General features: G+C 32.2%; 8 protein-coding genes and 3 long non-coding RNA genes across 15 annotated transcripts; 5 read left to right on the top strand and 6 right to left on the bottom strand.

Annotated features, from left to right (window-relative positions):
* Window positions 1–2,612: 2,612 nt before the first annotated feature.
* LOC11409740 (lectin-like protein At1g53070) lies at window positions 2,613–4,219 on the bottom strand. The gene has a single exon (XM_003600786.4). The coding sequence runs from the start codon at window positions 4,076–4,078 to the stop codon at window positions 3,038–3,040; it is 1,041 nt and encodes a 346-aa protein (XP_003600834.1). The 5' UTR covers window positions 4,079–4,219; the 3' UTR covers window positions 2,613–3,037.
* A 4,448-nt stretch (window positions 4,220–8,667) lies between these two features.
* On the bottom strand, window positions 8,668–10,469 carry LOC11410340 (uncharacterized). Its single transcript, XR_003010316.2, has 3 exons — window positions 10,270–10,469; window positions 9,617–10,169; window positions 8,668–9,164 (listed from the first exon to the last, which is right to left on the bottom strand). It is a non-coding gene; the product is annotated as an uncharacterized lncRNA (long non-coding RNA).
* Window positions 10,470–18,126: 7,657 nt separating this feature from the next.
* Window positions 18,127–18,855, top strand: LOC11406754 (uncharacterized). Its single transcript, XR_003009868.2, has 2 exons — window positions 18,127–18,488; window positions 18,672–18,855. It is a non-coding gene; the product is annotated as an uncharacterized lncRNA (long non-coding RNA).
* A 19,781-nt stretch (window positions 18,856–38,636) lies between these two features.
* LOC11411357 (uncharacterized) lies at window positions 38,637–44,791 on the top strand. 2 transcript variants are annotated; one of them, XM_003600774.4, is made up of 11 exons: window positions 38,637–38,784; window positions 40,445–40,721; window positions 40,813–40,967; window positions 41,087–41,180; window positions 41,293–41,363; window positions 41,447–41,553; window positions 42,095–42,216; window positions 43,317–43,405; window positions 43,780–43,839; window positions 44,179–44,283; window positions 44,377–44,791. In XM_003600774.4, exons 2-11 carry the CDS (start codon window positions 40,514–40,516, stop codon window positions 44,491–44,493), a joined length of 1,128 nt encoding a protein of 375 aa, XP_003600822.1. In that variant the 5' UTR covers window positions 38,637–38,784; window positions 40,445–40,513; the 3' UTR covers window positions 44,494–44,791. The 2 variants fall into 2 exon arrangements, with proteins under 2 accessions (XP_003600822.1, XP_039687353.1); XM_039831419.1 differs by lacking the exon at window positions 38,637–38,784 and adding an exon at window positions 38,905–38,990.
* Window positions 44,792–47,033: 2,242 nt separating this feature from the next.
* LOC11413788 (GDSL esterase/lipase At5g45910) lies at window positions 47,034–49,152 on the bottom strand. The gene is made up of 5 exons (XM_003600773.4): window positions 48,912–49,152; window positions 48,491–48,709; window positions 48,252–48,394; window positions 47,815–48,088; window positions 47,034–47,711 (listed from the first exon to the last, which is right to left on the bottom strand). The coding sequence occupies exons 1-5, from the start codon at window positions 49,150–49,152 to the stop codon at window positions 47,473–47,475; spliced, it is 1,116 nt and encodes a 371-aa protein (XP_003600821.2). The 3' UTR covers window positions 47,034–47,472.
* A 4,473-nt stretch (window positions 49,153–53,625) lies between these two features.
* LOC25489360 (uncharacterized) lies at window positions 53,626–69,817 on the bottom strand. Of its 2 annotated transcripts, XR_003010366.2 has the most exons (7): window positions 69,614–69,817; window positions 69,300–69,352; window positions 69,097–69,203; window positions 68,143–68,263; window positions 56,158–67,693; window positions 55,041–55,202; window positions 53,626–54,081 (listed from the first exon to the last, which is right to left on the bottom strand). It is a non-coding gene; the product is annotated as an uncharacterized lncRNA (long non-coding RNA). The 2 variants fall into 2 exon arrangements; XR_005645178.1 differs by lacking the exon at window positions 69,300–69,352.
* Window positions 69,818–77,911: 8,094 nt separating this feature from the next.
* Window positions 77,912–81,089, top strand: LOC11417976 (uncharacterized). Its single transcript, XM_003600769.4, has 2 exons — window positions 77,912–78,540; window positions 80,471–81,089. The coding sequence occupies exons 1-2, from the start codon at window positions 78,116–78,118 to the stop codon at window positions 80,697–80,699; spliced, it is 654 nt and encodes a 217-aa protein (XP_003600817.2). The 5' UTR covers window positions 77,912–78,115; the 3' UTR covers window positions 80,700–81,089.
* A 5,442-nt stretch (window positions 81,090–86,531) lies between these two features.
* LOC11415844 (uncharacterized) lies at window positions 86,532–89,593 on the top strand. The gene is made up of 3 exons (XM_003600768.4): window positions 86,532–87,091; window positions 87,535–87,912; window positions 88,791–89,593. The coding sequence occupies exons 1-3, from the start codon at window positions 86,786–86,788 to the stop codon at window positions 89,430–89,432; spliced, it is 1,326 nt and encodes a 441-aa protein (XP_003600816.2). The 5' UTR covers window positions 86,532–86,785; the 3' UTR covers window positions 89,433–89,593.
* A 159-nt stretch (window positions 89,594–89,752) lies between these two features.
* Window positions 89,753–93,433, bottom strand: LOC11417975 (UDP-glycosyltransferase 76B1). 2 transcript variants are annotated; one of them, XM_003600767.4, is made up of 2 exons: window positions 92,741–93,433; window positions 89,753–90,994 (listed from the first exon to the last, which is right to left on the bottom strand). In XM_003600767.4, the coding sequence occupies exons 1-2, from the start codon at window positions 93,219–93,221 to the stop codon at window positions 90,087–90,089; spliced, it is 1,389 nt and encodes a 462-aa protein (XP_003600815.1). In that variant the 5' UTR covers window positions 93,222–93,433; the 3' UTR covers window positions 89,753–90,086. The 2 variants fall into 2 exon arrangements, with proteins under 2 accessions (XP_003600815.1, XP_024635465.1); XM_024779697.2 differs by having other exon boundaries at window positions 89,753–91,073; window positions 92,741–93,056.
* A 1,832-nt stretch (window positions 93,434–95,265) lies between these two features.
* On the top strand, window positions 95,266–99,308 carry LOC11415843 (UDP-glycosyltransferase 76B1). 2 transcript variants are annotated; one of them, XM_003600766.3, is made up of 3 exons: window positions 95,266–95,624; window positions 95,992–96,536; window positions 98,192–99,308. In XM_003600766.3, exons 2-3 carry the CDS (start codon window positions 96,071–96,073, stop codon window positions 99,106–99,108), a joined length of 1,383 nt encoding a protein of 460 aa, XP_003600814.1. In that variant the 5' UTR covers window positions 95,266–95,624; window positions 95,992–96,070; the 3' UTR covers window positions 99,109–99,308. The 2 variants fall into 2 exon arrangements, with proteins under 2 accessions (XP_003600814.1, XP_039687352.1); XM_039831418.1 differs by lacking the exon at window positions 95,266–95,624 and having other exon boundaries at window positions 95,939–96,536.
* A 17,607-nt stretch (window positions 99,309–116,915) lies between these two features.
* Window positions 116,916–118,936, bottom strand: LOC11410339 (uncharacterized). Its single transcript, XM_003600765.4, has 4 exons — window positions 118,316–118,936; window positions 117,861–118,218; window positions 117,623–117,739; window positions 116,916–117,523 (listed from the first exon to the last, which is right to left on the bottom strand). Exons 1-4 carry the CDS (start codon window positions 118,760–118,762, stop codon window positions 117,414–117,416), a joined length of 1,032 nt encoding a protein of 343 aa, XP_003600813.1. The 5' UTR covers window positions 118,763–118,936; the 3' UTR covers window positions 116,916–117,413.
* Window positions 118,937–124,093: the final 5,157 nt, after the last annotated feature.

Below are 124,093 nucleotides of genomic sequence, written 5' to 3'. Positions count from 1 at the left end.
AAAATCATTAAATTGGTCATTATCTTTGTAAGAGATTCTCAAATTAGTCTATAACTCTATTTATATTTTAAATTAATTTTTGTCTTTGTCAAAAAAAAATTAATTAGATTTTTGTGTTTGTATTTTATGTCTTTGTCAACAATTTCGGACTTAATTGATTTTTTTGACAAAGACAAAGACTAATCTAAAATATTGATAGAGTTATAGATTAACTTCAGAATCTCAGACAAGGACAGGAATTAATTTAATGTTAGACTACATACTATTCCTTACTATAACCCCATCAGTCGTAAACCATGAGGATCTGCTGAAAAAGATTTTATTTATTTTTTAACATTTTTTTTTGTGACAAAACATATTTTCGTAAAAGTAGGAAAAACTGACTCAAATGTAAATTACTATGGTATGGATCAAAGAAACGAGCAAGTAGGAAAAAGTTATCTTGTATGTGTATCCCTACACCTTTACTTTTGCCCCTATAAACCACTAAAATAGCAATTTTATTCCTTTTATTATTTAACTTTTTACACATTTATTTTTCACTCACTTTCAACTTTTTGAGCATGTTCACCCCCACATGAGTTTTCCTCATTTGCATCTTTCTGGTTTGAATAATATTCTTTAAAAACGTATTTTATATTTTTTTCGGTGTAGGTATTGTTTATCGAAAAACATAATTGAAGTTTTATGGGAAGTTGATCTGATTTGGTTCTTCATCTTTGTCTAGGGAGGTCAACCATATTTTGTTTACCTCATATGAATAGGGATGACAAAAATGGTTGAATTCGTCGATGCATCATGGGTGAGATTTTCAACCTTACATATGATAAAAAGGGCCAACCCACTCCGCCCTTATTTATACGGGTTATTGACGGAGCGGGATGGGACAAGATGAGTAGGCCCTTTTTGCCAAGCCTACATATGAATACTATTTATAATCTTTTGTTTTTCACAGTTCATGATGTATTTAATTGATTTATGTCTATCTTGCATAATTTATTTTAAAATATATATAAACTTCTTTGATATATTCTAGACATTCTTGAAAGTTAATGCTTATTTGCGGCAGAAGGTGAACCCTAGTCATGTTTGGATGGATACTCCACAGTGATTTCTGGAAAACATAATTGAATTTTTTTCGGGATCGATAACCAACCAGAACACATGATTGAAGAATTCTAGAAATTAATTTTACATTAGATTTTATGTTTTGTATTTGAAGAAGCCGAACTAACTCATCAAAATTAGCATTGAGGAGAATCAAACCTGAACCTTGAGGAGCATATTCGCGCTCTCAAAGATTATATGCACCTAAGGTCAAAATGAGTTTTCTTGGAAAAATTGTGTTATAGAAAACTTTTTTCCGGTTTGTAATTTGAAATTTACTCTCTTGTGTACCGAAATACCTTGAAAAAACTATGGAAAATTGTGAAAAAGACAAGATCTTGGTTTATATATGCGGTCAAAATAGAAAGTTCATGTGAAATGTAGGGGTGAGAGAATAATCACCAAGGTACATGATAAAATTTTCTACAAGTAGTCCAATTTGTTTTTCTTCCCTCCGTTCAAGTATTGAAGGGCCGAACCCCACATAAGGTAATTGAACCCAATTCTTATAGTAATTGAACTCCTTTGTCTCTTTCATATTTGCACCCACATGATATAGATTTTGTGTGATATCATATAACAGTTCTTCTGGAGAGCTACTTTTATCCCCCATTAATTTTTCAAATACTATACCTCTCGAGGATTTGCCAATCTTAGGAAACTATTGTTCTTTCTCATGTCTGGATAAATTTGGACAAAACAATATTTTTTTTTTTCTCTAGATGGATAAATTCAAACGAAAGTGATTTTTAAGAAATCATGGGGTTGGAAAAGAAGCTCCCCTAATTCTATCCATCACGTTTTCTATGAAATCACACATGCACTCTGATCTGATCTTAATAGGTTGCATACTTTAGTATGATTAATACCATTAAATTTGTTAACAACTGGTATTATTTTATCTAAAGAGTGATTATATATATTTTTTGGTTACAAAAGAGTGATTATATTTAAGAACGGAGGTAACTAATAAAATTAAATATGTCCTTAACCTCCAGAAAAATACAGGAGAGCCAACATTATGCAACAGGCCAACAACCATTTTCATTCTCATAAGTCGTAATCCTTACAATTTCCCTACACAATCATTTGTTAGCAACAAACTCACCACAAAATTTCTTGGTTTCCAATTTAAAATGATTCTCTTACATATCTTTTGAATTTCTCACGATTATTCTTTACATGTGTAATGTGTTACTCAAACATACCAATATTAGCCTATGTTTGGAACTGCGACGGAACTCCCACACATAGCACGTCCACTCGAAGCAGGAATTTATAGCTTCTTAAAATTCAAGTTGAAAAGGCATAGGGACGTGAGAATTTATTAGACAACCGCAAACCAAACGAAACTTTGTTAGAAGCTGCTGATTACAATATCTAACCTAAGTAATTTTTGTCGAACCAAAAAAACGAGGGAGTAAACAATGACAAGTAAAATATGGTAATGCACCTGCAAATTCAATTGTAGTTGCAACCATGGCAATTTCATATGCTGCAAAGGATCACAAATTGCAAAATTCAAAGTGCAAACATTTATAAACAAGATTTAATCAATGAAAAGTGGTTCCCAATCAGGAAGTACAAATACTTTACAAGGTTTTGTTTACAATGGATCTACAATATCATAATCTCCTACAAAAGAATTTTCCACATTAAATATAAACACAAAAGAACTCCAAAGGCTTGTTCTAAAACAACATGTCTTGGACCCGAAAATCACGTGTTCGAGCCATACTAGAGCCTTTGGAGGAGGTAAATGTAAATACTTTTGTACGCGCCTGAAGGTCTTCCTTGCCTTGGACTGGGGAACCATGCCCTCACCCTAATTTTTTTTTTTGTATCGAAAGAAAAAAGAACAACAACAATAAGAAACAATATCACAATTTCCCTACCAAACAAAAGAATTCACATCACCTCCTATTTTGTTCTAATGTTGTTCATCATGATCTTCAGCATTCTTTTCAACAGCAACATCAATCCTTTCATACCTTACATCAGAAGGATGTTCAGGTAATTTAGCAAGAGACTCTTCTTCATGCTTATGGAAAAATATCACCCACATAAACAAAACCACAAATGTCACCAATACAACACAAACTGTCCCAAAAATCACACCGGCTAGAAACGTCAAAGGACGATACTTTCTTCTATTCGCGGCATCAAGCTTCGATTGTTCTTGTTCATCATTAGGATTAACAGGTTGAGAATGCAATGAATTTGTACCATTCTTCAAATTAACCTTCCACGAATAAACTCGAACAACCTGAATAGAATGTGCATCATTGGAAGAACTCAAACCCAAAAAAATAGGTTGATTACCCCAAATCTTAAACAAATCAATATTATGTGAAACAATTGGTTTCTCAGATTTAGCTTCATTCAATTTGCTTAACCTAACTTCCAATCTATGTAATCCATTATCATAATCAACCCAAGATTTCAACTTTTCACCACTATTCAAAACCAAATTCGATTTAGAAACATTTGCAACAGCAACAGATACAAGACTTCCTAGATTAATACCAACATGATTAGCATTCAGATCACCAACATTATCATCCTTCGAGGTATCGAATTCGACGCCGAGGTAGCTGTTCGTCGGAGTAGGAGGAGAGAAGCCAAGACCATAGGAGCCATTACCGGGGAAAGCAGCGGCAAGATCACCGGGGATGAGAAGAAGGATTAGACCATCGCCGGCGTCGTGGGAAATGGAGAAGGTGAATTCAACGGAGAAGGAGATGGGATCGGTGAATGTGAGAGGTTGACGGCGGAGGAGGAGGCCGGCGGTGAGAGAAGAGTGGTGGGTGAGTTTGACGTGGGACCCACCTCCGGTTTTGTCGGGGAAAAGCTTTGCATCGCCGTAGAGATCAGTGTCAGGGTCGAAATTTGGGATATTGGAAATGGAAGAAGAATGAACAAAGAGGATTAAGGAGAAAAAGAGAAAGAGGAAGAAGGAGAATGGAACCATGTTGCTATGTTTTTCTATGGGAAAACAAAGAACAATGATGAATCTATTTTCCCTCTTTTTCTCTCTCTCTCTCTATGTTTTGTGAGTTGAATGGATCCTATGATAATGATTTTGTTGTATCTATGTGTTTCTAATTTCTACCTCTCAATCATATTTATTTATTTTTGTTTCATTTTAGTAGTTCTATGTTCCATTTGGATTGACTTTGATATCTCTTATAAAAGTTTCTATTTATAATTAATTATTTTTTTTTGAGGGAATTTATAATTAATTTGTTGTTATGTTATTAAACATTGCAAAAGAAAAAAGACAGGGCTTTTTAGGGGGTGGATTCTTTCTTGTAGAGTTTTCATATGGAACAAATATCGTTCGTTGATTTGAGACTAAGCGGTTGAGAGATTAATTTAGTTTTATACAATGAAATGATCTTGACCGTTTATTTTGATCAAACAATTGATAACATAGGTAATTTCATTTTGTCTTTCATATTACGTAAAACAAATGTTGAAAAAGAAATGGTCAATGTTTTTGTTTTTATCAATAAAAATAATGAAAAGTTGTTAAAATTTATTCTTTAAAAAATTAAGTTATTGATTGATAAGAAATTATAAAATACTAAAACAAAAAGATGATTAAGTATTGGAAAAAACTAAAACCCAACATCAAGTAAAGATAAAACTTGTTTAGAGTTTGTAAAGATGAGTAAGATAGGGACTCATTATAAAAATATAGGCCAAATACTTTTCTAGATCCTTTAAGTTTGACCAAACTACTAGATTAGTCATAATGCAGTTGTCAAATGCTTATGTGACATTTCTAACTATATATTAATCCATCTAAATTGACACCAAGAAGAATTGAACCCCGAAATTTTGAGGAGGAGCACACTTCTAGATCCCAAATCAATACCATCAAACCAACCCAAGTGGATTTTGATATTGAGTGTGTTTGTTTCAGCTTTAAAAAAAAATAGATTTTGAGTTAAAAGAATCTAGAGATTTTTTTTTAGAGATTTAAAAAAAAAATCTAAAGCTAAAGCTATTTTTGTTTGTTTACTAACATAAAAATCAATTTTTTTTTTTAAGATTTAAAGCTCTTTCACTTGAGTTCCTTGTACTTAGAAAAAAATAGATTTTTGAAAAGCTACTTGAAATAGGCATTGAAGAGGTTCATTATATCTCCAACCTTAATTGGTCGAAACTCCAAAGCTTTTGAATGGAACTATTATATGATTTTCTCAGGGAAACTGATGCTTTCGTCACCTGGTGGCGAGCCATGAAGGGTACTCTAGTTGCGGCGGCCACATGTACTATTTTATCCGACTCTCCTACTAAGAGAGGAACTTTGTCCCCTACCTACTCTAGTCAAGCATTAGGTACATTTGTTTTTAGGTTTTTGAGCAACACTAAAAAATGCATAAATATAATTAGAAAGATAAATAGATAAATTGTGAAAATAAGCTTGTTTGATTGATTGTATGTGTTATTTAAAATGTATGAATAAAATATTTATAGTAAAACTATTTCCTATTAGCCACACGCCGTGGCCTAAATTCCGTAACCCCTATTCCGCTAATTTTTGTCGATGTGCGTGATAAGTATGATGTTTGTGGGATCGTGGTGCCCTATGTTCGATTTCATAAGTAAAAAAAAAAAAAAAAAAAAGAATGGACAAAGAGGATTAAGGAGAAAAAGAGGAAAAGAAATAATGGAACCATGTTGCTATGTTTCAAAGGGAAAACAAGTACAATGATGAATCTATTTTCCCTCTTTTTCTCAATGTCTTGGGGTTGAATAAATCCGAAGATATAAATTTTATGTATTGACGCTTTTCAATCTATTTGTTTGTCGTTCTTGTTGTGGATGTTTGTGTTAATGTCTACCTCTAATGACATCTGGGAAATGCTAACGAGTGTTTAAGGATATTCTTTAAGGACTTTAAATGGTGCATTCAATGCATCGGAAATTAAAGTGTTAAACTTTTTCAAAGAATAATTTCTTAATTAGAAAACCTTAAATAATATATTTAGAGCATTCGTTAACAAGACCCTTATTTTTATTCTGCTTTATTTTATGTTCACATTTGATTTGTCTTACAAATTTTTCTATTTATAATGTGTTGCTGTTATGTTACTACTATACTTTGCAAAAGAGAAAAAAGTTGGGTCTTTCTTGGATATGGATTCATTGTCGTAGAGTTTTCATGTTGTAATAAATTTTGTTCGTTGATTCGAGATCAAATGTTTTGGATTTTAATTCAGTTTTATAGGATAAAACGATCACGACTATTATTATGATCAAATGGCTAATAGTTCAAAAAATCCCATGTAATCTTTCTTATTATATACAACAAATGTCAAAACAAAAATATTGTATGTTTTTTCATTTTTATTAGTAAAAATTTTAAAATGTTCTTCTTTATTAAAAAATATTGATTTGATTGATAGAAAATGATAAAACAGGCATATCTCCCCTAAAAAAGGAAATGATAAATCAGAAAAGAAAGAGTAAAAATAATAGTATAATATAGGGTTAATAGTTCTTTTTTTCTTTTGGTCAAGAGGTTAATAGTGCTTTACCCCCTATAATATAGGACACTTTCGATTTTCTCCCTATAAAATTTTCTTTTTAGATTCCGTCCTTGTAATTTGAAGTTTTTTGGTTTTGGACCTTCATGAATTTTGACTGTACAAAATCGATGATATGGGAGGGGGTAAACCGAAATTTTCTCAAATTAACAAGGGGGTAAACCAAAATTTGCTCAAATTGTAGGGGGTAAACCGAAATTTCCTCAAATTATAGGGGGCAAAATTTTTAATGAAGGTCTAAAACCAAAAAAATTTCAAATTACAAGGACGGAATGCAAAAAAAATATTTTAAAGGGGGAAAAACCGGAAATGACTTATATTACAGGGGGGTAAAACACTATTAACTCCATAATATAATACCTAATTAAAATTTATAAAAACCAGTTTCGTAAAAATGACTTAGACTCGTTATAAAAACTAGCGGAAAGACAGATACTCATGTGTCTATCTTTATGTTTTTCTATTGCACCACCGCTTGTCAATTGTGAACGATGTTTTTATGAAATTTTGTTTTTGATTAAAAGTATAGTGATTAGACATTTTGTAAATTTCAAATTATAACAAACCTAACAAAACATGATTAACTTCTGCAAAGACACCAACACTTAGCAAATATAATGTAGATTCTTATATTTATTAATAACACTAACAACATAGCAAATATAATTCAAATTCTTATCTTTTCTGATGACACCAACAATATAATATTATTATAGAAAAATTTGCTTAAAAGTATAATTAAAATAATAAAAAAATCAGTCCAAAATCTCATATTCCCTATATAGAGTATTGATATAATATTAAGCGAAAAGTACTATTAGTTAACGAAAATGAAAAGATTAAAGAAAAAATATTTTATTTGTTGTTTTTACAAGTAGTTTAATGGAAAATCTGTGGTTCAAACTTTGTCTCCTACATACTTCAACCAACGTCCTTGCCACCTTAACTATATTCAGGAGACATATGTTTGTCTTTCTTTTACATACTTCATCCGTCTCAAATTATAAGTAGAAAAAATTATTTCACACTTATTGAAAAAACTAAAACATGGTAATTTGAAGTATAATTTCTTTTGTTCTCCTTGGAATTAGTTCTATGGGAAGATGTAAAAACAATTTTCATTGGTTATTTGTTATAAAGAAAATGAGAGGAGAACAAATTAAATGTATGACAAATTAAATGTATGACAAAAAGAGGAGAACAATTTTCATTGGTTATTTGTTCTTTTGTTCTCCTTTTAAAAAGATGTTTTTTTGTTTTTAAAATAACACAATTAAGTATGACAAAAGTTTGTCTTTTTTGTTTATAATTTAAAACAAAGTGTGTTTGGTTTGACGTTTAGTCCATCAAATGCGAGTCTATCACATTTACCAATGTAAAATTTACCGTGAAATGCAAAAGCTTCAATTTGTAGATTTGTGATTCCGTACATTTGCACCTTTTCTAACCCAAACACATCAAAAGAAAATACATTTTTTTTTTTATAATTTGGGACGAATGAAGTATAATATAGAAGGTGCACTTTTCTAAGTCTTGTGTTTGGACAAAATTCGATTAAGACATGAGTTTTTCCAAACACAAGAAACTTGACATATGTGTGTACCATTAGATATTTTTCTAAACGAAAAAATTATCTCTGGCAAGAGAAAATATGCATCTGTTGGAAAATAATAAAATATACGTTTATTTTTATTTTTTTAACTTAAAATATGGCTTAGTTATTTTTTTTTAGGGTCTGTTTGCGATGATTTTATAATAAGAACTTTTCTTTTAAAAATAAAAATACTTTAGCAGTAGGTATTTGCATTATTAAGAGCTGACTACGTACATCTTCCAATTCAAGGAACCAGTGAACTTTTCCAACGCGGGGCAGCTGGCTAATCTTAATTTTTCATTGTCGGTGTATTTTTTAAGGATCATTGTCGGTGCATTGTTCATGCGATTTTATTAGTATTTTTTTTTTGAAAAATGTTTACAAAAATGTGAAAATGAATTATTTAAAAAATTGTGAAGTAAAACCATTGACAAAATGACTTGTTTTGTACTGGCCCAAGGTCCAAGAGCTTTGGACCCGTTGTCGAGCGACTATTTGTGATTCTTTATTGTGCAACGCCTCAACGACTAGTAATTGATGCAAGAGCTTTAGACCCATCGTCGAGCGACTACTTTGTGATTCTCTATTGTGCAACGCCTCAACGACTAGTAATTGACGCAAGAGCTTGACATCGATGACGCACCGTTTGTAATGACCTCTTATAAACTCTCCAACAACTCTGTGCCGAAGCCAACAAAAGGCATTTTTCACCACCATTCCACCAACAATGTACACACTATTTATCCTTTGAATGCCTCACACTCTTTGCTCTTATACTTACTTAAGCATCAACGTGCTTGCATGTACTCCCAAACTTTGCTCTTCTATTTTTAATCACTTCAGACCAGTGGCATCACCTATGGGAAGAACAACAAAACTGTCCCTAGCATCACCTGCCACCATACCTGGAAGATGGAAGAACCAGTTAGTCATCACCGATTAACACTCGTAATCTGGTTCACGCAATACATTATCAAATTTGGATAATTGAAGATAAAAAAACATGATTACAACTTAGTACCACCAACACCACATAACACTGTGTATGGTTTCGTTGTCGAAATGATACTTGCTCTTCACCAACAATTTGTCTTAAAATGAATATCACTTTACATTTCTAATACAACTTTAATTTTTTTCTTTCAACTTTATGCTCTTCAACTTTTCTCTCACACAATTTTCATTGCAACTTTAAGTTTTCTTTTTCTAATAAAATAAAGGCAGTTTAGTAAAAGTGTTATGTCTAATAATTATTTCATTTCATTCCTTAATCTGTGTGTAATTGGCTAAAACGACACTCATTTTAAAACGGAGGGAGTAATATTTTTTATGACAATGAGATACTCAAGGGGCACACCCAATTTCCAGATACCATTGCCGATTGTACGACCACTTTGACAGACCAAGGAAAGTCAGTGTGATATCATGTATTACGAGCTATTCCACACCTCGTAGCTGACCAACAATAACCTATTTCCATATTCATGGTATGAACTGCAAGGTTAGAAAGAAAAAGTGATATGCATGATTTGAAGGACACAATGATATCTTTAAAATTAAGAGAAAATTAAAGAAGACAATCTAAATATAATTATTTTCTGCCTTATTTCATTTCATTACCATTATATTAGAGTATAAAACCATAACTACAATGTTTTTGAAATTAAAAGAGAAAAATATTCAAATTATTGGGTGCCAAAACGATAACTAAATTACAACTCATGAAATATTCTATTAGGACGTTTGTGTGCTCTCTTTGGTCCAACACTAGATGCAGACTCATGTTGATCCAAGATCTATTGGGTTCAAGATTTCCACGCATTCACATCGACGCATTATACACCTCGCTGCATGACCATCTTTACACACTACTTTTATACAATCATAATCTATTTTACATCCTTGACGCGCTGTAATGAAAAAAGAGAATAAAAGAATGTAACTAAAATGGAATGAAGTATTGTTTAGAAAATAAAGAGAGAAATTTGAAAAGGATAAAAGTTGTGTTACCTTCGATGTTTGTTGAGACAAGAAATAGGTAAAGAAAGATTATCATAACGTAAATAAACTTGACAATTTCAGCCATCTTCCTTTCTATGTAAACAATTGTTTTTTTTTTACTTGATAAGTTATAATTTTTATTCTCTCCTTACACCAGTTAAATAGTTTTTGTCGTTTTTGGAAATGTAAAAAACATTTCATGAAATCAAAATTATCATGAAATGTCTCTTAAATATATCAAAGTGTTGTGTTTGTCTCTTTAGCACACTTAAAAAAAAAGTGTTGTGTTGTGTTTGTCTCTTAAAACTCATTCCTTATTCTTTGGTTTCTTCAAAAAAAATAAAAAAAATAAGAACACATTCCTTTATAAATAAATTTCCATTATTTTATAACCTATCATGGACAATTATAAAAGAATTTATTTTTTGTTGCAAAATTAGTGTAAAAAAACATTACATTGTAGAAATGACATCCAAACTAAGGACTACTATATTTCTACCCATGTATTTTTTTATTATAAAAAATATTTGATATTTTACTTTAAACATATATAGTTTATTGACAAAATAAAGGAAAATTGTAATATAAACTAAAATAGTTTATAAATTAAGTTATTTATATGATCTAATAAAATACTTTATAACACAAACATTTGTTCTTACATTAATTCAAATAAAATCTAAAAAGTTTAAATCCAATAAAATACTTTATGATGTTTGTCTTTGGAGAATGAATGTGGCAGTTAAGAGCTTTAAGGATAATGAATTCTTTGATTGAAGAACTAGTTGATAGAAAAGAATTGTTTGCCGACCTTGAGACACTGAAGATTACTTGTGAAATACTCCCTCCGTCCCAAATTATATGTCGCTTTGGAAAAAAAAATTGTCCTAAATTATTTATCGTTTTACAAAACCAATGAAATATTAATGTTACTTTTCCTATTATATCCTTAACTATTAATTACTCCCTCTTCTTTCAATTATTTCATTTATCTTTTCCATATCATTTATTAAGAATAATTTTGTAAAACAACTCATAATTTCTCTTTTCCACACAATATTAATTACATTTCTTAATACGTGTGAAATGGCCAAAACGTCATACAATTTAGGACGGAGGGAGTAGTTGATTTCCAAGGGAGCAGTATGTTACTGAATCTTGCACCATTTATGACTTTGGGAACAAAGGGTCCCCTTGCCTCACCCCTCTTAACAAGAAAAATATCCATGTTGTGCTCCATTGATGTTGAGAGATAGCTTTGTTGATTTTAAGATTGCTCCAATCTAATTACAAAAAGTATTGTTGAATCCAAACTTCTTTAAAACTCTGATATGCAGATGATACCACCAAAACTCTTTTGGTCTAAAAAGCCATACAAACACAATTTTTGATATTTCTTCCTTGAGAATCCTATTTGCTCCTTTGATGTAATTTCTGGCATCACCTTTGCAAGTCTACTTACAATGATTTTAGAGATTATTTTGGATTTAAAATTTCCCATTACTATTGGTATGAAATGATCCATTGTGTCTGCATGAAACACCTTGTGATATTGCATGAAGTTTTGGATGTCATTTTGCTAGTAAGAGACTTAACTTTTTGTACATATTTTTTTTTCTTCCAATAAATCATAGCTGAAGTTGGAGAGCAAAAAGTAGTTGATGAATATGTCATATAGAATCATGAGAATGAGAGGAGTGAGGAACTACAGGCTCGTGAAGACACTTCAATGGTATCTTCACATTACTTTGCTTTGAATGAAGAAGCTAGTAGCATCAAGATTTTTTTTTTTTTTGAAGATAGTAGCATCAAGATGTTATTTACAATAATATTGAGAACTTTCATCACCTAATATATTTTTTGAGGTTTTTATGTTCTTTTTTGGATAAAATGCAACACTGATGGTGTATGCAAAGGCTCTCCAGATATCTGTACTTGCGGGGGAAATCTTTTATACAACTTCAGATTTTTATTTCCACAAAGGAAAAAACTTTGGTTTTTTATTGGTGTTTTCCCTGGTAATATTGAAATTGCTAATTCTCTTTTTTGCTAAATTAGATATCTAGTCCCTTAACTTATTTATGATTTTCATTTTGGTCCCTTGATTAACGTTATTTTTGTTAGTCGAATTAGTTCCTTATACCATTTATTCACACCAAAACGTCCACTACGACTGTACCCAAGAATAAATCATGATAAAACTTGTAAAAATGGCGGCATAGTGCATTCACATAGTTGTATTTTTTTCTTAGTAATACATAACGTAAATAAATAAATAAATAAATAGATAAACAATAGACATGACTCGCATCCGTACCACGACGCACATGTCATATTTTAATAATACTTTTGATTAAATCAAATTAATTTTATTAACTCTGAAATATCACACTAGGGAAATTAATTTTTAACATCGGCAACACTGACAAGTACCAGCACTTGGACTTGCAATGTAATACTTAGGACACACACACCATATCAACGTATACTGTGTTACTTATCATTTAAATCACTAAAAAAATAAAACTGATAATCGCAGAAAATTAAATAAAAATAGGCTTGGAAGTAAATTAAAATCATTTTCCATCTTAACAGCAAAATTAAGAGCAAAGATAGACAATCTAAATAATATTCTTAACTGCCTTATTTCATTTTATTACCATCATATTAAAAGTACAAATCCATAACTAGAACTTTATCGATACTAAAAGAGAATGCATTTACATGTTTCATCTATACACCTCACAAATTGATCAATTGGGCACAACCACAAATTTTTTACACAATCAAAATCGGTAACACATTTGTCCTTCTCGTAAATATCGAGCCCAACGGTAGCAGCACATTTGTTTGTGTGCTTCTCAAGAATTTTCGTTGAAACTAAAAATGGAGAAAGAAAGATAATCATAAGATAAATAAACTTGACAATTTTAGCCATATAGAAAAAAATTATTTTATCGCTTTATAATTTATAAAGATAATTCTCTCCTTACATCAATTAAACAATTTATAGCACTCTTGGAGTTGTAAAAAACTATTAATAAAATAAAAGTCATCACTAAATATCTCTAGTACATCTATGTGTTGTATTTGCCCCTTCAACACGCTTAGCAAATCATATAAAAAAACTTACCAATCATAATATAATTCATTCTTCTTCAAATTAAATTTTTATTATTTTATAACCTATCATAATAGGAAAGGGACAATCATAAATGATTTTTTTTTGTTTAAAAAATGATTTTTTCTAAATTACCTTTGAAGAATGGTGGGTAATTTACCCACCAACCAATAAAAATGAGCAATTTATTTGTGGGGTCAAGATAGTTCATGAATATGTGCTTATGTGGCTAATGTGTATTGGTTGGAGTAAATTACTCATCATTCTTTCATGAGTAGCCTAGTTGTCACCTTAAAAAATTAGAGATGAAAGAAATGACATTTCAGAAATAGAATCCCAATTATGATATCACCCTTAGAATTAAGGGGAAATTGTCAACAAATACAACATATAATAAAAAAAAAATTAAATTTTTTTCCTTTCGATGGATAATTACAAATAACCATGAATCAATGATCAAATTATTACTTCTTGAAGCGTAGTCTTATTGATAGACGAAGTCAAAGTTGATCACCAATTTCGCACGAACGTCACCACAACTAAATTTTAGCTATGTTTTGAGTTAGTTCAATTGAGTTTGAGGTCATTTTTGAGATATTTTGGAGGAGTTCTCATAGTTTAAGGAATATTTTGATCTGTTTTCCAAAATCGACAACTCCATACGTGTTTTGAGTCATTTTAGTAAGAAATTATGTAATTCGGCAAATCAAAATAGCGTTGAGTTATGGAGGAAAAAGAATGAAGATCAATGGAGTTCAATAAGGATTTTAAAGACAATACAATGTGGAAAAATAATATCCCAAGTTCCAAAATAAAAGCATGGAAGAAGACCACTCAAAGAACAAAGAAAAATGACATTTTCTTTGCAATTTCCTGCCTCGTGCACCCAGGATGCGCCTCTATTCACATGGGAGTAACAGCGGGCAAAATTTCCTTGTCCCTTGCGCTATGGTTCTGATGGTCGGATTAGACAAGTGTACCAAATCATTTACCAAGTAATAAAGTGTAACTAGAATATCGTATCCACAGGGATTGTGTTTCGTCCAAACAATTTCCGTTACTTATTTGGTTTAACAAAATTAAAATAAAAGAATCGAGGGATAAAAGATTGCAATTTTTATATGTTTTCAATAGAGCAAGTTACCTATTTTGGTTTTCAAAAAGTAAGCAGCAGTTAAGATTATTCGAATCCCCACTATTTCTTTGTTGGAATTAAATAACATTCATGTCACGTTTATTTATCTTAAGTAGACTATACAAGTGATGAGGCCATTGGGACGTTCTAACCTAGTCGGTTCGTCAAGTTGCACCTGTTGATTGCAGGATGATCCTTACGTCTGGAACCTTACTATCTAAGTTGATTTAGGTCTATCCATCCAATGTTGAGTTGCACCTACTGATCACAAGGTGATCCTTACGTGTGAGGTCTTATTCCCTCAAAGGTAATTGAACACATAGACTTTATATTGACATTTCTAAATTTCCAGAGGCAATGAAAGCCAATGTTTCGAAAGGGGTTTCCTATCTATGAATCTTAGGTATCTCATAGGGCACTCTCCCTCTCTCTCGGTAGTTCTAGAAACGGGCAATCCTAACATCAACTACCTTACCAAGGGTTTAAGAGAATGGTTCTATTAGGTTCATTTTAGATCTTGTAGTACTTGTTTCCTTAATTAACAATTAACTAGTTATATTTGTTATATAAAAAAAAGAATTAACTAGTTACATCCTAGGTTTAACAGATTTTACTCAATATTAGTAATGTCATCTCATAAGTACTTACTGCTAGGTTATACTCGCTTTCGGTATCTTTCGTCTAGTTTCTTAACTAATTACTTCCTAGATAGACATATATAAATATCAAGATATAAGCATCAATATTAGGTCTTGTCACAATATAAGTGCCTAAACTAGGGTTGCACTACAATACTAATAAATCTAACCTAATAAAACTCAATAGCGAACCGGAAATAAATAAAATAAACGACATTAAATTAAATAATTGTCCAACAAAATAAATAGAGGTTCATCTTAGAACCATAACATAATAAGATTTAGTTACACAAGGTAACTAAAGACAAATTACTAAAAGATAAAAATATACCCTAGAAAAACAAGGAGAAGATAGAAAAACTCTTCATGAAGCTCTTAGAATCGCCTTCCTCTTGAACTGCTCCAGTTCTGAGCGAAATATGAATGAGGAAGACAGTATTTATAGGGAGAATTTTCACCTGGATTTAGGCTGAAAATGGGGGCTTTACCCACAAAAAGCAGGAAAAGACGTTTTTGTCCCGCACTTTTTCAGTGCACGGGGCGCACACCACATATCCTTCCCTAAGGGCATGTGAGTGTGAAACTCACCATGCCCTAGGTGCATGGAATGTTCCCTAGGCGCATGTGAGTGCGTCCTGACCCCTTTTTCTCTGTTTTTCTGTCATTTTGGGCTTTTGCTTTCATATAAGTTGTCTTGGGACCTGGGAACATAATTTCTCCCTCTTTAAAGTCTTTTGAAACCTCTTGAATCTTCATTCTTGATATTCCCAAGGTCTTCACTAATCTTCGGATGTTCTTTGTAACGCCTCCGCTTAGTGGGCATGTATCGCCCGAGGCTGATGAGGGCGGGGAGTGGTCCGACTCCTGGCATGCTTCTAGGCAAAACTGAATCACATCGGAATGAGAGGGATCTTGAGGTCGTGCAGGTATGGGACTGCATGGTTGAAGGAAGGCTTATAAGAATTGTTTGGTACTACCTATATCAACAAGATGCATCTTCTTTTCGGTAGCTCATTCCATAAGAACTCCACAGTTAAGCGTGCTTGACTTGGAGCAATTTTGGGATGGGTGACCTGCCGGGAAGTTTTCCGACAAGCGTGCGAGTGGGGACAAAACACGCCGAAAAGACTCGTGTTGGTTTGTGGGGTCAGTCGGCAATCATGAAAGCAATCTGGGATGTTACATTCTTGCTTTGCCGATTTGCATGATTTCTTCGTCAATTACATCAAAAACACCCTAAAATTGCTATGTTTTGGGAATAATAGAATTACAGACTCAAATATAAAAAAACATTACAAATGTCCCGAAATCATAAGCAATTGCTCTAATACTCTTCTACATTGTTGGTAAAACCTACTTAAAATGATTGAAAAACATGATAAGAATAACGTTAGATGACCTGTCATCACAACCCCAAACTTAAACTATTGCTTGTCCTCAAGTAACGAAAGAAAAACATATTTTATTATTTGCATTTTTTTCAGAAAAATATACCTTTCCAGAGTTGTGCTCAGATTATTATTCATCCCATTTACAACATTGACTTACTTAGCTCGTTACATTCAAGCAGGACTGTAACATCCCAAATTTTGATCCAAGACATTACGCCTAATTCATTTTTATTTTTCGAAAAACACTAGTATTTTTTTTTTTTATCATCAGTAGTCTTAGACTATAGGTGTTATTACGTACAAGTGGGGTCATACTTGTTTTCATCATGTTCTTCATAGCATTCTCGGTTTCAGCTTATTGGGATCGTATACCAATTTATTTTTCAATATGCCATTTTCAATTTCATTAGTGTGCTTTTATTATTTGAACTTCCTGCTGAATCAACTAGCTTTCTATCAGAAGAAACACCTTGTGATATTGCATGGTGTTTTGGATGTCATTTTGCTAGTAAGAGACTTGAGTTTTTGTACATATTTCTATTTTTTTTCCCAATAAATCAGAGCTTAAGTTGGAGAGCAAAAAGTAGTTGATGAATATGTCATATAGAATCATGAGAATGAGAGGAGTGAGGAACTACAGGCTCGTGAAGACACTTCAATGGTATCTTCACATTACTTTGCTTTGAATGAAGAAGCTAGTAGCATCAAGATTTTTTTTTTTTTTGAAGATAGTAGCATCAAGATGTTATTTACAATAATATTGAGAACTTTCATCACCTAATATATTTACAATAATATTGAGAATATTTTTTTTGACAAGTAATATTGAGAATATTATTGAGGACTTTCATTACGATTTTCATTTTGATCCCTTGAGTAATTGTTGTTATGTTTAGATCCCTTAACGTTACTTTTGTTAGTTGAATCGTTATTTCTGCCATTTATTCACACCAAAATGTCCGCAACTGACTATTCCCCAAGATAAATCATGATAAAACTTGTAAAAAAGCATAGTGCATTCACATAGTTGTATTTTTCTTTATAATACATAACATAAATAAATAAATAGATAAACAATAGACATGACTCGCATCTGTATTTAAAATAAACCACAGACGCACATGTCATATTTAAATAAACACCAAAATAAACTATTTGTCCCTAATAATTCACCATAAAATGCTTTTTTTTTTTAATAATAATTGTCATTAAATCAAATTAATTTTATTAACCGTGAAATATCACACTTTGCAAATAACTTTTAGGCTTAATTATATAAATGGTCCCTCAACTTATTTGTTGTTTTCGATATGGTCCCTTAATTCTAAAAATTTTCATTTTGGTCCTTCAAATATGCTCCGTCAGTCATTTTAATCCATTTCAGTTAACTTCAACCCCAAATATCTTAGGTGGACCAACCTTGTAGGTGGTCCACCGTAGACCTTATTAATTTTTTAATTTCATCTTTTTGATCTTTTTTTCAAAAAAGGAACGGCTAGATCATTTAAGTATATCGTATGTTACAATGAACCATCAACACGTAACTTTTTCTCCTTTTCTTCCTTCCACCCTCATTTCTTCATCATTTTAATTTTTTTCTTGCGTCCCTCTTCTTCTTCTTCCTTTTTCACCACCAACTTCCAGCCACCATAACTCCTCCATGCGGCCTCCTTTGAAAACCCCACAGCCATCAATGAATTCATCTCTTCTCCCTCTTCAATAACCACTAATTTATTTTTAGATTGGTGAGAGTTTGAAAAACTCCAATCACCACTTTCACTCTCAATTTTCGGCCACCATGAGACTCTTTTTGAGAAATAAAAGTGACAATATTCTTTTTCATGATGACCTCTACCAAACCTCTCAATTTATTTCATGATCTGGGTACTTTCACCGGAGACCACCGTGCCGGAAGCTGCTGCAGCCGCGCCGGAAAACTCAAGGTCGGAGCCCAGAAATAACAACAACAACAATAACTCGATTTTAGAGCCTAGGAATTCGAATTCAAATTCGAATTTCGAATTTGTGTTGTTGGAATTCATTATTCCCTTCATTCTGAAATTCACTTAGTGATGTTGTGTTAATAATGTTGTTCTGAAATTCAGTTTGTATTGATTGTTGTTCAGGTAAAAGAAAGGGAAACAGAAATCCAAGGCTGGCTATGTCATTTTCTTTCATTTGCAGCAAAGCTAAACAATTCTGATTCATAAAAGTTTTCATTAAAATTCTAATTTCACATAAGCATTTAGTTGGATTTTGATTTTGAGTATGTGTTTGTAGATGCATATGTATAAACATGTATGTTTCTTATTCTGCAGTTGATTTTGATTTTGAGTATGATTTTGATTTCACATAAATCAGCCACTAAAATTTATGTTTCTTATTCTGCAGTTGAAATTTTTTTAAGTCGAAATATTCTCCATAAAGTTACTTTCTTGTTGTGTTTGATTTGAAGAGATGTGTTTTTCGAGTTTGAAGATGAAGAAATTGGAAATGATTTTTTCACATTAATTAATGGGTTTTAAAATGGAGTTGAAAAGATTAATTTTTAGGTTGATGAATTTCTGAAAAATTTGCTGAGATTGTTTGTGGTGATGATGATTTTGTTGATGAATTTTAGAATTTCTGGATTTGTTGTTGTTGTTATTGATGAATTTCTAGATTGAAGGATTGTTGTTGTTGATTGTTGTTGTTGATGAAGATGAAGAAGAACATGAGGGGGAAGATGAAGAAGAACAAAAAAATTTGGTGTTGGTGGTTCACCGTTACATACAATGGTCTTGCAATCTAATGGCTGAAATCATATTTAAGATATTAGACATTAAAAAACTAACGGAGTGGACCAACTAACTAACAGAGGTGTACATGAGGGACCAAAATGGAAAAGTTTAGAATTAAGGGACCATATCGAAAACAACAAATAAGTTGAGGGACCATTTATGTAATTAAGCCTAACTTTTAACATCGGCAAAAGTACCAACACTAGGACTTGCAGTGTAATACTTAGTACACACGCCATATCAATGTAAACCCTAATAGTGTGATATCAACGATTTGAATGGATCATTCAAACTAACAACGATATGCTTATTCAAATGAAAACATCAATTCAAATTGTATATCTCATATACATCAATTGCACGAGTGATACATACAAATATATCTTATATATCAATGGCTTTAATCAAATATCGTACTTATCAAATAATTATTGATCGAACGGATCCATAATCCAATTAAAACGATAAACACACATACTTAATACATGTAATCATTTAAATCTGATTCATGGTTTCGTGATTAGTTGTAATATCACTGAAGGGGAAATCACTAAAAAATAAAACTGATAATCGCAGAAAATAAAACAAAAAGGCTTGGAAGTAAATTAAAATCATTTTCCATCTTATCAGTTAAACATATTCTGATAGGCAGTAGGGTTAGAAAGAAAATGAAGTATGCCTTAATTAAAGGCTATGTGAATATCTTTAAAATTAAGAGGAAAGAAAGACAATATATATAAATAATATTCTTTGCCTTATTTCATTTTATTACCATCATATTAAAGTACAAATCCATAACTAGAACTTTAACGATACTAAAAGAGAATAATTAAAATCACTGGATGTCAACATAATAATTAAATAATACTTCTTCCATCCCAAAAGGTAAGGAAAAATGGATCAACATAAATTAATGTATATGGTACAAATTTTGAACCAAATACATTAAATTTTGTTGATCAATTTTTACTTATATTTTAGATCAGAGGGAGCATCTCATGAAATATTCTAGAATGGTGTTTGCATAATATCTTTGGTCATACACTAGATGCAGACTCATGTGGGAACAACATTTATTGGTTCCAAGATTTTAATGCATTTACATGTTTCCTTTATACACCTCACAACAAGATCAACTGGGCACAACCAAGAATTTCTTACACATTCCCAATCGGTAAAACATTTTCCCTTCTCAAGAATTTCGACCCCATCGGTAACACATTTGTGCTTCTCAAGAATTTTCGTTGAAACTAGAAATGTTGAAAGAAAGATAATCATAAGATAAACAAACTTGACAATTTCAGCCATATTGTAAAAAAAATATTTTATCATTTTGTAATTTATAAAGACAATTCTCTCCTTATATTAATTAAATAATTTATAGCGCTCTCAGAGTTTTAAAAAACCATTACTAAAAGAAAAGTCGTCATTAAATATCTCTTGAGTACATCCATGTGTTGTGTTTGCCCCTTCAACACAATTAGCAAAGAGGTCATATAGAAAAACTTACCAATCATAATATAATTCGTTCTTCTTCAAATTAAATTTCCATTATTTTATAACTTATCATGATAGGAAAGGGACAGTCATAAATGACTTTTTTTTTGTTTAAAAAATTAGAGATGAAAGAAATTTATTTCAGAAATAGAATCCCAATTATGATATCACCCTTAGACTTAAGGGAAAATTGTGAAAAAAACTACATATAATCAAAACATAGTTTAAAAATTTCCCTTTCGATGGATCATTATGAATGACCATGAATCAATGATAAATTATTACTTCTTGAAGCGTAGTATTATTGTTAAACAAAGTTAAAGTTGATCACGAATTTCGCACAAACGTCAACACAACTACATTTTAGCTATGTTTTGAGTCAGTTCAGTTGAGTCTGAGGTCATTTTAGAGATGTTTTAGAGGAGTTCTCATGGTTTAAGAAATATTTTGTATTGTTTTCATTCGAGTCCATTTAATTCTATTTCATCCCAAAACCGGTAACTCCATATATGTTTTGAATCATTTTAGAAAGAAATCATGTAATTCGACAAATCAAGACATTACATTGAGTTATGGAGGAAAAATGAACGAAGATCAATGGAGTTTGTGCTCCCTGATTTTCGGATATCAAACCATTAATTGATTTGAATCGTCAATCTTTGAACTCTCAATTTTTATTCGTGGGAAGGGAAAAAATGAGTAAAAACCCTTATCGAGACTTTGGATTCGGGGGTTGGTTTCGAATAGGGAAGGTGTTAAGCACCCTAAACGACTTCGGTACTCCGAAGGAACCGCTTACCTAGATTATCTTGTGCTAAATTCATTTGCTTACTTGAAAAATTATTTCCTAAAAATCTAAGTGAAAGAATGAAGGGAGAAGAAGTATGTTTTTGGTTATTTTTATTTGATTTGGAAGGACGAGTCCTCTGCCTACGTACCCTTTTGGGAAAGGGATCAAAACCGACGCAGTTCCACTCAAAAATTTCTTTGGTGGGTTAGGTTGATTTTAAGATTTTTGAAAATGGTTTTAAGAAGAGAAAGAGGCCTCAAGGCATGAGATAAAAGAAATGAGTAAGGTTGATTGATTTTAAATTTTGAAAATGATTGAAGTTGAATTAAAATTGATTGAGAATTTGATTAAGAAAATAAAGGAAAAATGTTATTAAGAAAATGATTTTGAAGTTTTGCATATTTGATTTTTTTGAGAAAATGATTTTTCTAAACTAACAGTGAAAACTAACGTAACGTCGTACGAGAAATAAATGTGAAGTGTCGGTGCATGTGTCGGTGCTTGTGTTACCTACATTATTACATCAATTCCTAAATACAACCCTAAGTCGAATGACAAAATAAAATGATGAGAAAATTTAAATGTGCATGCTATGATTCAAGACAAAAATTAAATCGTTAGTAAGCATAAGAAATAATAAGCAAGAACTTAAGACAAGCAACAATTAAAATCATCATATAGAGATTAAAAGCATGTAATGAAACAAGCAAGAAAATTTTAAAAGAAAACAAATAGGAAGAATTTTTGAAATTAGAGAAAATTAAAATGATGAGAACAATATTTTTTTGGAATTTTTTCTAAGCACAAAAATGTCAAAAAAGTGTAAAAACAGTATTTAAAAATAAAGACAATTAAAAATAAGAAATAAAAAATTGGCTCAGCAGGATCTAATCTGGACCGTTGGATGAATCCAGAGGTCCAGATCTGAATCCCAAGATCTCATCACAGCCACAGGATTTAAGATCCAACGATTAAACAAAACAGAACACAGAAGACTGTAAACAAAGAACACGCGTGTGATCTAACAGAATCATCACTGACCGTCAGATACGAGATCAAACAGTCTAGATCTGAAGATGTACAAATATCACCATGGATCACGCATATGCTTATAAAAAAGGATTTTGAACCGGTTTTCTTCATTTCTTCCTTTCTTCCTCTCTCTAAACAAACCTAGTGAGAGAAGGTCTGCAAGTGCAGCCTTCTTCTCCGACGAGTAGCTTGAAATCTGGCACGGTGGCTGCCGGCCCAACAGGGCGGCGCCACCGTGCCGGAAAATCCAAACACCTCTGTTTTCAAAAAAACTTCGGATCTAGATATACTTTTTGGCACTGAGTTCGAATCTGAACTTGTTTTTCAAAGAACAACAACAACACGTCCCAGATCTAAACAAACAATTATGAATAAAGTTTTTAAATCAACACAAATATGAACACAGCACAGATCGAAGAAAAGGAGAAGTAAAACATGTCACCTTGGTCAGATCGGAGAAAAACGCTAGAAAGAACGACGGAAAACTTCGAAATTCTCCTCTATCCTTCGTTTTCGGTACAGACCGGAAACTGGATGATGTTGTTGTTCGTTTCTGGCCTTGCCTTCTCCTACTTGATTCGTCACCGATTCACTTGTTTGAGTTGCTTGATATGAACGAATTGTGGTTAAAGAAAAATATGTGAAAGCAAGTTGCTGTTATTTTGAGGTTTGGATTTGTTGCTGTTAGTGATGAACAGCTTCGAATTTGAACTCCTGGAAATTATGTGTTCTTCGTAATGTTCATGATTTTTTTGTGATTTTTGGGTGTTTGATCCAAAAAGAGAAAAGAGAGAAAAGTGAATAGTGTTTGTGTGATAATTGCTGCAGAATTCTGACTTTTTTTGACTGAATCTGTACAGTGATTGATTGGTCCCCCCTTTTGATTGCAATAAATGCAGTGGTATTTATACTACTGTAAAATAGGATTCTGATTTAGAGGACCAATGAGAATGTGACATGTGGATAGGACTAAACTTGACTTTGTAGAGACTTGATAAAAAATAATATGAAATAGAAAACTTGGATTTTGAAAAAAAAGTGACTTAATAAAAAAACGAGAAAATGAAAAGGAAAAAACATAAGAATATAAAACAATAAAGAAATTAGATAAGTGGAATTAAAAATAATAAAGATAAAGTGAATGAATTAACAACAAGTAAAATTGTCCCTTTCGGTAACTAAAATGAGGTACTTCAAAGTAACCTTCTTGTCGAAATTTCGTTTGAAATGATTAAAAAGACACGACTTTTAAAATATGATTAGACCTTTTAAAATGACTTGACTGTTATGACTAAAAAGATTATAAAATGCGTTATAAAAATACAGATGAAGTGATTTAAATTGTTGTAAAAATGCAAGCGGGGACTTAAATGCAAGATAAAAGTTTATAAATGATTAAAGACGAAAGAACATGAATTTTAAATAGTAAAAAACGAATAACAGAGAAAGTGAACTATTTTAAAATATGGACAAAAAAAGATTTTAAACGGTCTAAATTTAGGGTATGACAGAATTAAATAAGGATTTTAAAGACAATACAATGTGGGAAAATAATATCCCAAATTCTATGATGAAAGCATGTAAGAAGACCACTAAAAGGAAAAAGAAAAACAACATTTTCCTCACAATTTACTGTCCCGTGCACCCAGGATACGCCTCCATTCTCATGTATGAATAATGAATCAATCAATGGCAAGGCGAACAAATAAAATTATCTTTTTATTTCATCCTTATTAATAACAATGTTGCCTTGTAAAAATTAAAATAATCTTCGGGGGAGACAAATTATTTTATTATCTTGACACAGTTTTAGTACACTTGCTAGAAGTTCGTCAAATTTTTTAATTGTTAATTGTTTGAAAGAGAAGTTCATCAAATTTTAACTTGTTGTGAAATTGGTTTATTATATATTTCTTTTGACGGTTATTGTGGTTGAAATACTTGGAATGTATTGAGATTTTTCAAGTTTAATAAAATCATAAATTTGAATTTTCAAAATTTTACTATTTGTATCTTATTTAAATTTACATTTGGGTGTTTCATTTAATGTAAACATACAGAATTTTTTTTTAATGGTGCGGCTATCAACAATTGATCGATCACTTGCTATAAACATGAAAATATTTCAAAAATTTATATACCCTACAATAAAGAATTGATTAAGCAATGCACCATTAAATAATCAAGGGTTTTGTGGCTATCAATAAAGTGTTTTTCTTGGTCCAGAAATCAAATCAAATACTTATAACCTTCATCTAGTCCTGCATGTGAAATCAAATACTTGGAATCTAAGACTTTGTTAGAATTATAGATTTGTGAAAAATTGTTTATGTTGGATTAAGTTTAAGTAAACAAACAATTAACACCTATAAAGACCTTGTGAAATGATTATAGTATGTAATTACTAACAAGAGAGTTTCTGCATTGTCTTTGAACTTGAAGTATATTTGGATTTGGCTATAATATAAAAGTAGAGTGGTCAAGGAGAGCTACAGGGAGAGAAAATTAGGAGAATTGAATTAAGCTAGAAGATTAAGTGATAAAAAACATAAATAGCTTTTTAAATAAACCTTTTAAGCGATAAACAACTTAATTGTTATTCTAACAGTAGTGGGAGTTCACATTGAGCAAGTTAGGAGTAATCTCTAAATACAACGAGTTCATTGAAAACTTCACCAGCAAGGCAGCACAAAGGCAATGGAGTGAAAACAATTTTTGTATTATCATCACAATTTTCTGGGAATAATTTCTTGCAGAGTTTGTTACAAGAACAATTAAAAATACAAGTTGCTGCAGAATATTAGAAACTAACTGCCAAAAAATATCCTAACCTCTAAGAATTAGAGAGTCCAATTTCTACGAATAGGCTGCCAACAAAAGATTGTTTTTTAGTATTGATATTTTACAATGTAGACATGATTTGTCTTGTGTTTTCTATTTCAAGCAACATGAGAATCTTTAGGCACTTATTTTTGTACATGATTTCCATTTCCTATTTGGTGTTTTGGACAGCTATTCAATATGCTTTGATGGGGTATGAAGGACCACTTCACATTGATGGAATTGATAATTTCTTGCACCATGGGATGACCTTTAAAGGAAATAAGGACAAAACATATTATTCGGTTGTTTGTTGTATGGTCATTATTATGAACCCCTCATCTTTAGAACGAGTTTGGATCTCTCCATAATGTACACAAAATTTTAAATATTTTAAAATCTTTTTAAATGATAAAAAAAAGCTTGATATAAGTTATAATATTAATCTCTTATTTTTGTCTATTTCTTTTTTAAATAGCTTTGATATCTTTTGAGAAATAAAGATGATTTCAACTCCTCTAAAGCACACAATTTGAAGAGCTGGGTTACAAAGACTTGCTAATTAATTAAACAAATTTTGTCCCCGTGAGCATAACTCAAAGACAATGTATTGTTATATGCAGGGGTCGAGGTTTGAACCTTGTACATCCCATTTATTCACCTTAAAAGATGAATTATAGTCATTAGACTACTTGGTAAAAAATAAAATAAAATTTATTGCCTAGGATTCTAACTAAAGTCCACAAAAACAAGTGATTAATATTTCAGAGTACAATATTGACTAAAGGCCACCACTAAATTGCGTGACCATGAAGCCAATGCCAACACAAAACAACTCTGTGGCCAGAAAACTAGAAATGTCATGTTTCTCTAGTTAATAATTAGCTGTGTTTTCAGTAAAAACAAAGTAAAAGCACCTTTATCAAAAGGTGAAATCAATTTGTTGGAAACAATATGTAATGATCAAAAGCTTCCAAAGTGGAGTAGAAATAATTTTACCAAGTCAATTTGCAAAGAATAATCAATACCTTCTCATATATGTATATGTTACTGTTTTATTAGTAAAATACTACTAATTGCTATTTAGCTAGCTTGCTTCCACTAATTACTTAATTAACTTCTGTCAAAAAAACAAGTTAAATTACTTAAATTAATGGAAACTAAACTCTAAAAACCAACATTACATACACATTTATACATAATAAAAGTAGAAGAGAGATAAACACACATGGTAGTGTACATTTTTCTGCTGGTATATGATGTAAGAATTTTATGCTATTAGATGTATCTGCAGGTTAATTTTAGAGAGTGACCTCACTGTGAGACATAAGTGTGCAATGTGTTCACACTATATACTCGTTGCAAGACTGACACATAACTAACATTAATGGAAAACTATACATTTGTGATACATAGGATGCAAAATCAGAAAGTACCGGAAAAGTGATAAAGAAAAACTTTCTCTAAATATAAATACCCTCTCTACTAAAATTATAGCAACACACCATGATTTCGTCTATATTAAAATACATGCATGAATGATTATTTTTTTTATTTTTTTAAGAGGATACATGCATAAATTTTATTTTGTGCACAAGCGCCATATAATAATTAAGCTTTATTTTAACAAATGAAATAATAATTTTAGGATTTACCTAGCTTGTTACATAACTTGAGAGGAGCAATAATTAGAAGCATGAATAGGGAAATAAGAAAGCTTAATTTAACTGTAGTAAAAAAAAAAAAAGATGCATCAAGCTGTGAGATTATTGAAAAAGAATAGAAGATTTAACGAGCTAAAAAAAATAAAAGATATGAACTTACAGAAATTATGGCATTCTCTTTTATCTACAAAAATGCAGTAGTAGAGTGAAGATGTAGTAACAATGAGTAGCTACTAAAGGAGAAATCCAAAGGGATGGCATGATCCCAATTAAGTATTATATGAGAGAAAATTAAAGTGACTAAAGTTGAAATATTATAGGATCAATGCGATCCCTTTGGATGCCTCCTCAAGTTGCAGTTGAAGAACCAAGACTCTCTTGAATTTTTCTGAGTTAAGAATTCTCTCAAGTGGTAGTGTGTGGGGAAAGTGGGAGACTCTTTGAATGTAAAGGAGAAAGAAAAACTATAGTGCTTATATTAGGAAACACTCTTTCTATTGTCATTTGTTTCCATTAATAATATTATTTTTTTTATTCTCTTTTGTAGATTTGGCATATCATTCCAATAAGTTTTTTTTTTTTTGGTGGCCGAGGTTCGAACCCCGGACGTAGCATATTTTTATGCATTATCCATACCAACTGAGTTAAGCTCATGAGAACATTCCAATAAGTTTTTAATTACGCATTCTTTTTTATTTGTTCACCAGATGTCAAATTTAACATATTTATCTTTAAGGTCTAGCACAACCGATAATATCAATATTGTTAGGTCGGATATCTTCTCCAATGTCTTGAGTCTGAACCTAAAATCTTCTACTTTATGTGCGTGAGTTTATGATGATGTTTATCACTTCATCTACAAAATAAAAAATAGGTAAAAACTTAAAAAATTTACTTTTTTTTAAGGATTCAAATAATTTAAATATTCATTTGTATATGTTTTATTTTTAATAATAGATATTTACATATATTTTAAAATAAGACAACGTGATAGAATATAATATAATTTTGAAATTCTATGAATTATTATAGACTTGATCTTCATAGGGAAAATTTCGATTCAATAGTTAGATCGATTTAATTCATCACCTTTAAAGATTCATTAATTGTGAAAGTATGTTAAATTTGACATACAATGTCAATTGTCAACAAATCCGACTCTTTTTTTTAGGACTATTATTATAGACTCTTCTTTTTTTAGGACTCTTTAGTCAGCCCTAATTTTCTAGTGAGAGAAACTCCAACTTCTCTCTAAGTTTTCTTTTTCCTTCGTTCATCGAGGAGGGTGTGATTTTAGGTTATTTTTTAACCTAGAATCATCCCTTTACATCTTTTGTCCCCTTTCTATCAATCTAAATAAATGGTTTTCACATTTATCAAGTTTTTTCTTTTGTGTTTTTTGTGATTTCTTCGTCTAAGTGCGGTTTTGTGTTGTTCGTCGTCTTGTGCGGCATTTGATTTCGCGTCTTGTCGCGGCATTCGTTTAGTTCATATGGAAAGATCGACTTCAGTTAAACAAATTCAATCAAAGATTTGGGCGTCAACAATGCAGATCCGGAAGCATGGGTAGTTCAGTGACTTGTAGGCATTTGTTGTATGCTAATAACTTAGGTGTTGTGAGTTTGTTTGCAGATTCACCCTTTACGTTTTTAGCGATATTTGTATCTGATGTTCTCTATCAATTTAAATGAATGAATATTGTTTTATTTTTATCAAAAAAAATCCAACTCTTTTTTAACCTAAATATTTTTTTAGACACATAATGTAGATTTTCCTTTTAACCTAAATATTTAGGTAAACAAGAGTAATTCTTTAACTAAATTTAGAGTTGGCTATTTTTGCTTATGATCAAGATTAAAGTAAAAATAATATTTTCACACATAGTGTTAAACTACATTTTAAATGAACAATTCTATAATTTGAATTTTGAACACCCCAAAGAGCTAGAAACAACTCTCTCAACATGTCTTTGTGAGCCAAATGATCCGGGACGGGTTTGAGTATGAGTTCGGGGTGGGTACCTATATCCCAGTTACCCATCCCAAACCCAGTCAAAGCGGGAAAAATCCGTCAAATTGAGTTTGATTCGGACGGGTACCCGCGGGTACGGGTTTGGTTGCCATGCCTAGGTTCGGGGTTCAAACCCTGGCCACCACAAAAAAAAAAAAAAAAAAAAACTCTCAACATATCTGTCCATAAAAAATTGTCTCAAATATTATGCTGATAAATAAATAAAGGGGTAATTAAGTAAATGGTCCCTATAAATATTCCGAATTTTGTTTTTAGTCCCTACAAAATAAAATCACACTTTTTAGTTCCTATAAAATTTTCCATCAGCATTTTTAGTCCCTGTCAAAAATTTCCATCAACATTTTTGGTCCCTAAAATGCTTAAGGAAAATGTCACAGAGACTAAAAAGTGTGATTTTATTTTGTTGGACTAAAAACAAAACTGTGAATATTTATAGAGACTAAAAACTTAATTAACCCATTGATAAATAAATAAAATTTATTTTATTTTTTCAAATAGCTTAGTGGCTAAAATTTCAAATTTTTTTGACAAAAATATACGATATTTATTCATTCAAATGGATAGAGTACATCAATACAATACAAATTCAAATTCGCTAAAAACAAAAAGGATGAATCTGTGAACAAACTCACAACATCCATGTTAATTGCATACAACGGCAAAGTACATATGCCTACAAATATGATTAATATGACTATATTCATGTCTCCGGATCTGCAACGTTGACGACGCCAAAGTCATTGTCATTGATCGGATCTACACTTGCTCAAAGCTAATCTTTCAACCTGAATCGAATAAACACCGCACTAAGACGGGAAATCAAAAACACACCGCACAAAGACGGGAAATCAAAACAAACAGAGTCGTTCAGAGACGACGAAATTACAAAAACAAACGAAAGAAAACATAAAATATGTGAAATCACTTATTCAATTAGGATAGAAGGAAAAATAATTCGAAGGGGTGATTTTTGGGTCAAAATTGACCCTAAATCACCCATCTAAAAAGAATAAGAAGAAAATGGTGACATCTAGGATTTGAAAAGGAGAGAAAAGAGAGGAAGAAAAAAATTTCATTTTATAAGTGAATAAATAAGATATGTGAGTTCTAACTCTTATTATATATTGTAATACAATATCTGTAACAACTGAGTTCTAAAACTTTTAATTTATTGACATTTGTTTAGAGGAGTTTGATTTAGTGACATGTAGACCCCATTTCATATCAATTCAAACACACGGAAATAAATTTTACCCATCAGTGGGGCAACCATCCATTATTGGAAATTCCCTACTAGTTGTTTAGCAATTATTTGTTGTAATTCTATTCCCCGAATGTTTTTGCCATTTTTTCTTTATTTAAAGGTGGACACGGTTTTTGGTATAAAAATAAGGGTTAATTAAGTTTTTGGTTCCTATAAATATCTGCAGTTTTATTTTTAATCCTTATAAAAATAAATCACACTTTTTAGTCCCTACAAAATTTTTCGTTAATGTTTTTAGTCCCTGTTAAATTAAAATTTGTTTAATTATGCTTAAAATTTTAAATTTTTTAATGATTTTTTACATACTTGTTTAAAACATTATAAAAGGTTCCGCCAAAATAAATTAGCTCAAAATTTTATTTTTAGGTCCAAATTTTCATCAGTTTTATCTTGAATTTTTGGCGTTTTAAAAAAATTATATTTAATTCATTACATATTAAAAAATTCTAATTTTTTATAAAAGAGATTATTATAATGTTCTTAACATGTCTATTAAAAAACATTTAAAAATATAAAAATTTAAGTATAATTAAACAAATTTCAATTTAACAGGGACCAACACATACTTTTAGTCTTTGTAAAATTAAAATTTGCTTAATTGTGTTTAAACTTTTAAATTTGTAACATATATTTTTCACATACTTACTTAGAATATTATACTAAGTTCCTCCGCAAAAAAGTAACTTAAAATTTTATTATTAGGTCCAAATTTTCATTAATATAATTTTGAAAATTTGGCTTTTAGAAAAATTCATATTTAATTCATTACATGTTAAAAAAATTAAAAAAATTTACAAAAGAGTGTCTTACGATGTTATGAACATGTATGTAAAAAATATATTAAAAATTTAGAAGTTTAAGCATAATTAAACAAATTTTAATTTAACAGGGACTAAAAACACTAACAGAAAATTTTGTAAGGACTAAAAAGTGTGATTTATTTTTATAAGGACTAAAAACAAAACTGCAGATATTTATAGGGACCAAAAACTTAATTAACCCTAAAAAGAAAGGTGGACCCAACTTGTGCATGATCAAATTCTCATGACACACCAAATGATATTCATATTGAAAGAATTGTTGATATGATTCTTCTCCAACAAAAACAAAAAAACTGAGTTTAATTCTTAGAATAACTCCAGGAATAAAAAAAAACTTGACTTTAATTCTTAGAATAACTCGGTAGAAATCTCTACTCAAAAGTTATTTTGTGAATTTCATTGAGTTATCTCATCTTAAAATAACTCATTCTTTTTGTTTTTTCTTCAACGGTCTCACGATTTTAATTTACATATTAATATTTTATAAATATGGTAGTTTGGTGCACTAAAGCTGTTGCATACGCATGATTTGGAAATGGCCATACCGATTAGTGTATTATTTGCAATCTTACCCTATATTTTACACAAAAGGTTGTTTCTAAGATTTAAACTCATGACATTTCAGTCACGTGACAATAATATTATCATTGCGTCAAAACTCCCCTTCATATTAATATTTAATCAAAATTCTCAAAGTAACGTTACTTACTGAAGTCATTGTGATGCCACCTTATCGAACCTATGATGATCCCCAAGGTTGAACTAGTGAAAAACTATGTGTCACAGTGTGTGGAACGAAAAACCATGTGTTAGTTTGTCAAACTCAACAAATATATCTTGTTAGAGGTGCTCTTGGAGTTTCCCATTTAGAGGCAGTTAATAACATTTTGTTGTTAATTTAAAGTTTATACTAATAATGTATCGGAAAAAACGTAACTAGTAAAGATATCACAAGCAGGGACGATCCACCATAAGACTTAGTGTGGTTATAGCTGCTTCAGAATATTACCCAAAAAACCTTTTTTTTGTCATATACTTGACCCTAAACAATTGATTATATACTATATATGTCAATAATACTCCATGTTTCTTTTATGGTCTAGCGGTTGATGTTGCTTCTAGTTGATGTGCGTGTCCAAGATTCAGATCCCAACATTTCCGTTTTTCAGGAATCGAACTTAAACCATAATTGTAGTCAATGGAGACATAATTACTCATACTTAAAACCCAAGAATCTCCTCCAAGCGTGAATCACCATTGAGCCTAACCACACTAAGATCCAACTCCTCCATTGAGTCTAACCAGGCTCTGATATCACTTGTTGGTGAGCCAAGGAATGCAGGAGAAACAACAGACTCAAATACTCCAGAATCACTAAGAAACTCATGCTAAATAAAAAATAACTGATCTATCTAGCGTGAAACCTAAAAAGAAAAAAAAAATATTAAATAGGTCCCCTCAATTTGTCCCTTTGGCCAAGCTTATTTGTAACTCCTCCAGGAATAACATTCCCCAATGCAAAAGATGGTGTGTTTGTTTTAAGTTTATCGGATTTATTTTTAGGAATAACATTTCTTAAAATATAAAGATGTGAATTTCATTTTAAGGTATTTAGAAAAAAGATGTTTAGTCAACATTATAATATTTCCATAAACTTTAAAAATAAGGATTATAATAGGTAGTTAAATTTGAATTTATTCTCATCTTCATGAGATTACCACAATTTTCTATGTGAAATTATTTTTATTACCATAAACATTTTATACACTAGGATAAAAATTTATTAAACTTGTAATAAACATAGACATGTACTCCCTCCGCTTCTAAATATAAGCAAAATTGATTTTTTAGATTCATTCAATTAATGTTTTGCTTATATTTAGAAACAGAAGGAGTATATTTCTATCATTTTATTCCCAAAAATCTATAGATATAACCTCAAATAAACACCATTCGTTATGCTTGCTAGTATGATTAATATTTTCAATTTCCTTTGGTGTTGTCAAAACTCAAAATCAATGCAGGTTTTATAATGTGAGAATTACTTGGTAATCCGCCATCAATTCCATTAATGTCAATATTTCCTTATCTAGTACTTAGTTTTACTCGTACTAAAGGATTTACTTCTATTAATTATATTAATGAGAGTATGCTGTACTGAAGTTTTTAAAGATCTCAACACACCCTCTTCATGCTTCTGCGATGAAGGAAATTTTTGGCACCCGGATTCTTTGGATTATGCGTACCACTGATGGTTGACGGTTCTGTCTTTGGTTGTCCTGGGTGGAGGAGAGCTTCCATAGTGATCATTATGTATCATTATTTTTAAAGAAAAGTGATCATTCTTAATGGGCACCAAAATATTTTACAATATATAATAGGAGTACTTATTTAGATTCGTGTTAAATAGGTGAAACATCCATCATGTCTCTTGGTGGTCTTGAATCATAAGTTTTGTTAATGTTCCCGAAGCTCACAAATAAATGGTATTAGATCATTGATACAACTTGATAGTTGAGTGTGGGTGGATCTTGGTGGATTGGATTCTTATATTAAAAGTTTTCCGTAGTCAAGAGACATATAATTCGTTGGTTGTAATATTGTGCAAGTATGAGACTCACACTTGAGGCCATAGAGAGTTTGTTTGATTCGGGTATGAATTATTAGTTCTACATCGATTGTAAATGAGTTAGATATTAGATATATAAAAGAGCTGGCTCATATAACCAATATTTTATTAGTCTTAGTCTCTTGAAGTTGGTGGTCCTCTTTAATAATTAATATGTTATTGCTCTGAACGCTCCATTGAACTTTTCAACAAATTATCTTTCTACAACATTTTTTTTTAAGAACTGCAACAAATTTTTGTTTAAATTTGATGGGTAAAGACTGCATTATATTTTCTTTTACAAATCATTCAAAGAACACTTACCCAAAAAAAATAAAAAATACCAAAACCAAATAATTGGTAGGCACATTTTAAATGGTGAGATTATAATATACTTTGGAAATGAAACTTACATAAAGTATAGGACCCACATTGGTAGACACACTTTATAGCAAGTCTCTAAACTATTTTAAATTTTTAAATAGATCTTTCAACAAAAAAATTTATAGTTAATAAGGAGTAAATGAGTTTCACAAAGACAAATTGTTTGGGAGAATCCGACTTCGATTTTCGGGTGGAATAATTTTTGATCAGGTTATTCTTACCTCACAACCAAATTCTAGATTTGTCCTGTCCCCAAGAAATCAGAGGGTTAACGCAAAAAAAAAAAAAAAAAAAAAGTTTTATAATTAGGCCTCGAATCATCTTTTGAAAAAATTGAGCATCCAAATCTAGATTAACAACAATTTATAATTATACTTAAAAGAAATTATAAAAATATTCATAATATTTTTTTTGAGGAAAAAAATGTTCACAGATTGTTTCATAAATTGAGTTTCTATAAATTTAAAATTTTATTTATTTAATGATAAGCAATATATTAAAAAAATGTTAAAATTACATCTTTAATAAGCTGATGTCTCCATAGTACAATGATGGACCTGTGGTGGTTGGCATTGTCAATGTCTACACTAATGAAGCAAAAAAATGACAACTGACCAATAACAATGTCTAATTGGAACATAACATTTGGTGATGCTTGATATAGACCCTGCCACTACGATAAATATTTTACAAAAACTATATAAGATATAACGTATGCAAACATAATAAACTTAAGACGATATTGTGGATGTGATTTGAAAGTAGTAGGTACGTATGGAGATGAAAAATTTCATGTGTAATTTTCATATAATAGAGTAAAGTGTAATATTTTCCTATTTAAACTCAATATATTTAAATTTTTGTGGTTATCATTCTTTCTTCTTGTTTTTTTTTTTTTGAAAGATCATTCTTTCTAAATGGTGAGAGATTACAATATAGTCTTGTGTGAAAATTATACATGAGATAATTGAGGCACATTTGAATTATTAGGACGCAAATGTCAGATCCACCAAGCCATTTTCATTGCTAGCACCACTGGTGTGTTTTTCCTTCCTTCTATACCACGCGCATACACCAATTTTCACTTGGTCGACTAGTGACAAATTCCACACACTCACAGCACCATTGATATTTTTCTTGTATAATTTCCACTTTGTGGATTCAATCTTGATTTGGGGTGCGACTGAGTTACATATATAGGACGTACCTATCACTTCCAGGTGATGTAAAAAACGTTATCCACCATTGTCTCACCATGTTTGATTGTTTGTATAGATTTTTGCCCATTTTGATTGTTTGATTGTTGGGCTATGTCGAGTATCATCCTTATTGAGACAAGAGTAGCCGCACAAGTGAATTTGATAGAACATCTTTACTAAAAATCTTAAATATTGAGTTTATGAGTCATCTCATTTATAAAACATTTAACCTCCATTTTTTCAAGTAATGTGAGACTTCTAACTCATCTCATACGTGTTGCAATAATCTTCCCATCAAATGTGAGTATTTCCATTCATTATCCCTCTTAGTTTTGAGTCATTTCCATTCACTATGCTCCCTCTTAAGTGGAAGTTTTTTTTTCATCCACGTACACTTGCACTTCCACCATCGTTGATTCTCTTTCAACAGGACATGTCGTCTAAACACTTTTGGTCAGGAAAACTTTCAATACAAGGAGGCGGCCGAACTCGTCATCGAACCATCGACTTTGATACCTCTGTTAGGTCATGAGAGGAGTCTGAGAATCATCCACATTACGTTAAGAGCAACTACACAAATGAGTTGGATACATCATCTTTACCCCAAACCTTAAGACATTAGATTTCTTGGGTCCCTAATTTATAAAGCGTTCAAACCATACATTGTATGATTATAAGATTTTTTATTGTAAAATTGATGGTTGTTTGAGTAGTTGTTTATGAATTAGAATATTGTTTTTACTTGGAAGGAAGATTAAATTAAGTAGTAGTGCATTTTGGGTAGTTTAAGAAATGAAATACCACAATGGATAATATATGTATATTTTGTGTTCTATGTTTTTGATGAAATGTTTCAGAGAATGTTTCATTTGTTTTTTATGTTCGTTGTTGTGTAGATATATCTGACGATGTTGGTAGGCTTCGACTCGGTAGGTAGAGTCAACATAACTTTGTATGTAAGGCAAATGATGCAGTTAATCCTCCCCCTAAACGGGACTGACGTAGGCATCTGACTCAAAACGACGATGAGTCAAACTCCTCATAAGTGGTTGAGCCTACACCTGTTGCGCATAAGGAGTATCTAGACGATGTTTTCCCATCACCACCACAATAACCATCACGACACTACCATGACACACCACTATCACTACTACCATAGGTTGACAATCTTATGGAATACGGTGGTGGGCCTTCTGATTATTCTCCACTTCTTAATTTGTCTCAACACAATGCCACAAAAATTTGTATATGAGAAGTAAGTACAATTATTTTCAATGTTTTAGTCTTTTTTTTTTTTTTTTTTTTTAAATTCAACTACTTTTATGATTGATATATATATATATAATTGTTTTTTGTTTGTCAGACCTAAACTTTGGAGCAATTCATCGGAATATATCCATCAAATTTATTTTGTCGACTTGCAAGACCCTTCACCCTTCAAATTGTTAGACAACTACGTGGCCTTCCTTGACCGTCTAGAGGGGGATGGCATGAACTTCAATCCATCATCAGACGCGTCCTTTAATGATATTTGTTGGTACCTATGTTGGGTTAAGTGCGATCATATGATGGTTTATCGCCACTTGCCAAAGGGGTTGATGATGCAGTATGGCCAAGTTCAGACTATTCTGCTACACATTGTACTTGATCCCGAGGGGGTCTATTGTTGGAGACACCCTAGCATTTCGTATCGAGTTGCATTTTCTAATTCTATAGGGTATCTCATCTGATGGTAGTTCCCCTAGTCGAGGGATAACCCCCTACGACGACAAATGTTGATGTATTGGTAGATGAGGAGCATGTCACGAATGTTGTGCATACATTTCAAGTGATCGGGAGTGTTAGGACCATTGCCTTGGATGTTATGACAAATAGTACATCATGCATGTGGATTGTGGATGAAACAATGTCGACCAAAGAATGACGACAAAGTAACACAAAGAATGATGGCTTTCAGTGATTATTTTTGTATTTTATTTTTGTTTCATGCAATTGTTAAATGCTGATATTGTAATACCTAAACAATTATTTTTTACTTTGGAATGAACGATTTAAAAATTTGGTCAATTTAGAATATTAATTTCTCCCTTTAAAATGTTAATTTTATAGATGGCAATCTGGAATGTGATGTTGCCAATCTCATAATTATTTTTGCTCTTTAGAATGTAAGCAGTGCCTTACCCAATTTGGCCAATTATGAGTTTAGGTTATTACATTGCATTTTTTCCTTTCTTTACAACTAATTCCTAACTACCGTTCTTGTAAACGGTAGTTAATTGCCGTTTGTAGAAACGATTAGTTAATTGTCATTGGATGTATTTTTGTTAGTTGAAGGTGCTTGTGAAATGACATGTGGCTAAAGAGCAATTTTCGAAGTTTTTTTTGTTTTTTATTTCATAAACTCCCCTCTCAGACTGAACATTTTACCATGTACCCCATCACTTATACCTTCACCCCTACAAATCATAAAAAATTCCAATTTTGACCCTTTTGTCATATGACTTCACCCTACAATATCATTTTTGATAGAAAAAGTTTTCCATAAGTTGTAATTAAACACAAGATTTCTGGAAATTGAAATTTAAACCGTGATTGAACTGTAGATTTCCGTCGATGAAATTACAGTTGTTTAAGTTACCAAAAAAACATTTTTCGTCTTCAACCTTCGTTCATAATTTCTAATTGTATGAATAATAATCAAAATGAAAGGAACCCAAAACTCACGAAGCTAAAAATAAGCCACAATCCAAATGTAAAAGAGAATACAACTTTTTCAACCTGGATACAAATAACTAGCACTTAATCGAAAAGCGTTTGATTATGATTTACATGATTTGTCAAGGCTGCTCATATTTTCCCATGAATCTAATAGTTTTTGCAGAATTTTTTCACGAAAATACAACAAATTAAATGAAAGATCTACCATCAAATTACTAAAGGGACAAATTAGGAAATTTATATGATTTGTAAAGGTGAACATAGGTTTAACCTCGTGAGTTTGAGTTTGTGGAAGATTTGTTGTTAATACATCAATGATCATGGAAGAATTTCTTGATTGAAGGTTAAGTGAGGAATTCTGGGTAACTTTTAATTAGTAGAAATATTTTGTAGGGGTGAAGTCAAATTATAAAAAGGGTAAAATTGGAATTTTTCATAATTTGTAAGGATGAAAGTATAAGTGTAGGGGTATAGGGTAAAATTTCCTGTCAGACTTATGCATTTGGGCTTATAATTTGAAACAAACACGGAGCTTCACGAACCCGGCCCGAAACGCTTGCGACTCGCTTTCTCTCTTCCTTCTCTCAGAAACTGTTCTTCGTTCTTTTCGCACTCTTTGCTCTGCAATCAGGTATCATTTTCGCTACTCGCTTATGATTTTTGTGTTCTTGATCTTCACTCTGCGATTTTCATTTCTGGGTTACCTTATTCGAGTGTTGATTATTCTTATCATTTATGAACATTCATAAACATTGCATTGCGCACAAGCTGTTTGATAAAATACTCGAATTGGAGAAAAATAAAGTGTGCTGATTTGGAGTGATTTTTTATAATCATGTATATTGTTGATGTTTTCTCTAGTTTTTGATGTGGCTAGTAAATTTATGGAAGCTTAGTTAATATTTTTTCCATTCATTTTCGTGTTGTTGCATTGTTATACATATTAACAGTAACAAGTGAAGAAGTAATTGTATTTTGAACTATTGTTGTTCTTTATTTCGTTGGTTCTTGTGCCTTTTGACGATAGTCTGGTGTGAAGGTTAATTTTCTTCTTTTTTCTTTGGTTAGTCATAGCAACATTAGAGAGTGGCGTATCACTTATCGAAGAAAAGATGATAGAAACTCAGCTTAGATGGTTTGGGCATGTTGAGAGAAGATATGTAGATTTTGTAGTAATGTGAGTAGATCAGATGGAGGTAGTCAAATCACTAGAGGCAGAGGAAGACCTAGAAAAACTATAAGAGAAACTATCAAGAAAGATTTTACGATTAATGATAGAACACTGTGACATCATTTGATTCATGCGCCGACCCCGCTTAGTGGGATAAGGCTTGGTTGTTTTTGTTGCTAGTTCTAGCAGAATGATATAGGCAGGCAGTGTGTAGTGTTTTGGCTCTGAGAAAGTGTTTTGCATGCATTGATTTTGTGTTTCTGTCTCTTGCTTCTTGGTTATTCTGATCTGATTTTTTTCTTGGGCATAATTCTCATTCTCATGGAAAACAAATCAGTAATTTATTACTCGAAAATTAATAACTTGAAACGATGTTCCTTTCAACTCCAATTTTTTTGGTGACACTATTGCAAGATGTTAAGTTAAGAGTGGCATCGGTAAGATAGTTAGGGGAAATTGATGGGATGCTTTATAGTGTGAAAATTAATATCCAGTAGAATAGCTTAACATGGTACTATCGTTATGTTGTGGCATAGATTTTGTGTACTGGTTTGTCTTGCTTATAATTATTAACTCAAGTGGATTCTCTATATTAGTATATTTTCATAGTTTTGCTACCTGGCATAGGTTGGAAAGATGGTGTGTGTTAGGGAGTCTAAATTATTGTCAGTGCAGTTTAAGTTAAAACTAGAGAGCAGCTATACTTATAAAAGCATCAAGTAGCGACGTAACTTTAGTGAACCACAGACACAAAACTCATAAGGATGATTACCGACGTTTAATATTTTATTGAAACTTGCTAAGCTTATGCTCAACACCAGCTATTGCACTCCATCCATTATACCAAAATTTTAATGTTTGACTGAAAAAAGTAGGTCTGCACATGTTTTGAATCTCATCATGCCCTTTTTATTGTCTATGATTACTTTAGAACATCTGATATACAAAAATTCACCTGCTGCCCTCTTATCTATTTCTTTATAACATGTTTTTGCAAGCAAATATTTCAATGACAAAAAATTAATTCCTAAATGCAAGCATTTTCATGCTTCTGGTCTTTCAAATTGATGGTCGGAAACTGTATAGTTTAGTCTTATGCAAGACATGTTTATCCAAACAGGCCCTATATCTACCGAGTTCACCCGTAAACGACATCTGAGCCGTAACTCGGTCCCTTTCACATTTAGACATGCAAGTGGTGTCAAATGCTCGCCGAGTCTCTCGGCTCTTGCAATCTCCGATTTTCCTTTCATCTCATCTTCGAAGCACCGAAGAACCGATTCTCTCTGGGCTCGCACAATATTATTACCGGCAAGTGAAATCTGAACCTTCAATTTTCTTCGCGTCGAAGGCTTTTTACAGTTCTGGAGTTGATAATGTTGAAGGGACTCCATCAGGTTCTTCATTCAACTGTGAACCGCAAATTCCCTTTTCGAATTTCATTTTTCTGTTGTTTTATTGATTTGTATTGTTGAATTTTGAATGTAGATGCTGTGAAGAATCTTTATGATAAGATGCTTGAGTCTGTAAATGTAAAACGATCCATGCCTCCAAATGCTTGGTTGTGGTCAATGATCGCTAGTTGTAAACACCATCACGATATTAGTCTTCTCTTTGACATTTTGCGAAACCTTCGCAGATTTGTTAGTTTCTATTCTCTTCTCCTCTCACCTTTTTTTTTTTTTCTTCCAGTTATTATTATTTTTTTATATTGATTCACTCTCTTTGCAATGATGATGAATTTAATCTGTTTGATGAGCAGAGGTTGTCAAATCTTCGCATACATGACAATTTTAACTGCCACCTCTGTCGTGAAGTTACTAAGGCATGTGTTCATGCCGGAGCCCTTGATTTTGGTATGCTTTATTTGCGTGTCCGTTTTGTCTTTTATAAAGCTGTGCTGTTCCATTTTTGAAATTTGAAGATGTGAAATGAAATTGAGGTTTTTTGGCTTAAATGTGTGAGCAGGAAAGAAGGCTTTGTGGAAGCATAATGTCTATGGATTGGCACCGAGTGTTGCATCTGCACACCATTTACTGGTATTGTTAGACATACTAATGTCCTAATTTCTTTGATTCTGTCTCTTGTTTGCATTTGGTAAGCTATCGTCAATTTATTGCAGCTTTTTGCTAAGAACAACAATGATACTAAACTATTGGTGGAGGTAATGAAACTTTTGAAGAAGAATGATTTACCATTGCAACCAGGCACGGCAGATATAGTTTTCAGGTATGTTATTATTTTAGCATTTTCAATATTTGTTTCGCAATATGAAGAGTCTTTTTGAAAAAGTACTTTTTAAAATTTGAATATGATGTTTACCTCTTAAAGCAATTGCTTAATATTTAATTGATATAATTGATGTTCCCTCTGTTGCTGACTTCCATGCACTCATTTCAAATCCTGCTGTGTTTAGTCCCCCGAAACTCCTTTTGTTTTATGAAGGCAACTTGGTGCCTCTGTGTGTAAGGTTACAAGTCTACAATACAGTTAGTTTGCATGATTTTTTGAGCTTGCAAAATGCTGAGATGCATTGTAATATAACATGTATTTAGTACCTAAAGAACCACTTTTCGAAGCTAAAAGTGATGCAAATCAAGAGAAAAAATGAAGAATCTATCCTTTTTTTTATTCATCTAAAGGGTTATTTTGGTATTGTCTAACAGACTAACACTGAACATAAATTATGATCCTCACTTTTTCTTTTTATGTTGCTTTCATTCTCTTCTTTATATGCTTCTGACCTGTTACCTGGGTCAATCATTTGCAGCATTTGTTACAATACAGATGAATGGGAGTTGATTAATAAGTATGCAATAAGGTTTGTCAAGGCTGGTGTAAAACTACGTGAAACCTCATTTGACACATGGATGAAATTTGCTGCTAAAAGAGGTGCACATAGTTTGAGTTTTCTTTTTGACTTGATGTCTTTTGTCTGCCTAATTTTGCGAGCTTCTATTGAATTTCAACAGTTGTTTGTCTAAGTGGATTCCTATATTGAACATAAGCTATCCATTAAATTTTTGAGATAATAAATTGCCTACCTTTTGCTGGCTTTTGATTTTTCCTTTCTTTCCTAACTTGCATCTTTCCTGATGTTGGCATCCTCTTTTTTCTCAGTTTTTAGGAAACGGAAAGAAGCCCAAAATAGAAACTAAAGCCACGTAGGCAAGGTTTTGAATATAATTTCATAAATAGCACTAAAGCCGGAGTCCTGAATTTGGTTATACTATTAATTGTTTTACTATCAATCTGTAATATATCATATATTTAGATAAATCATATATACTTTTGCATTTTATTACTGAGGAATCATGCTAGAGAAAGATTTTTTTTTTTCAGACTAATGTGTCGTGACTTGTTCTATCCTTATCTTTTTTTAAATGAATTAGTTCAACTATATTCATAACGTCTTCAAGACTTTGATGGCAATGAATACACGTAGTAGTATCATATCATTTCAAGATCATGCTATAAATCACGGTAGTCAAATTGGGAGACGTATCGTGTATCGTTTGACCGCTTTTTTGAATCGTGTGTCTTATTGTATCATGTATCGTAAGATACATTAACAAAAAAATTATGAATTAAAATATCATATTTAAACTCCAAAATACTTCAAATATCATATATAAACTTCAAGATACTTCCAAACTCAAGTCATAAACAAAAATGAATAACATAAAACATCATTAGTTCAATCAAAATTGAACATAACTCCTTGATAAGTAGGAGGTTTCAAAGCCTTGACATATTCACCAACAGGGTGTTTTGGGATACAGGAGTAAGATACGTAACGGTGAAGGGTGTTTTCGTATCGTATGCATCATAGGATACAAGGTGTTTTAGGATACATAAGATACACATGGGTGAATAGTGTTTCCGTATTGTAGGATACATACTACACTGATATAAATGATTTTTTGGGCTTTCTAAAATCGTTTCTATTTATGATGAACTAATTGTTATGCCTTTCATTTTTTTATTTGTAGGAGACACCGAGTCATTATGGAAAATAGAAAAGTTGCGATCTGATTCAATGAAAAAGCACACTCTGGCAACTGGGTTTTCTTGTGCCAAGGTAGCAGATCCATCCAATCCATTGTTTGATTTGACAATTAATTTTGATTATAATGCAGTTACCAAATATTAGAGTTTTTCTTATTAGAGTTAGAGAACATACTCTATGGAACAAATATTGCACTTAATAATTTTCTATTTTGACATGTTTATATTCATCTATTCGTTTTTTAAAGAGTCAAGGTTTTCTTTTCAAAGAAAAATAAAACAAAAGCTTCTTAATTTTCTCAATTTTTTAGAAGCCTTACCTTGTATTAATTCGCATCACATAAGTTCCCAATGCTGATATGTGTTTTGACTTTCAAGTTGCTGAATTCTGTTGTAGCAGTGTTCCACTTTTATAGGAAGTCTAAGCCTGTTTTTATGATTTTGTAGGGTCTTCTGTTGGAAGGTAAGCCTAGTGACGCTGTTGCCATCATTCAAGTTCTAAATCAGGTATAGAGTGTATGCTCTTAACATTTTTTTCTTTCTTTCTTTCTATATTATCAATTTCTTCACTGATTATTGAAACAAAGAAATGCTTCGCAAATAGAAATAAAACAGCACTAGTTGAAGTCATGAGGTTATTATCCTGTAAATATTGGTCAAGAGTCAAATTAGTTCAACAGCATGATGGTGACAAAATTATAACTATATCATTAATTATATTTGTTGGAACTTTCTTTTTCTTTGTTAAGATATGAATGACTGTTAGCAAACTGAGTGGAACATCATATTTGTCTTTGATAGTCATTTTTTATTAACTCTTTGTTTTATTGATTTCATTGTTGCTAGACTTTGTCTGATACCAAAAAATCAGGCATGAAAGATGAACTTCAGAAACTTGTATCTGAGTGGCCCTTTGAAGTTCTTAAGCACAAAAATGAAGAGGAAAGAAAAGTATACTATCTCATTGCGAAGAAATTTTAGTTGTCATTCTACTTCAACTTTGCCTCTATAAGACAGTAATATGTTTTTCTGCTTTACTGACAGGCATTCGCAGCCTCTTTGAAATCTGACATTCTTGCAATGGTTAATGATTTACTGGACATGGGACTTGAGGCAAATGTAAGTTTGGAAGACCTAAGCAGAAGAGGTGTTCCACAATAGCATTTGTTAGAGGAGTATCTATTTATCAAGTTGCTTCATAGCACTAATTAGATACCAAGTCTGTTATTATATCAAATGTTGTTTTACCAAATAGAAATTAACTATTATTTTGCTCCTAGTCTAAACCCATATGTTCAAGGTTTTGGTAGCATATTGGTGGCATTTAGCATGTTTTTCAAAAACTGAAATCTAGATTTCAATATGTGAGAACAAAAATAATCTGGCATGTCGTTCTACTCTAATGTGCAAGTAATTCCTTACTATGAGTACAAGTGAGGATACTTTATTGGTTTTTTAACCTCGTTGGTTCATGTTGAAGTGAATTATTACCCCCTTCAACTTCAATGAATAAGTTGTTTTTGATGCTATCTATTAATTGGATTTGGTTATTACGGAATACATTGCTAATTGAAATGACAATTGAGTAGGCATACTACCAGCCTAAGTTTGTATTTGCTAGTAAAATAATTTGCAGTAGACAATTGTGAGGACCCGGGTTCGAACCCGGGTCACGACGTCCAGCTTTATAATTTCGACATTTGTCAGTTGAGTTAGGACTTCTAGACCGGATTACTATAACCCCATTCTCCTAAGAACGGATGTTGAACAAAATACATTTGTTCCTAATAATGCATAAGCAACTGTTCGTGATAAACTAAATTTAAATAAACTCTTTTAAGTACTTTCACATGTTACCCTTTTTCTTTTATCTGTAGAATTCATTCTCATGTTCAAGTGTATCCTGTTATTTTTGGCATTTACACAATCTTACCCCCAATTAAACGACTTGATCCAACATTGGCCAACTGGGCATCTATTAAATAGTGTTTTTTTTTTAATGGCTTAACTTTTCAGAGCATCATAAACTGCTTTTAGAATTCGAATATTATGTTGTCAACAAAAGATTAGTGGATGTTTTTTTATTTTGAGAGGAAAGATTAGTGGATTTTGGTTATTGAAATTTGAAAATATTGCAGTTTCAGTTCAAGTTCCCATTGCTACAAAAATAAGAAAAATGATTCCACAGACTTACATTACATTTTCACACCCAACGGATACCCATTGAAAGAGACGTGCGACTATGTTTAAAATAGACGTGTGACTACTGGTTGTATAACTCAAACTATCAATGATCATCTGAGGCAGTGGATCAGAGAGGTATGAAATGGGTTCAGAGGATTAGAGAGGTCCAGAGGATCAACACCCTATCAGATCAATTTAGAGGATGCACAACAGAAGATGCGATTGCTAACTAGTATATTGTACCGTTGTTATGATGTATATACTATAGATTAGCATAAGTTATTAGAGATTAGTTAGTTGACGGTTACCAGCTAGCTCACACTAGTTAGTCAGTTAGAGATTAACTTGATTATAGGGTTTACTTTCTAGTCAAGTAACTATAATTAGTTAGCATAACCATCTCTATATATATGGTTATTGTGTTGTGCAGATTTGTATCACCACAACATTACATTGAATACAATTACACTTTTTTTCACTCATACTCTCTCTTCTTGAAAGTTCCAATTCACCTCACATTAATGTGTAGCTTTTCAATCCAACAATGGCTTAGACAAACAATTGGATTTATGTGGTTAATAAATTTGTCGGATTGATAGAGAACCTTTGAGTTTAATATTTGGTTTAAATAAATATTAGTTAATGGTTATGCGCTTGGTTGTTCCGACATTGTTGCTTATCAGGCTAGCTTTAAAAAACCATCAGGCTAGCTTTATTAGTTGTTTTGCCGTTAGTGTTGGTAATACAACATCTCTTCTTGCTTAGTGTTGCATGGAGTTATGATTGTTATTGAATTGACATATGCTAAAAGTTGGACTCATATTTAAATTGAATATGATTCTCAGTTGGTTAACTTAGCCTTCAAGTCATCTTCAGTCATCTTCTATTGTTAATTGGCACATAAAAAATAGGTGTAATTGTTTGAATAAGATCATGTCTTTGGGTTTTGGTCTAGTTCCTCAAAACTTTATTCTTTTATTAAAGAATTATAGGACGCTGCAAATAATGTGATGCCTTTGAGGTATCAGTATAATTGGAACTACGGTGTCTCATGTGATGCCTTGCACATTATTATTTTGTCCTAAACAAAAAATCTTAGCTAACCTTGATAGAGACAAGGTTCACTAAATTATGGTATACTCCTTTCTTAAATTATTTACCGCGAGAAGATATTTTCGTAAAAAACGTGTAAATATGTTAGAACCAGCAGTAAACTTTTATTGAAGAAGACAAACTAGCCTATTAAAATTGACATCAGGAGAACCAAATTTGAGACCTTAAAAAGAGCGCACTCCTAAGTCTCAAGCCAACATCACTAGAACCACCCATGTGGGTTGAACCAACTTTATTTTTGACAAAAAAAATGAATAACATTATATGTATGCAAGCACACCATTTTGCAGCTAGAAGTCTCTTACTAGTGTCTGACAACAAAAATAATAGAAAATTAAAAGAAAAAGATGCCAAAATACAATATTTTCATGCAATATGTGTCGATGGGCAGGGGGAAAAACAGCTTTGCAAGATCCCTAACTATTTTCATTCATTTGTAAGATTCATCTTTAACAATATCTTGTTACAAGTTTCATTTTCTTGGCAATTTACAGCTTGCAAGTCTAACATTAGACACTGCTCCATGACACTATAGTCAAAGACACAAAACAAACTATCACTCTAAATGGAAAATAACTAACACACTTTAGAAAAGAAAAATGGGAAGCAACATATTTCACTTGAAAAAAAGACTTGGTGAAAGTAAATACAACAACAAATTTACGGGAGAGATGATTCATCTACGAAAAGGCTTTAAAAGGGAGGACGGGAGACGAAAAATGAGAGGGGAAGTAAGCAAGCTTATAATTGAGTACATTTAAACTTCTCATAGCAGAGATATAAAGTGTAATCATGATTGGAATTCATGAAAGAAAGTCTTTCTTAATATTTACATCATCAATTCTAAGCTATCTTGAAAGGAGCAGGTTTTAGAGAAGGATATGCAAAAGGGCCTTCGATTAATCCTTTAGCTATTTGCTTATAAGCGGCTTCGGTAAAATGGGGTCCATCCCAATTTATTAGTTTTGAAGGATCAGAGCAAACTGTTGTATTCGGCGTTCCACACCAATACTCATCATGATGATATGGTCCACTTCCTCCACAACATGCTTTCAAAATCTCGACCTTATCAGAAATAAAACCTGCATCATTAATGTACATAAATTAGTGAATGGGATCAAACAAATTTGATAAGAATAAAACAATAAAAAGTTAACAAGGAAAGAAAATAATTGCTCCACACACCATACTGTTGAGGTGTTTGATATAAACGCTTGGCATCGTTGTAATAATCAAAATATACTATCTTAGCTTGAGGGTGTTTCTGTTTTATTGTCTCTATGGATTTTTTTAGCTGCTCATTAAAGTATTCAATGAGAGTGTTGTAAGCTATCAAACATCCAAATTCATCATAGTCTTCTTTCTTCTGACTAATCTTTTTTGACAATATGTCAGTATTACACCCCATTGGAAAGTTCCCTGGAACCACTAGCTCCACCGCTCCTTCTTCAATTAAAGCCTGACAAACATAATTAAATAAATATCCATTACAATTTTCCAAGACCATTATTTATTCAATATTACCTATAACTTAAACACAATTATTCTACAATTGAAGTCAAAAGTTATTTATTTTTTGCTAATACGTAAACATTTAATTACTTAAGATTTGTATAACATACATTGGTGGTATTTTTGATTGATTCAACCATCAAAGGAACTTTCTCTCGTAGTTCTGTAATAGTTTTAGAAAGATGATAAAAAATATCATTTCCACCAATCTCTCCCACTATAAACAATGAGTTTTTGAAGAAGCTGTCACATTCTGTGAACTCATAAAAAAACAAAAGTTTTGTTAGTCATATAGATGATAAACCATTTATATCACACAAAAATAACATGTAAGGATTTAGGACAAAACCTTCTTTACTTTTACATAAGTCGGGTTTTAGCTTCTTAAACCAATCAAATTGCACATTTAATGATTCCTTTGGTGCACTGACTCCACTAATGCCACTAAAATATTTGACATCAAGTGCAGTTGAACCGGCATAGGCGAAATTAACTCCCTTTTTTATATCATCTGGGATTTTGGTGATATTCTTATAGGCCGGTAAAAATGGCAACCCATATGCCTCAGCTACAATTAAAATGAGAATGAGCTAGTGAAATTTTCAATCGGAAATGTATCAACCATAAAAATTATTGATTTTAATTATAACGACCTCATAAAATATATTATTTTAGAGTTCTTGGTAGTATTATTATTTCTTTTTGTTATTTACTATTTCATTAATACAAAAAGAATTTATTTAAGAAAAAAGAAGTATGTGTAAAAGTACCTATGAAATCTATGATGAGTCGTCCATTTGACTGTCGTCCCGATGGATGTTTAAAGTATGTTGAACCATAGGGAATTAATTTTTCCATAACATTGAGGTGATCAAATGCAGCATTTCCGGTATCACTTGTAGAGTCGCCAAAGTTGAATATGGCTTCATACGGTAGAGGATTAGCATTTGAAATAAAGTTTCCAAAAAAGCCACATGCAAAGGTGATACCAAAGAGAATGGAGATCTTCATGGTGTTAAAGGAAAGATAGAAAAGAACTGATATTGATGTTTGCTAGAAAATAAGATTGATAATCTTTATATATTGTCACGCTTACTTCTTTGTCCTGTTATGAAACGATTTCTCTAAGTTTTTAGCTGGAACTTGTTTAGCTATTTTTAGTTTTGTAAGGTTGGGATGTTAGATCAAACTTAAAACATCTGAGGCATAAACACTAATTGATACGTATTGATTATGCTTGTTTGTTGTCACTATTTTTCTATTGTTTTTGCTTCCACTTTTTTCCACCAGAATTCTCTAAAAATATATTAATATACGAAAATTAGTTCGTAACAAAATATGATATCTCCTCCTCTAAAAAAATGATATCTTATGCCCACAAAAAAAATAGTATTCATATACTAAAACTAGAGATCATAACAAAATTTATGGTTTTAATTATTTCAATTATACTCACACAAAAGGGTTTTCAGAGCTCCATAAATTTCCACTTATTTGTACCACATTGATATTCCACTTATTATTCTTTTTTAGTTTTAATTCGTTGTTTCTAACAATTTATTCGACGGTAACTAAAAATTGTTGTTCACTTGAATCCATCAATTCATATTCATAGTTTTTCAACCAATATGAGTTAATAAGTAAAAAAAAAACTTGTATTATTATTTCTTTTCAAAGGAGGAATGTCACGCTAATTTTTGTAAGACTTTAACTCGGATACATCAAATACGTCATGACACTAAGGTAAATAATTGGACTTATGTGATTAATAAACTTGTCAAATTGATTGAGTATTTAAGGATAATCTTTGGTTTTGTCAAAAAAAAAAAAAAAAGTATAATCTTTGGTTCAAACAATTCTTTGCTAATATGTGCTTGGTTGTCCTGGCCTTGTTGCTTGTGGTAATATCTTTAGAAACTATCAAGCTAGCTTAATTGGTTGTTTTCGGTTAGTGGTAACAATACACCATCTCTTGTTAAATTAGATCTTGCATGGGGTTATCTTATGACTCATATTTGTTGGTTAACTTAGCCTTCAAGTTATCTTCCTTCATTTTCTGTTATATACGACAAAAATCAAATTTTAAATGATCAAATATATCACTACTAGAAAATGCAAAATTAGGGAGGAAGATTAGTGACGGAAAAAATAAAATTCCTTACAAATTTCTTGGTCGCAAAATTTAGTGACAGAATTAGAGAGGGATTTTGTGTTTTCCCTCTCTAAATTTCCCTCACAAATTTTTTCTTTTTTAGTAGTAATATATGATTGACTTTAACATTGTAAATGTATATAAAAATCCATAAATAATTTGTTTGCATAGCTAGGGGCCAAATAATTACACCTGAAGTGCTAAATTAGGTAAGAGTTTATCTTTTTAATTTAAGGAATTGACTTCAAATTCCTTCAAAAGCGGTTGTAAAATAGTCATTATAGGACTTGACCAAAAAAAAACAAAATAGTCATTATAGGGTTAGATTAGTGAGAGAGAAGAAAAATCCCTCTCCCAATAAAAAAAAAATCTCCAATTTATTACCAATAAAAGAAATGTGAAACAATAAGTACATAATCGAAAAACAAAACGATAAATACAAAAAATAATATAAAAGTAAATGAAGAAGATACCAAAATACAATATTTTGTTGTAATGATAATGGTGTTGGGCAAGGAACAACAGTTTTGAAAGATTCCTAACTAATTAATTTTCATATATTGTAAGATTCATCTTTAACAATATCTTGTTGCAAGTTTCATTTTCTTAGCAATATCACAGCTTGCAAATCTTACTTACATAGACACTGCTCCACGGCACCACAGTCCACATGCACAAAACAAACTATCAATATAAATGGAAAATAACTAACACACTTTAGAAAAGAAAAATGGGAAGCAACACATTTCACTTGAAAAAAATATGACTATTGACATAGAGATATGATATTTTCTACAATCATTTTTTGACAACTTTTTAATAACTTTCTCTCTCATATTTACATTATCCTCTTATTCTCTCTCTTCATTTTTCTTTCTCCATTGTTTTTAACCAATGAAAAGAGAAAAAAAAAAAGTTGTCACCAAAAGTTGTATGAAATGGTTGTTCAAATATCACTCCTCATTAACATAAATCGCCAACTTCAAAGGGGATCATTCGTCTACAAAAAGGCTTCAAAAGGGAGAGGCGAAGCAAACAACCCATTATTTCTTCCTATTGTGTATTCTTCCCGTTTTTTTACATTGGAATGGAAAAACAAGATAGAAAGAGGTATTTGTTGCATCTATTAATGTTATTTTTCTATGTTCTTTTAATTTTCGCTAACAATGATAAAAAAAAAAATTGGTAACTTAGTATTTAGCCTAAGAATTAGCTAATTTGGAAGATCAATCACACTGTCCACTATTAAGGATTTAATTAAAGTCCGAGCAAAATTTTATATGAATTGGCCCAACACAATAATGGTTAGCCCTTGAAAAATTTGAACCTAAAACATATAGAGTAGCACACTCTTAAATTTTAGACCAATACTACTGAGCTAACCGCCAGGGTTGTTAACTCTTTTTGATCAACGATACCATGCCAAGGAACGTATCAATGCAACTTCATTGCCTTTTTTTTAAGTACAACTTCATTGCAATTGTTAAAGTGAGGTTATTAAAGTAACATATAGCATCGTTTGTTATATGTAAGAGGACCCATTGTCTTAAGGGATACCAATTGTTTTAGCATCGTTGTGGACGGTGCCCCGAGCTCCCCTCATGACCCAACATAAATGGTATCCCTTATTCAAAATTGTGGTTTGTTATATGATTCATTCTCATTGTAGGTGAGTGAGACTCAATATAGTTAAATTTAACATATCGTTTGTAGTTTGTATATTGTGTTTGAAAACATTTTACGATAATGACAATTTTTATACCTTACAAACCATTTATTATATTTGCATAATGTTAAATTGGAGAAAATGATTGGTTTATTCACATTTATTGAATCTATTCTCTTCCTTTCGTGGTATAGTCTTTGTAGGTGGTGTGGAAATAGGTCAGGTCAAATGACAAAGGTCTACTTCCGATTTATGATAGATCAGATTTTTTTATGAATACACAACACTTATATTTTTTTTTTTAAATCTTATTTAGCTAAATGCTAGGTAAAAGACAACATAAAGTCGTATAGACCTGTCAGACCGATTTACTTTTTTTATTTGGACGCAAATCAGCCCGACTTATTTAAGTAAATAAAAATAATAATTTATTTTTATAATTATTCTTATTATTGTACTTTGTGATTAACATTTTCATCTTTTTTTTTATGGAAAACATTTTCAATAAGCATATTGGTCCCATGAGCTTAGATAAGTTGGTAAGTACAATGCATAATATATGCAAAGTTCGAATCCCGAACATCAAAAAAAAAAAAAAAATATTAGCTTGCACTGATTTTTTTTTTTTCATATTCAAATGTATTTTATAGAGTAGAATTGAAATAAATTGTAATGTAGAGTCATACACTCAAAATATTAGGTTAAATACAAAAAATAATTTAGGCCAAATATCACTTTTGGTCCTTTTAATTTGACAGAATTTCCAAGTTAGTCCTTTAAGTTTCGAAAGTTTCAATTAGGTCCTTTTAGTTGGACAGAATTCCCAAGTTAGTGCTTTAAGTTTCAAAAGTTTCAAATATGTCATTTTAGTTGATAAATTATTTCACTATTACCCCTGTTGTCAGTCTCCGTTTAACTGATGCTGATATAGTTGTTAAGTTGTTGACTTTGATCAAAATGCTGCCTTTTAAAAGCTTCAAGATGTTAAAACACTACGTTTAATTGTCACAAATGATCAATTATAGTGCTAGAAAGGCAGCTATTTACAACAACAAATGTCTTTCTAGCACTATTAAACGACATTTACAGTGCTAGAATGATCATTTGTAACCATTAAACGTAATATTTTGACACCATGGAACTTTTAAAAGACAACGTTTTGATCCAAGTCAACAACTTAACGGCTACATCAGCATCAATTAATTAATAACTGACAGCAGGAGTAACAGTAAAATAGTTTATCAACTAATAGGACTTATTTGAAACTTTTGAAACTTAAAGACTAACTTGAGAATTTTGTCAAACTAAAAGGATATATTTAAAACTTAAAGGACTAATTTGAGAATTCTGTTAAACGATCAAACATGGTATATGACCAATAATTTAAAATCATTAACTTATTAGCTCGTTAGCCTATTTAAATATGAATCACATTACATATTTAAAGAGATTAATATGAAATTGGCCTTAAGTTAGTTTACAAGACATATCGGGTTTTCAATAAGGTGTGACTGATCGGACGAAAAAAATAAGTTTACGACAAGTAACATGTAAAACTTTTCCTTAAATTTTTTTTTGAATAGGTCAGAGTCGACATCTTAAAGACGAGCTCAGCCCAACCTATCTCCAAATATAGATGTGATAGAGGAGAAAAACAAGCTACCAATTAACTAGAATTAACGTCTTGATCTCTAAAACTGCATTACACACTTCACATCACTCTTTGCTTGAATCTGCATAAAAAACTGCACATTTTTCTTATTCTTTCAACAAACCTTGATGTGTATTACAAATGATCTCTTCCTACCAACCAAAACCATGACATGAAGATTCTCAACTCAGGTATCATCGGATATTTCATTACCGGAAGACAACAAGACAAGTCTCACGTTGTTGACGTCGACAACATTCAAAATGCTTCTCCCCGAAACTCTACGGGAGATGAGAAAGGAAGAGTGTCCTCTGTGTCTGAATGTTGTGTGGATTTGGATCTGGAGAGTGTGGTTGTTGTTGTTGATGATGATGTGAAGAGAGATTGTAGGATTTGCCAACTCAGCATGGATATGGAAAACCAAGATGATGACCAACATGAATCTTGGACTCCCATTGAACTAGGATGTTCCTGTAAAGATGACATGTCTACTGCTCATAAACTATGTGCTGAAGAATGGTTCAGGATCAAGGGTAACAAGTAAGTTCATTGTTTCTGAGGTGTGTTTTGTCAAACTATATTGATCTTGGTTTAACGAATTTTTTTCGAAAAAAAAAAAAAAGTCACTCGGGTGATATATTCTGAATATTCTCTAATTGGATGGTTTAGGTGGCTACATTGTCTTTTACGTAACAAAATACTAAATTGAGATATGTTACTGCAAAAGCATCTAAATAAAGATGATATGCTTAGTATAGTATATAGTTTTTAGGTCCATGCACATTTTTTTTCTCTACAAAATGAGCTTTAGCGTCACAAAAAAAGATAAAATAAGTGTAGGGAGGAATGCATCCTATCATTTTGTTCCATTCCGTTATGTTGTTCATTTTGAAAAAGCATTTAAAATATTCAAACAAAACCTAAGGTCGAAGCATTTGTCTACGTACGTAACCGGAGTAGGGGGTGAATATTCAATAGAGGAATTTTCATGCACAATCATGTTTGATATATCCCTTTTATGATTTTTCCTTCGTAAGCTCTCGAAATGTTTCCCTCTTGGAAGCAAGCAAAATACGGCACAAGATCATTAGCATGTGAATTCATGATAAATATGGTTTGAAGCATGATTTTAATCAGATATTTTGTGAGTGTTTGATTGGTAAAGTCTAAAGGTAGGAAAAGTGAAAAATGTTGGTTAGGATCATCGATTTAGATCTTTGATGTATAAGTTGTTTTGTATCTCAATCTATGATTTTCTGAAAAGCACAAGTTGTTGGTATACAAGTTAATACTTCTAATTGGATTACATGTGTTTAAATTTTTGTTATTAAAATTTACAGAACTTGTGAAATCTGTGGATCCATTGCTAATAATGTAGCTGATATAGTTAAAGTTGAAATGAAAGAAGAGTGGCATGAAGCTAATAATACCTTCAGACCACCACCAACTGGTCTTTCCCCGGCTGAAATTCGAAGTCTACGCTGCTTTCTCTTGAAATTCTTCCTTGCCAGTATGGTCGGTAGCTTTCTCATATGTTTGCTTTTAGACTTAGCACGTAATTAAGGAACATGATTGAGGATTTGTAGACAAACCTGTGATCATTATAAATTTTATAAACACAGGTACCAAACATAAATATCTCGCATATTTTTATGCAACCTGCAACAATAGCATTATGAACTATTATAATAACATTGTTTACTTGCGTTAACTGTTTTTTATTCGAGTCTTCTCATTTTGGTTATGAATGGATTGTCATTTGACATGTAGAGAACAGAAACAAAGATTTGTGAACATGCATTGTGTTGAGGAAATGAACCAAGCGTGTAATTTTTGTTTCCCTCTTTTCTTTCCTTCTCTTTATGGATTTTGAATGCGGTGCATTCATTTTTAATGAACAAAGGGGTTTGGGTATGTGAAGAAAAATGTTTTAATGCTGCAATGGGTTGAACCTCCAATGTTATAAGTAGAGGGGTGAACAGATTTTAAAAGATGAAAAGATGTGTAGAATTGTTGTAGGAAAATGATAGAAGTTTTTTTTTTATATATATTGAATCGCCACTCACGGTCACTCAAAACATATCGGAAGATACGACCTGATGGACATTTTTGGATAGAGCGTGACTTCCGATCAACTTATCTCAGAGGCGGCAACAATCCACATGATGCATAGAGCAATCTTCTAAAGGAAACACGGGCCTGCCCTCTCTTACTACCGGACTATAAATCATTATCAGAAAATTATACCCTACACCCTGACATTTATACCGTCACCCCAACATTTAACCCACCCTTTTATATAAAGCAAAACTATTTCTCTTTTCTATGGGTTGAAGCAAGCTAAAAAGCATGGAATAAAAAAATTTACACATTCCTAACTCAACTTGACATTGCAAGGTGTTTTTTGGATCATGGTGTTTATATGAAGTTGAATCAAGGAAGGTCTGAATTGCTTTTCATATATATTTATCTAATAATAGGCAACAACATCGAAGAAATGGAAAAATTCAAAATGTGACATTGAAGAATAAGCTTTAAATGACATACTTGTGAAGGTTAACAGACTTCCTTGATCTGCAATCTGTCAACACAACAACTGAAATATATTTTTTGGCAATAACAAAAGCGATGCTCAAAAGGTTCAATATATGACCAAACTACAATCCAGTCACTACTTATTCACATGGAATCTAAGAGGCACACTTCTCCAAGTATATTAAAACACGTTTGAAATGACAAACCAGCACTTCATGAGACTTAGTCGTTGCAGTGTTAGGACCCAATACAAGGTGTTTACGTAATTAGAACGGTATCTATGTAATAGGAATGTTCTACTTAAATACATCATATTGGGTCCTAACATGCAGGTTCTTTTCATGTTCTACTATATTATTATTAATAATGAAAATACCTCCAAATTGCAAGATTTCAAAAATTGTTGCAGCATATAGCTATAAAATGTTTTTACTATTATCTCTTATGGCTTTTGAAGAACTTCATCAACTACGACAGGGTATGTCAAATATACCTCGGCTCCAAAAGCTGAGAGTATAATTTATCCATCAAGACTAACATTAGATGGCTAGTCAATAAAACTATAAAGCCCCTCATTCTATGCTGGTAGTCCGACTTGTAGGCTCAATAAGAACAGACTAGAATTGCATTCAAAGTCTTGGTGAAACGAGTACCATCCCTTACATAATGAATAAAATTTCGCTTCGACACATTTAAGGCAGTATATAGCTTTTACATTATGAGTGAAGTTAGATTAATGTTTTGTTTAGGGTCATCAAGACATCCCAACACTTACAAAATTCATGTAACAAGTAATATCCATTGATTCATTACGGGTCACCAAGGCATCTGGAGAGACGCAAAATTTAGGATCATATTTCATCTCCGAGTGGCAATTCAAGTTGAATTTGATTAAGCGTAGTAAAAGCACTATAGAATATAGATATCATCTCTTGCATCGTGAATACAAATTCACATCCATATCACATTTAAGTCATCAGAAACCGGTGTCCATCCGCAGCAAAGAACAAGCTCAGCAAGTAAACAATAGGACAGACTTTCTGCTGATCTAAGACCTGCAGACATACTGATATACATCACAATTTCTGACAAAATAGAACCACCTATGTCAGATTCGACACTTAATTTATCCCCAAACAGCTCAAAGGGTTCTCAAGCTACTGGTTTAATGCATACATAAATCTTCTTGTTTTAGTGTTAAGGATTTTCCAATTTGACTCCAACACAATCTTCTCTCAATCAAAGGTGCTCAGATCTCTCTGAGGACGGTCAAAATCCCAAGCCACATTTTAAAGACTCACTCCAAAAAGATGCACAAAGAAAGAAAGCCCACAAAAACAAGTTTTTCTATATTTTCCAGCCTTATCAAAAGATTTTATTTTTATTACACTTTTTAGATATGAGAAAATTAGTATTATCAGTTTCAAAGTTTGAAATATTTCAATTACACATTACATACCAACAAAAACATGTTGCTACAGAAAAATAAAGACAAATCTTAAGTCTCTGATACCAACAAAAGCATGCCTTAATTCTACACGTAATGCATAATTTTGTCATCCAAAGATAGCAATATTACAGCATAACAACCAAAAGACCTAAAAGCAACAGTCACAATGCAGAAAAAATAGGCGCACTTCAAATTCTGGAATAAATTTAATTGATTCCTTTCTGAGTTACAAGGCATCCAAATAGTTACAAAATTTAAACTCATATTCCATCTTCGAGTGGTAATTCACATTCACAGTAGAGAGCATCATTCAGGATCATAAACGCACAACAGTAAATTCATGGAGCAAATAATATACATAATCTTTTTGGATCATTGAGGCATCTCATATTCCACAGTGGCAATTCACAGTCTAAAAGTGAATTCAAGGTCATTAAAGCATAACTAATATGAAGCTTTATATTATGAATATCAAACTTTAAATTATGATTAAAGTGTTCATAACTTCCTTTTAGGGTCAAATGAGACATCCAAACAATTAAAAATTCATGGAACAAATAACATCCATGATTTATCCATAAAAGCACACAATGGATCCATCCCTTATATAATGAATAAAGAAATTCACATTAATATTACATTTCAGGCATCATCCAATTTTTACATAATGAGTGAAGTATTCGTAATGTTTCCTGAATGATGCGTGTTTTAAAGATAAAAGGCTGCGTGTTTCATCTTCTTTAAAACACATCATAACTTTCTAAGACGAAAACAGAGAAGTATTGAAGCAATCCATATAGCACAGTGGCAAATCACAATCTTTTTTTTTATCAAGCAGAGCAAAATATCAAAAAACCAAGCTGGAGGGGGCCAGAACCCTATTACTAAGTCAATGCATCATCTGATTGTACTATAATGAGGCACACCTAGACTATCATGATACAAAAGAGATAGAAGAAAATAGGGAGGTTCACTCCACCATTGAGAAGTAGATAATGCCAAACTCTGCCCATTTTGAGCTAAGGCGTCTGCAACCAGGTTGCCTTCCCTGTGAATGTGGGTACAAATACCACCTAACTTCCGAACCAAAACCATGCAGTTTTGCCATCTTGTCTTCAATCTTCAAGGGACCACAGATCTGCTATCAAAACACCTAACCACCGTCAGAGAATCACTCTCTATCCACAACTATTTCCTATTTAGTTCCGCAGCTTTCTCAATCGCAAACATGGCTGCACAAAGCTCAGCCTCTTGAGCTGAAGCATGGCCTGTATTCTGGGTAAATCCACCCAAAAGTGACTCATCATTTCGGAAAACCCCACCAATTGCCCCACTGGGCACAGGCCCAAACGAGGAACCATCAATATTCACTTTTATTCTTCCAGCAGCAGGAGGAAGCAATCGTACCTCAGTGGCAGAAACGAGCCTGCTAGACCTGAGAGGGATGTTGAAAAATAGAGTAACTTTAAACTTAGCCATAGAGGATGTTCCCATCATCAAGTTCAGAGAAAAACTCAGATGAATATCTGTCAGAACACAGTGTTTCATGCTATCTATGCTTGTGTGTTTGTCCTAAAAGGTTATGTTGTTTCTTTCAATCCAAATTATCCAAATGGTATGCAGGACTGCAAACAGCATCACTTTCCGCAACAGAGAGCTACTCGTACTCAGACAGCTAGTGATTAGAGCCAACCACGTATCAATCTGCTGACCAGTACCAGAGCTAAGCCAATCCCACAACACCATAGTAACAGGGCAAGATAAGAAAATATGATGACAAGATACCGCTTGATTGTGACAGAAACAACAGATAGAGACAATGCAACACCCACTTTTACGCAAATTATCATCAGTGGGCAACTTATTGTGAGCAAATCTCCAAAGAATAAAAGATCTGGAAGGGGGGTATACTATTCCAAATAGTTGTGCACCACGGAAATCTCTGAAAAGTCCCTTTCAAATGATCAAAAGCTAATTTATTGGTCAAATTCCCATCAATAAAATTGTTCCAATTGAGAGTATCAGCAAGTCAATAGGCAGAGTGATACCATATATTTGCTGGACTTAAGAGACATCCTTATGCAGGAAATAATCAGGAATTTGCCACTGTCCTCTATCACTAAATCAGCAACTTTCACTGTCAAGACTTTGTGAAGGTGAACAGGGATCTGCCAAATATCCACTATAGGCATAGCCAACCATCTATCAGTCCAAAAGTAAATGGACTCTCCATTACCAACAGTCCAAGTGGCATGTTGAAAAATGTCATTCAGAAGAGGCCTAAGACCCAGCCAGATAGAAGATTTGAGATGTGAAGACCTTGGCTTACCATTTTTCATGAACCGCATTCTAGCCATAACTGCCCATTGATCTTGTGAGAATGCGGTTATGGCTATGAATAAAGTGTTCATACACTTCAAAATTTATGAAACAAAAAATATCCATGATTCATATTCCTTTCAGGTCATTTTACAATTTGGAATTGCATTCGGGGTCATAAAAGCAGAGTGGATCCATCCCTTATATTTTGAATAAATATTCATATCAGTATCGTAGTAGGGTCATCGAATTTTACGCTATGAATAAAGTGTTCAAAATATTTCCTTTTGGGTCATCGAGGCATCCAAACACTTGAAACATTTATGGAACAAATAACATCCGTCAATTCCTTTTCGGTCATCGAGCTATCTCAATAGTTTCAAAATTAAGGCTCATATTTCATCTTTGGATGACAATTTATAGACTAGAATTGCATTCAGAACCACAGAAGCCTAATAGATATCATCTCTTATATTGTGAATAAAATTCACACTCATTTTGCATTTAAGTCACCATCAAGCTTTTACATGCATAATGTGGTTCTCTATAAAATCAGTCAGGCAGCCCAACACTTGTAAAATTTAAGAATAAAAAAAAAAATTCATGCATTCCTACCATCAGACTTGGGGATATATCATCCCTTTATCAGATTAGGAAAAAAAGATTTCATCACAGGGGCAATTCAAATTTAAGAATTTCATTCAAGTCGTAAATGATATCCTCCATCTTTTGCATTATGAATCTTTTAGATTCTTCTAAGCATCCGACTATAAATTTCTACAGTTTCATTCCTTTAGGGTTGTCATTCTATATTCCATCTCATTACCTTAGCTAACGAATAAGTTGTCATCGGTGCCAAAAGATTCTTCATAGAAAATCATAGTTTGCTGAATCATTCCAGTACTACTAATTCCACTGAAAAAATTCAAGAATTAAAACCTGAAAAACAAGATAGAGTATAGAAATTTTTTATATTGCGTGTTCTAAAGAAGATGAAAGGACCAAACAATGTGTGTTTCATCTTCTTTAAAACACATCATAACGTTCGAAAATGAAAACAGAGAAGTATTGAGGCAGCCCATATAGCAAAGTGGCAAATCATAATCTAAAAGTGAATTCAAGGTCATAAAAGCAAAATGAGTACAAACCTTTATATTACGGAAAAAAAAAACACAATAGTAAATGCATGGAGCATACAAAATTCATACATCTTTTTGGATCATTGAGGCGTACCATATAGCATTCAATGACAATTCACGGTCGAAACATGAATTCAAGGTACAACGAATACAAACGTTTATAATATGAACACAAATTCATATCAATGTCACATGTAACACGTTGTTAAACTTTAAATTATGATTAAAGTGTTCATAATCTTCCTTTTAGGGTCAAATGAGGCATCCCAACACTTCAAAATTTATGGAACAAACAATATCCAATTTGGGTCATCGAGGCATCCTATATTCCATCTCATTGTGGCAGTTTACAATTTAGAATTGTTTTCATAGTCATAAATGCACAACGAATCCATCTTTTATATTATGAATAAAAATTCATACCATATCACATTTAAGGCTTCATACAACTTTTACAGTATGAATGAATTGTTCATAGTGTTTCGTTTAGGGTCATCGAGGCATCCAAACACTTGCAACATTTATGGAACATATAATATCCATTGATTCATTTAGGATCATCAAGGCATCCTAAATTCCATATCATAGTGGCAATTCACAGTCTATAACTGCATTCAGGGTCATAAAAGAACAGTGGATCCATCCCTTATATTATGAATAAAGATTCATATCAGTATCGTATTAGGGTCATCGATTTTTATGCTATGAGTAAAGTGTTCATAATATTTCCTATAGGGTCATCGAGGCATCCAAACACTTAACATTTATGGAACAAATAATATCCGTCAATTCATTTCGATTCATTGAGGTATCTCAATAGTTTCAAAGTTAAGGCTCATATTTCGTCTTTGGATGACAATTCATAGTCTAGAATTGCAATCATAATTTTGAGTTAAGTGTTCATAATGTTTTCTTTAGGGTCATCGAGGCATCCAAACACTTGCAACATTTATGGAACAAATAACATCCGTCAATTCCTTTCGGGTAATCAAGCTATCCCAATAGTTTCAAAATTAAGGCTCATATTTCATCTTTGGATGACAATTCATAGTCTAGAATTGCATTCAGAATCACAAAAGCCTAATAGATATCATCTCCTATATTGTGAATAAAATTCACACTCATTTTGCATTTAAGTAACCATCAAGCTTTTACATTGTGAATAATAAAGTGTGCATAATGTGGTTCTCTATAAAATCAATCAGGCAGCCCGACACTTATAAAATTTAAGAATAAAAATAAAATTCATGCATTCCTACCATCAGACTTGGGGATATATCATCCCTTTATCGGATTAGGAAAAAAAGATTTCAACACACAGGGGCAATTCAAATTTAAGAAATTTATTCAAGTCGTAAATGATATCATCCATCTTTTACATTATGAATCTTTTAGATTCTTCTAAGCATCCGACTATAAATTTCTACAGTTTCATTCCTTTAGGGTCATCATCCTATATTCCATCTCATTGTGGCAGTTTACAATTTAGAATTGCTTTCATAGTCATAAGAGCCAAGGTAGACAAACTCGAGATCCTAAGTAAGATCGGATAGGACCCACGCGATCGTGAATTGGGGGATCATAACACGGATCGTAAGATCCTACCAAATTTAAAAATTCATATATATTCCATATAAATTCATACATATGCATATGAAGCAACACAATTTAATAGAAAAAAACTTCAAATAACATTCATATTCATTAAGAGTAGCACATTAAAACAACTCTAAAATTGAAAACAGTAGCACATCACACATAAAATCATCTTTGAGAGAGGGAGTTGAGTGCTATGAATATGAAAATTGCATTGGTAAGGTTCTTTATGGGTGTATTGGAAAATTTCCCTAATTATTGATAGTAGGTGTATTGGGAAGATTTTCAATAATTAATGGGTTTAATTTCAATAACCAATGGGTTTAATGAGGGAATTAGAAACCGTTTCAGAGAATAATAAGAGTGAAACACTTTTTTTTTGCATTTCGTGATATTTCTGTTAGGGTCATCAAGGTTTACAAACACTTGCAACAGTTTTTAACCATATCCATTAATTCCTTTGGGTTATCGAGGCATTATGAATGAATAAAAATTCATATCAATATTACATTTAAGGCATTGAGGCATAATGTCTGCGTTAGGGTAATCCGCATCAAAACACTTGCAACATATGAGACAAATAATATCTGTCAATTCCTTTCGGGTCATCGAGGCATCATAATAGTTTCAAAATTTAGGCTCATATATCATATATGAGTGACAATTCATAGTATAGAATTACACTCTATATCGTAAAATCATTGAGGCATCCGAACACTTGCAACATATGGGACAAATAATATCCGTCAATTCCTTTCGGATCATCGAGGCATCATAATAGTTTCAAAATTTAGGCTCATATATCATATATGAGTGACAATTCATAGTATAGAATTCCACTCAAGATCATAAAATCATTGAGGCATCCCAACACTAGCAACATATGGGACAAATAATATCCGTCAATTCCTTTCGGGTCATTGAGGCATCATAATAGTTTCAAAATTTAGGCTCATATATCATATATGAGTGACAATTCATAGTATAGAATTGCACTCTAGATCATAAAATCATTGAGCCATCCCAACACTTGCAACATATGGGACAAATAATATCCGTCAATTCCTTTCGGGTCATCGAGGCATCATAATAGTTTCAAAATTTAGGCTCATATATCATATATGAGTGACAATTCATAGTAGAGAATTGCACTCTAGATCATAAAATCATTGAGGCATCCCAACACTTGCAACATATGGGACAAATAAAATACGTCAATTCCTTTCGGGTCATCGAGGCATCATAATAGTTTCAAAATTTAGGCTCATATATCATATATGAGTGACAATTCATAGTATAGAATTGCACTCTAGATCATAAAATCATTGAGGCATCCCAACACTGGCAACATATGGGACAAATAATATCCGTCAATTCCTTTCAGGTCATCGAGGCATCATAATAGTTTCAAAATTTAGGCTCATATATCATATATGAGTGACAATTCATAGTATAGAATTGCACTCTAGATCATAAAATCATTGAGCCATCCCAACACTTGCAACATATGGGACAAATAAAATCCGTCAATTCCTTTCGGGTCATCGAGGCATCATAATAGTTTCAAAATTTAGGCTCATATATCATATATGAGTGACAATTCATAGTATAGAATTGCACTCTAGATCATAAAATCATTGAGGCATCCCAACACTTGCAACATATGGGACAAATAAAATCCGTCAATTCCTTTCGGGTCATCGAGGCATCATAATCGTTTCAAAATTTAGGCTCATATATCATATATGAGTGACAATTCATAGTATAGAATTGCACTCTAGATCATAAAATCATTGAGGCATCCCAACAGTTGCAACATATGGGACAAATAATATCCGTCAATTTCTTTCGGGTCATCGAGGCATCATAATAGTTTCAAAATTTAGGCTCATATATCATATATGAGTGACGATTCATGGTATAGAATTGCACTCAAGATCATAAAATCATTGAGGCATCCCAACACTTGCAACATATCGGACAAATAACATCCATCAATTCCTTTCGAGTCATCGAGGCATCATAATAGTTTCAAAATCTAGGCTCATATATCATATATGAGTCACAATTCATATTATAGAATTGCACTCAAGATCATAAAATCACTGAGGCATCCCAACACTTGCAACATACGGGGCAAATAATATCCGTCAATTCCTTTCAGGTCATCGAGACATCATAATAGTTTCAAAATTTAAGCTCATATATCATATATGAGTGACAATTCATATTATAGAATTGCAATCAATATCATAAAATCACCGAGGCATCCCAACACTTGCAACATATGGTACAAATAATATCCGTCAATTCCTTTCGGGTCATCGAGGCATCATGATAGTTTAAAATTTAGGCTCATATATCATATATGAGTCACAATTCATATTATAGAATTGCACTCAAGATCATAAAATCACTGAGGCATCACAACACACTAGCAACATATGAAACAAATAATATCCGTCAATTCCTTTCAGGTCATCGAGGCATCATAATAGTTTCAAAATTTCATAAAATCATTGAGGCATCCCAACACTGGCAACATATGGGACAAATAATATCCGTCAATTCCTTTCGGTTCATCAAGGCATCATAATAGTTTCAAAATTTAGGCTCATATATCATATATGAGTGACAATTCATAGTATAGAATTGCACTCAAGATCATAAAATCATTGAGGCATCCCAACACTGGCAACATATGGGACAAATAATATCCGTCAATTCCTTACGGGTCATCGAGGCATCATAATAGTTTCAAAATTTAGGCTCATATATCATATATGAGTGACAATTCATAGTATATAATTGCACTCTAGATCATAAAATCATTGAGGCATCCCAACACTTGCCGACATATGGGACAAATAATATCCGTCAATTCCTTTCGTGTCATCGAGGCATCATAATAGTTTCAAAATTTAGGCTGATATATATTATGAGTGACAATTCATAGTATAGAATTGCACTCAAGATCATAAAATCATTGAGGCATCCCAACACTTGCCAACATATGGGACAAATAATATCCGTCAATTCCTTTCGTGTCATCGAGGCATCATAATAGTTTCAAAATTTAGACTCGTATATCTTTTATGAGTGACAATTCATAGTATAGAATTGCACTCAAGATCATAAAATCATTAAGGCATCCCAACACTAGCAACATATGGGACAAATAATATCCGTCAATTTCTTTCGGGTCATCGAGGCATCATAATAGTTTCAAAATTTAGGCTCATATATCATATATGAGTGACAATTCATAGTATAGAATTGCACTCTAGATCATAAAATCATTGAGTCATCCCAACACTAGCAACATATGGGACAAATAATATCCGTCAATTCCTTTTGGGTCATCGAGGCATCATAATAGTTTCAAAATTTAAGTTCATATATCATATATATGAGTGACAATTCATAGTATAGAATTGCACTCAAGATCATAAAATCATTGAGTCATCCCAACACTGACAGGACAAATAATATCCGTCAATTCCTTTCGGGTCATCGAGGCATCATAATAGTTTCAAAATTTAGGCTCATATATCATATATGAGTGACAATTCATAGTATAGAATTGCACTCAAGATCATAAAATCATTGAGGCATCCCAACACTGACAATATATGGGACAAATAATATCCGTCAATTTCTTTCGGGTCATCGAGGCATCATAATAGTTTTAAAATTTAGACTCATATATCATATATGAGTGACAATTCATAGTATAGAATTGCACTCTAGATCAAAAAATCATTGAGGTATCCCAACACTGGCAACATATGGGACAAATAATATCTGTCAATTCCTTTCGTGTCATCGAGGCATCATAATAGTTTCAAAATTTAGGCTCATATATCATATATGGGTGACAATTAATAGTATAGAATTGCACTCAAGATCATAAAAACATTGAGGCATCCCAACACTTGCAAAAATGGGACAAATAATATCCGTCAATTCCTTTCGGGTCATCGAGGCATCATAATAGTTTCAAAATTTAAGCTTATATATCATATATGAGTGACAATTCATAGTATAGAATTGCACTCAAGATCATAAAATCATTGAGGCATCCCAACACTTGCCAACATATGGGACAAATAATATCCGTCAATTCCTTTCGGGTCATCGAGGCATCATAATAGTTTCAAAGTTTAGGCTCATATATCATATATGAGTGACAATTCAAAGTATAGAATTGCACTCAAGATCATAAAATCACCGAGGCATCCCAACATTTACAAAATATTAAAGAGCAAAAATAATATTCATCATTTCCTATCATTGGTTTTAGGATAATATCATCCCCTTTTCAAATTAAGAAAATTGATTTGAACTCACATAGACAAATAATCACAGTAATGAATTCCATTCAACTCATAAAAGATATCATCGAATTATGAATTCTTTAAAGTCCTCAGGCACCCTAAACCGTTTCAAAATTTAGGCTCATATATTGTGGAAAAAAGATCTTGGAGCATTTCATAAACCCTAACAATTTAAATTTTGATTTACAAAATTGTACAGGGTTGTTGTTGTTATAGCAGAAGATTGAATGAGATAATGGCTAGTGTAGTTTCATTTCCCATTCTTTTTTACTATAGAAGTATGTATCAGAAAAGTAAAGTGCATTAGATGGCACCAGGAACAAAGGGCTGAGTTTAACACCGTATCGAGCGGCTATTACCCACGTGGCTATCAGAACAATGAAAATAATACAAACACAAAACATTTTAAACTTAACAAACCTCAGCTGTTTTAATGCTTTATAGTCTAGAAAAAAATTTAATGTTTGGTGGAAAACTGAACATATAACTTACCTCAGAAACTCCAAGAATAGATAAGAAACCACCAAATAGAGGCACAACGTTAGCAAGATAATCATCAAGTGTAGCAACAGGTTTAAGGAAGAATCCACTCATCAAAGCAACCGTTCCAAAAGTAGTAACAGCAAATGCAACTGCACTTAAGTATTGCTCATATTTGTTGACTGAAATTGGAGATCCATTTCTGTTTTTGGTTGCACCATACAAACCTGAATGGACAAAGCACACAATTAACTGAAAGCCTTAATTGTATTTTTGTCCTTTAGCTTAAGTATCGTGTGATTTTAGTCTTCATAATCTTAATTTTTTAAATCAAATCCTCATACTTTTCAAATGAAACAGATTTGTTCTAACATTAACATTTCTTACAATTGCTAATAAAAAGTAGCCCTAAATAGAGAACAAACATAAACCTTATAATCTTATATCACTCTCCATTCTAGTTGTTAGATTTCTTTACAACTACCAAAGGATTTCCACAAAAAAAAAAAAAAAAAACTTGATTCAATCAAAATTAGAAAACCAATAAATAACAGAGAAAATTAAATCTCAGTTTTGCAATATCATAATACTACTCTATTGATTAGTAACTAATTGAATACACATTTGGGCAAAAAGTTTTTTACTGTTTCTATAAAGAGATTGCCGGAGAAATTACCCTGTCGGTGGTGATATCAAAAAGACTGGATCTACGGCGACAGCGATTGAGATTACTTCGGCAGAGAAAGTACTTCTGAGCATGACTTACATATATATGCTTTCACACAAATTTGCAATCGCTACAAAACCAACATGAACCTGTCAAGATAAAATTCTGCAGCAATGGCATTATCGGCGCCAAAAACAATTTAAATCACCGTTGGTTATTTCTGTTCATACTAACACACATTACCTTATTTATATTAAATAATGACACTACTGAAAAATAAAAACCAACATCAACCATGAAACCTGAAAATATGAAGCAAATATATTCTAAAACATTTCAATTAACACAATTTAACTGAACTCCTCACAAACCAAATCCAAATCAAAATTTAAACAGTTATGTTAAATCAAAGCCAAACTTAAATTAGTGAATGCCAATTATAACAATCATATGTACACAGTGTCGTAGGGCATCAACTCCTCCGAACTCTCTAGTGTGTCATATGTACACAGTGTCGTAGGGCATCAACTCCTCCAAACTCTCTAGTGTGAATGCCAATTATAACAATCATATGTACACAGTGTCGTAGGGCATCAACTCCTCCGAACTCTCTAGTACCCACTTGCTTAATAATGGTATGATGTGGGATGTTTTGTATTTGTCGTGCTTTTAATTTCACTTAACTATCAAAAATTAGCAGCAAATCATCAAAATATTCAAGTTAACAATAAAAGGCATTTGAGAAATATTTGAAATGTGTTGTTCTTTTATGATTTAAATCACAGAGTTAAACAACCAAAACAGAATTGAAGATAAAAGCAAAATTCCAGGAAAGAACTCATTTTCAAGTTTCAGGAATCAATTTAGCATCCACGTTTGGAATATTATGTCTAGCAAAACAACCAAAAGCAGAATTAAAGATAAGGGTATTCTGTTCAACAGATATGTTCACATCTTCCTTACCAAGTCCAGGCATATCCAAACGAAGAAGCAGAGAATCCTCTATCTCTTTCGCATCCCAACCACGTCGAACTCCACCGGATCCAATTCCACAGTTAGCAGAATAATCCCTAAATTGACAAAAAAAACCAAACCCCAACAATTAGTTACTCTCAAATTCACACAGAATGATATAATACCATATGATAAGCACATCTAATAATTACCTCAACGGTGGAAATTGAATCGTCACCGAAATGCTTTAAAGTCCTCAGGCACCCTAAACCGTTTCAAAATTTAGGCTCATATATTGTGGAAAAAAGATCTTGCAGCATTTCATAAACCCTAACAATTTAAATTTTGATTTACAAAATTGTACAGGGTTGTTGTTGTAATAGCAGAAGATTGAATGAGATAATGGCTATGCTAGCCTAACAACAAAATTCTCAACACGTACCAATTGTACAGGGTTTATGAAAATTCCACGGTAAAAATGTTCAACAATTAAAACCTAAACATCAAGATAGAGATAGAAAAGTACCATTGAGGAAAAAAGTACCACTGAAGGAAAAAGAACCCAGCAACGAGACCAATGAAACCACCAACAAATCACTGCATCACCTTCGAATCGCGAGAAATTGCGGGTACACACGTTTCCTACCATTGAAGAAGAATCATATAAACTTCGAATGGAAAAAAGAGAGCATGTCTCCAATTTATGAGCTTTCCTTCCCGTGCTTTTGTATTTTTTGGGCCTCGGCCCACTAGTGGAACCCTAATTCTAAATATTAGTATTATTTTTTACTTATATGTACACCCTTTTGTTTTTGTTTTTGTGTAATAATAACTTGACTATGTTTTTACTTTCTATTTACTTCCTCCGTCTTAAATTATATGTCGTTTTAAAAAGAAAAAAAAATTGTCTTAAATTATATGGTTAAATATGTTTTTGGTCCCTATAAATATACCAACTTTTCGTTTTAGTCCCTCTAAAATTTTCCTTCAACTTTTTGTCCTCCCAAAATTTTCCATCTTCACTTTTAGTCCCTCATTTAAAGTAAACTCATAGGTAGAATTCATATTTTTTAATAAAAAAATTTCATAGAAATTCATAATATTATAAGAATCTCTCAAAAAAATTTAGAGTTTTTTAACAAAACATGAATTTAATATGAATTTTTATATTTTTTATGGTTAAAAATTCATATTAAATTTATGTTTTGTTAAAAAAAATTGATTTTTTTTTTGGAAAGATTTTTACAATAGTTTACACATTTCTACATAATTTCATTAAAAAAAATATCAAAATTAACTTAAAAATAGGGACCAAAAGTAGTGATTGAAAATTTTATAAGGACTAAAAGTTGAAGGAAACTTTTAGATGGACTAAAACGAAAAGTTGGTATATTTATAGAGACTAAAAATATATTTAACCCTAAATTATATGTCGTCTTACAATGAGGCATTACTAATACTTTGTTTATTATATTCTTAACTATTTATTACTCTCTTCTTTCAATTCTTTAATGGGAAATGTTAATTTGTGCCCTTAAAGCATAAGTTAAGAGATTACATATAGAAACATTTTATTGGAAATTGTACATTCTATGTTTTAGAAATTTAAAATCTTATGATTTCAAGATATAATTTATGTTTTACTTCTATTTTTAACTTCTTAACTTGTGCCCTCATGACAAGTTAACAGAGCCCTTCTTTCATTTATTTTTCTTGTATCATTTATTTAGGATAATTTTGTAAAACAACTTATAATATCTCTTTCTCACACAAAATTAATTAAATTTGTTAATACGTGTAAAATATTCAAAACGTCGTATAATTTAGGACTGAGGGAGTATTATATTATATATATTAGTTTATATAAATGATTTCTTGTAGTTTGAATGGTGCAAACTAAGTGGCAGAAACTAAGATTTCGTCAAAAAGATGATACAAAACTCATTTTTATGAAAACAAAAATGATAAAAATTGAAAAGAAAACTAAGCTTTTATGATACTCAAAATGATTTACAAAGTATAAGGTTGTTGTTGTTACAAAATTGGATGTATATAAGTTGAAAGTGTTTCATTTTGACTATCATAAACAATGTATATAAGTTAAAAGTGTTCCGTTTTGACTATCACAAACAATGTATATAAGTTGAAAGTGTTTAATTTGAAGTGACAATACATTACAATGTGTATAAGACGGAGTTTGAACATCGAATTTTTCACTTATTCACTTTTAAAAAGGGTAAGTGTTTGAGCTCGTGAGGTTGAGTATATTCCAAGAAAGCATGTTGCCTGCCGAGAACTTTGACTTGAATCTTTTCTTGTTGAATTGAAGATAGAAGTCTTGAAACCTATGTCATTGATGATAGACAACAAATCAAACATCGATCTTGAAACTAGATTTCACATTTTGAGGGATCAAATGATGAAAGAAAGACTTCAAGTGGTATATTGTCCTATTGATGTGCAAAAGGCAAATATATTGACCCAGACAATAAGAGTTTGATTATTTTGAAGAGCTTAGAGCAAAGCTAGATGCTGTTTCTCTTCATGATTTGAATTAAGGATCATGTTATTTTGTGTTAGTTTGTAATTCAAATATTTGTTTGTAGTTTGTTAAAACTATCTAGTTAGTTATTGAGTGTCACAATGAGAGTTACAAATGTTTTGTATAGATAACTGATGCCAATATTTGAAAACATACGGTTTGCAAATCAATTTTTTAAAGGAAGTTTTGTGAATCATTCTCTCTAGCTAAATGAATATTCTCATCTAATGAAAAAGTAGAGTTAGTGTAAATATGCCAAGTCAATTTGAGTGCTATTCACAACAACCATTTTAGTTTTTCGAGTATATTTGGAGGAGAATTGGGTAGGTGTGTCTTTGAGAAGATTTACAATTTTCTTTCAAAATTGTGCGAGATTGCATTATTAAAATTTGTGAGAAGCCTTTTGTTTGTCTAATTAAGGGAAACTTTTTTTTTTTTTAAGGAAAACATGCTTATAGCATTTCATTTATAATAAGAGTTTCAATACAATTGAATATATTAAAATAAACTGCGGGATTAGCTAAAGACGTGGCCTCCATTGCAAGAGCATGAGCAACCACGTTGGCTTGTCGCCTAACAAACTCCACCCTAGAGTTAGAAAAGAAAGTACTGAATAAAGAACGACGGGAGGAAATAATGCATCCAAATTCGGACAAGTCGTTTCTAGTAGAAAGGAAGGCTTCAGTTGTCAACTTAGAGTCTGTTTCGAAATCCACATTGTCAAACTGCATATCACTCAACCATTGCAAAGCAGAGTGCAGCCCTAAAGCTTCACCCACTTCCACCGGAAAAGTACAAGGGTATGTCATAGTCTTAGCCAGAACAAACGTACCTTCTGCATCGCGAACACAGATACCAATACCTGTACGGTTGACGTGAGAAGAGAAGGCTGCATCGATGTTACATTTGTATCTTCCGGCCACGGGAGGCTGCCACGTGATTCGGTGTTGTTGAGAGGTGGAGGCCGTTGTTGGTTGATGATTCGATCTAGATACAAGAACATCCGGAGCATTAGCCAGTTGCCAGTCTGCAAGCATGTTTCTAGCACGCTCGACAACCGCGGCACTTGTTTCTGTTACATCATCCCACACTCTGAGATTGCGGTGCTTCCATATACTCCATAATACAGATGACATACGTTGTGTTAATTCAACCGACAAAGTCTCTAACAGATAAAATATAGCTTCCGAAGCTGAGGTAGTGGTAGAAAGGGCGTGTTGCACGAAACCCCAAAGACTTGTTCTATTCCAAACCTGTATAGCAAAAGGACAAGCAAAGAAAACATGCATAAGATCTTCATGATTGGAGACGCAGCTGGCGCAATTAGTTGAGCAAGTAACACCTTTATCCAACAAACGGACTCGAGTCGGTAAACAACCCCGACACATGTGCCAAATTAAATTCTTGACTTTCGGTGGGACTTTTAGATTCCAAATACCAAACCAATACCCCGGTCGCCAGTTATAAGATGAATCAATCAGTTCTGATACACATAACCTGTAAACACTACGAACAGAGTAACGTCCGTGCCTTTCCGCTTTCCATATAATTCTATCCTCGTCAACCTGAGAAATCAGTGGCGTATGTAGTATTTTGTTTGCTATATCATCACTAAAAATTTGTCTAACCACCTGTTCATTCCAGGTTTTCTCATAAAAATTCATCAAGCTGTTAACAGTAAAATTATGAACAAAGTGAGCACCTGGAATATCACTACTAATAAACTCCCCATTTGGCAGCCATGGTTCATTAAGAATAGGAATAGTCGCGCCTGAGCCTACACTCCATCTAGCACCCCCACGCACAATAAATCTAGCACGCATGATGCTGCGCCAAACATAGCTGGGGTTGTGCCCAACAGTGGCCGTGAGATTGGAGCCAGAGGGGAATTTATAAATTAACGATCATTTTATGACATAAATAGTTATTTGTCATTGTTTATATTTTATAAAACACCATTTCATGAGAAAAAACATCATTTCATTGTTTATAAGAATTATATTAATTTTTTAACATTTTCTTATAAAAAATCATCAATATTCTTTAGCATGAGCAATAAAAATTCAAAAAAAGTAAATTTTATTTTACCAACGCTTTTGATAAATAAGATTTAATTATTATAATTGTCAATGATAGAAAATTATTCTTTTTTCTTTAAAAAACAATTAATTTAAGTATTAATTTAAGGCTTTTGTGTATCGATACACTCAAAATGTTGGGTGCATCATAGAATTTGCCATCTAACTATGCTTATTCTAGTGTGAAAGTTTTTTCAATTTAGTCGTTAATTTCTTAATAGCATGAAATGAATTGACACATTTTATTATTTAGAAACCACATCGACACATTCTAGAGACGCACTCAATCAAGGTTGTTGATCTAACCATGACCATTTGATCAAATTATAATTATTTTGTCTACAATTGTCCTCCGAGACAGTTGTCCAATTAGGATTTGAGATCTAAAATTCTAATCATCATACTATAAAGTCTAACTCATGGTCCTGAAACATATGATATCTTATCTTATAACTTTATTAGTTTTTTTTATACATATTTTTTAGGGAAGTCTTTTTTTATACATTGTCATGTACTGGTTGTTCAAGGAACATTTTTTAGTCCTCGTGAGTTTATGTTAGTTTTTTTTTTTTAATGGCAAAATATATCATATAAATAAAAACACGGGAATCAACCCAAAAGTACAAAAGGAACTAGATAAAGACAAATAGAAACCCAACACCAGTAGTGCACGGGATACAACCAAAAGGTACAAATAATCACGAGAAAAATGCGAAAAAAGAAAACACATACTAACACCAAAATGGCACCACAAAAACCGGCCCCCACAACCACAACAATCAACCCCTCAAGGAAAAACATGTTGCCAAGCAAAACCAAGCAGGGGCTGTAACACCCCGTTTTCCCAATATAAAAATTTCATTTAAATAATCAGAGTTTTCCACATAAACGGAATGCTACACTTCTTAAAAATCATAAACGGAATAATTAACTAATTATCCATCAAAATTCAATAACAAAATATTCAATGCTTTGCAGCGAAATTTATATCAACATCTAAATAGTCTTTGGCACGAAGGCCTCATCATAAAATATCTCATAAAAATCCAGTCTAAAAACATAGTCATAATCTTCATAAAGTAATACGTAAGGAATAGAAAATAGCCACAAAGTTCTCATCCTGTTACGTATCAGAGCACCTAAAGACACAGTGAGAGATAGCCACTCACGACAGCAATCAACAGCTACTTATTCTCGATCACCTGCAAGTTACTCATACAAAGAGCAACATTTCCAAGCAGAATGGGTGAGATTTCACATTCAATAATAATAAGCATATAATTCATCAAAAACATTTAACAACTTATACTTCATTAATTAAGAACATTACTCTTCTTATAAAACTTCATTAATAACACAATCTACTTCTAATCATCATTAACTTCATATTCATTACATTATACACAACGTCATACAGCAACATAACCATCACATCATAATATCATTTTATAATATCATATACTTCACATCATAACATCATCATATAACAACATAATCACATCGTAAACAACATAACAAACAACATAACAACATCATAGTCGTCATCATAAGCACTTCGTTAACGACACATGAATAAATAACAACTTAACAACAACGACACGACTTCAACTTAACAATGCAACTTAAACTTCTTACACATCTTGAACTATCTAGACAAAATGCAACTATGACCTCTTAATCATGTATGTGGTACCAACCAGGGCATCAAGCCCCCAACGTATAAGCGTAAATAGGCTCACAGTGCATCAAGCCCTCAACTTACTGGGCATCAAGCCCTCAACATAATATGTATAAATATACATTACAGGGCATTAAGCCCTCAACTTAAATGAGTATGCAATGGACTCAACATCTTACGACTTAACAACTTAGACATCTCATATGACTCCAATAATTTGGATCAACATCTTACAACTTAACAACTTAAACATCTTAATGGTATTAATTCATCACAACAGCAAGACAACATCATTTAAACATATGCAGCAAGTCACCATCAATAATAATCATCATATATAACAATTACAACTTCATATCAACGTCTTTCACATTATATAAATATTTTCACATTTAATCATCAAAGTAAAACATCAATATTAATCATCTTATTCATCCTCTCTGAACCTCATTATAATCATTAACAAATTCATTCCGACCCCAAGGGTCGACTCACAGCATGGGTTAAATACTCTTAAAACACCCTAATTGAACTCATAGTACTTCTAGTTTTGAGGTTTGAAATTATCCCATAAGTTTTGGATTAACTTAGAAATGGTTATACTGAAATTTCCTAAGATTTCACTAAGACCTCCTTGGAGTATTTTCATCATATCTTAAAAACCAAAAATCATTTTCAAGTGAAACCAATACCACTAGAAAGCTAACACAATTATCTAAAACTTTCATGTTTACACCAAAGGTCAATTCAAAACAAAAACGTGTGAAAAAGACGCAAGAACATGAAACAGGGTATGCATCAGACATACTGAAATTACAGATTTTCTGTCAAAATCGCCTCACGATCACTGGAATCGCCTCACGATTTCGACAGCATCATACATGCTAAAATCACATATTTTTCTGCGATTTTCTACCATGGGAGCCTCATTGGCTCCGTTTCTTGACCCTAAACTCTCCAAAATCGTCCATAATCATCACCATATGATTACCCTATCATTAAAACGTTAATCCATCACTACCCTACCTGATTAACCACTCTTTTCACCGTTCAATTCTATGGTTCACTTTACCCTACCCTAGGTTATTTCTCTCAAATTATAATCTCTCAATAATCAAATTGCAATTCAAACCCTAATTCCCAAATTCCAAAACTACAACCTACAACCTGTTAAATCCAGTTTCAGAATTACATACTCAGAATTACTGAAGGTCACCCTTACCTTAGTATTGATGATCGGTGGTCTCTCTCCCTCTTGGTTCTCTTATTTTCTTGTTTTCTCCCCTTTTCTCCAAAAAGCAGTTTCACGTAAAAAAAAAAATCTAAACCTAGTTTCCTCCTTATATCTCTCCTCAATCCACTTTATCTTATTTCCTCTATTTCCACTAAACTCTTCTAAATTCCAAAATAGCCCCACATCTCAATATTTATTTTATTTTCAAATCTTATTCTAGTAAATAATAAAACAAGTCTTTAAATAAATTATCAACACATCACATAATCATATAAAATCACATAAATCATCAAAGTGGACTCTAAACTCTATAAAATAATTAAATAATTAAAGAGGACGTTACATGGGCCACCAGCCAAAACACCTCACAAGGCCATCGCCCCGCACCCACAACACCTCAAACCTTACCAATACCAGCACAAGACATGTTGCACCCCCGACTTGTATAAGGAGCAGAGACACGCAAAGCTCTTAGCTTGGAACCATTTTCAAGAGGCGAACTTCACCTGATCAACAATCAACTCGACAGAAGGAGTCCCTCGAGCAAAGATCAAATCATTGCGGGAGTTCCAAACAGACCACACAACAGCAAGCCAAACTAAGTAAACCTCGACCAACTCTATTACTGAATCCCAAACCAAGGAAACCCTCAAAATGACCTAAAATAGACGAATGAGGAACTAAATCTCACCCCAACCACGTAGCTATGGAATACCAAATAGGGGCAACATCGACACACTAAAAAAAAAGGTGGGCCGCCGACTCCTCAACAACCCCACAAAAAGCACACACTGCACTCCTCGGATCCACTAAGATCCTTCTCCTAAGAAGATTGAGGCGGGTAGGCACCCTATCCTGAAAAAGCTGCCAAGCGAAGGTAACCACCTTACTAGGAGCTTTAGACTTTCAAACCCTGGATAAAGATAAGACCATAGACTGATTAAGGGTGTTTTTATCTTAAAGGACACGAGAGAGCTGACCATAAGCTGACTTAACCAAGTAGACACCCGAAGAGTCGAGGTTCCACTTTCACATATTAAAGGAGTCAAAAAACACATTGCCATCCACCACCTACACCAACTTACCCATCAAAAGGGGCAAGTTTATGTTAGTTAATAGACACATTGTATAATATATAGAAATCGGAGGTCGAACCTCGTACACCACATTATTTATTCACGTTTTTTTTAAGAGAATTATTTATTCACGTTAAAAGGTGAATTTTTACTCATTAAACTACTTAATAAATATAAACAAAAAAAAAAACATTATCCTTCCTTAAATTGATTTGATTATTCACATTGTTTGGATCTCTTCTTCTTCCTAGAAGTCGTGTGAGAGAGGAGAAAGTGAAGCTACCAAATTAATAACTCAGAGTTAACGTGTAGATCTCTTTCTAAAACCGCATTACACACTTCACATCACTCTTGCTTGAATCCGCATAAAAAAACTGCGCCTTTTTCTTCTTCTTTCCAACAAAACCTTAATGGGTATTCATGATCTCTATCTCCCAAAGCCATGACATGAAGATTCTCAACTTTGGTACCATCGAAAATGTCCTTCACGTAGGACAAGACAAGTCTCACGTTGTTGTTCCTGTCGACAATATCGATAATGTTTCTCCTCGGAACTCTACGGTAGAGAATGTGGGAGTGGGAGTGGGAGTGTGTGAGAAAGAGAGAGTGTCTTCTGTGTCTGTGTCTGAATGTTGTGTGGAATTGGATCTGGAGAGTGTGGATAATGTTGATGATGGTGTGAAGAGAGATTGTAGGATTTGCCACCTCAGTATGGATATGAGAAACCATGATGATGACCAACATGAATCTGGGATTCCTATTGAACTAGGATGTTCCTGTAAAGATGATTTGGCTGCTGCCCATAAACAATGTGCTGAAGCTTGGTTTAAGGTCAAGGGTAACAAGTAAGTTCTGCATTGTCAAATTAACATTGTTTCTTAATTAGGTGTGTAATGGATTTGTGTGATTAGTTGTGACATAATAATAATTACTTTGTTGTTGTTGTTGTGAGCTCTGTGGCACTGACACTTATGATGATGGATGACATATCCGACACAACACTGACACAATGTGATTACGTTAAATTAATCTATTATTCCAAATTATTACCGGTGTTCACGTGTATGTATCACTATTAGTGCTTCATAGGCTGTGAGTACCTACTATTTGAGTCACTCATGTAGTCATGTCACATGTGCTGAATATTTTCGGAGATTTAGATGGTTAGATTGTCTTTTTCAGAACAAAATACTAGAATGAGACATGCTATTGGAAAAGTATCTAATCCAGATAAAAATGATATGCTTTGTGTTGTAAATAGTTTGTAGGTCCAATTAAAGCACAATTATGATATGATTTGTCCCTATTTCTTAAAAATTCAAACAAACATGACTAGGTGCATCAGCATTTGCATAGGACTGTGTGATATAAAGTGATACCTGCATCTTGCAAGTTTCACTTGTTTTCACCTCCTGTTCTATTATTCAAAAATCAAGTAAATTATTTGTTGTGTCCAAGAAAAGGGTTAAGTGGGTATAGAGGAATATAAAGTTGTTTGAAGTGAGTTATTTGAGCTTATGAAATTGTCTGAGAGAACTTATGATAACAACTTATATTGTGTTCATAAATTGTTTTCAGCTTATCTTTAAAAGGTCTCAAGGACAGCTTATGAAAATAACTTATAAATTACACGAAACAGTTCGACTGTACTTCATCTTCTGTTATAGAAAGAGTTTATTCATAAGCTCAAATTAAGTTGTTTATCCAAAGGTAGAAATACTTGTCTCAGAGCCAAGGGCGAAAATTCAGTAGAGGAAATCCCAGTGCACACCATGTTTGATATACTTTTATGACTTTTCCTTCGTAAGCTCTCAGATTGTTTCCCTATTGGAAGGAAGTAGAATCTTTGTTTTTATGTGATGTTGCAGATACAGTTTAGTCTTCTACATGTTTTTATATTGCAAGTACTTATAGGATGGATTTCATGTGGAGAATGGGATTAATAATTGTCAAATTGTACTTATCCTAATTGTGATTTGACGCTAGAAAGTCTGAAAATTGATAATGGCATCTCATTTTCTTATTTCTTATATTCCATTTTGGGTTTGGAGTTGACCAATTGTTCACTCTGCTCTGTTAAACTACTCTAATCTGTTAGTCATTATCTTATTTAATAGACTGGCCAACTATCACATAAAAGTTGGGCCATAGAAAAAAGAGTAACCTTTTGATTCATGTGAATTTGGAAAACATCTTGGAAACTCTTGTGGCTGAATTTTGGATATTGGCTGGATCAATTCACATGGCTTTACCTGTCTGATGGTACAATATTGCTCAGGATTAATAGTTTTCTTTCAACAGATCATTTCAACACACCAAAGTGTGTCAATTTTGACCAATGTGAATTCAAGCATGTACCTCGATTTTAAACCATTTTTCTGTGAGTTTGATTAGTAATTGGTCAAGTCCAAAGGTAGAAAAAGTGACAAATGTTGGTTAGGATCATCAAGGGAACTTTGATGTATAGGCTGTAGTATTGCATCTCAATCTATTGTCTTCGTTTCTTAATAGCACGTGTTGTTGGTATACTGCTATTTTTTTGTTAGACGGACAAATGGTAGTACTGTTAGTTATTTATGCTGGAAGTGAGGATTGAACTATCGACCTCATTATCACTCCAGTCCCCCACCCCAACCACCAAGCCATCCTTATACTGCTACAAATACTTCTAATTGGATTACTTGTATACATGTATGTTTAAATTTCTTTTAAAGTTAACTGTTTTTATTCTTTTGGCAATGACAATAACAAAAAATTTACATGTACAATTTACAGAACTTGTGAAATCTGTGGATCCATTGCTAGAAATGTATCTGGTATAGTTGAAGTTGAAATGACAGAACAGTGGAGTGAAGCTAATGATGCATCCGTTCTACCACCAACTAGACGTTCCCCACCGGTAGAAAATCAACGCCTACTCCACCGGTTCTTGAATTTCCTACTTGCCTGTATGGTTATTGCCTTTGTCATATCCTGGCTTTTTCGCTTCTATTTGCATTCCTGAAATCCTATAACTTCAGGATATAGAAGGTTGATTGAGGATTTGTGGCCAAATCTGTGACCATTATAAACACGGGTACCAAGTTCAATTCACGTGTCTATACTCTTCATACAAGACAATTGATATGTTCAAGTAAGTAACAAGAAGGGTCAATGCTGCAAAAATATTTTTGTGGTTGGTTAACAATGTAACCAGCTTCCAAACATAATTTAGAAAATATCTCATATTTTTCACAACATGCAGGAACAGCATTATGAACTGTTATTATAAGTTATAACTTAGTTTCCTTGTCTCAACTGTTTCTTATTGTCTTCTCATTTGGATTATGTTGGTGAAGATTTTTTGTTTGATATTAAGGAAGAATTAATAAAATAAGGTTAGAAGTTAAAAGTACAAATACGGGCCAACCCGCTTGCTACTGGGCTACAAATTAGACTGCTGCTTTTCCCACCCTATGAACTTCTTGCGTGTCCTATGCAGTTCAGATTATAGAATCCGAACGGCATAAACTCCCCATAAAACCTCCAAAACATGCTGAAACATTTCAGATTTTAAAATTTGAATAGGATGCACGATAAATTCGTAGGGTGGGAAAAGTAAACAATCTACAAATTATTATCACTGCAGGCTGTGCGGGCCAACAGATCAGCCTGGCCCTTTTTTTTTTTTTTTTTTTTTTTTTTGCATTTGTAAAACTTTTTATATTGATGGTGCATATCAATTAAAAAGGTTTTAGCTAAATGTATTTTCTTTTTAAGTTTATTATATTTTTGTTAATAAAGTTTAAATTGGATAATAATTGTCGAAGTTGTTGCTAATATTATTTTTTCGAAAATTTGCATGGAGATGTTGATCCGAGAATGGTTTCTCACACTCAATTCTCCGAGTTTTAACTGTATAAACCAGAAATAAAATTGTATCACGCAAATATTATCAATAAATCCATGCATAAATAAGAATTTATCAATGTTATTATGCAAATCATTCAAATAACAAATGTATGTACTATTAAGGGTATTTGAAAGGAGAAAAAAAAAAGGTCAGCCCAAAATCGACCGGTTATTTGAGTGTTTTTTTTTTCACTTTATGTTCTTTTCACGTCCTCTCTGATTTGTATTTTATCTCTGTTCGAATTTTATAATGTATATGACGTTTTTTAGATTATAAAATCCAAACAGTATTTAGACAATTTTGTTCATATTCAACTCAATTTATTAAAAGGACAAAATTTAAAATTGACAAAAAAATTTAATAATTGAGCCTAATTTATTAATCAAACATGATTTCATAACACATTTACAATACCGTAATGCTATGTAGTAGAAAATGTTTGGCAATTAAAGTTAAATATGTAGTCCAAGAAGATGGAGGGTGAAGGCTTGTCATCCCTCTAACGCGTTCTCTGAAGAATTTGAGAACACAGTATGATAAAGTAGGAGAAGGTCGAAACTAATTTGAACAATCTCATATCCAAAACGATCTAGTCACTAGAATACAAGATGGAGATGAACAAACTTACATATTTTATTGACTGAATTACATGTTTGGATTGACCGTAGATAAAGTCCATGTTTAACTTTTCTATAAATAACCTTTCTTTTTTCCACAATATTCTTCATTTGAAAATTTACCTTCCCTTTTCTCTTTTCTTTCTTATTTTCTTTTGAGGCTATTATGATATCATGATTTCAATGTTTGCTCGTGAAGGGTCAACAAAGACCTTTGTGTCATCTTGAATGATTAGTATTAATGGTTAAAGAGAAGTTGTTCATCTCCATCTTTAATTCCATATCGGTTTGGATTGGAGATTGCTCAAATTAATTTCCACCATCTCCTACTTGGTCATCTGGTGTTCCCAAATTCTCCTGAGGGCATGCGAGAGGGTTGACAAATATTCTCCCTCCTCCTCCATCTTTTTGTACTACAGATTTAACTTTGGCTGCCAAACATTTTTGTTAATGTAAATATATAATGAAATCATATTTGCTTAAAAAAATGGGGGTGTTGAATTATTAAATTTTGTTATGTATTTTAAATTAGGCTTTAAATTATGTCATTTTAAATAAATTGAGTTGAATATGATCAAAATTGGGTAAAAAATAGTTTGAATTTTCACCCATTACATCTGTAACGCACTGTTAATGAAATATCATCAGCCTATTGTAAATGAAGTCCAATATCATTGCTTAACTCAAACAAAAACAAAAAATTAACACACCATCTATAAATGATCTCATCATTTGCTCAGCCATTCAGTCATGATAAGTAACAGAAATTAATTGCACTAATAGACATCCTTTATACTAGCTAGACCATTTTAATTAATTTGTTATTATTATAACATGCGACTGCACTTTCAAAGAGTAATTATAAACTTCTTTTTTTGACGAAGATTAATTACATAAACTTACCTCCCTTTAATGAAGTAAATGTCAATTTGTAATCATGCTTGATTGCTTAACATCATAAGCTACTTTTCTTTGTTTCATTTTGAAGTTAATATGAGATATTCCTAATTACTTTGAGTACAATTATAGATTTTACACGGATAAGAATACCTTTAATCATAATATTCATTTCTAGGAGAGAAAAAAATAGTAATAAGCATATGTACAATGTATTATTTGGTGCATGTAGATATTTGCTCCGTGTGTTACGCATTTTTTGTAATCTAAGAAACTAGATTCCATAAGGGACAAGACAACATCTTAAGAAATAATGTAGCCATAGAAACCATATTGCAAAATGGATAATTGTTTGTGTACCTCAAAAATATATAATTGAAAATTAATTGTGACAATGAGAGTAATATTGCATCCCAAAACAAATAAAGAGTATAAACCATTGGTTGATGAGAACGTGCATGGCATGATAGGAAACGACAACAACCAAATTTTGTTGGTTAGTACATCCTAGTCATCACAACAAGATACGTGTTACTTAACTTATGGGCCACATTATTGAATATATGGATCAATGAACAGAAACAAAATCAGGGTACATCTCACATGGTTATGCCCCCTTGCCCTTTGGAGATATAATAGATAGATAGATTCATTTGTTCATCTCTTCAACCGTGGGCATGGCCGTTGGATTTTTTCAATTTAATTACAATTACAATAAGAATGTCGGTTGAATAATGCACATCTTATTTGGTATGGGACATGCATCTTTGTGTCCTATAGTTAAGTAGTAGTGTATCATGGATAGCCATGATCTTTGATTCTTATCTAGTTTGTAAATTATTTAGAGGTATTTATTAATTGAAAGAGAAATTTATATGTGACATTGTTTATGGTACTAGCCGAATTTGACATGTGGGAGTATTCCAATTTTTATGCACCGTCTTTAATTAGTTAAAAGAAAACTTTGGTTGAAGTTTGGTTAAATTGAACTCACTCACATTTAAAAATTTATTGGTGCAGTGTTTAGCGTACTGATAAATGAAAAAATAAGATGTATAATTAAAATAAGCGTATTTAACGACCCTACAAACATTTTGCAACTCAATTTTGTCCCTTACCTCCCACATCTTATAAGGCTCAAATATGATATGATAAAAGAACAATCAAGTTTCAAGTCTCATCTATATAGCTCTGATCTTAAAATTTGGACCGTTAATAAAAAGAAATACAAAAAACTATAAAAAAAAAAAGTATAATTTACTTTAATTATAAATAATGTCAAAAAATTATAAATAATAATAAAAAAATAGATAATCCTCATAAATCAATAATTTTAGGATCAAGAGCATCCCAGTTTGTTGGATCAAATATATCTTTCACCATAGTCATTAACATTATCCTCTAGATTATCATCTTCATTATAAGTGAATTATTCAAATTAACATCAACATTCTCATCATGTTTTGATAATATGTATTCTAACTCGTTTTTTTTCTTCTCCTTAAGACATGTTTGGTATCAAGGTGGATGTGTCAGAATCACGGCGATACATCATAATTCTTCAAAAGTTACACTGTAGCTTCTGCAAAATTACGATGGATCGTTGTGATTCTGACATATTCTCCTTAATACCAAACATATACTTAATTGATTTGGATGCAACCTCAAATCATATTCTTGATAGGTAAATGCATTTCTAAAAACATCTTAGTCCAACCTAAAAAGACTTAAACTAATTTGTAGCCCTGTTGCTCGACCTCAGTCACTCTCACCATGCCTCTTGTTCTACTTTTGCTGAATAGGACCACCTACTTTCACTATAGAATCCTTCTGTCAGGTCTATATGGTAAGTCACGTGCATTAAGAAAATTGATTGATCATTTGCTCATGTATTTGTCTAAAACAAAGTTCTCAATTAGTCTGTCATAAAAATAAGATTTCAATTAGCTATGAATCGAAATAACCTAAATCTAGTTAATGTACATTTTTCTCTCATTAAGAATACATAAATACACTAAGGTAGTTAACTAAACATAGTCCAGAAAAAAAAAAAAGGAATGGCCTATAATTTAGGGATATATTAATTAATACTTCTCAAATTCCTAGCAGGTATATGCACTAAAATGTATGTTATTTGATTGGGTAAATAAGAAGGTTCGCATCACTCAAAAATCAAAATTAATGAAATTTATACTTTGAAGTTACCAAGCTTCAAGGTAGAGTAGATAGTCCATTCCACCTGAATCATATTGTTCATCTTATCTTTGTTACTAAACAAAGTGATAATGGATTTGACACACTCTGTTAGGAGACACAAATTGAACAGAAAATTAGCACTCACAATAGGCTGAAATTTTGATGTGAAAGACTAACAAAGTACCAAACTTAGTAGGGACTTGAATCTTGATGCCTCTCTTTTTCCAGCTTGGTAATGAAGAATAGCACAAGATAGTGACACTGTGTGATATGATAAATAACATTTTTACATTTTCTCTATTTATTTTTGAGTAAATTAGTTTTTAGACCTTGAAATCGAAATGGTCGGTTAATTTAGTCATCTAAATTTATAAAATTTTATAATGCCGGCAAATTAAGTCTTTGTATTTTCTTTTTAAATTTAGCACCAGAATTATAAAGATTTTGTGTTTATATTTTGGTGGTGGTCGGAGTTTGAATCCCGGACCTTACATATATTATGCATTATTTCTACCAACTTAACTAAGTTCACAAAGACGATTTTATACTTATATTGATGAAACAAGAGACTATTCAAGTTAATACGAAGAAAACAATTTATTAGTTTTTGGTTTAAATGCATTTTAGGTCCCTTAACTTTTAAAAACTTGCAATTTTGACTCCAACAAAAAAAATTTAATTTTGGCCTCCTATTTTTTACTTTTGACCCTTTATTTTTATTTTTAAAAATAATAATTTGACCTCTTATTTTTAGACATGTGACATCTTCTCAAAAGTTTTACAACTTTTTAAAAATTTATGAGGTTAAAAATGTAAGTTTTTAAAAGTTAGAGATGAAAGTGCTTCAAAATTTAAATTTGTGGTATAAATTGTTCCAGCCTTTGAATTTCAAAATACTGAAAATGCTTACTTACTCCTTTCATTTTTCTTCATCTTACTATCATATCACATTTATGACACCTTCAAAAAAGTGTCAAAACAATCATTATTTTCACACTTAACAGCACACCTAAATTATTCCACAAAACAGTAACATTGCACTACACATATTTTTTTGGGTACTATTTGCACTACACATTCAATTAACAACTTTACTTAACACAAACCCTTTAAAGGAAAACAAAATTGACACATTAACCTGAAATTAAATAGAAAGACAAGTAAAGTCACCATCAATCAACAACAATTTAATATTATTATAACAAAACCATATTTTAAGTCAGTCCATTATATTAAGTTAGTGTAAAAATGTGAAATAACAAACCAAAGCGTGCATACACGACATAAACATATATCAGACCACGTTACAAAGAGGGTCCCACCTATAGTTTTGGTTATCAATATTATTTTCACAAACTTTCATACTCTCATACATTACTATACAACTTGCATTCTAAATTTCTAAATTTCCAACTCTTCTAACTTCTTATACTCTTCTCTTTTAACTTTCTTATTATTGTTAAATTCTGTGGTTTTTTTTTGTTTGTTATGAAGAAGCTTAGCCCTAATCTTGATAGAGAAGATGGTCTTGAAACTGTGCTTGAAGTTCCTATACCAGAGGAAATTTTTACACATAAGAGTGGAACCATGAAAGCTTGGCAGAATGTGAAGTTTTGGATGAAGCCAAACGCAGCAGAAGCAAAAGCTGCTTCCATGACAGCAGTGTTTGGAGGAAGAAACTCAGAGATTCAGCTTTTGTTAGGTGTTGTAGGAGCTCCATTAATTCCTTCACCTATCATCAATTCTTCTGACAATTACCAACTCATCACTCCCAGCATTAAAGACCAACGTATTGTAAGTAACATTTTCCAAAAAAAAACACTCTTTTTCTTGGTTTAAATATATACATTTATACAAAATATATAGAAGAATGTTAACCAGGGTCCCAAAGACATTGCTCATTTAGTCCTTTGAATTTTTTTTGTTTTGTTCTTAATCTCAGCAAATATACCACTTTTTATGTTTGATCTTTGTTGTTTTGTTTTAGTCTTCACAAAATTTGTTTGTGTTGGAAGTGATCGTTGTGATACGTAAAATATTTGATTTTAGTCATATAAAATAAACACTAAAAAAAATATTACATGGATCAATTCCAATATGAGCAAGTTTTGTAAGTACTGAATCAAAACATCAATGACCAAAACCAAAAAGTGGTAAAATTTGCAAATACTAAAAACAAAATAAAAATTTCTAAGTTTAAATAGAAATTAATCATAACAATGTTTATGATTATGCAGGAAGTTTCAATGGCTAAATATATAATGAAACAGTATGTGGCTGCAGTGGGAGGAGAAAGAGCATTGAATTCAGTGGATAGTATGTATGCAATGGGACAAGTGAAAATGGCAACTTCAGAGTTTTCTTCAGGGGAAAGGGGTGTGAATAGTAATAATAATAATAAGAAGATGGTGAAGGTGAAGAATGTTGAGATGAAAGGAGAGATGGGTGGTTTTGTAGTGTGGCAGAAGAGACCAGAGTTATGGTGTTTAGAGTTGGTGGTTTCTGGTAACAAGATTAGTGCAGGAAGTGATGGAAAAGTTGCTTGGAGACAAACTCCTTGGCATCATTCTCATGCTTCCCGTGGTCCACCTAGACCTCTTAGACGTTTCTTACAGGTATGCAGAAAAGTTTATGACCAAAATCATTTGGTTTTTCTTTCTTTAAAGGGTTTGATTATTGAGCATGCTTAATTATGATTGTGATAAAATTGATGATGTTTGATTGTTTGTTTGTATGCAAAAGAGTGGAGCATGCTTAATTATGATTAGTACTAGTACTATATAGGTAGGGTGAAAAATGAATCATTCTACTTGAGAAATTTTTCTTTTTTGTTACAAGCCTAACATCATTTGTGACTATACCAACTTTATGGATTTCAATCATACTATGAAAAAAATCCACAGTCAAGCAATTTGAACGGTTTGATTTCAGATCAAGCGACTCAAATCGACGTGATATTTCGAATCCAATTTGTAAAATCGGAATGTGAACCCTCCCATCTTGATCTGATGGTGTGAATCGCACAAGGGTAGAAAATACGCCTGAATATTCGCGACTACGACAAATACATGATTCTCTAAGAATTAAAGTCCTAACTTAGCTTGCCTATAAAAATACATTGTCCCTTAAGCCACACCAGAACTAGGAGGTCTAAAATTTAATAAGAAAAGCCAACTGTCTAGAGTATAATGCAGGGAATTTTATTCTCTTTTAAAGGTTAAAGTCAAAAAAGAGAATGTTTCTTCACTAGCAATTAAAATAAGTCAACCATATCTTAATTTTTCCTTCCTGTGTGACAACCTGTTTTTTGTCCATGCTAAAGCTGTTTATTCTTTTGCCTCTAACTAACCATAATCTTAAGACAAAAATTGACCTATATGGTGCAATACACATACACGTTACTATATTCACATTTGATTCTTTTAGCAGATTTTACAAGACTTAACAATATTCTTAACATATGATACTTAAAAAACAATGATTTTTGCAACAGGGTCTTGATCCAAGGTCAACAGCTAATTTATTCAGCACCTCAGTATGCATTGGGGAGAAAACAGTGAACAAAGAAGACTGTTTCATATTGAAACTCGAAGCAGAGTCATCAGCGCTACGAGCAAGAAGCAACAGCAACGTAGAGATAGTTCGACACACAGTGTGGGGATACTTCAGCCAGAGAACAGGTCTATTAGTGCAGCTAGAAGACTCACACTTGCTCAAACTCAAGTCCTCAGAAACTGACTGCGTATACTGGGAAACCAATATGGAGTCACTAATACAAGACTATAGAACCGTCGATGGCATTCAAATAGCACACGCCGGGAAAACAAAGGTGTCCTTGTTTAGGTTTGGTGAAGGACCTGAGACACGTTCGAGGACACGAATGGAAGAGGTTTGGCAAGTTGAAGAAGTTGATTTTAATATTAAAGGTTTGTCTATTGATTGTTTTTTACCTCCTAGTGATTTGAAGAGAGAACAAGAAGAAACAGGACAGTGTGGCGGTGGTGTGGTTACTGGTACTAATGCTAAGTTGCCTTATAAGATTCGTTCCGCTTCTTTTAGGATAAGTACTTCTAAAGTAGCAGCTGTGAACTTGGATGATTCTTGTACTACTAGTGAGAGTGATGAGGATTTCTAAATCCATCCTTTTTGAATTTGTATATATAACATTCACTGATACATGGTTAAGTGTTTGTAGTTGAGGTATGAATATGTTATTAACTTGATTCCTTCACTTTTAACTTGTTTTTTTCGTTAGAAAGTGATGAACAGAAATAAAAGACTGAACAATTTTCGATACTCAATGGATAGTTCTACATTCTGTTATTTGCCATTAAATGGATTCTTGAACATTAGAAAGAAACAAAAATGGAAATTATCTACAATGCAAGTATGAGTAATTTTAAATGCTATATCAGTGTTGTATCTAAACAAAACTTGATAGCTGTTACTATTTCCTCCAACATGTTTGTTGCTTCATTCATATACATTCTGAGTTATTTCTTGCAATACACATGGTAAATGTAAGTGTTAGAACAGCAACACCGGTTCAAGATAAAATAGATACAGAAAAAAATGCAAACATAGAACACACAAAATTTGATTACGGAGTTCGAGCAATTGTGCATAAGTCTCGGACTGCAGAGCTCCTGCTGTACCTTTGTATTATACAAACAGAGTTTACAGACTACAACTACTGTTTAAATATTATGGTCCAAGTTACAAGATTACATAGGAACCGTACTGTAGGGGGGGTTTACCTGGTAAGCTTGGTCCTGAATTTGTCGAGTAATCAATGAGCTCTAGATGTAGAAGATTTAAGCGACAATATTTCACTAACCAAGGAATCAAGGAAACTATAAGAAGAACCACCTTCTTTCAAGCAAACATTAGCCTTTTCTTTCAAATTCATGACATTCTCTCTAATCTCATTACCTTCATCTCCAACCATTAGTTTTCGAATTACCTTCTCAATCTCTCCCCTCTCAAGCTTACCCTCTAATTGCACTCCAACCTTCCAAACATCACTTGCATACTTGGCATTAATCTTTTGGTCTCCAAAAGATGGCATACAAATCATTGGAACACCTTCGCAAACACTCTCCAAAGTTGAATTCCAACCATTATGAGTCCAAAATGCACCAACTGCAGGATGCTTCAGCACTTGTTCTTGAGGAGCCCATTTCACAATATACCCTCTTTCTCCCAAATTTTCTAAGAACCCACTTGGCAATGGTTCAAGCCATTCTGATCCGCGGATTGTCCCGGGTCGAATCGCCCACAGGAAAGGTTGATTGCTGTTGACTAACCCCCAAGCTATCTCCAAGAACTCGGCCTCGCTTATTGCTACAATACTCCCAAAGCTCACATAAACAACTCTTTTATGTTCTTGTTTGTCTAACCAAGAAATGCAGGTTTTGTCTGGTGTTAATAAGCTAGTAGAATTTGAGCCAGCAAGAGAGTATTTGTGGAAAGGGCCTATAGGGTATATTGGCACAGAAAAATCTTGGCGCAATTTTGTTAATGCAGATGATTCCAACTCTTCAAAGGTGTTCCAAATAATCCCTGAGGATTTCTTGCATTCATCGATAAAGCGACAAACTAGTTTGTAGAATGCCTCAGGTTCTTTCGACTGAAACACAGGAAGGTCTTTCACTTTGAGTGGTGGAAGATCCTCCACAGCTTCCTCCATTCGAGATTCTAGATTTTCAACAAAAGTCAACATGGAATTTTTAGAGACTCGTCTCAGTGCGTCATACTTCAAATTGCAGCTTTGAAGCTAAAATAAATCATAAAAGAAAAATGACATATTTTTATCACAAATACAGAACAACCAAGTCACATTACATAAATATACAGAAAGCAATCAGTAACAGAACAACCTCAAATTCTGAGAGGACCAAACCAACTAACAACAACCAAGCTTTTTGTCACTAAGTAGGTCGGCTATGTGGATCAAACAACGTCATAATGTTATGTCCAATATCATATCCCTATCAAACATTCAAACTCATTAATCTCTAGGTCTTTCAGTTTCGCTTATAGTTTTCTAGGCCTTCCTATTCCTCTAGCGATTTGACTAACTTCACCTGATTAAATTTTTTTACTACAGAATCTACAAGGCTTCTCTCCTCGTTCCCAAACCACCTAAACTGAGTTTTCAGCATCTTTTCTACGATAGGTGCTACCCAAACTCTCAATCCTTTAAGAAAAAACTGTTTAGATATAAACTCTCTGAGTAAGGGAATACAAGCACAGTACAATCTGCTGTTTAATTTTCCAGCTATATGCCCATGCATTCAATCATGTCAACTCATATTTAACCTTATTGCCACAAATTTTAATTCTTAAATCACACGCACAAACACCCACCAACAATGTATACTATAAATATTAAATTAAACTGAAAGAAGAAATAAAACTCCAATTCCTTTATCTCACAGACAAACCCTCCCTTGCAGACGTTGATTGCAGTCACTTTTTTTTAGAAATTCAGCCTAATTAGTGAATTTTACTAGAGTAAGTAAGCAAATTAGTGCTTAAAATTGTAAATATCAGTCAAAACAGTCTCTAATTTTTATAAATTGACAAACACATCCCTTAAATTATAAATTGTCAATCAAAATAGAATCTATATTAACTTACTGTCAAGGACTAGGACGTGACACGTTAACCGAATATATGACCTTATACGTTGACCCCACATCAATGTAATCATGCCAATGACTAATTTACCAGTAATGAGTCCACACACATTAGCAACTAGTGCCAAATCTGTTCATTATACGACTTAAATTTCATTGACAAATCATTCCCTGGTGAATTCTCATTGATGTGAGATCAACATTTGAGACAAGTCTAGTTAACATGTCGACTTATAGTCTCTAGTGATAGAAGTTAACAGAATGACTTGTTTGAGTGATGCTTTAGAATTTCAGAGATGTATTTGCCAATTCACAAAAATGAGGAACCATTTTGACGTATACTCACTATTTCAATGATCAATTTGCCTGTTCACTCATTTCGCTCACTACTGAGTCACATGAGGACTGAGTAGTATCCCAAGAGTTAAGCTTATTAGATCCTTTGAATTAAATCTAATACAACTAACTAATCTCTGGCATGTTAGTCATAGTTCATACTCATTGAATTGACATTGATTGAACTACAGTACTACTTGAAAGTTAATTAAAATCTTCATAGCACCTAAACTTCTTATCAAAGACGTGTCTGGTGTCCAACATGTGTCATGTCCGAGACAATACCGACATGACATCCAAAAATGTAGTTACATTCAATTATGTCATTTTCTCAAATAATTACCATTGTCAACATATGATTGTCAGTTTCATGTGAGGTATCCGTGTCACTACTCCACATATTAAAATATGAATAGAAATGGTAATTTTATATGAAAAAGTCTACAAATAATACTAAAAAACTCACCTTGAACAGGAAAATAACCCTTTTCTCTGAGAATCGGAAAAGAAGCAAAAACAAGAAAAGAAGAAGCCCCACCAGTCCTAAGAACAATCCTAGGAATCCCAAACTCAACACAAACAGCTTGAGTAAAATAAAGAGCAGCATCAGAAACAAAACAACAAACACCATCATCTTCCTTATCCAACAACATAGTCAAACATTCCTTCAAAGGCTGCACACATCTAACATTAATAACCTCAGTAAGATGCACTGCATCAACCTTTGAAGCTTCCGTATCGGACAAGGCACCGTGGAGAGGGTGGAAAGTGAAGTGAGGGTAAGAAGAAGGGTTTGGAGAGTTAAAAACTGTGTGAACAATGGTGATTGAGAAGCCTTTTGAATGGAGAATGGTTGCTAGTTGGAGTAATGGTGTTATGTGGCCTTGAAATGGTGATGGCATTAAGATTATTTTGTGTCCTTTGGCTATTTCTTTTTGTTGTTCCATCTTGGAGAGGTTTTTGATTGAATTGGGATGAATGGTGTTCTTGGATTTGATTTTGGATCTATATGATTATTAAATTAGAATTAGGACATAGATATAAATTGGATAGGATAGGAATCATAGGACGAATTGGCTTTTGTGATGTTTGTTTGACTTATTTCCCTAAGTGGGGACAAACTTGGAGAAGTTGGATTTGCATTCATGGGGAGTTTGGCAAAGACAGATTTAGAACTTGTAGTTTATACGATAGAAAAAGATTTGTTTGATAGCAATTTTTTCTCACACAAATTTATAACTTATTTTTACTAGCTTATATCTTATTCAGAAATGATATTTGTACAATCATTTTGTGACAAATTTTTGACAACTTTCTTTCTCATACTTACATAATGTTCTTTTTCTCTCTTCATTGATTTTTACCAATAAAAAAAGAGAAAAATAAGGTTGTAATCAAAGTTGTCATAAAATTGATGTACATATATCACTACTCTATCTTATTTTGATAAGTTAATTCAATTCATTTATAACTTTTTTTTAAGAAAATTCATTTATATAACTTAAAAGCTTATAGTTTATAATTTTTCTTAGAATTTTACCTCTTTTATTTTACTTGAAAAAGTTAACTATTAGTTCAAACATGTTGATTGATAACAAATCATGTTAAGTTCAAGAACACACCTCACATCTTGCAAAAGTAACTCATGGTTGGCAAACATCGTAAGACATACTTACTGAACACATATCTTGAACATTACAAACCGTTTTGTTTTCAAGGTGAACAACTCCACCTTCATCTAGCCTTAGAGTCTCAACTTGTTGTTAAAGAGCTTCCAGAGTCCATGACTTAACTTTTCACCACTAGTGCCTCTGCTTCCTCGTAATTTTTCTGTGAGGCAACTTGCATGAAATCATCATTTCCTTTCACCTCATTACAATCCATCTTGAAATGACTCATCATATAACAATTGAAGCATTTCAATGTGTGACTAGAATATGATTTTAGTTTAGCCACCCATTTTCCTTTACTTTCACATCTTCCTTTTGACACACTCAAAGTTTCACGTTCAAGTTTTTAAACATGGTTAGTTTCTTGGTCTTAATATCTAATTAGACTTTATCCAAAACATCAGTGTCTTCCTTTCCATAAAAGAGAGCATCTTTCAATATTCACTCAATCGTCAATAATTTTATTGAATTTCACCAATTGCTCCATTATGATCTTTGACTCTATCTTCCTAAATAAGTAGATTTGTTGTTTCAGAAGTAACCTATCAGCCAATGGTTTTGTCAAATACAATGATTCCAATTTGGACCATATAGTCTTTGTGGTATTCTCTGTCACAACTTTCATCAACTATTTCTAAGGCACAAGATAAATACACTCCTTGCCTTATCTCTTATCTCATTCTTCTTTGGTTGTGTTAGGTTTACCTGTATCAAATTCTCTACACATTTTTATTGAGTCGATGTTTCTTTCAAGTTCACTACCCACAATCCAAAAATTTTGTTTTAAAAAAAATCTTAATGTCAAAATTGGCACTTATGCCGCTTAGTTGAAGAATTTGTCTCGTTTAGAAACACGGTGGGTGTCACTTGTTCAAACTAACAAGAACAAAGAGTGGAGCAAATAACATTGACATTCGACAATTGTAATCGATTGTGAATGATATAAGTTCAAGTTGTGATCTAAGCCCAAGATTGTGAATGGAATTAGTCCAAATGATGATCTAAGTCTAAGAGAAATGCAAGCAACACACTCTCTTTGATTGGTCAAAATTCACATGAGACCCACCAATTTTATATGGGACCCACATGATTTGGTAAGACCCATGTAAATTTTAACCAATCAAAGAGAGTGTGTTGGAAAATATGTGTTAAAACGTGTGTTGTTAGCATTCATCCTAAGTCTAATATTGTGATAGATAAAGTCACTTTTGTAACAAAACATGTGCTCATAGTGCATGTAAGACAAGTTGCATATGCAAAGTGACAAAGTGGACGGTTGCATGCATTGACAATTTGCAAGACGCATAAGATGCAAGTGACATGTTGCACACTTGGTGTCTTGCATGGAAGACAAGTGGCTTGTTGCATATAAGGAACTATGACTTACCTTTCCTATAAATAGCAAGCTCGTTTGCATCCTTTCAATCATCCCATTATGTATTAACACAACAACAAGAATTAGAGCTTCTAAAGAATGAGAGAGAAAAATATAGAGATGGCATATAGTTTCTCCTATAAGGTTTCTTTCGGTGTTAGTATTCTCATATTTCGAATAGAGAGAAACTTGTCTCTCCTTATATTTAGAGAGGTTTTGTAATTTTTCCCACTTAGTGAAAGTTCTCTACTATTGCCTCCGTGATTTTTTCCTCTTATTTGTTGAGGGGTTTCCACGTAAATATTGTGAGTTCAGTTCCTCTTTTTCATCTCTTCTTTTAACTGCGTGCTAATATTTTGTTACATTGATAACGAATGGATTTATTCATTTTATAGATAAAATAATATATATGTCACAATTTACAAAATATGTCAGAATTTACAAAAACCAATTCAATTCGATTTAATGTTGCCATTTTTTTGGTCTAGTGATACACGCAAAAAATAAGGAAAATATTAATTACATTGAATTTTTTTTTGACGAAAATAATTACATTGAATTTAGTCTTTATTATTATTATTTTACTTAAAATTCCCTCAAAAAAAATATTTTACTTAAAATTATTTTATCAAATATTGACTTGTCAATTTTCCTTTTTGTACGTACTACAAGATTCTAAAGTTGCAAGCTCACTCCCTTGTCCTAGGAAGATAAGTCTCTAGTAAAATCCTGAAACCAAACAGACACATCAATGAAGGAAACAAAGGGTTGTAGATTGTTACTTATCCCTTTACCATTACAAGGACACATAAATCCAATGCTTCAACTTGCACAAATCCTTTACTCAAATGGTTTTTCCATAACCATCATTCACACAAGTTTTAATTCCCTTAACCCATCAAACTATCCTCACTTCAACTTCTGTTGTATCAAAGATGGTTTAAGTGAATCTTCTGCTTCAAATCTCTTGAATTTGGTAGTTGAACTCAACATTAGATGTGTGAAGCCATTCAAGGAGTGCTTAGGTAAACTACTATGTGATGTATCTGAGGAACCTATTGCTTGCTTGATATCAGATGCTATGTGTTATTTCACTCAAGATGTTGCTACAAGCTTTAAGCTTCCAAGGCTTGTTTTGAGAACTGGTGGTGCATCTTCCTTTGTTGCTTTTGCTGCCTTTCCATATTTAAGAGAAAATGGGTATTTTCCTATACAAGGTTAGTTTGTATTTAAATTTTCTAAGTTTTGAATGGACTAGGGGTACTAATTTAACCAACAAAAGTTTGTGCACAAGAAAATCAAAATTAGTCATATACATAGTAGTCAATAAGGAAAGCGATGCGTAGTGACTGACCCCAAAAGTGGGATAGCATATAGCGGTGTGAAAAATAGAGGTTACCGATATTTGATTATTTTTTGGACAAATTACATAAATAATACTATAAGATATAAACAAACTTATATTTAATATAATAACACTCAAATCTCATGAAACATTCATAAATCAAAACACCAAAAAATAAAAAAGCGAGGAACAAATAAAAAAACCATAAAACAAGATAAACCATAAAACGAAAGAAAACATGAATAAATAAATAAATAATCATAAAACGAGGAAGAAAAAAAGAAGAACAAAGAAAGAGAGAAGAGATCCTCGAGTCGTGTTTTTCAGTTCGAAGACGGAAGAGTGTGTTTTATGTTGTAGGTGAGACGAGAGAAAAGAGTTGAAAAATGTCAGGGTTTACAAAATCCTCAAAATATCTTTAAAAAGGTTTTAAAAATTGAGTCAATTTAAAAATTTCCTATTAAAATCATATAGCGGCCGTTATTCGCTATGCTCTGCTCCGCTGCTATTGCAGCTGAAGTGGCCGTTGTTTAATTCCGCACCGCAAGGATGATTACCGTAACGGTTCATCGCCGTTATGCCATATGCGACCGCTATAGCGCCGCTATTAGTTGCTATCGACTACTCTCGTAATATATACGATATGAACTCTACTATGCAAATATGCATCAGCCTAAGAAACTTGTTTACGTAGGTAGCAACTTTTATGAGTTTAAGAAATAAGCATGCCGGTCAAAAAAATTATGCATATTTAATAATACTATTTTTTTTTTGTCAAGTAATCTAATAGCTAAAGAAATTCACCTTAAAGTGAATAAGTGGGATGTTCGTGGTTCGAACATCGACCACTACATATATAATGTATTATCCCTTGCCAAGTGAGCTAAGGGTACACTACTTCTTAGAATAATTAAGGATGGAATTTCCGGAAAAAAAATTGTGTTCAAATTATGTCTAAGATAATATTTATCCGAACTTTACTTCTCTTCCAGTGGGATTCCCTTGGCTCATCTCGCTTGGGAGATTGGTGATTAAGAAACTCATAAAATAAGTTCCTCAAGAAACCTTGAATTTAAAATAAAAAAGAAACCTTCAATGTATGTTTAATTACTCTCTAGGTCTGAACTATTTCCCGAATTTGTTAATAATTTGTAATTAGGTTTTTAAACTAAATACTTTTTTGCATATATATATTTTCCGTTCTTTATCTTTTACTGAATACTCGTTTTGATCATTTATCTTCTTTTGTTATTCGTTTTAGCCATTTATCTTTCATAAACGTTGAACACTAGTTCTTCTGTATATCCAAAGACATTATCTGTCATGTATCTTTATTTGAAAGTTTTGCACATAATGTCATACATTCGCAACTTTCTTTACAAAAAAAACTATCACCCTCGTTTTGTCACTCTTTACCGTCTTTATGTTTCTACCAGAATGAAAAACATTAGCCATCAGTGTCTATGTGACTGAATTACAATATAACTCTTGCAACTTACATATTCCATTTCTACATGTTGCATTTAGAATCTAAATTGGAGGATGGAGTGAAAGAGCTACCACCACTCAGAGTGAAAGACTTACCAATGATCAACACAAAGGAACCAGAGAAATATTACGAGTTAATATGCAATTTTGTCAACAAAACCAAAGCCTCATTAGGAGTGATTTGGAACACCTTTGAAGACTTGGAATCATTACCACTATCAACACTAAGCCAACAATTTTCAATTCCAATGTTCCCAATAGGACCTTTTCACAAGTATTTCCCTACTAACAATACATCTTCTTCTAGCAGCTTAATACCACAAGACCAAAATTGCATTTCATGGTTAAACAAACACAAACCAAAATCTGTGGTTTATGTGAGTTTTGGAAGTGTAGCTTCAATAACCGAGGCGGAGTTTTTGGAGATAGCTTGGGGTTTAGTCAACAGTAATTATCCGTTTTTGTGGGTGGTTAGACCGGGACTAATCGGTGGCCACGAGTGGCTTGGGCCGTTGCCAAATGGGTTCATGGAGAATTTAGAAGGTAGAGGCTATATAGTGAAATGGGCACCACAACAAGAAATTCTAGCTCATCAAGCTGTTGGTTTGTTTTGGACTCATAATGGTTGGAATTCAACTTTGGAGAGTATTTGTGAAGGGGTTCCTATGATATGTATGCCTTGTTTCACCGACCAAAAGGTGAATGCTAGGTATGTTAGTCATGTTTGGAGGATTGGATTGCAATTAGAGAATGGAATGGAGAGAGGGAAAATAGAGAGGACTATTAGAAAAATGATGGAAGATGATATTGAAGGGAATGAGATTAGAGATAGAGCTTTGAAATTGAAGGAAGAGGCTAGGGTTTGTTTGAAAAAAGGTGGTTTTTCTTGCTCTTCCTTGGGAAGGTTGGTTGTTCATATTTTGTCATTGGTGTCATTTACTTTTGAAGCTTCATAGTTTGGATCGTTTCCGAAAAGGTTTGTCATTTCTTGAAGAGCAAGAAATGGTTATGGTGGTGTTTTTTTTTTTAGGGAATGGTGTTGTTTTTTTATCTCTCTTTAGTCACATTAATTAATATAAGTGGCATATTTTCTAGGGTTAAGTGATGTATTTCATTTGGTGTTAGAATATGAAGTTAAATTTCTGGGTCTCGTTAATAAGTGGATATAATAATTAGGGATACGCATAGCATATATTTGAGTTAAACATAAATTGAAAATTAAAATAAATTGTTTTGGATAATATCAGAGATAAAAAATGATTAGATTTTTTGAATTATATATTCGTTGCTATTTGGTAAACCTTAGGTTTAAATATGTAAATGGTCTCTGTAAGTTCGCGCATTTTTTGTTTTGATCCCTGTAAGTTTTTTTTGTTCTAAAACAAACCCTGTATTTTATAACCTTTTGAAAAAGGTCCTTGCCGTCAGCTTCCGTCAACAAAAACACTCTGGTGGCTAACGGAGGTCTACGTGGCAGGTTCTGAGTTGGCAAACGTTGATGAGATGGCATGAGAGGGACTAAAACCAAAAACAAAAATTGACATAGGCATGAATTTTAAAAAAGTAAACATCAAATTTTGAATTTTAAAAATCAAACTTTCGATCTTCTTGCTCTCACTATTCTTTGTTTCTTCTTCCTTCTTCCTCTGAAATTTTCCCCAATCTCCCATTAACTTGCGCCCTTGAAGGAAAAACCCATTTCCTTCAACAAGATAAAATATGATTAGATTTTAAAACTTATAAAGCTTCTCGTTGCTGCAAAAATTCATTAGCTTGTTGAAGGAAATATGATGAGTTTTCCCAATATGCATTAGCCATGATAGATATCTTATGAATTGTGGACAATTCATTCCCATGAAGGTGAGTTCCAATTCATGTCAATTCAATCCAGAATTTCAATTAATTTAATTGCAATCCATGCTAATTTATCAAATTCACATTCCAATTTATACATTGTTGTTTTGTGTGTCTCCTTATGTGTCCTCATCCTTCTCGAAGTCAACACATCTCGCATGAGCACCATCGCAGCTTACACATCGCCATATGTACCTTCAAATTATTACTCTTCCAATTATTCATCGACTGAGTACCATTCCAATTTATAACTACTAGCAGCCTGAGATGAAAACAAACATATTCAGCTAATTAAAATGTACGAAAATAAGAAAACAACAAAGTATTACAACATCAAACTCACCATATAGGTTGGGTATTTCCAATATCTCCTTTTAGGGTTGTCAAGTAAATTGAATATGAACTGGGATTTTTATTTTCTGTGTAATGGTGTTGGAATGTGAACTTTTTTATTTTCTCTCTCAATCACACCATAAACCCAGAAACTTAGTCAACAAAATCTAAAAAATCAACCAACAATTTCTATATGAAACACCAACAATTTTTCCCTAACAAGAAAGAAAAATCTGAACTATTTCTTTGACCCTCACTCACCTAACAGTAGTGAACAAGAAAATGTTGAGAGGGTGATGGGAAAACCGCAAAAGGAGAAACTTTTATGGTGTTTTGGAATGTGTTAGAACATAGTTCATATGAAAAAGAACAAATTTGTTTTAACCTTAAACCATTGTGTACAAGAACAAGCAACTCATATTACTAAAGATGTTATATACAATCCATGTTAGAAGACATTGTTGAAGGATATGAGTTTTGGTTCAAAGGAGCAAGGTATGAGAGAGATTGGGGAAAGTTTGAGAGGAAGAAGAAGACTGAAATTTGAGAGGAAGAAGACTGAAAGTTTGATTTTTAATTCAAATTTTGATGTTTTTCGTTTTTTTAATTTCATCCCTGTGTCAATTTACGTTTTTGATTTTAGTCCCTGTATTCTAACAACTTATCATCTCTTATTCCATCTCATCAACTTTGCCAACTCATGATCTGCCACGTGTGCTCCGTTAGCCAGCATGGCGTTTTTGTTGACGGAATCTGACGGCAAGGACCTTTATCAAAAGGTATCAAAATACAAGGTTTGTTTTAGGACAAAAAAACTTACAGGGACGAAAACCTAAAATACGCGAAATTACAGGGACCTTTTACATATTCAAGCCACATTAATTAATATAAGTGGCATATTTTCTTTTTGAGGGGACTGCGGTTTTTTGGCTTTTTAGAAAAAGAGGAGTTTGCCATGTGTTTTCTGCTGCTGGTGTGAGTTTTTCTATGTGTAGGGGGTGCTGACAGCATTTGGGGCCTGTTTCCTTGGCTGAGTTTTAAGCCTACTGAACTGTGTGTTGGGCTGTCTGTGTTTTTGTGCTGTTTTTAGGCCACGGAGGTGTTTGAATAGCAGCAGTTTTTTCCTTTTCCCTCTCGGCTCTGTGCGGTTTTTCTGGTGCAGTAATTCCACTTTGGTGCGGCAATTAGAGGGCTGTGATGTGGGAGTATTCGTGGGTTGATCCTTTTGTTGTATTGTTTTGGTGAGAGGTCTTATGTATACCTTGGCATCATGCTTTTGATTGGGTTAGTCTCTTGTTTATAGGGTTCCTTTTGGAATTTGTTTGTATTTTTTTCGGATGATCCGCATATATATGGTACCTGGTGTTTGTTGCCTTCAGGGCTTTGTCTGCGAATGTTTTTTGTGCGCCTTGCACTCATTCGTCGTAAATAATATTGGTTGTTTAAAAAAAAAACACAAATAATAATAACCACTAAAAAAATAAAAGTATAGTTTCGTAAGCATAACTCAGTTGATAGAACAATGCATTATTATATGTAGAAGCTGGGGTTCACACCCCACCTTTTTTTTTTGTCAGATAACCTGGTAGCTAGAATTCACCTTATATAAGTGAGCATCAATTTATTAGTTTATTATGACAAATGATAATCATAGCATATATGGTTTTTTATGGGTCGGAAAGATAGCTTATTTATTTATTATTTTATTTTTTAGAGGAAATAACTTATAAAATTACATTAATAATAAAGATAATAGTGATTTTGGTCCCTGAATGTGCAACAAGTAGTTGTAAGGACTTATAAGGTACTCAATGTATGAACATATCAAATTAGTCTTTGATTGTGCACTTCTTTAATCAAAATAAGTAAATACTTATAAGGACTGATATAACAATAAATATATTGAGAGATTAATATGACAATATTAACAAATCGTTTTAATAAGTATTTTGATTAACAAAATGCATAATTGGAAACTATTTTGAAATTTTGATACATTTAGTGACTATTATGACTACCTGTTATACATTCAGGAATTAAAATGACTATGACCTCAGTGTGAATACAATCGGATATATCAGTGAAAATTTAGAAACCATCTAAAAATGTGGTCATCTTTGCCAAGAGCTTCACCAATATGAACATCATCCATTGAACTAAACCATTCTTTATTGGAAAATGTTAACTTGTACCTTTGAGACATAAGTTAAGAAACTAAATGTAGAATTTTTTTTTTTAAACGTGTGCATTCAATGTCTTAAAAGTTGTAAACGTTATACTTTCAATATAAAAATTTATTTTTAATTTTCATTTTAAACTCCTTAATTTATGCCCTGGACACAAGGTAGCATGACCCTTCTTTATTATATTGTTTCGTTGCACTTGAATCTTCCTGCCATTGGTCTCTTCCATTGTGTATGTATTTCCCACGTTCATAGAGTTAGGAGCTGGCGAGGGACGAATTTTGCGAGCTGCCAACCAATCATATAACATTGTCTCTGTCCCATCGAAAACAAAGGATTGTGTTAAAATTGTATCTTAGTTTGTTATAATTAGATAGCTTGGAGAACAAGTTACTTAGCAACTCCATAGAATCTTATTGTACACTAGCTGCATTTGATCTTAATTCTTTTAGAAAGTTTGTTAGGATCTTAAACAGCTATATATAGCTTGCTGTAACCGTTTTCTTCTCAATTCAATGAATCTAGCTTTTATCTCAATTTTCTCTCTTTCTTCTTTGTTAAGCTTCTGCATTTCTTCAACTTCCACCATGGATATGGTGAAGTTTAACATGGTATCAGAGCTCTTTTGAGCTCTGCTGCGCATCGTTCTTGCTTCGCTTCTTCTTCTTCTTTGTTTTACGATGGTTCGTGGAAACACCGCCGCTAACGGTGGTGCAAATGGAGGAACCATGATTCCTCCACCTCTTGATCCTTCGCAACAACCTGGTAACGTGTATTACGTTCATTCTTCTGATGGTCCTTCCTCCGTCACTGTTACTCCGGTATTGAACAACTCAAACTATCACTATTGGGCGCGTTCAATGAGAAGAGCTTTAGGAGGAAAGAACAAGTTTGATTTTGTGGATGGATCAATTCCAGTTCTTATGGAATTTGATCCAAGTTTCAAAGCATGGAATCGTTGCAACATGCTTGTACATTCATGGATCATGAATTCTGTTGAAGATTCTATTGCACAGAGTATTGTGTTTCTTGAGAACGCCATGGATGTTTGGAATGAACTCAAGGAACGGTTTTCTCAAGGTGATTACATTCGAATTTCTGAATTGCAATGCGAAATCTTTGGATTAAAGCAAGATTCGCGTTCAGTTTCTGAGTTTTTCACTGCTTTGAAGGTTCTATGGGAAGAACTTGAAGCATATCTTCCTACTCCGGTTTGTGCTTGTCCCCATCGTTGTACGTGTAATACTGGTGTGCTTAATGCTAAGCATCAGCATGAGATTACACGCTCTATTAGATTCCTTACTGGTCTCAATGATCAATTTGATCTTGTACGTTCTCAAATCTTGTTGATGAACCCTTTACCAACTCTCAACAAGATTTTTTCAATGGTATTACAGCATGAAAGACAATTTAGAGTTTCTATTCCTGTTGATGAGTCAAAAATCCTTATCAATTCAGTGAATAAGTTTCAAGGGCGAGGACGTGGCAATGGAAGTACTTCTGGTGGTGCAAAGCGTTCTTGTTCCTTTTGTGGACGAAGCAATCATACTGTTGATACTTGTTATAAGAAACATGGTTTTCCTCCAAATTATGGTAAGAATTTTGCTACTGCTAACAATTCCTCCCTTGAGATGCATGAAGAAAGGGAGGATCTTGATGATTCAAAAAGCTGCAAAGGAAGTGATTCTTTTAGCATGACAAAAGAGCAATATGAACATCTTGTTAATCTTCTTCAAACTCAACAAAGTTCTTCTAGCAAGGTGAACCATGTCACTAATCATGTGACATCAGGTATATCCACACTTTCATATGCTCTGAATCACTGCAGTTTTGGTTCATGGATAGTTGATTCAGGAGCAAGTGATCATATATGCTCATCTATTAAAGCTTTTGATTCCTATCAATCTATTAAACCTGTCCATATTAAGTTACCAAATGGTAACATAACTATAGCAAAAATCTCTGGCACAGTGCAATTCTCTTCAGGACTTGTTGCCAAAAATGTGTTATATGTTGCAGACTTCAAATTAAATCTTTTGTCTGTACCCAAACTATGTGTTGATGATGATTGCATAGTAACTTTTGATAATGATAAATGTTTAATACAGGAAAGGAGGAACTTGAAGATGACTGGTTTGGCTGATTTGATAGAGGGATTGTATTTCCTGACCACTCAAGCTTCCCCATCCACCAAACCTCAATCTGTCATAGCTTCTATCAACTCTCAAAGTTCTTCTTTTCTACCTCAAGAAGCCTTATGGCATTTTAGATTGGGTCATTTGTCCAATCATAGAATGATTAGCTTAAAACAGTCTTTTCCTTGTATTAAGATTGATGACAATTCAGTTTGTGATATATGTCATTACTCTAGACATAAGAAAGTTCCTTTTCATCTCAGTGTAAATAAAGCAAACAAATGCTATGAAATGTTTCATTTTGATATATGGGGTCCTGTTTCCATTCCTTCTATTCATGGTCATAAATATTTCATTACTGCTCTTGATGATCACAGTCGTTTTACCTGGATCATCCTATGTAAATCAAAATCTGAAGTTCAAAAACATGTTCAAAATTTCATTATCATGATAGAAAATCAGTTTGGTTGTCATGTTAAAACTATTAGGACAGATAATGGTCCTGAATTTCTTATGTCAGAATTCTATTCTTCTAAAGGCATTGAGCATCAAACAAGTTGTGTTGAGACTCCCCAACAAAATGGGAGAGTAGAAAGAAAACATCAACACATCTTGAATGTAGCTAGAGCTTTACTTTTCCAATCAAAATTACCTAAACAGTTCTGGTCTTATTCAGTTTTGCATGCAGTTTACATAATAAATAGAATTCCTACTCCTCTGCTGCAAAACAAATCCCCTTATTTTCTCAGATTTGGTAATAATTGTGATTTCAATGATTTCAAAGTCTTTGGTTGCCTTTGTTATGCCTCTACCTTACATAATCATAGAACAAAATTTGATTCTAGAGCCAAAAAGTCTCTTTTCTTAGGATACAAGCAAGGTGTTAAAGGAGCAATTCTTTTTGATCTTAACACCAAAATCATTTTTGTGTCCAGACATGTAACCTATCATGAACATATTCTTCCTTACTCTAATTCAAATCAACCTTTTCAATGGCAGTACCATTCAAATCAACCTATATCTTCTGCCATTGAACCTGTCACCAATCTCAACACTAATTAAAATGAATCCACTGTAACCAAACCCATTAACCCTGAAGATTCTGAATCTGAGATATCTTCCAACATTGAACTTGATGATCACATTCAACCACATTCACAAACTTTACCTGAACCAGATTCTTTATCTCTTAGAAAATCAACCAGACCTATACAAAAACCAACCTATCTGCCAGATTATGTATGCAATCTCTCTAAAGAATCAGACAATTCATCATCTTCAGGTATACTTTATCCTATTACTCATTATCATTCACTCAATAGTTTATCCCCTTCACATCAGAAGTTTGCTCTAGCTGTTACTAATGCTGCTGAACCTACAAGTTACAATGAAGCAAGCAAGCAAGAGTGTTGGGTTAAGGCTATGGAATCTGAACTTGATGCTTTGAAACACAATAAAACTTGGATTTTTGTGGATTCACCACCCAATATCAAACCTATTGGTAGTAAATGGGTGTATAAAATCAAACATAAGGCAGATGGGAGCATAGAGAGGTACAAGGCCAGACTGGTGGCTAAAGGTTATAATCAAGTTGAAGGTATTGATTTTTTTGACACTTTTTCACCAGTAGCCAAAATTACTACTGTCAGAACTCTCCTTGCCTTAGCATCAATCAACTCATAGCACCTACACCAATTAGATGTGAACAATGCTTTTCTCCATGGAGACTTATCTGAAGACGTTTACATGACTATTCCTCAAGGTGTTGTCAACACAAAACCAAATCAAGTGTGTAAATTGTTGAAGTCTCTTTATGGTTTAAAGCAAGCCAGCAGAAAATGGTATGAAAAATTGACTAGTTTCTTAATCAGTCAAGGTTACAAACAGTCTGCTTCTGATCATTCCCTCTTCACTCTTCATTCAGATTCTATGTTCACTGCCCTTCTTGTGTATGTGGATGATGTCATTTTAGCAGGGAATTCAATGGATGAGATCAATAAAATCAAGGTTACCCTTGATGCAGAATTTAAAATCAAGGATCTTGGTCAACTTAAATATTTCCTTGGCATAGAGGTGGCACATTCTAAACTTGGAATTAGTATATGCCAAAGAAAATATTGTCTTGATCTTCTTCATGATACAGGCTTACTTGGTTCAAAGCCAGTTTCAACACCACTTGATCCATCTATAAAACTACACCAAGACACTTCAAAAGCTTTTGATGATATTTTTAGCTATAGAAGACTTGTGGGAAAACTCTTGTATCTCACCACAACCAGACCAGACATAGCCTTTGTAACTCAACAACTAAGTCAATTTCTGTCAGCTCCAACCATTACTCATTATGAAGCAGCTTGCAGAGTTGTCAAGTATCTCAAAGGTACCCCTGATCAAGGTTTATTATTCAGAAGAGATTCAATTTTACAGATTCTTGGTTTTACAGATGCAGATTGGGCTGGATGTCCTGATACTAGAAGATCCACTTCTGGTTATTGTTTCTTCCTTGGATCTTCACTCATTTCATGGAGAGCTAAGAAACAGCATACAGTTTCTAGAAGTTCATCTGAAGCTGAATACAGAGCACTTTCCTTTGCTAGTTGTGAATTACAATGGCTTCTATATTTGTTGAAAGATTTGGGAGTGTCATGCATCAAGTCACCTGTATTGTACTGTGATAATCAGAGTGCAATACATATTGCTGGGAATCCTGTGTTTCATGAGAGAACAAAACACTTGGAGATAGATTGCCATTTTGTTAGAGAAAGATTACAGCAGGGTCTTTTCAAGTTGCTTCCTATCAAGTCTCAATCACAACTTGCAGATTTCTTTACTAAGCCTTTGCCACTTAAAAACTTTCATTCTTTCATTTCCAAGCTCAACATGTTGGACTTATACCATGCTAAGCTTGAGGGAGGGTGTTAAAATTGTATCTTAGTTTGTTATAATTAGATAGCTTGGAGAACAAGTTACTTAGCAACTCCATAGAATCTTATTGTACACTAGCTGCATTTGATCTTAATTCTTTTAGAAAGTTTGTTAGGATCTTAAACAGCTATATATAGCTTGCTGTAACCGTTTTCTTCTCAATTCAATGAATCTAGCTTTTATCTCAATTTTCTCTCTTTCTTCTTTGTTAAGCTTCTGCATTTCTTCAACTTCCACCATGGATATGGTGAAGTTTAACAGATTGGACATCAATCATTCAAAATTTTGTTATTCTTTTGTTTCTTCTTCACCTATTAGTACCTGTAAAATTTTGAAAATTGTATTTACGTTGTCATGACCTTGATTTAATATGTTGCATCCCACATCCTCCATACATTGCAACTACTCGGCCATTGAAATATATAAATGGTAGTTGTCCTCATCATTTGAACTATCTAACAAACAATTTGATGGTCAATTAACCCCTATATCTTTAAGCCTTATTCGAGTTGAAAGACAATTTCTACTCGCACAACAAATAAAGTCTTTCACCTTTAAGAGCTTCTTAATTTTTCAAATCAAATTCCAAGATCCTTGCAATTTAAAGTGGATGGTGTCAATCTTTGAAGAAAAAAAAAGTAGATGGTGTCAAGTAGCTCTTATATGTATAAGGGAAATGATAGATACAGTGATAAACTGTATCAAGAAAATTTTAAGACAGGGTATTTGCTAATATCTTTCCTTAATTACACACTATTATCTCTCTTAATTTTCAATAAATAACAAATTTAATTGATTGAGATATTTTTTAATCAGATAAAATCTCTCTATATAAATAGCAATGCTCCATGTATAAACGGTATGCAATACACACATAATACTCACAATAGTCTTCTTTTTTCTATATAAGACGGTCCTTTTATACCGAAGAGTCCAAAGGTGTATTAACAATATGATTGAAAACTTGCGGATTAAAAAGTGAATTAAAAAAAATATTTATTAATTAATGGTGTAAGAATTTTGCTATTCATAGTCATAGCAAAACGGCGCATGTTTTGTCAGAGTATGCCAGAAATTTTCAATTCTTTTTGCAAAACGGTCCAACCAATATATGCCAGAGATTAACCAATTAGACCCTTCAGAAAAAATACTAACAGTATCTTACTTAACAGAATCATTTTAATAATTAAGTTAGTAGCAAAATGAATTATGAATTTTATGAAGAAAAAAATATCATAAGTGAATTTACTTACCGATCAGGTTAACAAATGCCTTTAGAATATTTATTAAAAAAAACAAAAAGTAGAAACTTTGTATTACAAAGAACAATTTTTTGACATTCAAAAAAATTAAATACACAATTTCTCATCATTTTTTAAATTAATATTTTCATTTTAATTTTCTTAACTAGTGTTTAAGATACTTATTCGTTTCCCTTGACTTAATAATAGAAGAAACTTATATATACATCCCTTTAAATTATAATCATAAGCCCGTGCCTCATTAGACAATATCATACCTTTATCTAGAATTCATCAGAATTGAAAAAAGCCAGGATGATGCGATTATTTCTTGTATTTTAAATTAGATTGCAAGCTGCAAATAATTAACATAGTGGATTCAGTAGTAATTGTAATGATTCAGTTAAGCATGCATAATAGACGCCATTAATCATAAAAAGCCATAAATCAAGATTCGATATATGGGTATGTTGTGGACCTTCATGCATGATTAGTTCCAACAAGTGAACATAGTATATGCATGCTAGCTAAGACATCAAATCGTTGAATTTAAGGAACTTTTTTGTTGTGGAAATTCACTCAGGAGTCAGGTCAATCATTAAATTAAATTGGAAGAAAAAAAAGGATTGTTCATGAATTGAAATAGCCGCAACCTTATAGTTCCACATGCACATGAACCGTGAATCAAGCTATACATTCTTTATCAACAAAAAAGCCAATGTATGCCTCTCAAAAAAAGAAATTAATAGATACATGATACATTCGTGTATTGTTACAATACATTGTAGTATCAATAAAGGTTGGTTCGGTTGTTAAAAAGAGTTAACTTACACTTTTGTACAAGGGTGTGGCTTAAACTCTTGATGTAATTAGTGTGAGGATCTATAAATTGCTCCGTTATTAGTATTTTGAGTCTTGATATATACTCTCCTCGTTTTAAAATGAATGTCGTTTAAGGTTTTTACATACATATTAAGAAATGTATTAATTATAAAAAAATAGATGTTATTTATCATAACCAACTATTAGTTTTGTTTTTCATTAAAGTATGTTCATCAAAGTCACCCTTTTTTAATTTTTGTTTTTCTGTATAGAATATGAGGTGGCACATTAACCGTAAATATGACACTCCATGTGGATACCACGTCGATGTCACATAACAAATATCATTTTGGTTGAAATAAAATGAGAGTTAAATGACTATGTTTAGGGACCATCTTATCGTTAAGTGGTTATTTTTATGGATCATTTTAAAAGAGTCAAATTTTAACCAACATTTTTTTTTCATGGTATCTCTCCTTCATTTCTCTCCCTCTTTCATTCCTCTCTCCCTTGTTCATTTATCTTTCTTCTTCCTTTCTCTTATTTTCCAGAATCTCTCATGTTCTTCTTTCTCCTTCATTCTTCTCCCTCTTTATCTTCTTCCTCTCTTTACATATTTATCTTACTCCTCTTTATTGTTGGGTTAGCGAGGGGAGCGTCCAAATCGAGGCTAGAACAACCCGACAAGCAAGAGAGACACCACACTCTTACCCAAAACCTTAAGGCTATGGGTCCTCTAACTTATAAGGTGTTCAACCTTTACTCTTTTATCCGATGTGGGACATATCACTCACACTTGCACACAACAACATTTATCACTTCTATTTTTCTTTTTAAACTTCCTTTCTCATCTTTCTCTATCATCATCTTATGTCTCTCTTTTATCATGTCTCCCTTTTTCCTCTCTTTACCTTCTTCCTCACTCTCTTGTTAAACTCTCTCCTTATCTCCCTATCATCCTACTATTTTACATTATAAGTTTGCTTAAAGGTAATTAGATACCTCAAGGTTTCCTTGGCTAAGGATATTTTTCCTAGACTATCTGTCCCAAACTAATGGGATATAATGTTGCAGACTCTAAAAGGTCAATCAATGAGTTTTTTTGAGTTCTAAAAATTATATACATTATCAAATTGGTTGTACTTTATTGTCGCCATAATAGTATTCGTCATATTGCAACTAACATCGCCATGTCTTTAATCTTCTTCTTCAATCTTTGTTTTAGCACAATTTAGTTCGTGAACACATATCATAATGGGAACGGAAGAAAAAACTTAGGTTAAAGATGTTTTTTCATGTCGGAGGTCTTATAAAAAATATTATGTCTTCTCTTTCGATTTAGTCTTTTAGAGTGTGTTTGAATGAGAGAATGTTTTGAGGTAATGTAATGTTTTGAGAGAATTCAAATACTTTGAGGTAAATTTTATCGTTTGGGTGATAATTTAAATAATTTTTAAGATGATGGAAACTTATGAAGTATTTTGTTTAAGTTAAATTTATAGAATTTCAAATAACACCTTAAATCTATGAAATTCAAATTTCTTCATTTTTATAAATTTTTCAAAATTTATATTTAGATCCCCACTTTTTCCAAAATTTTCAAATTGATCCCAATAAATTTCCAAAAATTGCAAATCAACCCCTATTTTTCAAAAATTATAAATTGACCCCTCAAATTTTTTAAAATTTTCAAATAGATCCCTATTTCCAATTTCCAAATTTGACCAATAAAAATAAAATGGCTTATAAAAGTTGTCCAGAAATGATGACAATGAAATTTTTTATTTCTCCATCCAAACAAAAATATTTAGAAATCCTAACAATTTAATTGAATCATTTGAATTGTTTAGAATTCTAATTTCTTTAAAATTTCTCAATCCTTCATTCAAACACACTCTTAAGTCAAAATCCATACTTTCTTTTCTTTCTCACACATGGTCATTCATCGTAAAAGAAAACATCATACGTTGGTATTTTGGATGGAGTTTAGTCTTTGGTTAACAATAGAGACTAAAATAATCAACGAATTAAACAATCGAGAATTCAATCGTTGTTTTTATTATAATAGAGACCAATGTGACGAACTGACGATGTTTTACACTTCCATAGACTAAAATAGTTATCTCACTTCATTTTCCTCTCTTTTGGTTCTTGTTTCATCTTTTTCTTATGGTAGGGGTTCATTTACCTTTTATTATAGGCAAAAATTGGGATATATAAAAATACAATGGACCAAGTATCAGAATCTCAATCCAGAAATGGACCTATAAGAAACGTGATTGACGGCTAGACATGGCCACAAAATAAACAAGTCTTAGCCATATTCCATCTAATCCAACCAACAAATTTATACATGCATAATCAAAGAGAGAGAATTAAAAATATGTAACTCTTGACCATGATGACACCGCAACTATACTCATAATAACAACATTGTGACCCTCCACGTGTTGACAACCCATCTCTTGTAACATGTTACTTTAAATTATTCTGCAGGCATAGCTTGCTATTTTGCTATTGTGAGTGAAATTCACACAAGCTTTAATAAACCATAGAGAGTTTCATCAACCCCATTTGTTTTGACAAATGGAAAGGATTTTAACTCCCTTTGTTTGGGCCAACAAACAATCAAGGGGGAAATAATAATTAGTCATTATTTTTTCTGTTTTACAGGTTTTTCGTGCGCCTTATTCAGATTCTATAATTTAAAATATTGTTTTTCGTGCGCTTTATTCGGATTCTATAATCTAAAATATTTCAACCTATTTTTGAAGTTTTTATGTTGTTCGTAATGTATAATCCAAACTGCATAAAGCGTGTGAGAAATTTATAGGATGGAAAAAGAAACCGTCTTAATAATTTAGTTGAAAACCATAACTCTAACGAATTATGAGTGTGGTACATGTTTTGGCAAAATATACTTATATTTATTTGATCATTATAGTAGCAATTGGCTTAAACAGGAATGTTTTGGACACCCAATTTAATCGCTTTTAATTAATAGAGTAAAATACAAAAATCAGTCCAAATCAACGAATATATGGCACTAACATTCCTTCAAGAATCCACGATCCCCTATTTGTTGTTTCATATCATGTTGACTTCGTTCCAATCCTTAACATGGTAGGTGAGACTCATGAGTGAATGGTGTTGAGTTTGATCTGTCCATCTAAAACAAAAATTACGACCGCAAATTAAGCCAAACCTTCCTAAAAGAGCCAAGACACTGCATTTTGTTAAAGATATGTTCCTAAAATATCTTACACCACTTTTTTTGAAGGAAAATATCTTACACCACTTAAGTTCTTAAACTCTTTGCCTCTCAAAAAGAAAATTGTTTGACTTTGATAATTTGGACTACGATTTTAGTCCTAATTGAACATTATTGTTTGTCTTTATAGTTACATGTGACTAAAGTGTAGAGCTTATGTGATTTGTTGTTTGGTAAGTACTTTGATGTTTACATTATAAACCAAAAGAGTGAAGCTAGCTGGGTGTACTTCAAATTCAATCACATGATCACTGTTCGAGTACCATTAGCCCAATTAGTCTTCTCTAGCTGTAGTCCACTGGACACCACTTATGTACCATTAAGGTACCAATGTTATATAACATTGACCAATAAGAGTGTGCCACATACCAATGTTACTTTATAAATGTTTTATTTGATATATATTTTTTAAAGTGTGTGCCACATGTCACACCTTAATTGGCTAATGTTATATAACATAATGGTACACAAGTGCCATTATAGCAAAAATAATACTATCTCCGTCCCTAATTATAGGACCCTTTTGAAAAAATAACGGGAATTAAGATAGTGGATATTTGTATTAAATATGTTTGTAATTATTATTGTTTTTACAATTTTATCCTTTAAGAGAAAGTTGGTTTATGTTTTCAACATGTTATTTATTGTTGATTGAAGAAAAAGATGTATAATAAATATGGGCATGTATGTAAAGAAATAATTAATGTAGTTGGAAATAGCAAAGGGGTCTTATAAAAAGGGACAATTTTTTTTTTCAAAAGGGTCTTATAATTAAGGACGGAGTTAGTAGTAAGTTTGATTCTTGAATGAGTAACCAATGATCACAATAGTCTCTTGATATATCAAAATTTTAAAATAGTTTTTGATTGTTCACTTCATAATCAAAATAGTGTTTGACATTAAAATATCATGTTAATATTGTCATATTAGTCATTAAATATATTTATTGTCGTATCAGTCTCTATACGTACTTGCTTATTGTCATTTTAATCTCTATATCAAAAGAGTTATTGTGAGTATTAAGGGTTATTTAAGTATCATGGACTATTTTGAAATTTTGATACATTGAAAGACTATTGTAACTACTTGTTACACCAAATTGATTATTACCCCGTTATTAATATTACTACTCCCCCTATCCCAAAATAAATGTATGTATCTCTCAAATAAATTTAATTAGTTTACAAAACTGTCATACTAATGAAGTATTTTATATCAGTCCGAGAGATTTAAAGTATGCCCCTTAAAATTATAAAGTTTGGGGTTCAAATCCCAAATTTACATATATTATGCATTATATATACCAACCAAGTTAAATTTACAAGAAAAAAAAATTATAATATTTATTAAGCGTCAATTGTTTTTCTCCGGTAAACCATAAAACTAAATATAAATATATTTTTTAAAATGAAATCAAAACAGCAGTAGTACTTTCTTTGCGTAGAAAAAAAGTATTAGTACTTATTTATCGTATTCTATTTTAGGTGAACATCATTCATCGTCCAATTTTATATGCAAATTTCGTCACTTTTTAGTATTTAAGTGAAAATGAAACAAATTCTGGTTGAAGCAGTAAAAAAAGACTTTGCAGTTTATTTTCCAAAATAGTACGAGGCTGACAAAGTAAATATCACTTTTTTAGTTGCTCATTTATTTTTCTTTTCTTTTTGGTTCATTTCTTTTGGCCCTATTTTCGAGCTAATATAATTAGGCAAATTCTATGGTGCACCTAACATTTTGAGTCTATCGGTACACCAACCATTAAACTAATAATTAATTGATTGTTTTTTGAAGAAAAAATAATTATTTTCTATCATTGATAATTATAATAATTAAATCTTATTTACCAAAAGCGTCAATGAAATAAAATTTACTTTTTTTGAATTTTTATTGCTCATAATGAAGAATATTGATTATTTTTTATGAGAAAATGTTAAAAATTTAATATAATTCATATAAATAATGAAATGATATTTTTTTTTCTCATGAGATGGTGTTTTCTAAAATATAAAAAATGATAAATAACAATTTATTTCATAAAATGATCATTAATTTATAAATTTATAAAACAGAGTATCGGTACACCTCAATTTGTGAAGTGTACCGTAAAAGCTCCCATATAATTAAGGTTTCTTATCATGGATTTTGCAAGATATTCTCGTTGACCTTTGCATTGACATGCCTCCCTTAATCAAAATATACGTGATGGAACCAAATATTTCAATTAGTGGGAGAAAAATGTTTGTTTGAATCTGCTTTAATAAAAAATAATTTTGACGGAATTGATTCCGATTAAAAATAGATTGCTGGTAAAGAATTTTATATTGAAAGGAAATGTTAACTGATGTCCCCACATAAATCTACTTTGAGTGAAATTGTTAAAACCATAATGAATACTGTAAATTAACAAAAATTACATCTTAAGATTTAACACAATTATATTTTTCCCTAAAAAATACACAATTATATTTTAACAAAAACTACACCTTAATGAATTAACAAAACCACAATACAATTATAATTTTATTAAGGGTTAAATATGTTTTTGGTTCCTATAAATATACTAACTTTTCGTTTTAATCCCTCTAAAATTTTCCTTCAACTTTTAGTCCTTATAAAATTTTGAATCACTACTTTTGGTCCCTAATTTAAAGTAAATTTTAGTATTTTTTAATGAAATTGTACAGAAATGTGTATAATATTGTAAAAACATTTCCCAAAAAAATTACAATTTTTTAAGTAAACCTAAATTATATATGAGTTTTTAACCATAAATAATATAAAAATTCATATGAAATTCATGTTTTGTTAAAAAATTCTATTTTTTTTTTTGAGAGATTATTATAATATTATGAATTTTTCTGAAAAATTTGATTCAAAAATATGAATTCTACATATGAGTTTACTTTAAAAGAGGTACCAAAAGTGAAGATGAAATTTTTTTTAGGGATTAAAAGTTGAAAGAAAATTTTAAAGAAACTAAAATGAAAAGTTGGTATATTTATAGGGACTAAAAACATATTTAACTCTTTTATTAAAACCAAAATCAATACAAACATAAAATAAAGTGAATAAATCAACAAGGTACTATGATATTATAAATTACTTGGTGAATGTACCCCAAAAACAAAAAGAAAACGAAGTAGCATAGATAAAAGTGAGGTGGGGAACAATGCATAAGTTTGACCTAGTCAAAATCAGAAACAAAATCAAATCCCAAATTTCAAAGTATCTTGGTTAGTTGCTTCTTTAAGGAAAAAATTAAAGTAGGAGTTCAGATGAAAGAGGGTAGAAATAGAATAAGGGGCTCCACCAACTAGGGTACCTAGAGAATTGGGGGCCCAAAGGGTACCCATCAAAATCCAATCAGAAAATTACTTATTATTTTCATCCCCTCAATACATATCCCATTACTCTATGCTTATCAACATCACTCCTATGCTTTTCAATCAAAATTCAAAGCCTAACTGCAACCAATCAACATCTATCAATCTCTCTCCTAATGTTCTACTTCTAACCCTCCCTCCCTCCTTTTGTTCCTTCCTATTATTATTTGAATTGTTTGAATTCAATTTGGAGGGATAATTGTTCCAACCAAGTATATAGAGACAATTTGGAGTATTTAACTTTGTCCACTTGCAAAGTTGTCACTCTAGGTAGAATGGGTTCCATTTTGTTAATCAATTTTTGAAAATATGAGATTAAATTTTTATTTTAACTTTCTTAGCCAGTATCTCATAAACACTAAACTAGTTAGTACGACCTTTTATATTATTGAGATTTTAATGAGATTGAAATTGGTAATCATCTAGTTTTAGAGTAGTAGTTCAATCAATTGAATAGAGCTCTCAAATGAGATATCCCTTGCCTTATGGTTCAAGTTCAACCCAAATTTTATCATGACAAATTAAATCAAAAAAGCAAATCAGATTCAGAATGACAATCAAACCAAACCAAACCAACGATAAAAGTAAAGTTGTGTCTGTAAAGTACAGAAAATGAGCAATCTTTATTGCATAGTATAAAAATGAGCTAGGTATTATACAAAGATATGGGAAAATCAACCCAAATCTGCCATAGCAGTTTTTGCTAGCTTGCCTTGAAACCTGATCAATGTTAAACCATCATAACTTAAACCCATCAGTCCCATCACCATTACATGAAAGAACACACTGTGATAATCTTATTATTAGCACAACTTAAAATAATAATATTATTATTAATAAATATAATTAAGAAAAGAAGAAAGAAAAAAAAAAAAACTTCCCTAAACTACTAATCTTTCATTATTACTTCAACTAGAACCAGATCCTAAAAGCTAGTACAATCTTTTTTTCCACAAGAACTGGATTTTGCAACTATACTACCAAACACACTATTGAATTTCACTTTTTGCTAAAAAACCAAAATACCATTTTTGAATATCACAACAAAATATTCCAGTAATTAATTTCTTCTTCAAAAAGTTCACCATGTAGAATATTTGTTCCTTCAGAGTCAATAAGTCCACTCTTGAGGTAGACGAATTTCACAGCTGGCAGCTTCTTCCCGCCGTGCCATTAATAGCTGTTGCTTCAAAAGCGCGTTTCTCCTTGCCAACAACAAATCTACAGCAAAACAAAAACCAAAAATCAAGTTTTACTATCATTAACCATCATGATTTCAAACATACACTAAATTAATATTCACAAAAAAAAAATACTTACCATAATCATTAGCAAAAGCATTATTAGTAAAGCGTGGTTGATTAGTAACATTTGGGTCATCAATGTTCATGTTAAAAGAATTTACTGACTTAGCCGGTAACATAACAGGTACACAACCTAATCAATAAAAAAAAAACAAAACACAAAGCACGTAAGACACAATTAAACACCAAAAAGAGGTTAAAAACAAGAAAAAGGTATTTTGAGAAAGGGGCAAAAATGGAAATAATTGATTTACCAGTTCTCTTGCGTGAATCTGAAGGTGTAGGAGTAGGTGTAGTATCATAATGATGACGAGGTAAAAACACACCAGTTCCACCAGAAACCTTTTTCAAAGAAGATCCACCTTGAACCGGAACCCTAAACCCGGATCCACCAAGTCCATATTGTGGTACCCTTTGGTTTTGTTGAAAAGACAAAGGAACGTTGCATCTTCCATTACTACTACTCTTATAACCAAGTTCACGCCTTCTATTCTGAATCAACAGTAACTGTTGCTGAACCAACCAATTAGGATTTGTTTCCCTTTCCCACACTGAACAACAATCTAACAGCTCTTGTTTTTGTTTCTGTTTCTGTTTCATTTCTCCATTAACCTACACAAAAACAAAAACAACAAAACGACAACGTTAAAGAAACTGTTGCAAAAAAAGTATAGAAGAAGATAGATTTGATTTTTTGAACAAGCTTTACCATGTTAACATGGGTGGGACCCACTGAGTTGTTCATTTTGAACCTAGCAACTTGACCTGCAGCTGCATAAATAGCTTCCCAAGGGTCAACAAACGGCGCCGTTACCGGTGACGGAACACGAGAGTTTCCGTTAGGACTTCCGTCACCTGAACCGTTGCTTCGACCAGACCAGCTACCGATTCCACTCAGAGTCGACTGAGGTGACCCTGCCACGTCACGAGCTTTCATGGTAGGTGCTGTGATGAATTCATGCTTCTGAGTTTCACGGAGGGTGGTTTGACTCAGTCTTTGAGTTAACCCAGCAAAGAAACTTTCTTCTTCGTCGCTACTGTTTTCTGTTGAGTCAGTTAACGATTCAAACTCGTAGGGGAACTCAGTGGGGAAACCGAAGGCGGAAGCTTCGAACTCAGGTGGAGACCAGAGTGGTTGTTTTGTTGCCATTGACATGTTCGGAGAGAATAAGGATGTTTGAGACAAGAGATTTTATACGGTTAAGGTTGTTTGATAAAGAAGAAAAAGAGAAGAGAGAGGAAAATAAGGAAGTAGATGTGAAGAAGGGAAGTAAGGAGTTGGAAGAAGAATGTTGAAGACAATCTGCTTTTATTAAGGTTTGAAGCTAGTTAGTTTAAGACAGTGATGATATATTTTATAATATTTTTATTTTTTATTTTTTATACAATGAGAAAATGGGGTTGTGGAAGGTGAAAATAAATGAATTAAATTAGAAGGGGGTGAAGAGTTTATGAGAACAACTGGAAGAATGGCCCAGTGGTTGGAGACATTTGTCCCTATTATTGCATGCATAACCCACCTGCCATTTGTCCCCTCCACACCCTCATCCACTTTAATTATGCTAATCTAAAGCTTAATAGTGTGACATGTATTCAAAAATTAACCTCTAAAAAAAATGTATTCAAAATTAAATTTTTTCCTCCGTCTCAAATTGTAAGAAAAAAATTAAATTATACTTATTAATAGAGTTGTCAAAACGGACGGGCCGACTCTAACGGGCTTCGGGCTTTATCGGGACGGGCCAAAAAGAGAAAGAGAAAAGTTTGTTAGAAAGAAAATAGAAGAAAGGGAAAATTAAATGTAATTTACATTTAATTTCATGAGAATAGACAAAAGTTTTTTTTGAAAAAGATTGTTTTTTAAAAAAAAAAATTAAATTGGATAAAAGTTTGTTTTTTTTCTTACATTATGGGACAATGAAAGTAAATTTTTCTGCTTACATTTTAGAATAAAGAAAGTTAGTTTTTTTCCTTACATTTTAAGACGACGGGAGTAGTTCTAAAAAAAACATTGTTCTAAATGATTTACTTCCTCCTATCTTAAATATAAGAAGAAAAAAAATCACATTATTTAAGAAAATTAATTGGTGTCATTTATTTCTCTCAAAGTTATATAAAAATACAATTATAATTTTCAAATTACTCTTTATGAGAACTTGATCCACGAAATGAAAAAAAATAAAATCACATTAAAATTTAAACACCGTTTCCACAATGATTAAAAGAATTAGACTTATTCATCAATGGATTTTTATTATTTACGGCTACTGCTGCCTCTACTCAACTAGGTCGTATTTATTTTATTTTTTGACGTATCTAGTCTAGGTATTTATTGTTTGAAATCAAAATTTTGGATTTGTGTATTAATAAGGGATCTAGGTTCCATTTTAGTACCTGGAGGAGGACTGGTCCCACTCTCTATAGTCTTATGTTCTTTCTCTACTTGTTTTTTTTAAGTATGAATTGATTTGAGTTTTGGCATTTGGCCAAATTCACCATAGAATATTTACATTTTTAGGTTTACGACTTTAATTTTAAATTTTTCAATTATGGTTATATTTTCTTTTTCTTGAGAGGTAGGGTTATATTTTCTGAATATCGATGTTTCTGCCGCCGATAATGCTGGCTTTAATTTCAAGTTCTATTTATTCAAATTCAAAATATGGGTGGAGTGGGGTCGATATATATACATGTATAGTGATTTGATTTGGACAATATTCGAATTAAACCAAGATTGACTTTTTATTTGCTAGGAAAATTAATTAAGATTATACCGTCACTGTGCCTGCATATGAGGATGATTCCATTTGCACCGTTATTCATAATATTAAAATATTGTTATAATCATTAGTGATTATGCACTTCTCAGCGTGTTGTATAATTTACCTATTTAAACAAGTAATTCTCCCCGATAATATGATCTCAAATATAATGATATTTATTGGCTTATGAGTTGTGACATGGAGTAGTATATCCTTTGACCTTATGTATTATTTAGTTTGCTTGTGAAATTGGCAAATTACTTATTATTTGATTTAAAGCACAAGGGATAAGAATGAGCATTTTACATCATTAGAAAGAATCATATCCATATATGCTATCCCATTCGTAGTGTTACCACAACTATATATGTTTTGCTTTTTCCACACAGCAAGGTTCCAAGCAACCGTTCCCGTTTGCATACTCCAAAAAATTGATGTTATTATTTTTCATTTAGAGGGAACTCAATTGGTATAGATTTCTTGGATTGGACAATTCACGTTTTGCATAATTATATGTCACAAAGCAAATCTATCACCATATTGCAACAGTGCATGTGATAAGATTAAAATTGAGTGTGTAGTCAATATCTAAGGGTTAAAAAATAGAATCTATCCGGATGACTTAATCATTTGAAATTTTGAACTATATACTAACTACGGTTCAGTTAATTAACTTTTATACTAAAAAGTATTCTTCTAATTTGAGCGATTTAAAATAGTTGAACTCTTGACCAAAAAAATAAAAAAAATAGTTGAACTATAACCTAAAGATATCTTTAGTTCAATGTTCAAATTTAATTTTTAAAACATTACTCTGATTAACTATGAAGTAGATACATTGTGATTCAGGGTCGATCTAATGCATTTGTAGTTTTTTTTTTTTTTTTTTAGGGATTGTAGATTTTAAATTGAGGCATTTTAAGTATATTGATATAGAAACATTAAATTTAAGAAAACTAAATGTTTGAATTTATTGGAGGCATGTCAGAATCTAAATATGGATATCACTCTCGGTTAGAGTTCGAACATTGATTCGTTAGGTTGATAAAGTCTAACTTCTTCTGTTAGACTTAACCTCATTGGTGCATGAACTATTTTAAACAAAAATTTATTTTAATTAGTAATACATGTTGAAAATAATATTTAATATAGACATTATTGAGTAAACCACCGAATCGGTCTCTGTCTTGGTAAGTTATTCTTAAATTAGTCTCCGATTTTATTAAAATTTCAAACTAGTCCTTGTATTTGTTAAAAAAATTCAATTACGAGGATGAAGGACTTAATTGAGAAAATTTTGTCAAATATAAGGACGAGTTTAAAACACTAATAGAGTTGGGGATTAAATTAAAAGTGACATACCAAGACAATGGTCAATTTAATAGTTTACTCAATTGTTAAACTTTAAAGCAGCAAAGTAATATTGAATTCTTATATAGATAAATTACTTTTTTTTTTTACTTTTGCATATTATGGTTGCACACAACATGTTTTGATATATTTTCAACAACTAACATTATATTAATATTAATAGAAATACGAAGAAAAAAGAATTTAGGATATCTATAACCAATATAATAGATACCTCAACTTGCAGCATGACATTTTCACTAGCAACCGAGTTACGTGCTAAAATGTTTAGGTTTTGTTTGGGAGTTTGGAGGAAAGGGAGGGGAGGGTTTTGAAAAAAATGAAGAAGTAAATGGAAGAAATAGAAGACATTGGAAGGAGAGGGCTTTGGAGGTTAATTTTTTGCTCATAATAAAAAATCTCCCTCATTTGGGAGAACTTAAAAATTGTATTGGGGAAGGGTTTTGGGGGTTATGGAGGATTTATATGAATTTTTCAAATTCAATCTATGTTGCTATAATATTCTTAAAATTAAAAGTATATTAATCATAACTATTAGTTTATCATTCACTAAAAAACTGTTCTTTTAAAAAATGTGAATTCCCAGAGAGCCCCTCCAAACTCCCAAACAAAACCTTAAATAATTTGACTTACAAAAATATATTTAAAACAAAAAAGATTTAAAGGTCTAATTTAAAATCTACAACATTTAGGGGTTTAAAATCCTTGCTTTACCGGCAGCCGCTGGGCCGGCCCTGGTGTGATGCCAACTTTGGAGTGTTATATTTCCATGATGCATATCAGTGTGACATTCATTCAAATTCCTCTTGATAGATGCTGGGCCAAAACCAATCGATTTACTTGTATTCCTCCTGCTGCTAAGGAGTTTACTAAGTGAAAGTTTGATAGGTTGGACAATGAAGCACAAAACCCACAATTCATGTTTATAACGTCAATGGCCACAAGGAACGGTAAGCAAGAAAATATATTCATGGAGGAAGAAATTGACAATCGAACGTAGGACGCCATGAACCATTTAACGAGGGGGAAGCCAACGTAGTGCCCACAAAATTAGTTGGGCAGAGGCATATATAGCATATGGTTTTACTAATAGAAATTATTATTTTTCTATAAATACTCATTTTGTACGATATAAGAAATACATCCAATCAAATACAATGTTATTTTCACTATTTTTATCACTCTGCCTTTGTCTTAATTTTTATGCATTTCATAATTTAGTAGTAAAAAATCAAAGCAAATCTACTTAACATTCTACTACTAAAAAACCAAAGCAAATCTACTTAACATTCTACTAGAGCAGTAAAGTAATCTACAATTAAGGGACAAAGTTTTTCCTTCAATGTTAATCATTTAAAGAAAGGGGAATCATAGTAGAGCATATAAACCGAAACCTCAATTAAATTCTTGCTTCATCAACAAATTTGGCATGTTCAATGGGATAGTATGACACTTACCCCTAATTTTTTTAGTTCTCGAGATCAAGACTATGTTTGACATATTCACTCCAGGTTAGGAAAAAGTCTTAGCAAATATGGATCAACCGTCATTGCTAGCAACTACAATGTTAGAGTCAAACTAACATAGGCCAAACAAGCCTATGTTTCAGTGAGGGACAAAAATTATAGTTCTTGTCGAATCTCTTGCTACATATTCTGTATAGTCCTTGACAAGTTTTTAAATAAAATAGAATAAAAAAAATATTTTTTAGCAAATCAAATACATCTAAACTATCTTGCATTACTCCAAATGTAATGTTGAATTATACTACTTCAGTTGTCCAAAATCATAAATCACTTTACAATTTCAGATAAATTAAAAGATAAAATAAATTTTGTATGAGTTAAATTATAAAATTATCCTTTTTTTAATTAAATCATATGTGTAAAATAAATTAAAAGAATCAGTGAATCAGACAATACTAATACTAAATAATATAATAGAGAGAGAGAGAGAAAAACATTAATTTTTAATTTGTATCGCAAATGACTTATAAAATATGACAATTGACAAAGAGAATCCTATCCTATTTATGACAAATTCTAGTTTATGATCATGAAGTATAATTGGTACTACCTTTGATGAGGCCAAGCAAGCTACGAGCTTTCATGTGGACTGTGGAGGATGGCCCCATGATATTTTACAGTTGCTGATTAGATCTATTGACTTGCACACCGACATATCATTGTGGAGTATGGATATTTGTCTAATTGAGAAATGATATTTGTACAACCACTTTGTGATAATTTTTAGACAACTTTCTCTCTTATACTCAGATTATATTTTTACTCTCTCTTCCTTTTTCTCTCTCTCTCTATTATTTTTGATCAATGAGAAAAGAGAAAAGGAAAGTT

The sequence above is a fragment of the Medicago truncatula genome, chromosome 3, assembly GCF_003473485.1.
Source record: "Medicago truncatula cultivar Jemalong A17 chromosome 3, MtrunA17r5.0-ANR, whole genome shotgun sequence".
NCBI lineage: Eukaryota > Viridiplantae > Streptophyta > Magnoliopsida > Fabales > Fabaceae > Medicago > Medicago truncatula.
This window is presented reverse-complemented; position numbering and strand designations above follow the sequence as displayed.

Excerpts from the sequence above, each read along its gene's own strand:
- LOC11409740 (XM_003600786.4), bottom strand. The coding sequence starts at position 4,078 with ATGGTTCCATTCTCCTTCTTCCTCTTTCTCTTTTTCTCCTTAATCCTC.
- LOC11411357 (XM_003600774.4), top strand. The coding sequence starts at position 40,514 with ATGCAAGTGGTGTCAAATGCTCGCCGAGTCTCTCGGCTCTTGCAATCT. Across the intron at positions 41,364-41,446 it reads CATCTGCACACCATTTACTG|CTTTTTGCTAAGAACAACAA; the intron begins GTATTGTTAGAC and ends AATTTATTGCAG. Across the intron at positions 43,840-44,178 it reads TCATTCAAGTTCTAAATCAG|ACTTTGTCTGATACCAAAAA; the intron begins GTATAGAGTGTA and ends CATTGTTGCTAG.
- LOC11413788 (XM_003600773.4), bottom strand. The coding sequence starts at position 49,152 with ATGAAGATCTCCATTCTCTTTGGTATCACCTTTGCATGTGGCTTTTTT. Across the intron at positions 48,710-48,911 it reads ACTCATCATAGATTTCATAG|CTGAGGCATATGGGTTGCCA; the intron begins GTACTTTTACAC and ends TTTTAATTGTAG. Across the intron at positions 47,712-47,814 it reads TCAAACACCTCAACAGTATG|GTTTTATTTCTGATAAGGTC; the intron begins GTGTGTGGAGCA and ends TTAATGATGCAG.
- LOC11417976 (XM_003600769.4), top strand. The coding sequence starts at position 78,116 with ATGATCTCTATCTCCCAAAGCCATGACATGAAGATTCTCAACTTTGGT. Across the intron at positions 78,541-80,470 it reads TTTAAGGTCAAGGGTAACAA|AACTTGTGAAATCTGTGGAT; the intron begins GTAAGTTCTGCA and ends TACAATTTACAG.
- LOC11415844 (XM_003600768.4), top strand. The coding sequence starts at position 86,786 with ATGAAGAAGCTTAGCCCTAATCTTGATAGAGAAGATGGTCTTGAAACT. Across the intron at positions 87,092-87,534 it reads GCATTAAAGACCAACGTATT|GAAGTTTCAATGGCTAAATA; the intron begins GTAAGTAACATT and ends ATGATTATGCAG. Across the intron at positions 87,913-88,790 it reads CTCTTAGACGTTTCTTACAG|GGTCTTGATCCAAGGTCAAC; the intron begins GTATGCAGAAAA and ends TTTTTGCAACAG.
- LOC11417975 (XM_003600767.4), bottom strand. The coding sequence starts at position 93,221 with ATGGAACAACAAAAAGAAATAGCCAAAGGACACAAAATAATCTTAATG. Across the intron at positions 90,995-92,740 it reads GGGTTATTTTCCTGTTCAAG|AATCTCGAATGGAGGAAGCT; the intron begins GTGAGTTTTTTA and ends TTGAAAATCTAG.
- LOC11415843 (XM_003600766.3), top strand. The coding sequence starts at position 96,071 with ATGAAGGAAACAAAGGGTTGTAGATTGTTACTTATCCCTTTACCATTA. Across the intron at positions 96,537-98,191 it reads TGGGTATTTTCCTATACAAG|AATCTAAATTGGAGGATGGA; the intron begins GTTAGTTTGTAT and ends TGTTGCATTTAG.
- LOC11410339 (XM_003600765.4), bottom strand. The coding sequence starts at position 118,762 with ATGTCAATGGCAACAAAACAACCACTCTGGTCTCCACCTGAGTTCGAA. Across the intron at positions 117,740-117,860 it reads AGATTCACGCAAGAGAACTG|GTTGTGTACCTGTTATGTTA; the intron begins GTAAATCAATTA and ends TTTATTGATTAG. Across the intron at positions 117,524-117,622 it reads TGCTTTTGCTAATGATTATG|ATTTGTTGTTGGCAAGGAGA; the intron begins GTAAGTATTTTT and ends GTTTTGCTGTAG.